The 144,179-nt window shown below is 48.2% G+C and overlaps 1 protein-coding gene across 1 annotated transcript; it reads left to right on the top strand.

Annotated features, from left to right (window-relative positions):
* The first annotated feature begins 34,022 nt into the window (after window positions 1-34,022).
* On the top strand, window positions 34,023-120,265 carry Tgfa (transforming growth factor alpha). The gene is made up of 6 exons (XM_052720352.1): window positions 34,023-34,184; window positions 70,092-70,145; window positions 108,317-108,434; window positions 118,098-118,247; window positions 119,562-119,671; window positions 120,120-120,265. The coding sequence occupies exons 1-6, from the start codon at window positions 34,145-34,147 to the stop codon at window positions 120,125-120,127; spliced, it is 480 nt and encodes a 159-aa protein (XP_052576312.1). The 5' UTR covers window positions 34,023-34,144; the 3' UTR covers window positions 120,128-120,265.
* Window positions 120,266-144,179: the final 23,914 nt, after the last annotated feature.

The following is a 144,179-nucleotide window of genomic DNA, read 5'->3' as shown; positions in this document are numbered from 1 at the left end:
ACGTTCATGAGCCTGGAAACCAAGTTTGTTCTGGCTGGGGACTGTCAATCAGAAGGAAGGCGGGAAGACAGAGTTCTTGAGTTCCTCCAGAAAACTTAGAAAAGTGAACAGTGGGGTTGGGGCCAGAAGCAGGATGTAGACCTGGCCTCACAGTGATGATGCAGATGTGAGTCAGCCTGCTGAGGTCAGGGGCCTGGCCAGACAGGTTCTGGAGGGAGGGGCTGACCTGATGGAAGTGAAGGGAGAGATTGCTTTACAAGAGAAAATTCAGGAAAAAAGAAAATTCAAGGGGTGACAGAAGAGGGTGGGGATTTGAGCAGCTGCTGAGAGTGAAGTCAAGCTTTGTTGTAGCTGGAGTAGGGCTCCCTCCTGTGTGGACTGCTCTCCATCTGCCACCAGGAAGGGTCAAATGCATCAAGAAGGCACAGCTCAGGGCTGGAGAGACAGCTTGTGGGCTAAGCATACTGGCTGCTCCTGCAGAGAACTGGAATTCATTTTCTAGCACCCACATGGCAGCTCACAATTTCTGTGCCTCCAGTCCCAGGGAGTCCTAGTGCCCCTCTTCTGACCTCCTTGGACATTGTATGCACATGGTACACATACATACACACAGGCAAAACACCCATACATTGCTGTGGGATGGTCTGTATGTCAAATGTGTTGCTGATTGGTCAATAAATAAATCACTGATTGGCCATTGGCTAGGCAGGAAGTATAGGCGGGACAAGGAGGAGAATAGAGCTGGGAAGTGGAAGGCTGAGGGGGAGACACTGGCAGCCGCCATCAGGACAAGGAAGATGTAAAGTACCGGTAAGCCACAAGCCACATGGCAAGGTGTAGATTAATAGAAATGGATTAATTTAAGCTGTAAGAACAGTTAGCAAGAAGCCATACAGTTTGTAACCAATATAAGTCTCTGTGTTTACTTGATCGGGTTTGGAGCGGCTTGGGACTGGCGGGTGAGAGAGATTTGCCCTGACTGTGGGCCAGGCAGAAAAACTCCAGCTACAAATGGCGTCCAACGTGGTGGCAAGAGTTTCCACCTAAAACCTGAGAAAAAAGATTCTAAAACGGAGCTAAAAACAGCTTCCTAATTGTCTCTCTCAAATGAGCGGCAGCTGCCGGTTTGAGCTACTGGCGGGTTGCTGGCGTGCGCGCTCGACCTGCAGTATGGCGGGAATGAAGTCTCTGCAAATGGCACATTAAGCTGCATTGTGGATTTAGCCTTTGCTAGTACAAAAAAAAAAGAGGTTTCTGGGCTACACGCTGCTTGGATAAAAGCATAGACCCACGATGGCTCCCAGAGCTGGCGGTAAGCATACCGCCGCCATGTTGGGAAGCTGAGGTGGGCGGAGCCAGTAGCCACAGCACCAGCACCGTTTCAGGCTTAGAAGGCTGCAGCTTAAAACAATAGATTCACAATAAGACAGATTCAGATGTAATAGTTTAAAATGTATGTAAAATATACGTAGGCTTGAAAGAAAAAAAAAAGGTGATATATACAGTATAGAAACAAATACATGGTTTTAAAAAATAAAGTCTTTAAAGAGACAGTAAAAGTAATATAAAAAATAAGCCACGTAGAGATGACTATTACACAGAGAGTCTGGATTGTGTTGTCTTTGGGATTCTTAACTACAGAGAGATATTTGATTGTAAAGGAAGCTGAGTTAAACCAGTATGTATATTTTAAAGATACTTTGACTTCAAAATTTGGATGTAAGGATATGTTGCTTTGGAAAAGAGTCTCTTTTGTTTCCACAGAAAGCAAGAGGCTATGGATTTGTTCCAGATTAAGACACATCAGGTTTGACCAGCCAAGACCACCTGAAAGGTCTCCGATGACACCATGGCCCAGATGATCCAACATCCAGAACCGTTTCAAGGCAACTGGCTCAGATGATACAGCCTCACGGACTACTCCATGATCCTAAAATTTTCTTTGTTTCCCCAGAAGATACAGCGCCCCCCTCCAGCAGGAAGTAGTAAGAGAAGCTACGCCCAAATTCCCAAATATACCAAGCTGACTTTGGAGATGTGTAAAGGTTAAAACCTTCCTTTTTAAGAAAAGAAAAGGGGAAGTGCTGTGGGATGGTCTGTATGTCAAATGTGTTGCTGATTGGTCAATAAATAAATCACTGATTGGCCATTGGCTAGGCAGGAAGTATAGGCGGGACAAGGAGGAGAATAGAGCTGGGAAGTGGAAGGCTGAGGGGGAGACACTGGCAGCCGCCATCAGGACAAGGAAGATGTAAAGTACCGGTAAGCCACAAGCCACGTGGCAAGGTGTAGATTAATAGAAATGGATTAATTTAAGCTGTAAGAACAGTTAGCAAGAAGCCTGCCACGGCCATACAGTTTGTAACCAATATAAGTCTCTGTGTTTACTTGATCGGGTTTGAGCGGCTTGGGACTGGCGGGTGAGAGAGATTTGCCCTGACTGTGGGCCAGGCAGAAAAACTCCAGCTACAATACATGTAAAATAAAAATAAATAATATTAGAAAAGAAGAAGGCTCTACTCATTGGAGGCTTAAACAGAAAGTATTTTGTGTGGTCACATATGTGTATGTGCACACAGAGGTCAGAAATCAACTTAAGAATTTTATCCCTTTTATCTTTCTGAAAAAAAGTCTCTTGCTGGCCTGGAGCTCCCCGAGTATGTTGAGCTGGCTGGCCAGCAACTTCAAGGGTCTGCCAGTCTCTTCTTCTCCCATGCTGGGATTACAAGTACACACCACCATGTCTGTCTTTTTAACATGGCTTTCTGGGGTTCAAACTTTGACTCACTAGACAAGCACTTTACAGAATGAGCCACCTCCTCGGACCCTAAACTGAAAGAATTTCTATTATTTTTCAGTGACTGCTTTCCAGCTCTATTGGCCAAACTTCTGCTTTCCATGGGCGGTAACTCCCTTACTCACAGCTTATCAAGGTTCCAGAACTTTCTACTCACTTATAAATGTTGAAATAGTATCATTCCAGTATTGAAAACTCCAGGGCGGGCCAAAACCTGCAGATAGAGAGGTGGGATGCCATGACTGGAGTCCACAATAGTAACTGGCCCTGGGTCCAAATGTTCACCTTCAGTAAGAGAAATGACACCTGTATCTACATATGTCAATAAAGGTGTGGGAAAATGATCATTTCAGCCAAAACCAGGGAGAGGGGAAGCCTCAGTCTGTCTCTATCTGCAGAATTACAATCTCCAGAAAACAAAACAAAACAAAAAAAGAAAGAAAACAGAGGCCAGGAAGTCTGCATCCCTGCGGCTAGCTGTGATGCGATTACTGGAACTGGGAAGTTGAGTCTTTCTTCCCGTACCAGGATCCTAATTCTAGAGCCAAGACCACTCCTCACCTTTTCCCCTTCCCACTCTCAGCCCCAGCTTTGAAGAGACAGAGGTCCATCTGTGACCATTCTTTTGAGGTGCGGCCACTTTATGGCTTAAACTAACAGGTCCCTAGTGGCCTCTGAAGGCGAGACATCCAAAAGCTGTGCTTCGTCTCTGGAGCCAATGAAGCCTTCACCGCACAAGTTCCCTGACGCAAAGGACATTCAGACACAGGTCCCTGGGGACCTTGAGGCAGATGACCATTTAGACCTAGGCGCCTTCTCAATAGTGATCCATGGGTAGTGGGGCATGCTCTTAGTTTTGCTGAGTCGAGGAGGCAATCACTCTTTGGGGGTCCTTTCTTCAGGCCTCACCACCTCCCCTGCCACTACCCCAGATGTCAGCAGGCTCAGGAACTCTCTGGACTCCTGATTTCAGAGGAACAATCCGACCTGATTTGGTGGATCTACCACGTTTTATGACCCCTTTGGCCACCTCTCTTGGTCTTCTCTGCATAAGGGTGGTCCCGTCTACCTCTCCAGATCTTTGGTCCTACCTGGTTCTTCATGTTCTGGTTTCAGCATGTATGTGTGCTTCCTGTGCTCTGGGGTCCCACAGACCTAGTACCTGTGTCTCTTTGCTGGACTCCTGGAATGCCCTTCCTTTTGAGGTCCTTTCCCCGCCGATACTGGCTCAAGAGGCCCTTGCCCTGCTCCAGTCGGGCCGTGCAAGCACTCAGCCCCAGCGTGTGTCTCTCTGCTCAAACACAGCCCTGTGTGTGGCCAGCTCTCCACCAACTCCATTCCTCAGTCTCCCTAGGCTGTGCCCATGGCAACATATGACTTGCAGAGGGCATTGGGTACATGTTTGCTAATGAGACCAAGGGAGAAGGGATTCACTCACTCTTTACAATAAAGGGACATGGAGACACATGCTTCATTTGGAGGTTCCAGAGTTGACAGTGTCCTTGGTTAAAGGAGCAAGCCCCTATGGGAGTCTTAGTGGGACCTGAGGCTGGCCTTTTGTGACAGAAGGTCAGCCCTGTACATGCTGGTCTCAGCAGCCCCCAAGCTCAGGGGGTCCAGGTAGAAGGAAGCCTGGGAGCCATTGGAGGAGAAGAAAGGCCTGTGTCCTAGTGCTTCAGAAAGAGTCTTAGATGTCACATTGATCAGTTTCCTGCCACCTGCCCACTTCCACTTCACTGGCCTGGTCTTCCAGGCTGGCCAGCAGTTCTCTCATGCACCATTCTAAACTTCCTCCTCAAAGGCCCTTTTCACTCAAATTAGCAGAGAACTTTAGCTGGCCAACAAGGGCTCTGGACAAGACAGCTAATGCATTAGTTGGTAGACAGAAATTTATGCTTACCCTTGACAAAGTGCTCTCTCTCTCTCTCTCTCTCTCTCTCTCTCTCTCTCTCTCTCTCTCTCTCTCTCTTCCTGTGTGTGTGTGTGTGTGTGTGTGTGTGTGTGTGTGTGTGTGTGTGTGTGTGTGTGTGTTTGGGTAAAAATTAAGTTGGGCCTGTAAGGCACCCTCAAAGATGCTTTGGCAGGTGGAGATAAGTGAAGGTCATGTTCCTCCTGCTGGGATGGAAATGTTGGATAGATAGGACCATCTGCTTCTGTGTTAGCGTCTGGCCCCAGCTTTAAGGAGCAGGAGACTGACGGGCAACCAAAGTGGCTTCCTGACTTGTAGGAGTCAGATGTGTTCCCTCCAATGCAGAACAGGTACCCATCTCCTCCAGACTCCAGGCACCCTAGTGAGTTATCAGTACAATCTCATGGAAAATCCCTTCCCACTAGAGACTAACTCAGAGGTTTCTATGGAGGAAATATAAAATAAAGTGAAAAAAGAAGGTCTTTAAAAGGAGACCCAGGGCTGGGGAGGTGCTGAAAGGGGGAAACGCTTCCCTTGCTAGCGAGAGGACTCAGTCTCGTCCCTGGAACTGTCAACAAAAGCTAGTTTGGTGGTGCGTGCTGGGAGCCCAGCACTGAGAAGGTGAGGAAAGGAAGGTCCCTGGGGCTCGCTGGCCAGCTGCCTTACCCTGTTTCAAGAGTTCCAGGCCAGTGAGAGACCCTGGCTTCAAAGAAAGCATGGATGGTACCTAAGGAATACCTCCCAAGGTTGACACACATGTGCAGGTGCACACACGCCTACACACACACACACACACACACACACACACACACACACACACACCCCACAATAATAGTAAGTAAAATATTTTTTAAAAGAATCCAAGAAGAAATGGATAAATCCACTGAAAACAAAGGAACCAAGCAACGACTTCCTACTAAATACCTAATTCCTATTCCTTTAAAATGACTTTGGATTGACAGGCACAGTGGAATACACATTTGATCCAGCACTTGGGAGGCAGAGGCTGTTGATCTCTGTAAGTAAAAGGCCAACCTGGTCTAGGTAGTGAGTTCCAAGACAGCCAGAGCTACATAGTAAGACCCTGACTACAAAAAAAAAAAAAAAAAAAAAAAAAAAAAAAAAAAAGACTTTGGACCATTTATAAACAAAGATTTTTAAAATGAAGCCATAGCAAAATATCAGTGAATTCTTAATTGTAAATTACCTTTTGCCATCATCTAGCAACACAAAGAATCAGTGAGAAAAAGTATTAAATAGTATAATTCCAATACCAGGAAGTTGGTCAATATCCTTCAAAATAATTCTTGGGTAAGAAAGGAAGTGGGAGCTGTTATTAGATGCTGTTTGGAAAATAACAATAATAACAACACAGATTTCCAAACCTCTGCTGGGTGACAGGGCCACATTCAGAAGGAAAATCGCACTCTGAGTTTTTTTTATTATTATTATTTTAAAGGAAAAATAAAAATAAGCTTATTACTCATCTCAAGAACAAATATTTTAAATGTGAAATAAATGTAAGGTAAAGTTGCTAAAAAGTGTTAGTCTAATAAAAACAGAAAGTGATTAACTCTTTAAAAAATCAGAGAAACACCATTAATAATACCATCTACAACAGTTTTTATGAAAACAAAATGAGACAGTAGGATCAGTTGCAACCCCTTAAAATCTGGATTCAGCTAGGGCTGTAGTCAGGTAGTTAGAATGCTTGTCTGGTGTGCAGGAGACCCCGGTTTCCAACCCCAGCACCTTATGCATGGATCATAGGAATGCACCACCATAATCCCAGCACTGTAAGTAGATCAGGAGGATCAGAAGTTCAAGGTCATTCTTGGCTACATAAGAAGTCCCAGGCCAGCCTGGGCTACCTGAGACCCTGTCTCAAAAACAGAAACCAAGCCGGGCGGTGGTGGCGCACGCCTTTAATCCCAGCACTCGGGAGGCAGAGCCAGGCGGATCTCTGTGAGTTCGAGGCCAGCCTGGGCTACCAAGTGAGTTCCAGGAAAGGCGCAAAGCTACACAGAGAAACCCTGTCTCGAAAAACCAAAAAAAAAATAAAAAAATAAAAAAAAAAAAAAACAGAAACCAAAACAAGCAAAGCAAAAAGACAGAGAGGAACCACATTCCTGTATTTCAGGCTTTTGATGAGATGGGCTGATTTTCAAAGGAACTGCTATGTTATCACACTCAGTGGGCAACAGAAAACCTAACCCCAGCCTTAAGGGCACGTTGAAGATGGAAGAAAATCTGCCTCCGTGTGGAATGTGGGATGACGCTGGACAGCAGGCTGAACCCGTCATTCTTTCTCCCCCCACAGCCACGGCTGAGGGTTCTGCTCAGTCCTGGAGGTGCCTCGGTGGGACCCACCGGCACGACCCACCGGCACAACTGGCTTTCCCCGGACCCAGGACCCACATGGTGGAAGGAGAAAACCAAGCTGTCTGCTGATCTCTGTGTGTGTGCTGTGGAAAACACACACGCACATGCACACACACACACATGCAATGCACACTACACTTCTGAGTGCGGAGGTTCTTAGGATCACCCTGTGCTATAAGGCTGCACCACAGAAGTGCCCTCGGAGTGAGATCCTGTCTCAAAAAGTCAAAAGAAAAGAAAAAGCAAAACATACAATATTTGCATATTTTGAAACAGAAATCTCATGTCTAGGGCAGGACATTTCCATTTTAAATATGTAGAAAAAGCTGGTCTCAACAATTTCATTGTCAATAGGAGTCAGAAGCAACCTATACAGGTTAGGAGTGTGATCTATGGTAGTGTTTGCCAAGCAAGCACGTTGCTCTGGGCTCAAGCCCCAGAACTATCAGATAGATAAATAAACAATCAAAGAAACAACCTAAATCTATAATAGGAAGTGACTAGCTATATTAATATAAACTTACACATTGATGTATATTAATCATATATGCTAATGTATAATGCATTAGCTAACCTATAAATCAGTTGAGATAATTTTATATCATCTACATAGTGTATACTGCAATCCTACATGACTGTGATAGACACATTTTTGAAGTATGCCCAGTGACTTGGAAAGACCGGGGATTATTGCCAAAGTACAAATTAGGTTATCAACACTTTCCTTTTAATTTTTTAGAAAAAAATATTCCAACTTTAGTACAAAAAATTTGCAAAGGAAGGACAGCACACGTTGAAATGAGCCAGATTCAAAGTTTTATTTCTTTTTCCAAAACAATATATTTCAATGTGATTGCAAAAGCAGACCACAGAGATTTACAGCAAGCAAATACTGCACACTGTAAGAGCTTTGTACCGACGTGGCTGTCACTGGCCGGGGCGTCACAGCTCATTTGTATTGTCTTCTCTGCTTTCTGCCTTATCTAAGTTCCGTACAGGCAACATGACACTTTCGTAAATAAAAACACCATAGATGCTAAACAAATAAACCCTAGAACACCGCTGTCACACTGCACCCCAGAAGTGTCTATAATTTTTCCTGTTGGGTTGGAAGTGGCTGGAAGCAGAAGAGGCAATGGGAGATACAGTGAGAGGTTATTATGTTCGCATTAATCACTGTTATCAAGGAGGAGCCGCCGAGTTCCTGTTATTCTTCTGCCAGAGCCTTTGGGAGGCTGCGCTCAGGCCTCTTGATCAGCAGATCTCTCCCAGAGTCCTCAAACATCCCCATCCTGTAATGTGGCAGGGCCATCAGGGTTTCTGGATGGGGACAGGAACTTGCCACATCCTGAAGGCAGAAACTGTGAAATGGGTACAGCCACCTCTGGAGGCCTGGCCCTGCTGCTCAGTGCAGAAACCTGGGCACTGTCCCCGGTGGACCACACAGCTTGAACCCAGGCAGGGAGCACAGGCAGCCCTCTACTCCCTGGGCCATTGTCACCAAAGGGCAAAAGTCAGCTTGTGTGGAATTCCTGCCTGAGATCTGGTCAGAAAGAGCAAGACTTCTCACCTTTCCTAACATGCTCTAAGCCCAGCCAGACTGCCAGAAGTGGACTCTGTGTCTATACGGGTGGTCAACTGCTCCCACCACCACCAAATTAACAGCTTTATTGTCATGTAATTATCTGTGTCATGATTATTAATCATTTTAAGGATTTCAGTAGAGCTACAAACCATAACCATAATTTAATTTAAAATGTTCTCATCACCCCTCAAAGGATCCGTCCACCACTGCGGGTGCCTTCCCCAATCTGTCCCTTCTGTCCCCTACCTTGATTTCTTTTTCTTGTAGCCACAGCTACAGACTAGAGAGACACACAGACAGACAGACAGGCAGGCAGGCAGGCAGACAGACAAATAGACAGAGACAGAGAAAATGTGTTTGTGGAGGGAGTGTACCTGTGTGTGTGTGTGTGTGTGTGTGTGTGTGTGTGTGTGTGTGTGTGTGTAGGTACACATGTACAAGCACACATATGTGAAAATTCATGTGACAGTCAGTGTCACTGGGTGTCACAATCCACTTTGTTCTTTGAGAGGGAATCTCTCACTAAATCTGGGTCCTCAGCACTGAGGTTACAGGTGCACACCCACTGTGCCTGAGTTTCTTGGTTTTGGTTTTGGTTTTTTCCACGTGGATTCTGAGGGATTGAACTCAGGTCCTCATGCTGTTCACTAAGATTGAGCTTTCTCGCCGGCCCGTGTTTGACCATAGCTTTCACTGAGGTCACTGCTCCTCCCCTTTCCATCAGGTTAAATCCTGAAGCACCCAGGTGTAAAGACAGAAGGAGGCAGTAGGCCAGGCGACTGTCACCCCACCCCACACCTAGAAGCCACCGCACTAGGCCTGGATCCTCTGACACCTTTACAAGAGACTTCTGAGCACAGTGTTTCATATGATTTACTCAATTTCCCAGGGGTCACCAAAGCCCAGGGGAGGGCAGGACCCAGGATCCATCTTTGAACAGCTGATAGTTTTTTGGCTTTGTTGTTGGTTGGTTGGTTGGTTGGTTGGTTGGTTGGTTGGTTGGTTGGTTTTAATGAATCCCCTGCCTCATGCTTCTATCACTGTAGTCAGAGATGCTAACTCAATGGCTCAGTCGGAGGACTTTAGGTCCAGGTCACACTGAGCCTGGAGGGACTGTGTGGCTGACAGATGTCCAAAGTGCAGTATTTGAGTCTAGGAGAAATCTTCCCAAGTTCATGTCAAAGACGTTTGGAGATTCACTAGAGGCAAGGAGAATCCTATAGAGACACAGCCTTTGGATTGAGTTCTGGAATTGAGGTGTGTGCCCTGGGATAACACCCCAGTTATCCCTTGAGGCAAATGGCTGGAGATATGTTGACTTAAAGGATAAAGGAAGCAGGAGCTATGCAGGGAGACAAGAAAAAACCTGAGGCCCAATTTCACGGTATGTCTCCAAGGACAGGACTCTAAACACTGAAAACACGTATGTAGCATGCTCATTAGCCATGTGGTTTTACAAATCCAGCCGGCTCATCTTGTTTCCAGACTCCTAAGTTTCATGTTAATGTCACCGAGCAAATCCATCATCAGCCACTCTTACCCTCAATCCACCCCTCTCATGTATTCTGGTTCTGCTTTGAAATTGTCACTCTACAAATAATTGTGTCAAAACTGGTCCTAGATGTTTCTGGTCTCATTCAGTTCTGACTTGTTGGAAGATTTGGCCCCAAAACTCCAGTACCCAAGCTGTCTCGAGAACAAAACAAAGTAAGAATGTTCCATCCATTGTTTGACTGTGGTACCACCTTCCCTAGGTGTCAGGTGCCTGTAGCTAGTATAGATGCTTCAGGCATCAAAGAAGTTACAGTGATTCCAGATGGGCACAGCAGGACAGATGCAGCGTGACCCTGCCTGTCCTGTGTCATGTGGGGGTGTGGGGGTCACCATGTTGCTTTTACAACCATCCCAGCGGAACACACAGCCACAGCTCAGAGGCTGGTGGTATCTTGCCATTAGCCATGCTAATACCAGCCTAGGCTAACTTGAGAGCATGTGTCTCTTTCTGGTAGGTTTGTGTCACCCCCAGAAGCCCCAGGTTTCCTACCTTCTTCCTTGGCACCAATGGGTCGCTCAGAACGTCCTGGACACCACCACCAGGAACAAAATAAAATGCTCAGGAGCGAATGAGGAGCGGGTGTTCAGACGGCGTAGAGTGGGCAGAACAGCCAGTGGTTTGTTGTCTTGGTGCTTGGGAGACTGAGGCAGGAGGATTGCCTCAAGTTTGAAGCCAGCTTGGGCTATCGAGTAAGACCCTTTCTCATTAAAAACAAAAACAAGAATGGGCATAATAAAGTGAAGCTCTCACAGAGTGAATGAACTCAAGGTCCACAGAGTGAATGAGCCCAAGGTCCACTCTTGCAGAGACAAAACCAACCACCTAGGCCTCCTGGGAAGCATGTTTGGACCACGACGAGGAGAAGAAGAAATAAGATCGCCCTGTGGGCGCTCTGAGGGGCTCCTCAGCCTCACTGTTTCTTAATCGTGTTATTTGTTCTTGGTTTTGCCCTCTCCAGCCCCCAGCAAATTAAAGCTGGCCACACAGAGCGCTGGTGGGATGTGGGATGTGGCCGCATTCCTGAGTCTGTGGTGGTCATTTCCCTCCCTGGACTGCCGAGCTGCCGTCCGGGTCACTCTTAACTGCACGCTCCCTTTGTGTTCTGGCAACCTGCGGATCTATCTGCCTTAGTCCACACTGCAGGCTCTCCAGGCCAAAGACCTCAAGGCTGAGGCTGAATTAGCCACAGGTACATCCATCACCACCACCACAGGCTGAGGGAGGCGCCTGGCCCTGACCTTGGCCCTTGTGATTTTATTTTCTTAAAAAAGAAAGCAAAACAAAATCCTAGAATAGGTGGATACTATTAAAAACTTCACAGCTTGTTTCCCTGATGAGTCCACATCCTGTAGCAAGGGCTACAGTCTCTAAGTGGCACCAGAACATGCAGGCTTGGAGTGTTTTTCAGCTTCAGTTGTGTGAATATGACCCAGGCAGTGCACTAAGTCACAGCAAGATGTGTGTGTGTGTGTGTGTTCGAATGTGCGTGTTTGTATGTGTGTGTGCATGTGTGTGTACTCATTTGGTTTTTTGTTGCCTATGTGTAAGCATGTTCATGTGTGTGTGTGTGTGTGTGTGTGTGTGTGTGTGTGTGTGTGTGCACAGGTGTGTACAGGTGTGTGTGTGTGTGTGTGTGCATTTGCTTATTTTTTGCCTGTTATGTGTGTATGACCACCCACATCAAGCAGTTCACAATGACCTAACTCCAGTTCTAAGAGACCTGATGCCCTCTTCAGACCTTTGTGGCCACTGACTTATATGCACACACCCACCGCCCCCCTATACACATATCTTCACATAATTAAAAATTAAATTAGTCTTTAAAAAAATCATAGTGCTAGATGAACACTAGCCTGGGTCTTGATGAAATGGGGGGCATCCCAGCCTTGTCCCTTCAGGGTCTCACGATGGTCACGTGGCCAGATGGACTTCACTTTCACAGTTTCAGCCGCTGCGACCTTCTACTCAGTGTGTCTGCTTATCTAGTTATCACTTATTCACTGGTGCTGGCGTGGAACCCAGGGCCTCTCACATGCTAAGCAAGCCCTCTGCCTCTGAAACCCTGCCGCCCCACTTTCTGTGTCGGATGCAATGCTTGTTGGACAAAAGTAAAGTGAAACCTGCTGATTGGAAGTTCACGTTGTCAAAAAGGCAGTCTTAACTGTGACAACGGCTTAGAAGTTAAGTAAAATGTCCTTGTTTCTGTTTTTATTTTGTTTTCAGAGAAGAATGTTTTGTCACTGATGTCATTTAGAGTTGTTCATGAAAGCAATAATTAAAAGTCAGTGGGGCCCGGGTGGTGGCCGTGCCTGCCGTTCCAGTCAGGAGGCTGAGAGGAGCAGGAATCCCAGGCCAGCCTGGGTGACACACTGAAACCCCGGTTTGGGTTTGATTTTGTTAGTTTGTTTGCTTGCTTGCTGGCTGGCTGGCAGGCTTGTTCATTCATTTGTTTAAATAAAAATGTACAGTGGGGTGTTTTCACATCTGTGGCCCCAAGATTAGGGAAGTGGAGACAGGAAGATTATGAGTTCAAAACCAAGCTAGGTTGGACTACATGAAACCCTGTCTCAAAAAGAATTAAAAATATCAAGGAAATAAGTTTTTTAAAAAAGATAATTTTTAAAAAAAATAAGAATGGATTTTTATTCAGTTTATCAGTGTTTTAAAAGTCTATATGGGAGCATTTACCTTGCTGTCAGTACAAGAAGGTCATTCCCTCACCCCATCCAACTGACACTTGTCTAGGTAGAAAACTTGACCCCACTTTTCCCTGTTGTTGTTGTTTTGTTTTGTTTTAGGCAGGGTCTCACTATGTAGTCCTGTCTGGCCTAGAACTCACTACGTGGACTAGACTGTCCTTGAACTCACAGACATCCACCTGCCTCTGCCTCCCTAGTGCCAGGATTAGAGGTGTGCACCACCAGGCCCAGCTGATCACACATTTTAAATTGATAATTTTTCCAACACAGGCATCTAATTTTTCTAACAATTACATTAGTTAAAACATTCAGGAAAGTGTAAGAAATGAACTATAAAGTCCTGGTTTGGATGGTACACCCTCCGTTAAGAATTATATTAACAGTTGGTTCATCCTTAAAACAACATTAGCGGTTGGTTTTGTTTGAATATAGTCCCCTAGATAAATAAAGAAGCTCTTACTCTCTGTTTACTAGATTAATAAAAAGTATATATCTACTTTGGGTTTTTTAAATTATTGTTAAAAATTTATGTGTGTGTGTATGTGTTTGTATGAGTCTGCACAAGGTACATTCAGCTGTGCCCACAGAGGCCAGAAGACTGCATTTGATCCCCTGGCACAGGAGTTGTAACCTGTAACAGGTGGTTGTGAACCTCCCAGTGTGAAGGCTAAACTTGGGTCCTCTGAACAGCAAAGCCTTCTTAACCTCTGAACCATGTCTCCAGCCTCACATATGTCGGACTTCTGTGGAATTGCTTTCGACATCTGTTAGTATCATTCTTTTTTGTTTTGGCTTAGTGTGATTTTAAAATGTCAGTAATCAAGTATGAAAACATTTGAGATCCTATTTGTTTGTTTGTGACAGAATCTCACGCAGCCTGGGCTGGTCTTGAACTTCACGTAGCAGAAGATAACTTGAGTTTCTGATCGCCTGATGCTGGGATCCCAGGACTGTGCCACCACAGTTGTGACGTTTGGCTGGTTGTTGCTTGTGCGTTGTGCCATCTGCTATCAAGGTTCTGTCGGCTTTAAGAAGCACAGGAGGAATACTCCAATTTTTCTTGTTTGGAGGCAGTTTAGTGTACCAGTCTTTTTCTTTTGGGCCCAGCTCCCAAATCATGGCACAGAGACTTATTATTCGTTATAAATGTTCGGCCTAGCTTAGGCTCGTTTCTGGCTAGCTTTTTAAACTTAAGTTAACCTGTTTCTCTTTATCTGCCTTTCACCATGGTGCTTTTTATCTTCTTTCTGTGTATCTTACTTTCACTGCTTCTGGTGCCTGCTGGCTGGGTAACCACGGCAGTTGGCAGTGCAGCTGAGCCTCCCGGTTGTCTATGAGCATTCTCTCTGCCTCATCTTCCCGAAAATGAACAAATCCCCAAACTCCAGTAGCTTGGCACACAGCAAGGGTCCAAACAGACAGTCCTGGTTTATAGTGGGACTCAGGGAAGGCTGTGCTGCATGGCCATTCAGAGATCAAAGCAAATGGAACCTGATGTGGCTTCTAAGTTCACCTTGGACGCCAATATCCAGACTGATGGATAAGGAGGAGGTATCAAGACTTTTTAACTACAATAAACAATGTCGATCTCAATCATGAGAGCCGGGAACAGAGGGACGGATAGCAGGTAAAGGTGTTTTCTGCCAGGCCTGACCACCTAAGTTTGAACCCTGGTGGAAGGAGAGAACTGACTTCTGCACAGTTGCCCTCCGACCTTCACACAAGTGCTGTGGCACCGGCATGGCACACAGACATGCACGCACGTGCGCGCGCACGCACACACACACACACACACACACACACACACACACACACACACATACACATACACACACGCGCGCGCACGCACGCACGCACGCACGCACACACGCACACACACAGTGACATCAATAATGAGAACTGGTGTCTGTCCAAGAGACAGGAGACACTGGCAGATGTGATTCCCAGCAGGGAGGCCGGCTCCCACGCACGGCTCTGTCCCTCATGAGGCTCAAAAGGAGCCGTAGCGAATACTCAGCTAGCTCTTCCTGAACAGGATTCTACTCATGAGTTTGGAGCAAGAGGCAGATGATTCTCCGGTTACTCTGTGGCATTCAAGCGCTTTCTTCTGTTAAGTCTTTGTTTGTCTCTAGTCCCTTTCTGTGCCAATCACCTCGCTCACCATGGCAACAACTTGCCTCCTTCCTCTGAACTGAGTCAGATTTCATTTCTATCTCATTTTCTACACAAAAGCCAACTTTATCCAGCACCTATTTTTTTTTAACTGAATGCAAGATAACTTACTTTACATTTTAGTTTCCACTAAAAACGTCCTGACAGCCTTCTTATCCCTTTTCCTTAAAGTTAGGGAACTGGCGCATCCCACTTTTCTCCGACAGCCTGGCCATGTTCACTGTCCTTGCGTATTTTTCTCTCTTGTCTACTGGGGGGCGAGACATGAACAGTAACGGAAGTGGAAACACTAATCCTCAGTGTGCATCTTACTGACTGTTCGTAAGTGTATTTTTCTAGGGAACCAATGTCCACACTGAGACACAGAGAACTGCCGCTATCCTTGCTTCACAGGCCCCGGCCCTGAGATGACCACCACTGTGACTGCCATCCCCTGACATCAGCTGCTCTTGAACTCATGTAAATGGAAACATGGTTTGCATTCTCCCTGTCCAGTTTCTTCTGTTCCGTACTGCCTGAGATCTCCATCCATATTTCTGTGTGAGGTCAGCAGGCTGTGCTTCTTATTGCCAACTAGTGTCCCATTTATAAGACAAGGGTGTCTGGCTGACAGTGGTTTGACTTTACAGACAGCACAGATGCTGTATATGGTCAGCAGGAACTACTTCACCAGTCGTGTGTGTGTGAGTGTGTGTGTGTGTGTGTGTGTGTGTGTGTGTGTGTGTGTGTGTGTGTGTGAGAGAGAGAGAGAGAGAGAGAGAGAGAGAGAGAGAGAGTTCAACTTTTGAATTTCTTCCTGACTCTCTTTATTTCACATTTTTGTTGTTGTTATTGTTGTTGTTTTTTTGGTTTTTCAAGACAGGGTTTCTCTGTTGTAGTCCTGTATATTCTGGAACTCACTATGTAGACTAGGCTGGTCTCAAACTCAGAGATCTGCCTGCCTCTGCCTCCCAAGTGCTGGGATTAAAGGCGAGCGCCGCCGCCGCCGCCGCCGCCGCCGCCGCCCATTCCACTTTTTGAGTCTGGGTCTCTCACTAATCCTGGAACTTGCTGCTTTGGCTAGGCTTCCCAGCTGGCGAGCTTCAGGATCCTCCTGTGTCCACCTCCCCGGTGGGGAGATCGCAGACACACACCTCCCCACCTGACTCTTGACATGGTTTCTGGTACCCACACTCAGGTCCCTGGGCCTGTGTGGTAGGCACTTTGCCGCAACAGCCGCCGTCCATTATGTCTCACTGCCCCAGTGGACAGGTTTTCTCTGCGCACGTGGCATCTCCCAGGCTATTACAGTGGGATGGATGGTGCTGGGCCACTGTGGAACCAGAGCATAAAGGACTGGCCAGGCACCGTGCAGGCTTCCTGGACTCTCTCCTCATAAGCTAATTGGGTCTCCTCACAGCGTCATGCTCCTGCAGAGCTGCACTGCTCCTGGACGGCCACTTATGCCTGCAACGCTCAAATCCACCCAAATTCAGAGAGGGACATTAGATCCCTGATGACAGGCCGATGCAGAGTTGCTCTGTAGAAGAACACGTGTGATTTGGATTGGGACAGAATGACAATCTAGAATGTTAGGTTTCTGCTTACATTGGACTTTAGGTATTTTTCTTAACATGTTATAGTTTTCAGTGTAGAGATCCTCAACATATTTTGTTATGTTTATTCTAAATATTTGATGGTTTTATGCTACTTTTTGTAGTAGTTTTACTTCATTTAAAAGTATTTACTGGTTGGGGATTTAGCTCAGTGGTAGAGTGCTGGGTTCGATCCTCAGCTCCAAAAAAAAAATTATTGATAGTTCATAGAAATTAATTAACCTCACTAAGGGCTGGAGAGAGAGCTCAGAGTTAAGAGCACTTGCTTCTCTTACAGAGGACCTGGGTTCAGGTCCCAGCATCCACATCAAACAACTCACAGCTGCCTGCCACCCTGGCTTCAAGAGATCTGATGCCTTCTTCTGGCCACTTTAGGCACCTGCATACATGCGCTCGCACGTGTACACACACACACACACACACACACACACACACACACACACACACACAGAATGAAATAAATCTTTAAAAAAAAATTAGCCCCACTAAAGTCCCTTATTATTCCTAATTGTTTCTACATCTGGTTGGATTTTCTACATCCCATTTTCCAACTTGTTGTCCGAGCAGGCATGCATGAGTGCAGACCAATCCCTGATAGCAGGCATGCCACTTACACAGTGGAATGGGAACTCTACTGAGGTGGCACATTTCCTGCCTGGTTCTCTGCTCCTCTGACCCACGGAGTCACCGGCAAGCCTGCCACTGCTAGTAGGTGTTACCACTGGGGATCTTCCTGTCCCCAGCCTGGCCTGTGGCGTTTAGCTTGTAAATGTCACACATCCCAGGATACAGTGTAAAATGGCTGGTTGTCCTCCCTTCTGCCCTCCCCACTAGACACACACTTTCTGACCAGTTACTTCCTGGTGATTCTGCCACCAATCAGATGCAGTGTTAGTACCCATGAAAGGCAGGACCGATGAGGACGCTCTTCCCTCCTGATGCCCCAGTTTGTCTGTGCCTTGGATCCCCGAGTCTGTAGTAACAATAGGAGCTTTCCACTGACCTCTATTACATGAGGGATGAACAGGGTAGGTCTGTACCAATCTGATGTGTCCACCTGCACCTGTAAATATGCTTCCGAGACTCCAGTTAGGCCATCCACAGGGTTCAAGTTTCTAGTGTTTGCACAGTTCTGTTTCCATTTTTTCTTCTTCGTTTGTTTGACACAGTCTCGTGTATCACACTCACTACCCAACTGAACATAAGCTTGCAGTCCCAGTTTGCCCGGCTCAGACTTGAGAGTGCTGAGGTTCCAGGCATGAGCTACCATACTTGGCTTATTCTTGTCTTTGTTGTCATAGATGTCATGAGGAAAGTTGGAGAGACTGTCTGAGAGACTCCTAGGCAAACGACCTTTAAGAACAGAAGTCGTTTATTTGTGATGGCCTAAATTTTTATTTATTCAGCCATTTGTTTATTTATGTGAGTTGAATGTGCCTGTGTGTGTGTGTGTGTGTGTGTGTGTGTGTGTGTGTGTGTGTGTGTACTTACCTGTGTGTGCTCAGAGACCAGAAGAGGGCTATGGATCCCTTAGAGCTAGAGTTACGGGACTTTGCAGGATGCCCAGCTTGTTACACGGGTGCACAGATCCAAACCCTGGTCATCATGATTGTGCAGCAAGCACGCAGCCCCTCCCACCTCACTGACAACCCATGGCTAGCTATGTATTTACATCTGGCATTAGGAGAGGTTACATGCTGGAAATCTGAGTCAGGCAAGATGACATAAATAGTCCAAATGTCTGAGAAGGCCCTTAACCTTGTCACCCACAGGAGGTATAGCTGAGATGTTGCTTCTCTCCGTACACCAGATGCCCCCATACTGACGTCAGTGTGCAGGGTCCAGTGTGCAGGGACACCTCCCCCATCTCTGCTCTTGTGGTCAAGTTTGCTTTATATTTCCTTTTGTCAGTAGAACTCCACTTAGGACTTTCTCTCCCTGGTGGAGACTCTAATCTTGGCCACTTACCTCTCAAGGCTCGTTCCTGGGGGTATTTTTGTAAAGCCATTTGATCAAATAGTCATATAACTCTAGCAGGACACCAGGGATGGGGCTGAGCTTCCAAGATAGAGAACCACAGTGGCTGGAGTCTCGGTTAAAACAAAAGTGCCTTTTTTCCTGTTTTACTTTATGTTTTCAGTGTTGTGTCTTCACGTGTGTGATAAAGTTCTCTCAGGTGGTCGGTGTTATCCTTGGGTTAATGTGATCCATGCTATTGAGCAGGCCCTTTGTCTCTGGCTGTGTGACTTCCATGTTGGCCCTTACCTATGCCATTATCCCTACTTCCTGTGTGTGCTTCAGGACCCCCCTCCCCCGCCCCCAATTCCAGGCTTAGCCACAGCAAGCCCTTCTGAAGGACCAGGTTTCCGGGCTTCATGTCTGGACTCCACAGTCTGCTGCTGCCCAAAGAAAGCGGCGCTCTATGGTTGAGACCCCAGGATGAGTAACTTTCTCCATGGTTCCAGCCACAGTTATCTTCTACTTATGAAGCCCACAACCTCCATGGCCTCAACGGATTCTTTTCCTGATAGCTCAGGATGTTTGAAAGGCTGAAAGGACCTAGCAAGAGATCCTGATACCAATGGGCACCCCCACCAACACTATGGAGTCAGATAAAACTCTATATTGTTCAGACTGAATCCAAGATTAAATCATTACGCATGTTCCAGAATGTACCGTATTGAATTTTTTCAACTCAGTCATCAACACTGAACGTGCAAGAACATGCCCAGTGTTGCCATCCCTTGGTGAGCACACAGAGAGCCTTCCAGGATTCTCCCCATTCCTCATTCCTTAGTCACCAGTGCTACCCAGCCCTGCTCTTGCCTCTTTCCCTTGTCATGTTTACAAGAAAGCCATCCTTACCACTCCCTTGCTCCCTCTTCCTCCCCACCCCCACTTCTCTCCTTCCTCCTCCAAGTTTTTAAAATAAGATGTGGGTGAAACCAGATTTCTTTTCACAATAAAAATACAAAAACAAAACAAAACAAAACCAGAAAGCTTGGAGCAGGAAAGATGGTTACATTGGTAAAATGCTTTCCTCATGTTCAGGGGGACCTGAGTTCGATTCCCAGAACCCACATTAAAGTTAGGTACCATGCTGTTCTCTTGAAATCCTAGCACTGGGTAGGTAGAGTCAGGTGGATTTGCTAGCCAGCCAATCTAGTCTCCTTGGTGAGCCCCAGGCAGCAGTAAAAGATCCTGACTCAAAACACAAGGTGGAAGGCTCCTGAGGACAAACAGCTAGACTTGAGCTCTGGCCTTCACAAACACAAACAGGTGCACAGGTATGTGTACACACATGCACACATGTACATACACACACAACCTACAGGTAGATGAGCCGTGGGAGGCAAGAAGGTAGTTTGGTTCAACAAGACTTAACAGAGGGTGTTGGTTCAAACTTCAGGAGTCTGACTCCGAGGAGTTTATTTTCGACATATTTAAGCACAGCACAATCTGGTGAAAACTTTCCTAGTAATAATTAGTTAGATCTTGTGTGCACAATAAAGCAGACGTAAATTTCTTTGAAGGAACAAAGTAAGCTAAATACACATCTGAGGTGACTACATGGAAACTCTTCATAAAGGCCACAAATGCAGATTCTATACACCATGGAGAAAAACCAGCTTAAGAGTCTTGGGAAGGGTTCGGTGCAGGAAAAGCCTCTGACCACACAGATAATGCAAAAGTCACCACGCTAGTAAGCATGTGGCATGCCTCCCGCCTGCCTTCCTCTGTGGAAGATGGCATTCTTCTCTTTTGCAGAAAGAATATAATACAGCAGGCTCATCTGCCAAGCCCAGGAGGCTCTGAGATGAACTACCACAGGCTGTGTCTATTCCTCTTCATCCTGGTGATGATCCCTTCCCTGAGCAGATGCCTTTTGATGAGCTTGAGGCAGATGTTGTCTGAACCCACACTGCAAGAATCCCTGGAGTCCCAGGTTTACAATTCTAGCTCTCACACTTTCCAGCCGTGGGACCTTAGGCAACTCACCCATTCACTCCAGGACTCACATCTGTAAAATGGGGATCTCAGTGGCTTCCCCCCACTGCACTGATGTGAGATCACGTGAACCCATGGAAGCTCTTTGTAAGCACAGGAGGGGAATTTGGGTTATCTCAGTGTGATCCAGCAGCCACCCTGAGGGACCTGTCTCATCCGGGGGAATTCCAGCGTTCTGTCCTGCCCAACTGGAGGAACAGGTTACTTAACTGATAGAGGTTGGCATGGACACACGGCTGTGACCACCAGTGCCAGATCTCCAGTGACATTTAAGTGGAGGCTGGGCAGATACATTTTTCTCAGCTCTCAGGTGCAGTCACTGGTGAATGCTGCGTCATGACAGGAATTGGATTATGCTGAGTAGCTTCCTACTAGATTTTCAAACAGGCCCAACTAGGTCGGTACAAATGTTCACAAGGAAAAGACCCTAAAGACCCCAAAGTCCAGGTATCTGAAGCTTAAAATATCTCCAGAGCAGCCAAGGAATTGAAGGGCTGGGCTGGGGAGACGGCTCAGTGAGTGAGGTGCTGGCTGTTTAATCAAAGAGACCACAGTTCAATCCCCAGAAGCCACTTTATAAAGCTTGGTGTGATGGCATGAGTCTGTAATCCCAGCACTGGGGAGGGGGAGACACACGGATCTCTAGAGCGTCAGACCCGAGTAAAAGGCCTGTCTCAAAAAACACTGTGCATAGCTCCTGAATAGCAGCTGAAGTTGATGTCTGGCCTACACACCACACACACACACACACACACACACACACACACACACACACACACACACACCATGCACATAAACATACAGGAAAGAAGAACTCAAGGACTGGAGAAATGGCTTAGCAGTTAAGAACAAGTACTGTTCCTTCATAGGACCTGAGTTTGGTATCCAGCACCTGCAATGGGCAGCTCACAACCACCTGTAACTCCAGCTTCATGGAATTTGACACCCTCTTCTGGACTCTGTGGGCACTGCATTCACACACACACACACACACACACACACACACACACACACACACACACACACACATTACATATACACAATTAAAAATAACTAAAGTCTTTTCACAGAAGAAGGAGAAGGAGAAGAAGAAGAAGAGGAGGAGGAGGAGGAGGAAGAAGAAGTCATCAAAAAGTCATTGTAGTTTAAATGTACGTATCACCATGGGAGCTGAGAAGTACCAGTCCTGGCAGCTGGAGGCCAGGAGAACCAGTGGTGTCATCCTAGTGAAACCAAGAGGCCCAAGACACAGTGAAAAAATGCTGAGTTCTGGTCTGCCCTAAAGACCTGATAACAGAAGGTGGACTCCCTCTTCAGGATGGGAGACCTGAGAACCAGGAGCAGCGATGTCCAAGGGAAAGACATGAGTGCCAGGCTCCCAATATCCAAGGGAAAGACATGAGTGCCCTGGCTCCCAATATCCAAGGGAAAGACATGAGTACCCTGGCTCCCAATGTCCAAGGGAAAGAGATGAGTGCCCCGGCTCCCAATATCTAAGGGAAAGACATGAGTACCCTGGCTCCCAATGGCCAAGGGAAAGACATGAGTGCCCCGGCTCCCAATATCTAAGGGAAAGACATGTGTGCCCTGGCTCCCAATATCCAAGGGAAAGAGATGAGTGCCCTGGCTCCCAATGGCCAAGGGAAAGAGATGAGTGCCCTGGCTCCCAATGGCCAAGGGAAAGAGATGAATGCCCCGGCTCATTTGCTTGTTTAAAAAAATGAGTGTTTTTCTTGCCTGTGTGTCTGTGTACCACGCGCACACAGTGTCCATGGAAGCCTGAAGAGGCACTGGATAGTCCAGAACTAGAGTTACAGTTGGCCATGAACTGCCATGTTCCTGGGAACCAAACCCAGGTCCTCCGCAAGAGGAGCAGGTTCTCTTAACCTCTGAGCCATCTCTCCAGCTCCCGTTTGTTTGTTTGTTTGTTTGTTTTAAGGATTTATTTTTTATTTATGTGTATGTGTGTATGCATGTGTATGCATGCCTGTGGGTGCCCTCAGAGGCTAGAAGAAGAGTTACAGGGGCATGGGAGCTGCTCAACATGGGTGCTGGAAAATGAACTTGGGTCCTCTGCAAGAGTAGCAAGCACTCTTAACCTCTGAGTCATCTCTTCAGATAGTTGCCCTTGTTTTTGAGACAAGATCTCATGTAGCCCATGCTGGCTTCAAACTCACTAACTAGTCAAGGATAGCCTGAAACTTCTGATCCCCGCCCCCCCCCCCCCCCCCCCCCCCCCGCGCGCGCGCATCTACCTACCCAGTGCTAAAATTACAGGTGTGCAATACCACATCTGGTTTATGTGGTGCTGGTGATGAAAGGCAGGCTTCGGGCATGCTAGGCAAGTACGCTACCAACTGAGCTATGTCCCAGCCTCTTCCACTATTTTTATTTCACCCATACTGCTAAGGTTGATCTTAACTCACTTTCCCCCATTCAAAAGCTATACTCAAGACACACCTTCCCAGTACACACGGCTTGTTCCTCAACTGCTTTACCAGCTGCTTAGGTTCTTCGTATGTTGTTCTGATAAAATACCCTGACAAAGACAACCTAAGGAAGGAGGAGTTTGAATCAGTCCACAGGGCAAGGGTACTACAGTCCATCACGGGAGGAATCAATGCAGCAGGAACCTGAAGCAGCTGGGCTTGTTGCATCTATGCTCAGGAAGCAGAGGGTGATGAGTGCCTGCTGCTGCCCACCTTCCTTTCTCTATGTGTGTGGTCCCGGATCCCTGCCAGGTTCCACCCACAGCAGGTATGTCTTCCCACCTCGTTTAACACAAGATAATTCCCCACAGGGGTGCCCAGAAGCCCATCTCCCCAAGTGATTACAGATCCATCCAGCATCCCAGCAGTTCTCCGGACATCCCTTCATCCAGCCAAGTGCACACACGGAATTAGCTTTCACTCTGAGAAACGTGCCCCTCCACATATTGTCTGTGATGAGGGCAGCATTAGCTAGGGCTGTGAAAAATAACACAATGGATGTAAATTAATGTCTCCACTCTCCCTTTTAATGCCCACTGATAAGTACATCATGTCCCAACCAAGGGCATCCATCTCTCATCACAGGTAGCCACACCTCACTAGACACTCTAGAAGTGTCGGACGGTGGGCAGCATCAGGCATGGAGGACTAAACCCCACCCCCAACACTTCTGTTTCTAACCCCACGGATGTCTCTGATGTCACAACAGTAACTCAAGAACAAGCCAGCACAAGACAGAAGGCTCTGCCCAATGAGCTCTCTCCTAGGCCTATGTGTGCACTGAGCTAGCCCATCTTCCCAAATTAAGCACTCCATGGTGATAACAAATGGTGGCCAGTGAGCTTGCAACCATGCCCTGTTTGCTATGACATGCCCTGTTTGCTATGACAGACTCAGAACCTTTAACCCCACAATCTTGTGTGATCTTCACAGTGACTCTGTGCTGGAGGGTACAGTGACCCCCGTTTTACAGATAAGTGAACTGCCAGTAAGAGGGTTCAGAACATTGTCCTGGCCATTAGCACAGACCTGCAGTCTCACTCCAGGCTCCCACCCACACAGTCTGGACCATAATACAGAGATCTTCAAGGACTCACTCCCCTGAGTCTCAGGCAGTCTTTCAATCTAGGACCACCTTGACCTCCATGATTTATGGACTGCTGTGTCTGAAGAAACCTATGTCCCACGGTAGGCCCAGTTTTCTAAGAGGGTGTTTGATTGACAACGTGTATCACAGTGTGTGGGAGACTGGATTGGAGACAGGGAGGGAGTATGAGGGGTAACCATGATAATGTGTTGCTTCAGCCTACAGGGAGCTTATTGCAAAAGGTCAAAGGTCTCTTGGCCCAGCTGTCCAATGGGCTGGGAATGCCCCATTTCCTGGGAAATGAATGAACAATTCAGGGGCCTCTTCAGTCCCTTTTACTTCTTAACCTTTAAGCCTTAAATCTAAAGCAAGCTGTAAACAAGGGAGGCTCTTTAAGGCTCCCTTGGCCATCGGGTCTGATTGATTTTTATTTGCAGAAGACGCCAAAAGCATCCCCGACTCATGACAATTTGTTTTGTAGGAAACCAAAAAGAGGGGAAACTCAAATGTTTTTTCTGTCTTTCGTTTTAACATTTCTAATCCAAAGTAAACAAGAGACCTCTGTCCTTTGTGCCGGACACTGGCAGACACAGAGCTCTTGTTCCAGCTTTGAGCATGATCGGCCATCCCAGCCCTGGCTCACACTGAGGCGCCTGTGTGCAGGAGAGAGGTGGCCTCTGCAGCCTCGGATCCCTGCCCTGCTGGGGCAGCAGTGCCAACAGCTGACACCCAAGCTCAGCTTGTCCCTGAGCTCAGGACAGTCTGTAAGTCTACAAAAGAAGAGACCCTCTCCCCTGCCACTCCCTGAAACCCAAACCCACCCATGACCCTCGCCACCCTTCCTTCTGGAACAAAAATCCTTGCAAAAGCAAGAGATGTTTACTACAGAAAATTAAATAAGGAAAATCAAAACGAAGAATTCAGACATTCAATCTGACCATGTTTTTGGTAAATTTATAGCCTTCTATTTATTTATTATTGTTTATTTATAAGTCTGCATGTGCTGTATGCGTGTTCTGATGCCTATGGACAAGTGGGGGTCAGCAGAAAGCTCTCTTTCTGGCATGTGTGTCCCAGGGATGAACTCACGTCATCAGACTGAGCAGCAATAATCAATGATCCGTGATCACTTCTCTTAAATCTTCTAAAAAGCCTTGGAAGAAATGTGCTTGGATTTATGGAATAGAAAGGTTTGACTTGTGTATATTAAATTAATGGAATTAGATTACTCAACTTCATGGTATCTTTCCCGTTTCCATCCCTTTAAGGAGCCACTGATAGTGAGGGACACAGGGACTTCAGTCTGTCCCTCATTTGTCTGTGTGTGTAAGCCACACTGAGAATCAGAACTTTGAAACTAACCTGCAATTTCACACAGCGCTGAGGTTGGCAGGCTTGATCCTACAGCACCATTCCATGGGTAGGTTGGGAACTAAGTTCAGCAGTGAGGGCCTTGTCTCTGATCCCCACGTCCCCCATGAGCAGTTTATCAGTATCTGGTTTTGCCTGTTACGATGTTCACTAGGCATGTTACTTAAAATCCTCTGATGAGATTCTGCATGTTAAAAGGGGAGCTGGGACTTGCAAGATGGCTTAGTGAGTCACAGTGCTTGCTGCAAAGCCTAATGACACGAGTTCAATCCCCTGAGCCCACATCAAGATGGAAGGGGAGCGCCAGCTCCACAAAGTTGTCCTCTGAGCTCCACAGTCGCACATGCACACACGGACACAACAATATTACACTAAATGTAGAAAAAGAGACCTAGGGACTGGGGATGTAGCTCAGTCAGTGGAGTCTTTGCCTAGTACACATGAGACCCTAGATTAACCCCAACGCCACAGACCCATGAGAGATTACATGCCCTGGGAATCCAGGTGTGTGCTACCACACACGGCTTATTGTGCATTTTCTTTTGAGAGTTTTCTTCATCATCTCAGACATTAAGAGCATTTAATTACACAATTATACTGCACAAAAAAATGACGGCAAGCCTGGGCTGGGAGATGGCTCAGTAGGTAAAGTGCTCCTCTTGAAAGCATGAGGACCCAAGTTTGATCCCCAGTACCAACACAGAAAGTCAGGCATGGTGGCATCGGCCTGTCATCCCAGCACCGGGAAGACGGACACAGGGGGATGCCTGGAGCTCGTGGGCCAGCCAGTTAGCCGGAATTGGTAAAGTCCAGGTTTAATGGGAGATCTTGGCTCAAAAAACAAGGTAAAGAAAGACTGAGGAAGACCCTCAAGGTGGCCTCCACAGATATGCACACACACACACACACACACACACACACACACACACACACACACACACAGAGCCAAGAGAAGAAGATGCAGGGATGGTTCGATAACAATTCAGTGCCCAACGCTGGCCGGACAGCTCTCAGATTCTCCCGCATGTAAAAATGTAATGTTAGAATCCAGGCTCCTCTCCCCTCTCACGGGTACCACCCTGAGACATGTGTGTGAGCCCTCAGCTAACAGGGGTCATCATCTCTCACCTGGGGAGATGATTTCACAGCAAAGGGGTACAGAGGCCACACTTCTGGCTCACCACTGTTTCCCTGCCTCCAGCCTGGGAATCAGAGGTGGCCCTGGCTGTGAAACTTCCCCATCCTCAGGAACATGAAAGACTCCCACTTCTGCTCCCACGTGAGCTCTGATCTCTTTCTTCAGAGACCCTGCCACACTGTCTGTCTTGGTGATATGGCCTGAACTCTTCTCATAGCCCCTGCCTCTCTATCTGTTCGTGGTGTTACTAATTCTTCTAATGAACTCCATACTCCCCAGTAATCTAGCTCATTATCCTCTTGAACCCATCCTCCACCCAGAATCTAACACTCTCCTCCCCATGGTCACAAAATGGACGCTGAAACTACATGCATCTCATCCACAAAGAGGAAAGGAGAAAAGGCTACCTCTGGATTCTCTTTATCAAAAGGGAACATTTCCTCCCCGGAAGTCACGAGACTCCCTGATATTTCGATGGCCAGGATTATTCGTGTGCCCACCCCTAAGCCAATCGGCAGCAACAATCAAGGGATTGTCTTGTTTCACTTTGTGGACCAAGGCTTGCTGCCAGTCTGTGGGAAAGGAACCCTTCCACACTACTGGCTGCACAGGAGCGGGCACTGGAGACATTAAAAATGTAAGGTCAGCACTGGTTCACGCCTGTCATCATTCATCAACTTTTTCTCGTGTCTCTGCCACACTATTCAGTCTGTTTTCTTTACTTGGCTGGGATATTTTCTGCGGAATATTTTTCAGTCAGGGTGGTGCACAGGTAGCTGACACTTTTATAGTGTCTAATCTGAACTATCTTGATAAGAAACTGAATTTTGTATAGCAGCCATTTCCTCTCAAAATTCCATGGAAATGACTTTGTGGTCTTTGGCATTTATCTGACAGACATCGGTATAACAAATTTCATTTGGAAGTGCCCTGATTCTCCTTCCCCGTGCTCCCCTACAGAGCAGAAGGGCTTGTCCAGAGTCAGGTGCCTGGGACACAACTGGCTTGCAGCGAAAGCTGTGTTATGCAGATGAGAGAACACAGTGAAGGGCTGGTGCTGCACAGACTCCCCCCACAGTAACTCTGAACAATCCTGGGTTCCCTGCAGCACGCCTCTCCTCTCGTCATGAACTGGAAGGCTGCCAAGCCTTCTCTCCTGCTGCCCTTCACGGTACCTGTGTCTGGTATGCCAGCGGGATGCCTCCTCTCTCAGCTTTGACCAGCGCCCCAGGCTCCACTCGGTCATTATTCCCCTCGGTACTCCTCGTGGGGTCTGGAAGTTGACTGGAGGGTACCTTGCCTGTCACTGAGTGTAGATATGTCCCTGTGTTTGCAGTCTCCTTGAACAAGATCTCCATCTCCCAGAGAGCTGTGGATGCACCTCTCCCCTCCTTCCTGATCCCTCTGGTACAGGACAGAGACCAGCTTCTCCTCTGTCAACCTCTGCTGTCTTCCTGAGCATCCTGTGAAAAATATTTTGACTGTCCTTGTCTTTCTCTGTTTTCTGTCTTATCTGTCCTGTTTTTCATTTTCCCTTTCCTCTGACCTTGGGGAGAATTTATGGAGTGTATCAGGCAAATGGATCCATCACTGAAAAGTAAATGAGTAAGTCTCATTTGCCTTGATTCCTCTTTCCTTTATCCTTTAGGGGTGTGTGTGTGTGGGTGTGTGTGTGTGTGTGTGTGTGTGTGTGTGTGTGAGAGAGAGAGAGAGAGAGAGAGAGAGAGAGAGAGAGAGAGAGAGAGAGAGAGAGAGGCAACCACAGGACAGCCTTGGTTCCTGAGGTGCTGTCCACCTTGTTTATTGAGACAGCAGTGACTCTCATTGGCCTGAAACTTGACAACTAGGCCCAGACTGGCTGTTCAGAGCCCCAGGGACCCAGCTCTGCCTTCTCCCCAGTGCTGAAGTTACAGGTGCATGCCACCACACCTGGCTTCACACACACACACACACACACACACACACACACACACACACACACACGCCTAAAGAACAAAGGAGAAAGAAATCAAGGCAAGTGGGACTTATCAAATATATGTGTGTGTACATATGTAAAGTGTGTGTTCTATGTTCTAAAGGTGGACTTTCAATTTTCAAATTTGCTAGTAAGTGCTTTGCCAACTGGACTATCCCCTCCCCCATTCTCTTTATATTTTCCCCATCCTCCCTTCTTCCTCCTGAGAATCACTGTTTCTATCAGCATCCGAACCTGCTTAAGGGCTTCTGGACACTGGATTTGGGACTTGCCATAGGAACTGCTAAGGGTTCCAGAGATCATCTTCTCAGTCTCCAGAAAAGTGTGATGGTGTATTCAAGACCACTAGGGGACAGCGGCAAAGAAAATGGACCCATAACTGGATGTCCAGTGAATTATTCTTCTGCCTCTGAGCATGCTTGGAGAGAAGTGGTGTTTTTCACATAATGTGCCGAGTCCAGAGTAGGTTTGTCTCACTGCATCTAGATCCCCAGGAAGTTCCCAAGCTATCGGATGACGATGCTTCCGCTGCAGCAGCCATTGGTGTTCCAGAGCCCTAGAGCATCCAACCCAGTGCCATGACCAGCATGCACCATCTAGGGGTCCATAAACACCCAAGCTTCCTACCCATGCTTTGCGGCCATTGTCGCCTAGGATGGAAGGATTTGAGGTAGCTCACATGTCCAGTGTCCACATCTGAGGTCAGCCTGAGCACTAGGCGGTTCATAGGAAGCAGGGGCACCATCAATTCTGAACAGCACTAGCAATGAAAATCGCCCAGGTGCCTAAGGGCAGAGGTCTCCCCTACCCAGGCAAGGAAGACTCAAAATGAACCCAGCATGAGTCCCCCTTCTCTGTCCTCCCCTAGAGCTGGGGACACTGACAGCTGAGGCCTCTGTGGAGCTGAAAATTAGACAATTCATCACTTAGCATCCATTTCTCTCCCTAAATTCCTTGTTGTGGTAGAATCTCCTCATTCCACAAAAACTCAGTTCTCAGAATCCTCCAAAAGGGTCCCCCGACCAATGGTTTTTGACCTTTGCCCTCTGGTGGGTGCCTCTGCCACTCCCCTCCCCTTGTCATGTGTCGCTTCCCAAGGGAAGGTCCTTCATATGCTGCAGCCAGCAGGTCACTGGCTCTGAGATTGGCACATAGGAGTCATCTTCCTCTCACGCTCATGGCTGTATTCCCTCCTCAAGACCTTCTAGAAGTATCTGGGGCCATCTACTCAAGGCCAGGCCAGCGGGCTGAATCGTAAGCAAAAACACTAGGACCTGTGACTGCCCATAACCAGGAACGAAGGGAGGTTGGGGGAAGGTGGAGAAAGAACCCCCTACATACACCCTTGGAATCTGGATGGAGTACACCTGGGCTGTGACTTGGTGGCCTCTGCCCTAGCCCTACCAATGTTCTCTTGTTTGCTCAGGGACAGGCATGCTTGGCTCTGCCAAGTGAATCACCTTGCTCAATCCGGGGTGTATTCCTGTAAAGAGGGCTCTGTGTGCACACAGGAATGGAGCCTTGAGGATGCAGGGGACATGTAGGGATGTAGGGTCTGCAGGGGAAGGACACTGAGTCCTTGCAGTCTCAAGGACACCACTGATATTCACTCAGCTCAGAGAACAATGAATTCCGTATAGCTGAAACATGACTATGTATGTGTGCACATGCAGGTGTACATATCTGTATGTGTATAGGTGTGTGTGCACGTATGTGAACTCATGAACAAGGAAATTGGCATGGAATGATTAAGGAAGGAAAGAGTAGGGAACACGGAATGGGGAGGCGAGTCCATGGAGGGAAACTTTAATAACTAGCTTTGTTCATATGAAACACTGTTAAGCAGACAAACTCTGGCACCTGATTCTCTTATAATCCCAACAAGTTAAGTATTATCTTCGATAAAATGTGGGAAACTGAGGCAGTAGAGCAGAGAAACCTCAGAACGGATTTTGTTTTCAGCATCACTCTTGCTATTTGCTTTCCAAACCCCATTATCATTCACAGAAAATAAACCAGAAAGAGTCTGGGGAGACGGCTCAGTGGGTAAAGTACTTGCCACTCAAGCGTGAGGACTGGAGTTCAGAGCCCGAACTCCACGCAAACATTGGGTGATGTCAAAGCTCACCTGAAATTCCAAACTCGGAGGCAGAGATGGGGGATTCCCAGAGCAAGCTGGCTGGCAGACTAGTCCAATCAGTGAGCTCTGGATTTGATTAAGAGACCTTACCTCAATGAACAAATAAGGGAGAAGGACAGCCAAAGACGATTTCACCTCTGGCTTCCACATGCAGGCACAAATGTGCATAGACACCCGCACACATGCAAACATGCATACCCACATAAGCATACCACACACACAAAGAGTGAAAAACTGAACTGGACTGTTTAAAGCCTCGTTGCACCAGCTCACGAAAACCTCGGGGGATAGAGAGTGATTTTCAAGTGTTAGAGCGTGCTCTAAACCAGCCATGACATGACAGCGCGTTTCTGTTGTCCCAGTACCGAAGAGGTTGGGACAGGAGAACTGACGATGCCTGGCTGTGTAACAAGACCCTGCCCCAGAAAAGAACAGCAGACAGAGGGGAAAAGAGAAGAAGGGAGGGAGGACGGAAGGGAGGAGTAAAAACAGAAAGAAGGTACTTGGAGTTGTATGCTTTTGAGTTTTCAAGCTAGCAAATTATCTTTTTTTTCTGTTAAAGAACATTTTTTAAATTAGATTTACTCATTTTATTGTAAGTGTGCTTTACCTGCATTTGTGTATGTGCACCATCATGTGCATGCTTAGTGCCCGCAGAGGTCAAAAGAGGGCATTAGATTCTCTGGAACTGGAGTTATGGATGGTTTTGAACCACCATGTGGGTGCTGGGAATTGAACTTTGGTCCTCTGCAAAAGTAACAAGTGCTCTTAACCTCTGAGCCATCTCTACAGCCCCACAATTATCTTTTGATTGAAAATACTTTCCAGACCTTCAGGGGACCAGCCCACTTGCTTAATTCTGCCAGCCCCAATAGTGTGTAGGCAGTGGGCAGGGGACCAGGAGAGACCAATTCCCAGACAGCCAGCAGCGAACCACAGCCTTCGCTGCTCTGCATGTGTTCCAGGAAGGAGACAGCCAGTCCCTAGCCCCCATTCCTTGCCTCTTGTAGCCAGAAAACCAGGCAAGTCCCAGGGCAGGTCCAGGTCAACCGAAGGAAGTGATCCCCTGTGCTATGCAATGGGTGGAGGGAATGATTGACAGGAGATCCTCACCAGGCACAGCATAAAGGGACGGAGGAAGCACAGTATTTTCTAGTCAGTGTAGAGAAAGGATGGTTTCCTATATAAATTCACATCCCTTTCAAAGTATCCTTTTATAATGGAACAGCTCATATGTTACGGTTTAGATCTTAAATGTCCCCCTCCAAAAACAAAAAACAAACAAAAAAAACCCTCTTGTGGTGGGACTGGAGAGATGGCTCAGTGGTTGAGAGCACTTGCTACCCATGCAGAGATTCTGGGTTCAGCTCCCCACACATGGCAGTGCACAACCATCAGTAACTCCAGCTCCAGGGATCAGACGCCAGCCAGATGTGCATGTAGTACACACATGTATATGCAGTCAAAACACTTACACAAATAATATAAACAAATCTTTTTTTTTTTTTTTTTTTTCCAAAAAAGGCACTTGGAGCTGGGTATGACTGTGCAGGCCTCTAATCTCGGAACTTTGGAGGTAGAAGCAGGTGGACCTCTGTGAGTTCAAGGATGAACAGTGCTACACAATGAGACACTGTCTCCAAAAGACAAAAATCAATCAGTTAATTAATTGAAACAAACAAGATGCTTGGGTATAACACTCTTTTTCATAAAAACTCATTTGTTGCTTGCCTGGGCCCCCAGTGGGCGGCGCTAGTGAGAGACGGTGGACGCTTCAGGAGGTGGGGCCCTGTTGGAGGGAGGTAGATCAATGCAAGTGTACCCTTGAAGGGGATGTTGGGACCCCCTTCCTTGCTTTGGGGCTGCCATATGCTCCCCACTATGGTGTCCTTCCTCTTCACAGACCCAAAGCTATAGGGCCAAGCGACAATGAACTAAAACAGAGACCCAAATCTTATCTCGTTTAAGTTCCGTATCGCGCATGCTGTTGTCACAGCAACAGAAAGATGATCAGCACGGCGGCCACCCGTCGGGTCCGAAGGCTTGGGCCTCATTTTGGAACAGAAGTCCCTCTGTTCTTACAATAAACTGGAGTTCTTAACCCTGAGACTTTGAGCATCCAGCTAAGGAGACAGCAAGAGAATCCCAAGGCCAACACACCCTACCACCGACGCTCCACCCCCAAGGAAAGTGGGTCCTCTCTGGGGCAGTTAGGCCGCAGGAAGCAGGTGGGGGTCAATCTGACAACTATGACTAGTCTCTTTGGGACTACTGTCCCCCATGAATAGTCCCCCCCAGACAGCATGAGCCATCCTTTCCCCACCCAGAAAGTCTTCCCTTCTTGTGTTCCGCTCTCGTAGTTCACTGTCAGGGGCCAGCCCAAAGCTACAAATCCCGAAAGGGCCAGGTAGCTAACCCCCACCATTCATTTCTCCTTTGTCCTTCTCTTAACTGCGTGCTAGCCAGCCCTTGTTCCGACTCCCGCACCCCCGAAGCAGTGGGACAGTGGGGTTGACGCGTGATTAAGTTCATGGTAGACAGAGTCCCTGATCTTCACAATGTATCTGGGGACGCAGGGTGGCTTTGCCCCTGGTTGGTGCCGGCGTCCCAGAGCCAGCAAGGTTGGGGGGGCACAGGTGAGAATTCGAGTTTAATTAGTGTTTGGCTAACTATGGAGAGAGCGCTTTTCTTGGATCAGGCCCCGCCGCGTGACGGGCTAAGGTCTCCAGGCTCCTGCTCAGGAGTGTCTTGGAGCAGCCCCTGGCACAGGTGACTAGATCCTGGGCGACTCCGCTCCGCCGCCTACAGCCTGGACGCGGCTACTGCGCAGGGGACTCGGGCGGCGACCCTGGGCACGAGCACCACGGGGAGGTGTCTGAAGCCAGGCGCTTCCTGCCTGGCCCTTGGCCCAGGGTGGTGACTGGCTGTCGCGATCGGGGCGCAGGTCCCCACCCCGGCTCCCAGTCCCCACCCCTGCGCCCTCGGGGGCGCCCCATCGCGGGAAGGGGGGGGTCCGCCGCGCCCCGGTCGCCTAGGGGCGGAGAGGTGGCGGGAACCTCCTTCCCGTTTCCGCCGCGGGCAGCGTGCCGGCCAGTGCCACCGGGAGGCGCGGTCGTCCCTCCGCCCGCGCGCCGGGGGCCGGCCCTGCCGCCTGCGCCTTTTTCTCCGCGCTCACCGCGGCGGCGCGCGGCCACTAGCCAACCGCAGGGAGCGCGGTGGCTGCAGCGCCCTGCGCTCGGAAGATGGTCCCCGCAGCCGGACAGCTCGCTCTGCTAGCGCTGGGTATGTAGGCGACACCCGGCGTCCCTGAGGTGCTCCCGAGTCCGCTTGGGAGAGGGGGAAGAGAGGCGGGTGTGTGAAGTGGGTGGGAGGGTGCGAGCCAGCCCCCGGGAGTCACTGAGAACTGTGAAGCGGGGGACAGTCCTGGCAAGGTGGCCGCCCGGCGGTGAGATCCGGCTTGAACTTTACTCGGCGCGGCGTTGGCTCGCCGGTGCCCACGCCCTCCTGCCTACCTGGCTGTCCCGGAGCCGGGCTTCCCCGGAGCCGCCTGAGCGCGGATTGTCTGAGTGCGACCCTCTGGGTGACCCTGGCTTGAGCCCCTTTCTCTTCCCCGGGGCGGGAGCCCACGTTGCGCACCCGCGCCCTCCGCCTTCGACTTCAAGCTCTCCTAGGCGCTGGGGTGGGTTTGGGGGTTTTGTGCGGATTAATTGTTCTGCTAATGAGCTTCCCTGGAAGCCATGGTGTCCCTGTCAGAGGAGGCAGAAGTGACACCTGAGCGTGACCAGTTTCCTCAGAGTTGGTTCTTGGACATAAACGGGGGTGGGGGAGGGGACACGCGTCCCCGCGTGTCTGGGTGACGGGAGAGATTTTCCCGCGGCGAAGCTCGCAGGTGTGTGCTCCGGTGACTGGTCTGTCCTTGACATGGGTGTTTCCAAACACAGTATCCGCTCTCATCCGTCTGGTGCAGGGTCTGTGATGTTTGATAGAGTGGATTGAAGTACCCAGGTGTCCCGGTCACTGCTGCTGCCTTGTGAATCTTTCCTGATACCTTCAGCACTTAAAAACCCAGTAAGGAGGCTGAGGCTGTAGGTCCGGGGATAGAGTACTTGCCTAGCAGGCACCAAGCCCAGGGAAGGATCCCCAGCATCATGTAAAGCCGAACTTGTAACCCCAGCGCTTGGAAGGCAGAGGCAGTAGGATCATAAGTTCAATACCACTCTCAGCTACATAGTGAGTTTGAGACCAGCTTGGGCTCATGAGAATCTGGTTCTAATTATTAATTAAAGCCCTGTAAAGCAAGATGCTTGCTCCAGGGTCAATCGAGCCCAGAAGGAAGTTTGGAACTCCCCTCCCCAAAATGTGCGCAGAGCTGCAGCCTGTCACAGCCAAGGTGAGCGAGGGTGCATAGGTCCCCCTCACTCCTGCCCTGGAAAGGCTAGTCCAGCTCTGCGGCAGGAGGGGACACACCGAGACGCTCCTAGTTGCACCCTCACCTGAAGTGACAGTTATGGGCAGATTTCCTCACTTTTTGCAGGAACCACCTTTTGGGTGTATGTTAACTTTGGTTTTCACCTCAAATACATGTATTTAAAGCTGTGAAACGCGGAGATGTAGGGAAGCCTGCGGGTTGTTTTCCCATCCCTTTTCCCCTCCGAATAGTATTTACTAGCTGGAACCCCGTGAGTGCTTGCCTGGTGTTGCCACGCAGTTTCTAATTCCTTCCGTTCCCTCATTTGGCTCGCACCCCCACCTGATGAAGAAGGAGCCATCCTTGTTCCCATTTTACAGAGGAAGAAAGGACTGTGCAAAGACACAGCCCTTAGGTAGAGGTGGACCCGCCTCACTAAAGACCAACGAGTGCGGGTGTGGAAGTCACCTCACCTGTGGTCAACACACCAGTCCCATCGCTGGGGTTTGGGATGTGGCTTTGAGGAGAGATGGTGTAGAAAACTCTAGAACTCACTGTTCGGTTTCTTTGTGGTTGAGCTCTAGGATGGCAAGGTTGTTTATTCAGTGAGAATGGGAGGTAGAAGTGCCTCCCAGCAGCTGTGGACAGCTGTGTGCCCCCAGCCCCTTTAACCACTCAGCATGGAGCAGCACTCAGCATGGAGCAGCACTCAGGCTGTAATTTTCTCCTTGCCGCTATTCAACTTGTTCTCTGCTGCCTTGAGAGGAAAAAAAAAAATTATAAACGTAAGATTGACCAATCTATAAAAGCTGGCTTGTACTATCCAGAATGAGTAGTTTTAAAAAATTGCATGTGGAGAGGGATTAATTTACACCAGTGAGGATTTCTTTTTATTTAATACTCTTTAAAAGAAAAAATCACAGCCCTTAGGTCTGTGCCTTTACTCAAACGGCTGCCTCCCACGTGTCTTTAATTTGTGGTATTTCCTCTGAACTGTTTTCCTCTCTGATTTTTCTTAGACAGCTCCAGGCAAATCAGCCAGTGTTTCATCGATAAACACGCTCTAGAAAACCCTAGATTGGCCTGAGAGAGACCTGGCTGTTATTGCTTCCGTAGAGGCTTAGGCTTGGATCCTGACACTTACCCATGTTCTGAGGGAGAGTGTGGGGAATGTGGCCCAAATGGTAACTTTGGAAATGTAATCCAGGTTCCTGTGATGACTGCCATCCCAAGCAAGGTTCTCCTCCTGGGCATGGCACCTCCTTTGCGTCCAGGGAACAAGAGGTTAAGTTGTGGGCATTAGATAGCCTTTCTGTGCCTTGTTTTTCCTCTCTGTGAAATGGAGATGTTAAGAGGGCTACTGGATAGACTTGATGCCTGCAGTCTAATGTCTGGTATGTAGTAAGAGCTTAATTAACCTTAATGCCACCCATACCCTTGTTGTTGGTACTCGGAGCCCCAGAGAATTCTGGATGTCGTGGCAGGTTATGTGGGTTCTATGACCCACAGGTCACCACCTGAGCTTGCCTCAAGCTCCTCACCCTGTCTCTGCCAGAAAACCTACCTGAGTGATTTCTAGTCAGAGTCACCTGACAGACGTCAAACTCACGTAAATCTAGGCATTCTTCCGTACATTGCAAACCATTTCATTTTTCATGTCAAGCCTTTGTGCCTGCTCTTTAGTACTCAGCAGCCAGCTGCATTCTCTTCTGTAAAGTGGGGATAATAAAACCAGCCCCGCCTTCCAGGTTGTTAGGAAATCAGATGAGATGGTCAACAGATTTACAAACCATAAAAATAATTAGGCTGAGGATGCAGCTCAGTGGTAAAGCCATTTACCTGGCATGCTCAAAGCCCCAGTTTCCATCCCTACCGCTGCAAAGGAAATAAATAAATGCTTCACTGAAAATAAAATTGATTTTGTGACAGAGATGGGCTTTATAATACAGAGACAAAGCCTCTTTTGACAGCACTTCACATAGGTGAAGACTGCCTATAGACCTCAGAGAAGGCTGGCATGAATGGGGGACAGAGGGGATGGGTGACCTTGTTTTGGATTCGTGCTGAGGGTTCATTAGGGGATTTCTCCATCACATGGAAATGTCATCTTTCAGGCCTCTGCTGTCTGCCTTCCATGAGTCTTTCAGGACTCATGCCTTCCATACTGGGCAGTTAGGGTGTGAGGGAGTTACTGGGCTCGCTGGGTGTGAGGCCTGGAGAGGTGTAGGTAGATGTTGGCAAGGTTGCTGACCCTATTTTCTCTTCCAACATCTGGTTTCCTCAGGACAAGGTGATCTTTTTGTAAGTAATGTTTCTTGCAAAGGAGACTTTTCTTATAGGAGTAAATGATGCTTTGCACTATTGTTACTATGGTAACACATGACAAACAGATGACTTTTCCATTGGATGGATCTCCAAGGACCTTTGCAATATGTGTGTTTGGAATAAGGCCCTAGTCACCACACTGCCCTCCAAAGCAGGCAGGCATCAGGTCATCCTACACTAGAAACCTTTCTAGCATCTTTTACAGCAATATGCTTATGTCAGAACCCTCTGGAGGCCTGGTGAGAACAGGTGGAGGGTTTGCATGCTCAGCAAGGTCTCAAGTGTGACCTGTGTGGCTGGAGGGGAGCCTCAAGAACCCTTGCTCCTCAGACAGGTGCTGTGGGGACCTTCTGCCTTAACCAACTGCCCGGTGCCTCAAAGCCAGCCTCACAATTGTTAAGTGTGGCTGACGACTCAAGAGCTGTCATGAAAACTACCCCGTGGCCTGTGCTGCTGGCCAGGACAGAGCTGGAGCCTTGGTGATAGTTCACAGTTCTGCTTTTTCTGTAGTCTGTGTTACTAAACATCAGCTTACAACACTAACCATTTCACGCTTTCCGTTTTTAAATTTTTATTTATTTTTAGTGTATGAGTGTTTTGCCTATGTGTACACCTGAGCACCACATGCACACAGTGCCCAAGGAGGCCACAAGGGTGTCAGATGTCTTGAGACTGGAGTTACAGAGGATTGTGTGCCACCATATGGGTGCACACACGAGCATGGGGGAATTGAGCTGGTGCCCTCTGCAAGAGCAGTCAGTTCTCTTCATCTCTGAGCCATCTCTCCAGCCCCACGTCACACTTTGTGGTCAATTGCAAAAATGACTTGATTTTTCAAAGATTTCTGATCATATAATTTTAAGATATAAACTTAATTCATATATATGTTTCTAGATAGAAAGGGCTGGGGAGACTTTTCTACTGGCTTTTGGTTTGGGTTATATTTTTGTTAAGATTTTTAAAAGGGGTGTGTGTGTGTGTGTGTGTGTGTGTGTGTGTGTGTGTGTGTGTGTGTGTAGATTTGTGCTCATGAGTGAAGTGCCCACAATGGCCAGAACACAAAATCAAGTCCCCTGGAGCTGGAGTCACAGGTGGTTGCGAGTCACCCGTTGTGATTACCGGAAACCGAACTCACGTTCCCTGTAAGAGCAGTGGGCTCTCTTAACTGCTGAGCCATCTCTCCAGCCCCTTGGTTAGCTTTGTAATGTCTCCTAGGGCAAATGGCAAATACGAAAATCTTTCCTAAAACCAGAAAAGCCAGAAATCTAGCTGGCAGAACCACCTCCGAGCAGCAACTCTAATGCAAGGGGGTGTGCTTCTCTGCCCACCATGCTCGTGTCTAGGCACCCCTACCTCTCTCTAGGGTGGAACTCACTATGTAGACATGGCTGGCCTTGAACTCACAGAGTTCAAAGACATATGCCAGCATCCTGGCTAGGCCAATTCTTTTGAGGCATCATGAATGTGTTGTATTAAATACGACTTAAGAAATAAAAACTGCTACCTGGGATTAGGAAAAGCCAGAAGCTTATTGAAACCTAGTTGTGCTCCATCTAATACTGGTTTGTTTGTCTTAAACCTGAGGAAGCAATTTTTTTTTAACATGGAGTCATGTCCCAGTCCACTGAATTCTGTGATCTGGTGTACCTAATATTTTTGGAGAGGTAGACTGAGACAGGATCTTTCTGTGTAGCCCAGGAATGCACCATCCTCCTGCCGCTGCTGCCTCCTAGAATTACAAATGTGTGCTGCCTCAGAGAATTTCTATTTCCCTCACTGGAGCCTTTGGCCTCTCAGGTACACGAAGATGGTAGAGGCTTCCCCAGGAAGGGCTTGGATGTGGACCTCCTTTAGCTGGGGCTTGGCTGTTGATTCAGTCCTCAGCATTCACCTCTCCTGCCTGGAGACAAATGGCAGAAGCTCAGCCTCAGGCTGCCTGGGATGGTGTCGGCCAGTGCCTGACTCCTCTTCTCGACTGTTTTCAGGCTCCATGTGCCTCATCTCTGCCTCAGGAACCTGTCAGCATGAGCTCACGGAGTGTCTACCTAGGACACTCGAAATGTACCTCAGTTGCCAAACACGGGCCGGTGTTGTCAACCTCCATCCCAGACAGCTCTATTTGATCATCAAGGGTGGGGTGGTTTCGTGCAAATTCCATGTCGCTAGTGCCACTCTTCTGTGGGATGTTGTTTTCTTGTTGTTTTCAAAAATGGATTATGGGGCCAGGGAGATGGATCAGTAGGTAAAAGTGATGGCCTTGAAAGTTTGATGAACTGGGTTCAATTCCCCAAACCCACACAGAGACGGAAGGAGAGAACTGACTTTTGAAAGTTTGGGTTTGGGTTTGCATGCATGCACGCATGTGTTTGGTAATAATAAAAAAAATTTTTAAAATATAAAAAGTAGATTTGGAACTAGGGGGTGGCCTGGTCAGTAACTAAAGTGCATGAGCAGAATAAGCCTGTGACTCCAGTTTTAGTGAGGTTGAACTAGGCGGCTTCTGTGGGTTCAATGTTCAGCCACCCTCGTCAAGTTGGTAAGTGCCAGGCCAGTGACAGACCCTGTCTGATGGAAATATGTGGTGTCCTGGGGATAACACCTAAGGCTGCCTTCAGGCCTTCACATGCTCATACACACACACACACACACACACACACACACACACACACACACACACACACACACACTCATGCACTCACATGTGCATAAAGACAAATTCTGACATATCTTCATGATGGCAAAAACCTATTTTATTCCTCTGGAATATCTGGAAAGTTAAGGGAAGTGTGAGAAGTGTTTAGGTAACTACCACAACATAACCACAATTAACACTGCATTAGAGCCCAGTGAGGGAGTGTGGGTCAATGTTAAGATGTGTATGAATCCCAATGAGCTCATGATGTTTTTATTTGTTTGAGTAGCTCAATCATAATAAATAGTTTTATATGACTCCTGGGTAATATACACTAAAGTCTAGTGGCTGAGACTCTCTCCTCTCTCTCTCTCTCTCTCTCTCTCTCTCTCTCTCTCTCTCTCTCTCTCTCTCTCTCTCTCAAACACACACACACACACACACACACACACACACACACACACACACAAATGCATGCACGTACATATTTATACTATAACATAGCCAACTTTGAAGGGCTTTGACCTCATGGATTACCTCCTATCACTCATTGTTAACAAAGAATCCACATGTTTTGCGTTGGGACTATCAACTGATACAACACTTTCTGGAAGTCACTGTGGTCGTTGTGTCCAATCAAGGGACCATAACTTGAGCATGCACCCGGACCACTTCTGCCCCTGCGCTACAGAAATGCTGGTAAAGATGCCGGACAGGTGAAAGATGATGTCTGGTGAATTGTCGTGCTGCTGGAGTTATTTAAGTGAGTGAGTTCTCCTTTTTGTCCTCACCACAGTGATTCACCAGGCAGTTCTTTGATGAGAGTTTTCATAATATACTCAAACTTGAAAGGTGAGTTCCTGAGCTGAATGTATTGTGCAGTGCTTTGGTTTAAAATAGCCTTTTTAATAAGCTTTGCAGTAGTAAGGATTGGACCCAGAGCCTCATGCATACATCCTCAGGCACTCGTTAACTTTTTTTTATAACAATCATATATTAAATTTATTAAACTTATAATGTCTAAAATCTAGAAAGTCAGAGCTAGAGAGATAACTCAGTGGTTAAGAGCATTTGCTGCTCTTACAGAGGACCCTAGTTCAGTTCCCGGCACCCACATCAAGCAACTCACAGCCACCTATAACTCCAGCTCCTATAGACCCAATTCAAGGGGCTCCGATATCCTTTTCCAGCCTCTGTACACATACCCACACAGAAATACACACATATGCATAAACCAATAAAAATCAGAGTCAAGAAACTCACCATACAACAGATGTATTTGTACAGAAATACTGGGTGCGTCTTTGATTATTTGAGATAAATTCCCAGGAATCAGCCTTGCTTCCACTGCATTCCCAGATGCCCACTTTCCTCAGCTTTCTAGAACACTGCAGATTAGGTCTAATATTTGACAAGTCTGTTGGAGAAAAAGATCTCGGCCGAGATCTCAGACCTGCCATTTAAGAGGGTGAGTTCATGCATTCAACACCGGCCCCTTGTTGCCTCAGTAGCTACATCTTAACATCTTTAAAATGTCTTTGAATTGATCCATCATTCTTTTCATGGGGCTCTAGGAGAAAGCATTTCACTCCACAAGCCTTTGCCAGCCACATTTTGCAGCACTCTCCTCCATCATTTGTCCCTTACAGTTCTGATTAGGGCATCTTTATGAATCCACAGTCTTAGTTTTCCCTGTGATGCTTGGGTTGAATGTTTAGGGGAAAAAAAAAACAAAAAACACCTTCTTGAAGTCCAAGATAACACAACTATTTTCTTACTCTTCCCTTTCAGTTCTGCAGTGGAATCATACATTTGGTTGAAGTATTTGATATAGAACTTATTCTATGTAGGGTGTAGGGTGTGAGCACGTGACTCATCTTCTGTTTGTTTGTGTGTTTGTTTGTTTGTTTTTGAGACAGAGTCTCATGTAGCCCAGACTAGCCCCAAACTTGGTATGTAGCCAAGGATAACCTTGAACTCCCGATCTGATCCTCTGGCCTCCCAAGTGCTTGGGGTTACCACTGTCCATCACCACACCTGACTTTATATATAATCTTGGTTTCCCCTTTGTACCAGAATCCACCTTGAAAGATCATGATTTAAATCGTTTGCTGAATGCTTTCAAGCACATGCCTCAAACTGAAATCTCAGTTTGACCCCATAACTCTGCATTCTTGCCCTAACTGCAAACTCCTTACTCTATTTACCAGTATGTCTTCTGACACGGCCCGAGGTCGGCCATGAGGAAGACAAGCCCTATCCTCCTACCCCTGAGTTACAGCTGTGAGGCGTTTCCCTGGTGTCTACTCTGACACATAAGGGCTTTTGCTCCCTTTGTATTTGTGTTTTAACGGACTTTGCCAACTCTAAGATGCCTTCAGTTGATTCCTTTAGAGTTTCAAGTAGATGATAATGTATTCTTGAATGATACCTTTCAGCATTCTTATCTGCTGTTTCTATCTTCTTTTTAATACACGGTGCCAACTAGAATTTTAAGAACAACATTTAAAATTTTTAGTTACATTTATTTAATTTATTTATTTACGCTCACCTGACAGATGTGAATGTGGAGGTCAGTTCTCTCCAATGTGTGGGTCCCAGGGATCAAACTCAGGCTCGGTGGCAAATACCTTTACCCCCCAAGCCATCTCTCTGACCCTGAAAAGCAGCATCCTTTTTTTAAAAAAAAGCAGTAGAGATTCTTGGGTATACTTTCCATGGGTTTACTAATAGTATTTATGCATTTAACAGTTAAGTATGGGGAGTAGTTTTATATACATTTATGTGTACGTATAAAACACACTTTTTATAACTCACTAAGAGTCAGCGTTTTTGTCTTGGTTTCCAAAGCAAGAGGAGATCATTTGAGATGACGTTCAAGTGTTGTTAGGACACTTGACTCAATTATGTGAAACCAATCTTTCAAACCTTGAAATAAACATTGCTGTCAGTATGACATTATTCTCTGTAAATATCGCCAGGTTTGGTCCACTGTGAAGCATTTGCGCATAGCTTCATTTTTCAAAGATTTATTTGTGTTTTTATTTGTATGTGTATGAGTGTTTGTGTATGCCATATATGCAGTACGCATAGAGACCAGAAGAGGGCGTCGGATACCCTGACCCTGGAGTTAGAGGTGGTTGTGAACTGCCACGTGGTTGCTGGCAAGTGAACTCGGGTCCTCTGCAAGGGCAGCCAGTGCTCTTGACGGCTGAGCCGGCTCTCCAGCCTCACCACCCGCTCCTTGTTTCTTTTCTTAGGTTTTGGCATTAGCTTTGAGTGAACTTTATAAAACAACTGTTTGAAGATTCCATGTTTTTATGTTGAAGGTTGAAATAATGTAGAGAGTGACAATGTTCTGAAAGAGTGAAGTAAATGGTAGATGTGGCTCTGGGCCTTTTTTAGTGATTGGTTCCAGGTTCCTATTTATGGGAGTTAGAATAAGAATGGCCACCACAGGCTCACATATTTGAAGGCTTAGTCACCAGGGAGTAGAACTGTATGAGAAGGACTACAAGGATCAGAAGGTGCAGCCTTGTTGGAGGAAATGCATTAGTGTGTGTGGAGGGGGCTTCGAAGTTTCAAAAGCCCATGCCTGGCCCAGTCCATCCCTCTCCCTCCCCCTCCCTCTCCTTCCCACTCTCTCTTCCCCCCCTCCCCCTCCTCCTCTCCCTCTCTCCCCCTCCCCCTCCCCCTCCCTCTCCCCCTTCCCCTTTCTCCCCCTCCCTCCCCATCCCTCCCCCTCTCTCATCCCATTCCCCTCACCTGTGGGACAGGAAACAGCTCTCAGCTACTGACCCAACACCATGAGTGTCACATCTTCCCCCCATAATGACAAAGGACTCTCTGACACTGTAAACAAGTGTCACTCCAATTAAATGCTTTCTTTTATAAGAGTAGCCTTGGTCATGATGTCTCTCCACAGCCACAGAACAGTGATGAAGACACTATTTCTTAAGCCAGTTTTGATAATTATGACTTTTGCTTAGAATCTATTCAACTCAGGTTTTTAAAACTTTAGGATAGATTTACGAATAGTCTTTCATTTTAAACGTTTCCCTTAGAAACTGTCCTTAAACAGAGTAAAAACAAGATGAGCACCAGGGCTCCCAAATAAAACAGATTTTAAAATTTGTTTCTCTTGATGATATTGGGGGAGGAATTTCTTTTAAATCATTAAATAAAATTCCAGGGGAATTTCATAATTGATGCTGTTCCCATAAGTCCGGGTGAACAAGTTTATTTGTAGAAAGTACTTGGTGGAGCGTTGTCAGAACACTGCCTCTGATTTGGAGGGGGCCTGGCATGATGATTTCCAGCAGAGATTGACACATAGCATCCAGAGGCTTCTTGAAGCCTATGTGTCTGTGTGCTGGAACATGTGGAGGTCAGAGATCACCTTTGGTGTCATTTCTTACGTGCCATCTTACCTTCTTTTTAAGTTCTTTTTTTTTATTTTATTTTTATTTTTTGTGTATGAGTGTGTACCTACCTGAATGTATGTGCACCACATGTGTGCAATGCCTGCCAAGGCCAGAAGGGGGCATCATGTTCCTCTGAAACTGGATTTACAGATAGTTATGAGCTGTCATTTTGGTACTGGGAACTGAACCTGGGTCCTCTGGAAGAAAATGAATGCTCTTAATTACTGAGCCATCTTTCTAGCCCTCGCCTTATATTTTGAGACAGGATCTTTCTCACTGTCCTGATGCTCACTGATTACACTGGACTGGCTAGCCAGTAAGTGCCAGAGATCCTCCTGTCTCCACCTCTCCATCCCTGGAATTACAAGTGTGCATTACCATGCCTGGCTGTTTTTCAGTGGGTGTTTTGGGTTGAGCTCCATGCTTGCAAGGCAGGCACTTTGCCAACTAAGCCATCTTCTCAGTCCGGCCTTAAGCTTTGAAAATCTTGGTGCCCTCTCCGAATGCTGCTGTGTCTTTAGATGCCATTATTCCACAGCTGGGGCTGGGGGTGTGGGGTTATTGTTTGTTTGTTTGTTTAATTTCTTTTATTTTTCTGATCAGTACTTCCAGACACAAATATTAGGTTCTTGAAGCAAAAGCCGTCTTCAGTTTGGGTTCTTTGGGGCCTTTAATTCAAGTCTGAATGAGGTAAATCAGCAGTTCTCTGGGCACCAAGAGGGTAGCTGTGTCTTCACCAGCCATTAGTAATCATGCCCAAGCTAAAGCATTTTCCATCTCATTACTGTGCCTCTGAGAGGTCCCAAGGATTAACTAGCTAAAGGAACTCATAACACAGTGACACAGGACCTGCCATCGCTGATGAATGAGGGGTTGGCAGAAGTACACCTCTCCCTTCCCACTGCTGGGCATTGGCAACCAACGGGGACCATACAGAGCTAGGGGACTTTCATTGGGTTTAAAGAGAGCTTTAATCCCGGTCTCCCCCACCCCCACAGCAGTGACAGCAGGACTGGCCCACTGGCTTGCCACCAGGCTTGGCTGGAAGCTTTGGGTTTGAACCCTTCCTGCTGGTGCTGGGTTCTGACCGACTGGCTTTGCACTGGGGAAGGCGTCCTCGGGGCTGTGTGTGAGCTCTACTCACTCCTTTAGCAGACCTAAACAATGACAGATGGTTTTGGGCACATTGAGGACTTGGGTGTTATAATTAAGGTTTAAGGGGATGAGTCATGGGTCCCCACACTGGGGTGAAAGCCGGCCTGGAGCCTGAGCATTTTTCAAGGATGTGAGGTCAATTCATAGAGCCTACAGATGGAGACTCCTGGATTTGGACTTTCTCTCAGCCTCAACCTCCACTTCCATGCCCTCTAATGGAAAAACCCCTCAAATGCACATACACCCCTGGGGCTATCTATGGTGCAGACCACTTCCAATTTGTGGTACTCATGTCCCTGTGACTGTCACCTCCCAGGTGGGCTGGCCAGGACCTATTCTCTGCCATCCTCATTAAGTCCTGCTGAGTCTTTTTCCAAAGGGAAACAGAAACAGGAATCCACAAACAAGGGAATCTAAAAACACCTCAACAAGACTCTCCAGAGACCCCTAGTTTACCACGCTTTAAACTGCGCTTTACATGCCTGTCTCCTGAACATGATAGAGATATTTGTAAATTCATTTGTTTTCCATCAAAAATGGCACCTGGGAGATTCTATTTTAAAATCTGTCACTCACAAGGCATACAGGCAATACTGCTGCAGATGCATAAATACATCTATATGTCCATTCAATGGCTGTCAGGTATTCTGTCACACCCACCATTTAATTATCTGCCCCTTATTGATGGACATGGGGTTGTTTTGTTGTTGTTTTTGTTCTTGTTTTGTTTTGTTTTTTGAAGTTTTTAAATATGCGGACCTGAAAGTTCTTGCAGTTAAGTTGTGAGCCATCCAAGATGGGCACTGGGAACCCAACACAGGTCCTCTGCAGGAGCAGCAAAAGGTTTTTAACTGCTCAGCCATCTCTCCAGCCCCCAAGATTCACACTTTTTCCTCTTAATATGATTTGACAACCTGGTTTCCTGAAAAGCTGAACAAATTTACTTTTCTGTCACCTGTGTGTGAAGGCCTGCTTCTCAGTAAACTTGTCTGTGGTGAGTACTATCATTTTCTAAAGGTGTGAAATGTTAGCCGATGGTTTTCATTCCTATGTCATTGGATTTTAGCGTGGTTGAGTTGATTTTCTTGGGTTCACGACGGAGTCGGTTAGTTATTTTCTTGTTGACCTGTAGACAGTTTTCTAAACCATGTATTAAGTGTTTATGCGGTCTTTTTGACGCGTGTGCTGTATTTAGTCTTATGAACATGTGGCCTCATTTTGTTTTGTTTTATGGGGGCTTGGAATCTGCTCATAATTTCTGGGTGCTTCTGCTTTGGTGAAGCTAGGGCTAGGGGTACAAAGGGGTTTTCTATGACTCTTTCGTGTGTCATTTTCTCTTGGACTTTTATGATGCTCATTTGCTGGTCTGAATCTTAATTCTTTTGGAGAATGTGTTTGGATTTGAGGTCAAAGTCTAATTTTTTTTTTTTCTGTTTTTGTCGACTACTGTCTCAGCTGCTCTTCAGCTGCTGGATAATTTCTTCTGCATTTATTGGTTTCAAATTCCACTTTGCCGATTCACTCGTAGGAGGCTTGGGTCTGTCTGTGGTGTTTGCTCTGTCCCACAAGCCTGAGGATTGGGGCTATAATGCACCACCCTTGTAGGGACTAGAGTGTATGATTGCTCCTGGGAACCGGGACAGGACTAAGAACCAGAAGGTCACAGTGTGTCACAGAGGACACCCTTCCTTTCTCACTCTGGTGATAAGTTTTGTCTCCTGACCCCTCAGTGGTGTTGGAGGGCTGCTTCCAGACTTCTCTTCCTGGAGAGAGGAGGATCCCTCCACCCTGTTACTTAGCTAGAGTCTGGTGGACATTGGATCTCATCTGTCTGAAAGACCCAAGAAGCCCGGTCACATCCCTGATAGTCTTTCTCAACTTTGGCCTTTCTGGGAAGCCATGTGGCAGGCCTGCCATCCTCCAGGGGACAGTCTGGAGAAGTGAGACTGTCTTCTTTCTCACTCCCCCCGCTCAGCTGAGATCATGTGGTGTCTGCCTTGGCATACTTGGGAGCCCAGCCCCAACCTGGTACATATTGCTGGAACATGGATAAATTGGGCATTCAAAGGGAACTTAAGTGGCTTATGTCATGGCGCTGTTTTCTATGTTAAAACCACCTCAGGCAGGGTGGTGGTGGCACACGCTTTTAATCACAGCACTCATGAGGCAGAGGCAGGCGGATCTCTGTGAGCTCAAGGCCAGCGTGGTCTACAGAGCGAATTCTAACACAGTCAGGACTATACAAAGAAACCCTGTCTTGAAAAACAAAATAAATAAATAAGTAAAATAAGATAAAATTAAAATAAACGAAAAGCAAGACTGAAAATACTAGGTTTTCAGTGTTTTCACTTATTTTAGGTTTAAAACAAGACTTCAGAAAAATTGTCATCTCCCTCCCTAGCCAGGCTAGTTACAGGACTCAGGGGGACAGACACAGCCCCAACTCTTTGTAATGTGGGGAGTGTTGGTGGAAATTTAGGAGACATCTCATCCTACATGAATGACTAATTTTCAGAAACTTAGAGGGAAACACTAGCCAAAACAAGGTCGTAATTCTGTTCATTTGGAATTTCCTCTCTCTCTCTCTCTCTCTCTCTCTCTCTCTCTCTCTCTCTCTCTCTCTGAGATGAAAGCCTGGAGGGCAGCTTTACATCTTCCCTTGTGGGGTCTTCAGTCAGCACTATGATTTTCCCTCTGAGTACTGCATTTGCTGCATCCTGCAAACCTCATTGAGCCGCATTTTCATTTGCTTCAAAGTATGCTTAGCTCCTCTCAATAATCTTTCTTTGACCCATGCTTTGTTTAGGAATGTATTGCGCAATCTCCAAGAATTTGGAGATTTCCAGCTATTTAAAATGTTTTTATCATTTTAATTATGTATACATGGGAGGTGCACATGAGTGCTATGCCCACAGAAGCTAGAGGCGTAGGATCCCCTGTGGCTGGAGTTACAGGTGCTGGGAGCTGAACTCAGGTCCTCTGCAAGAGCAGCAAGCACTCTTAACCACTGAGCCATCTCTCCAGCCCCTAGCTCTGTTTCTGCCGTTGATTTCTAGTTCCACCGGGTTGTGTTCTAAAAGCACATACTGATTTCCATTGCTTTCCGTTGGTTGTATTGAACGTCTCAGAATGTGGTCCATCTTGGTGGATGTTCCACAAAAGCTTGGAAAGCACTCTGTGTAAGCTTGTGTATTTGGTGGTTGTTTTCGGCATCATTTATAGATGCTCATTATATCACTTGATGGATGGTAACTTTTTTTTTTTTTTGAGACAAAGTCTCATGTAGCCCAGGCTAGCACTGAATTTGTTATGTAGCTGAGGATGGGCTTGAACTTCTGATCCTCCTGACTCCATCTCCCCTTCAAATGCTGAGATTATAGCAAGCACCACCATAGCAGGTTTATTCGGAGCTGGGAACAAAACCATCCGTGTTAAGCAAGCACTCTGTCAACAGAGCTACATCTCCAGCCCAACTTATGATATTCTTTTTTAGATCAACACTGTCTTTGCTGGTTTCTAGTCTAGAATTTTTGACGTGTCCAACCTCCACAGTAGCTTCTACTTCCCCTTCCAGTCTACGAATTTTTACTACATGGATTCTGACACTGCTGTTAGGTGCACAGCAATATTAGGGGTTGTGTGACTTTATCCTTCAAATGACTGAGGGGCTGTTTTAGGGTCTGTCAGCGCTGAGTCCTACCCATGACGCACTTCTGCACGGTCACCTGTGGGTGGGAATTCTAGTGAGTCTAATTCCCTCCTCTATTATATTTTTATGTTTATTGTGGAGAAAGAAAATAAAAGAACAAAAGGCTTTATTCCAACTTCCTGGACTAAGGCTCTATTCAGGTTAAGGTAGTGGGATAACGGACCAGTTCTGCACCAGTGAACCACTTGAAAGCTGAGAGACGCACCCTTAGGAAAACAGCATCAACTGGTTATGTAATGTGAGCTTGGCTTCCTGTGAACGGCCTCTTTCCCATAGTGTGCAACGAGGGAAAATAAACAAAACAGCCCTTTCAACTGAATTGGCTTTTCTGGACTTGAGATTAAAGGGAGGCAACGGGCTCTCACGGCTCCCACCCCAGGTAGGATTCATCTACGCGATCAAGCAGCCTTTGGGATTTTTGTGGCCCAACTCTAATGTGCCAATGGGTACTTAATTTACCCAACACAGCTGTTTCATCCACGGTGTATTATAGAGCCAATGGGGTAATAAGGAACACACAGTCAGCCAGTAATGAAGTAAGGGAGGCATCTCTTCAGGTTATCACGGATTATCACTGCAGTCGGCTTGTAACCATTTGTTGGGCTGGGCTTGATGACGTTGCAAAAGGAACCTAGCCCTGGCCCCCAGCCATGAAATTTCTTGCTGAAAGTGACATAAGTGGACACAGGGGCTTTTACAAAAGGGCATAAGGTATAGAGTGGACCTGCGGCTCAGAAGAGTGTTGCAGGAGTAATGAGGAGAGCACACCCCGCCCTTAGAAGTCCACAGAGTACGTTAGCTGTCATACAGAACCCTTTGACCCCACCTAACAGTTCTGTGAGACACAGTGAAAATCCTAGTTTCATAGATGGGGCAACTGAGTCACAGAAATATTAGGTAACTTGCCCAAACTCCTGCAACCAGCAAGTGACAGAACCAGGATTTGAAACAAGAACCCTTGTCTGCTGTCCTGCCCCTAACGGCTGCTTCCGGTTCCCCGCATCAAGTCACAGAGGGCCATGCAGGCTGAGGGCTGGGTGCGGGGCACTGAAGGCTGTGGGGGCTGGGGGCTGTTGTGGAGGGCTGTAGGGACCTAGCCCCAGGTCATAGGTGAGGTATTGGTCATATGTGAGGGGTCACTGTTTGACTGACCTTGGTCTGTGTTGTCAAGCTTTCAGGCCTCCACTCCCCGCTTTTGCAGCCAGTCAGGATAACCTCCCTTGCAGGTCACCGTGCTAGCTACAAAGGATAGCTGCCACTGCTCTAGGCCAGGGAGTAGTATAAACAAGCAAGCAGAAGCTTTCTCCTTCTGTCAGGAGCTCAGGCTCAGGAGGCACATGCTCACCTGAGGTACCATCTGAAGGGTGTCTAGTGCCCAGGAACTTAGACTGGATTTGTTAGTGGGACCCCGTTTGCAGCTCTCCCTACCCTGAATTTTTCAAAAGGTGTTTGAAAGGATGTTCTCTTCCACTGGTGTACCAATCTGTCCCCCACGGATAACAGCAGAATTCACAGGGTGTGGCCTGCCGGCCCGGTGCTGCGGGCTCGGCCTCCCCCTCTCCTCCCCCAACCCCTGCTGTAGTCAGTGCTTCCTCACATCACAGTGGAAGCCAGGAGCAGCTTTAACACCTTCCCATGAACACGTCTTCACAGCTCCTCACAGTCCAACTAAAGAGAGAACCTGAATTAGCGGGTTTGCTGATCGCTGCCTTCCTTCAGACTCCTCACCCCCAACCCCGGCGGCGACGCCATGCACCCCGCAAAAGCACAGGCACTGCTTTGACTTGAGCAGCAGATGAGAACAAAGGAACATTTGCTGCCCACGCCCACACAGGACCTAGTCCAGCTGGTGGCTTTTTGGGTTTTTTTTTTGTTTTGTTTTGTTTTTTTGACAGGCGTTGTGTATCAGAATAGACAGACACCATAGTATCTGATTCAGGTCAGGGCCCCGTGTAGGCATTCTACAAATGTTTGTTAAAAGTGTTTAGGGTTTTTGTTTTTGTCTTTGCCGTTTTCTTTTAAGCACACATTGGCAAATCATTGATTATACACAAACCCACTGGTGAGATGGACCTCTTCACAATGAGCAAGTGTCTGAAAAAAACTAAGAGATTTTTAAAAATCTGAATCTTGGGACAGGAGAGATGGCTCAGCAGCTAAGAGCATATACTGATGTTCAGATTTCTAGGCACCCACATCAGGTTGCTTATAATGGCCTTAACTCCAGTTCCAGGGATCTGACGCCCTCTTCTGGCTTCTACAGGCAGTGCACTCATATGCATATACCCATACCCATACACACACACACACACACACACACACACACACACACACAGAGAGAGAGAGAGAGAGAGAGAGAGAGAGAGAGAGAGAGAGAGAGAGAGTTTATAAATAATAAAAATAAATCATTTTTCTTAAAGTATTGATCATTGGACCTAGTAATCCATTTCTGGACATTTAACCATAGAAAAATATTAGAACTTGTCAGTAATGATGCTCATACATGCACTTGGGGACACACATACACATTGTCTTAGAGTTTCTATTGCTTCAACCACACACTGTGACCAAAAAAACAAGTTGGAGAGAAAAGGGTTTATTTGGCTTATGCTTCCACATCACTATTCATCATTGAAGGAAGTCAGGACAGGAACTCAAGCATGGCAGGAACCTGGATGCCAGAGCTGATGCAGAGACCATGGAAGGGTGCTGTTTACTGGCTTCTTCCTCATGGCTTGCTCAGCCTGCTTTCTCATAGAACCCAGGACCAACATCCCAGGGGTAGCCTCACCCTCAATAGGCTGGGCCCTCCCCATTGATCACTACTTGAGAAAATGCCTTGCAGCTGGATCTCATGGAGGCCTTTCCTCAGCTGCAGCTCCTTGCAGCTGGATCTCATGGAGAAAATGCCTTGCAGCTGGATCTCATGGAGGCCTTTCCTCAGCTGCGACTCCTTCCTCTCTGATGACTGTAACTTGTGTCAGGTTGACACACAACTGGCCAGTACACACATTAAATAAATAAATAAATAAATCCTTAAGATTCTAGTGCTGTACATGCTTGTCGTCCTAGCGCTGAGGAGGCTGAGAAAGGAGCATTATCAGTTTAAGGCTAACCTGGGCTACACAGTAAGACCTTCCATCTCACAAAGGAAAAGGTCTGTACAGTATATAAAGGACCTTATCAGCGTCGTTTTCCAGAACAATCTCTCTGTAAGTTATACACTTAGTTAAGGTAGGCTGTGTCTACTGCAGAGGCAAGAAGAAGTTGGCTGACTGGCGACTGTGGACAGAGTCTACCCTACTGGTCCAGCCTGAGCACACAGACAGTAGTTCCTTCTAAAATGTCGCTGTACCAGAGCAGGGGTCTCCCCTGACCTCTCCATCTCTGCAGGTTTGTCCCATGATCCTGCCAACACCCATGGTCTTCATTTGGATCTATGTATTTCTCTGTGACCTACACCCTATCACTTGTCCCTGGCCCGACTGATACGTCTTCCTGGAGGGAGGTTTGACTTTTTGGAATAGAACAGCTCCCGTTAGTGGAAGACTTTCGTCGTTTCATATGGTACTCTTGAGCCCAAATAGCTCAGGGCTGGTAACTACTACGGAGAGACGGCCTGGTGAGATAAGCCTCGCTTTCCACTGTGATACTTAAAGCTCAAGAACACGGCTTCCCTTCTGGCTCCTGTCCTGTGTGGGAAATGCCAGAGGCCAGAGAGCAGCCTGTAGTCAGACACTGTAAGCCAAGGATAGAGACGGGATGTTCAAGGACAGACCTTTTATCTGAGCCCTCAGCCTTGAGAACTGGATTGCAGTCATGTGGGGGTTCATTTCTTATCCCTCATATATGATGTGATGCAAGTCTTCCCTTGTGTGTACCTCCTTACACAGGAAGGCACAGTTTGTGCTTGTGAGTGGGCCCGGTGTCTAATTGGTGGTTCACCCCATCCTAACCAGTCTGGTCCTCTCCCCTGGGTTTGACAATCAGCCCCCACCCCAAGGGCTAGGGCTGGCCTAGCCAAGGATGCTTTCTGGAGCCATGATGACCTCTGCCTCAGCTCAGAATAGACCAGAAGTGGACAAGTGGCCTTCTCATTGGCCTTGAAGATAAGGTCATTTGCATTTGTGGAAAAGCATGCTTAGACCCCAAGAAGAAAATTTCAAAGCACAGAGCGGTGATGCTGCTCACTCATGCTAGGTTGACTTTCTCTGCTTCCGTTTTGTGCATAAATGGTTCAGGTGCAGCCTCATTGAGTGATTGTCACCTGAGGAGCTATTTTCAGAGATGTCTAGAGCTTTGTTCCTATAAAAATCTTTGCTTTGGGGAGATGAGGAAATCAGCATGAATCACGATTGATATTTGGCCCCAACAGCTCCCTGTGTTGGGGCAGGGTTAGAAGAATCCTCTTTCAGTTTGCAGTTATACTGACAGGTATCTGGGTGACACTGTCTGTCTGAGAATGGGAGGGACAGGTGACATTGCTTCTGTTTCTAGACTCAACTTTCATGGTAATATTTCACAGTTGGCCAGTATTTACCTCCAGAGGCTCTCTTCATCTTCCTCCCCCTCCATCTCTGACACCCATACCACTACAGAGCAACAGATGGGGGGGTGTTTTGTTTGTTGTTTGTTTGTTTGTTGTCTTAGCACACCTGGGAAACAGTTTCATCTTCTAGGCCAACTATGATCTTTGGAAGTGACTGTTTAGCTGACTCTGAGAGCTGTAGTTGAATTCAGTGTTAATTCTGTGATTGATTAGTAATGTCTGCTGGGTATCCAGCATAGAGGTGGCTCTATGCATGCAACCTATTTATATTACTGCTCAAGAGAATGGTCCATTTTTCTTAGAATGAGAAAAAAAATGTGTTTCCTAGGACTGAAGGTATTGTTACTTATGATTCTTATTTTTCATGCTTTCCATATTTGTTTCTCTGGTGCTATGATTAAATACTAACCAACACTTGGGGAGGAAGGGGTTTATTTGGCCTTCACTTCCTGATCACAGTCTATCACTGAGAGAAGTCAAGGCAGGAACTCAAGACAGAAACAATCAGAGATGACAAAGAAATACTTCTTATTGGCTGCTCCTCAAAGCTTGCTCAAATAGCTTTCTTCTATAGTCCAGGCCCACCTGCCTAGGGATGACATAGTCCACAGTGGGCTGGACCCTCCCACATCAATCAGCAATCAAGAAAATTCTCCCCAGACATTCCTGCAGGCCAATCTGATGGAAACAATTCCTCAGTTGATATTACCTCTCCCCAGACATGTGTAGGTTTGTGTCAAGTTGACAAAAACTATGAAACCTGCCTTGTTACTATTTTTCATCAGTACTTGGATACTTAAAAAGGTGGTTCATAAATTAATACTTGAGCCATATTGAGGTACTCCTGAGTATACAGCATCCCAACAGGGCACAGAGCCTGTGAGGCGGTGGCCTGGCCTGCCACCTTCATGATACTCTCAGGTATTTGCTGTCCTCAAAGTCAGGAGCAGGAAAGGGCAAGAATGCTGGGTACCAAGACTCAGTTGATAAGATCTCAGGTCTTCCTGAGATATTGGCAGGAGTGTTTTGATGGCCTCCTACCAGAAGGAACTCTGGACTTTACAATCTCTAGAGAAAAGGATTCCTTCCTTCCCTTGAGGACACATAGCACCCCATCAGTAGGGACAGCAGTCTGTCCATTTCTCTCCACTTGCATAGTTCATGAAGGATAGAAGGAACTAGAGACTGCACTGGTCCCCGTGGTCCTGGAGGACGCTTCAGAGCCAGTGTCTTTAGCACAGGGATGCACAGAGCAGAGCATCAGTCACAGACAGAACTCTGGTCTCAGGTCAGCCCTGGGCCTGTTTGCTGTATCCTTCCCTCTGAGTCTCAGGCGCCAGCCCATGGTGGTGCTGAGATCTCCACCAAGCAGGAAAATATTCTTCGTAGGCCTCCAAAAAAGGCTTAGGGTTGGCATCTTCTTCCAGAGGGAACCTGGCCTGACCGTCCCTGGGGATCTCACAGGGCAGAGAAGGTGGCAGAATTTGCCGTGGCTATGGTTCATAGTATGATGCAGGCTGTGTAGGGTGCCCACTCAGGAGTCTTTCTCACATATAGCTTGAAGACCAACAGGTTGAAGAGCCACTATTCTTTGTCACATCGTGATGACAACAAATCCTGTGAAGGAATGTGTCCACCACTGTGTGATATGAAAGGCCACAGGAGCAAGGTCTGAGGCCCTGGACCAGGATGCTGGATTACCTTGGTGTATCCGAGGCTGCTAGGGTATCTGTCTGTGTCCATCAACCTCCACATCGGAAGGCTTCTCTGGAAGACTCCTTGCACACACATCTGCCCCATTTCCCCCTCTCCTCTCTGACGCCTTTTCTGTGTCCTCTGTCCCTGAGTTTCCCTCTGCTCCCCCTCTTCTGACATGGTCTTTGATTGAGTGTGGGGACGGGTGGTCCTGACAACGGAGATGAGTCACCAGCTGAAGCGTGCTGTTGCTTGTTGCCAGGATCCCCCCCGGCAGCAGCTTGCTGATCACAGCCTCCAGAGTGGCCCAGGACTGACAGCAGGTGGCTGAGCCTTGCTTGCTCTTCGATGCCAGGTAGAACCCAGGCGTAGCTCAGGCTGGCCTGTCTCCACCTTCACAGTCAGGGAGCAATGGTCCAAGATGCTTGTGGATCTTCCCTGAAGCTCGGTAGGGTCTCTGCATGTCTGGAAAAGCCCACCCAACTCTTCAGGATGTACTTCTGGGGAGAGGGGCGTTTGCCTGAACACAGGACTAGAGCCACTAGACAACTAGAAGGGAGAGGAATCCCTTCATCATGGTGTCATTACCAATGGATGATTTTGCTTGGTCTGGTTTATAAATGAATAGGCTATTACGTAGAGGAGTTTCAGGTTTAAAGAAAAATGGAGCAAGAATCCAGAGCTCCCACATGCTTTCTTGTCTCTCCTTCTCCTTTTGTTGGCTGGTGTGTGTGTTACAGTTGACATGCTAATGCTGTTATTACTAAGTTATTACTATGTTATTACTAAGTTAATAGTGTCTAGCTAAAACTGCTTTAAAGGTCCATTTTATTTTTAATTGTGTGTGTGTGTGTGTGTGTGTGTGTGTGTTTGTGTGTGTGTGTGTGTGTTGGCATGCGTGCATGCACATGTGCACATGGATGCAGTGCCCTCAGAGACCAGAAGAGGGCATTGGTTCCCTGGGAGAAGGAATTACAGACAGTTGTGAGCTACCCAATGGGGTGCTGAGAAACAAACCCAGGTCCTCTGTAAGAGCAGCATGCACTAAGCCCCCTCTCCACCACCAACTTAACTACAATTAAACATAAGTTACACGTCCCTAGTTGACATTAAGGTTCACAAGTGGTGTTGCATGTTACATGGGCTTGGAAATCTTTATAATGATGACTGCAGTCTGCCATTAGAGCCCCATTCAGTGTGGGTTCGAGGCCTCAAAGGCCCCCTGTCTCCTGCTCCCCTTCCTAACTTCTTAGCCACCGTGGATCTTTCGGATCGCACACTTGTCTTTCTCGGTTCACATGGGGATTCCCAGCCATTTCCAGCTCAGCTTCTTTACTTCCGGGGCCTTATGGAGTTCAGACTCCCCTGTCTCTTGGTAGCTTCATGACCTATTTGCTTTCATTGCTGCTGTTTCTCTTTGCCCCACTCTATGACCGCACCACCATTGATCACTTACGTGGGAGGGACATCGCAGTGGTGTCTAGGTTCCAGCAATTAATGGACAGCTTCTATAGACACTCCGGTGAAGGTTCGTTTTCAACTCTGATACACAGTAAGGGAAGCTGGACTCAGGTGCCAGGCTGTCTTCTGGAGTGGCCTCATCGCCCCAGCTTCTCAGAGATGGGTCTGGCTGTTAGGCTGTACTTCAGGACACTACTGAACAGGGATGACCCAAGACCCTTCCCATTGCACCCTTCTCTGGGGCTTCAACATGGAGCCCATCTCCTTCCCTCCTTTTTCCCACGAGCTCCCTGTTATCGTGAGATTGGAATCTTCCTAGCAGCAAGCATCCTATTTTCCTATTCCTTCTCCTCTCTGTTCTTTCCCAACAGAAGCTGAAGGAGTAAGTGTAGAGAAGGCTGGGGGGGGGGGGGACAAGGGGGATCGCTGGCAGGGAGCTCCTGCCCTACCCTCCATGATGTCTTCCATAAACCTGAAGGATTCCAACTGTAACTCTGTTTTTCTTTTCTGTATTCTAAACTGCCATTAACAAAAGGCACATGATGTCGTCTGTCCCCAAACTGAGTGGTCAGAGTGCCCAGTTCCTTACCACTGTCTCCAGGGTCACAAATGAGACTTGGAGAGCATGAGTCAGAGCATGTAAGGCAAAAAACGGTGTTGTTACATGTGTCCATGACAACCCAAGTGGCCTGAGGACAGTACACCAGGGTCCCCAAGCTGGGCTGTGGACTAGGAGAGCAGAATGTAATGTTCCTCAAGAACCCGATAGCACTCTGGAATGGCCTTAGTTTGTGGCTCATCGCCTTAATATGATGCAGGCAGGTTTTGTGCTGTTCAACCCAGATGCTTCTGGTTCATGAAAAATGTCGGACAGACAGGCGCAGACAGATGGACATGGGATGGGTCAGCGCTGGGAGGGGCAGGGGTGCCCTACGCCCTCTAGGGCGGGAGCCCCATAGTCCCAGGCTAACCTGTGGGAGACCATTTGCCAGGCTCTGATGAGGGATTTGTCAGCTCATATGACCATTCCTAGCTCCTTTCCACTGTGTGCTGGCTACTTCTGCTCAGGCACAGTCCGGGGCTGACAGGCCTGGAGTGAAGGGATTCTCCCCTTTGGGGTCTAGTATCTCAGCTAGAAGCACCAATCACATCCTAAGAGGAGCAAAGTCCCACGCACTACAGAAATTTAGTCCTCTTGGCCCACCCACTAAGTACCAAGAGTGGCCTTTGTCATTGCCACAGTAATGAAGCCCCTGTGGGGTTCAGAAGACCCTGGTGATGTGGACTGCCAGTGGGTAGAAGCCCTGGCTGGAAGGAGTGGGGAGGGGTTGCTGGTTAGAGTCTTCCAGTGAAATGCAGTAAGTCGGCCATACTCCTGACCCTCTTCCTTCGGGCCCTGGGCTTTTCTCTCCGGGCCTTTCCTTTCTCCTCTGGGTCACACCTGCTCCTTACTTCTGGGACCCTGCCAGTCTGCAGTGTAAAGTGGAACCACAGGGCTTCAGGGTGCTCCCCACAGGCTGGCGACCTTCTAGGGATCGTTTCTTCCTCTCTGGGACCATGCTTCCTAACCAGCCTCTTATGTCCCTTCCTCCCAGGCTAATACCGCATTGATCTTACTCCTGCCAAGTTACACTTGCATCTGTGTTGGCCCAAACCACCTTCCGAAGGGTGGGGCCAGGGTGTCCTGAGTCTTGGGGAGTGGTGGGAAGAAACGTGTTTGTTGCTCACTTGGGAAATGGAGCAGAGTTCAGGGACTGTTTGCACATTCTTGAGGACTTCCTAGTCCCTGGCCAGGTAGGATGTCTACACATGGGCTAGCCACCCAAAAGGAACTATGCCCAGCTAGCTCGAAGCTACCAATGGGCTAATTATGTCAGTTGGTGTCAGGCTCAAAGGATGATTTGAGCCACCACAGGCCAGGGAGGCTGAGATATCCCAGTGGACCACATAGATGGGGAGGGGACCCTTACCATCCCTGTGGACCTCAAAGACTGGCAATAGCCTCCACACTTGCTGTCCATAGCAGCAGGGACATAGAACAACTCCACTCTCAGCAGCCCAAGGGGGCCCCTTTGTCTTTCAATTCAGGTGAAGCCAGATCCTTGGCTTTGGCCCAGTGAAGATTTTCAGGGTGAGCCGGGAGGAAGCAGCACTGAAGTTTTTAAAGGTATTTTAAAATATAGATTTGTAAGCACTACAGTTGAGGGAAGGGTGCGCACAAAAAGACACATCTGAGAATGGGTGTGGGGGCTTCTCTGAGAGAGAGTCCCTTTCATAGTTTTTACAGTAGTCATATGTAGAATTTGGGTGTTTTTGAAGTCGTTTATCTTCAAAGGATGGCTAAAGAACCAGAGTGAGGTCACACGTGGTTGCTGAGGACAAGATCACACTTGATAAAGGAAAAATCTAGATCATAGGGCTGCGGGAAGGTAGGCTATCTCCAGGAAAAGTCTAGATCACAGGGCTTCCAGGAAAAGTCTAGATCACAGGGCTGCAGGAAGGTAGGCCATCGCCACTGTAAACAGATAGACTAGTTAGAGATTCCCAGAAAATGAAATAGTACAGCCCTGCCCAAAGTCATACATGTTCAGGCCATAAGCCTGGCTCACTGCTCTGTTTCCTGAGGTTATAAACCCTCCCAGGAGATGTTTGTTGCCCTGGAATGCTTGCTTCTCGCCTGGCCAGAGGCTTCTGATGCTGAAGTAAAGGTCTCCTTTCCTTGTCTTTCTATCCTGCCTCATTCGCTGCCTGTTGCAGGCTCCAAGGCCCTGGGCCCCATGGTTGGTACTATAGCCTTGACCACTTGAGCCCCAAGGCTGTGTCTGCCCGCTCCTCCAGGCTGCTCTTCTTCCTTCCAGGACCCTTTCCAAAGGCACCTTGAGGTCTGAATCAATGGCAGTCAGCTGGCACAGGCTTTCAGGGAGCTCAGCGTGGTACCGTGTCTCTGCCATTCGGCCCTGGTAGAGCCTGTTGGTGACTCAGCAGCTGGGGACTCCAACCAGCCCTGCTACCTTGCAGTTCTAGGAACTCAGCTGGGGGTGGCTGGAGGAGCCCCTGAGGAAGAGGAAGCTTGACTCAGGACCCATCCCAGATCCAGAGATGGGCTCCCTCCTGGCAAAGAAGGGCATGGCACAGATCTTGCAGATAGGCCTTGCCAAGGGCCTTCCTTGCCCCAGGACACACACACACACACAGCTCTGAATCCTGACGAGTAACTGATTGAGCCAGAGCTGTGTTGTCAGGCCTGTGTGTGTGTGTGTGTGTGTGTGTGTGTGTGTGTGTGTGTGTTCCTCAGGCCAGCACCACTGAGCAGCATAGTGTACTGCTGCTGAGCGGGTGAGGGTCAGAACAAGGAGAAGGGGGTCTTTGGGGCAGTGCAATGTGTCTCGGCTCACCTGTGTGGCCTTAGGAATGGAATTGCCTCAGTGAGACAGGGGGTCTCTTGAAAGCACCCCTCCAACTTTCTCATTAGCTGGTTTTCACTACCTGTTTACCTTGGGAGTTTTCCAGCAAGCCAGGACGCACCACCTCCTTTTGCAATCGAGCTGACTCTCTGCTGTCCTCGTGTCTATGATGTCAGTTTTAGGCATTTATGAATTAGGATCTAAACTCTAAACAGCTCAAAGTACTCTGCAAATGTTCACACTTGACCTTTGACACAGGGAAAGAAAATTACTAAGTAGCTTTTATGAATCTGAGACTATGAGGTCTGGACTGTGAAAGAGAGAGAGAAAAACTGGGAACCTCAGATGGTCTGTGTGTATGATTCAAGTGGGATCCATCATTGATCCTGGTCCTGAGCAGCTGGTAGGGAAGTCAAAGGACCTGCCTGCAGGAGTGATGGGTGTCTAGCAGGCATCTAGCTGGGCTTAGAAAGCTGGGTGGGGTGATATCACAGGGAGCAACTGAGCTAGAGTACTTAGGCAACTTGGACCCACTGGATGCCATTGGGAAGAAAGAATACGAAGAGGGAGAGCCTCATCGGCCTGGCAGGAACTCCTCTGATGCTTCCTTCAACTGCGGCTCCCCTCTATGGGGCCCTTCTTTTGCTTAAAGAGCCTGGGCACACACTGGTCACACTGTCTTCCATGGGATATGCTCCGGACTCCATAGAACAGTCCAAATGAGCCAAGAAACTTTCCTGGGAAGGTGGGGGGGGGGGGGTCCCCAGGCAGAGAGGAGAACCAGGAGTCATGACTTTCAGTGAGACAATTTAACACCATTGAGTAGCAGATACTTTCATTTGCATTTCTACCCAAAGGCAGGTTTTATCTGTGGCTGGTCAGCCTAGACATTCAACAGGCAGGCTCTGTGCTCACAGCCCCAATGCTTTGAGCTATGCAAAGAGTTAGATAGACAGGCACAGATGAATGGACATGGCCGGGTAGGAAGAGCTGGCAGGCACAGCTTTGCTGGGGCAGGCCGATCTCCTCACTCCCTGCTTAGCTCTTCAGAGACCATTTCTAATGTTCACTGTGATGGCTTTTAAAAACTGGAAAGGTGGCTTCTTAGAGAAACTCAGTCCAACCAAAGCGGGCACCAGGCACTAGGCCAAGTATAGGGATAATGGACACAGGAAACACCACGAGGTGGAACAGAAAAGGAGAGAACTGAGAAAGGCATGCTTGCTTCCCACAGGTGAGCTGGACTTTGAGAGGCAGACATGATTTTCACGGCAGGGTGAGGAGTGCCGACATAGGAGAGCAGCACTTTGAAGACAGTGTTACTGTCTGTGCACACATACAAGGCACATGTACTTCAGGGCACAATGTGATGTTCTGAAGCATGCGTCCGCTGTGAACCGGGTGATTAGCAATCTTCCACCTAAGAAACCATGGGTCAGAGCAGTCAAGTGTGGTGGGGCAAGCCTGAGATCCCAGTGCTAGAGAGATGGAGGCAGGAGGATCAGGAATCAGAGTCATCCTTGGCAACATAGTAAGTTGAATCAGGTCAGTCTGGGTTGCATTGATTAAACCCTGTCTCTAAAATAAAATAAGTGGTAAGAAGCTCTCACTCAGTGCCCTGCAGGTTTCTGACAAATCCATTGATTCTTGTGTGACAATGACTTTGTCCAGGAGATGGAATCTGTGGCCTTTCACAGTGAAGGAAAAAAGATTTTGACAGTTACCCAGAAGTCAGTGTTGCAAGGACCCCAAGCACTGTGCTGAGTGAGGGCTGTGGGGAGCAGGGCGGCAGCTGGGGCGGGCAGTGGGAGCCAGAGAGAGGAGGTAGAGGTGTTGGGGCGCAGTACCTCTGGGACCCAATGGCTGTGGTGTGTGTGTGTGTGTGTGTGTGTGTGTGTGTGTGTGTGTGTGTGTGTGTGTGTGTAGATGGGATGGAGAGCTTTTGCTGTTTGTTTGGGAGAGGCTGGCCTTAAACTCACAATGTAGCAGAGGACTACTTTGAAGGAGGCTGACCCTCCTTCAATCTCCAGTTACACAACACCATGCCTGGCTTTTCAGGCTATGCATTTTAAATCTGGCTCAGGACGCCAGCCTGGGTTGTGAGTTGGGGAAGGAGCTGGTCCAAAGTGCTGGCTTCTGTGCCCTCTCTCAATAGTTCCAGCAGCCAGAGCAAGGGAGGGAAGGCCTTGTCAGAACCGGTTTGGCAACCGCTGTGCTGCCTAGAGAGGTGCTGAGGCCTGGACTGGGGAGGCCAGGGATGCAGGGATGGATGAAGTCTGTGTAGGAGGGCTTGGCTTGGCTTGCAAAGTCGAGGGAGGGGCCAACCTGGTCTTCAGTCTTGCCTAGAACAGGAGGAGGCGGAGGAGGACGTGAGTTTATTTTTGACCTTGTGATTGGGGAGCAAGCCCTGGTGGAGGGTGGGGCTGGAGCTGCTGTTTGGGATGGAGACTTCGGCAGCTCATACCTACCTCGGCCTCTGCTGCAGAGTGATGGTGGAGACACTGTTCCTGTCCCATGTGTCTCAGATATCTAGAGAGGCGATCAAGGATCTCAGATTTCCTTCCTTCATTTTTTTCTTCCTTCCTTCCTTCCTTCCTTCCTTCCTCTTTTTAAAGACTTACATTTTTAATTATGTGCGTGTGTGAACCTGAATGCAGGTACCCAGGTGCCACTGGATCCTCTGGAGCTGGAGTTACAGAAGATTGTGAGCTCCCCGACGTGGGTGACCGGAACCGAACTCAGTGCCTCTGAAAGCAGCACGCGCTCTTAACCGCTGTGCCATGTCCAGACCCACATCCTCTCCTCCTACCTTTTTACTTCTCTTTTCCTCCCAATCCGACCCTCTTCCTCCTCTTGTCACGCAGGTGTTTGCTCAATATTTGTTTCATTAACATAAGTAGACTGTGACCTTTGAAATCTTCAAAAGCAAGGTCGGTGCCCTGAGCACTCTTGGGCTTTAGCCAAGTGACCCCGGATCTCAAGTAGTCCCTTGCTGCCGTCCTTTCTGGGAGTCCTGAGGAAGAGCAGGACTGTTGCTCCTCCTCTGAATTCTGGGGAGTTCTGGGGAGTGAGGGAGCGACATCAGGGAAAGCAGCCTCAGCTGCCAGGGTCGGCAGGCTCATGCGCTCTAAGGAAGCGCCATGCCCACTTCACTTCACCTTTGCCATAGTCCTGTGAGGAGATCCTAGTCTTGTTTGGCAGAGGGATTTCAAGGCTTAGTGAGCTTAGAGTGTGCCCAAGTCTCCCGGTTACTGACTGACAAGGGCACAAACCCGGGTCTGTGGCAAAGTTAAGGCACAACTGAATCAGAGTTCAGAAGTGGCAGACGCTATCATGCTCAACCCCTCTGCGCTTTCTCCACCTCCCTGTCCCCGAGGGTCCCTTCAGCCTAGAAGGACACAGAAAATTCCTATGAGCATTCAGTGACGCAGGCTTTCAGTGACGCAGGAGTATGAGCTGCAACACCAGTATGAGCTGCAACACCAGTGCCGTACAGTCACCACAGTGTCACCAGAAGACATTGCCCTGGACTTGCCAATGTGAAATTAGCTGCTTGAGGGACCCCAGAGGTCAGTAGGACAGGCAGTTGAGGGACCCAAGCTCACTGACTCTCCTGGGACTTCCAGGTAGATTAGCAAGCCATTGAGTCTGTCTGAAGACGTCGAAGTGGAAGCACCCTGATTGATATCTCATGCGAAGCCTGATAATTTGTATAAAAGCACCCCTTGCTGAGACTATGTGCAGGCAGTCATTATGCCTGATCCCCAATTCCAAGCAGAGGACTTGCTCAAAAGGGGTCAAAACCTGGTCAGTTGTCCCCAGCGAGCCGGCTGAGAAGGTGGACAGCCCCTCTGTCTTCGAAGCTGCCTGTAAGTGGGAGACTCGGCCAGTCTCAACCAGCTCTGCCACCTAAAGACAGAGTCCGAGATTGAAACAGATGAAACTGGCCCAGGCATGGTGGTACATGCTTGTAATCCCAACTCTCAGGAGGCTGAGACAGGAGGATTGCTGTGAATTCAAGGCCTGCCTGAACTACAAGGTAGAAAAGAAAGAGGAGGGGAAGAGGGAGGAGAGGAAGAGGAGAAGGACTTGCTGAAGAAAACACGGTCCCAGACAAACCTAGGTTCTGGGCTCCTCTCTGCCAGCATTCTCCATACTGAGCATGCCTGGCCTTAGTCAAAGGGAAAGGGAGAGGATTGGGGATTTTTTTGGGGGGGGGGGGTTGTTTTTTGCTTTTTCTTTTGAGACACAATCTCAAGCAGCCCCTCTGTCCTAGAACCCCCTACATAGCTGAGGATGGCCTTGAACCTCTGGTGCTCTCACTTCCACTTCCTGAGTTCAGGGGCTACAGGTGTGTGTTACCACACCTGGTTTTATGTCGTGCTTGAGATGCAGCCCACAGACTGGTGCTCTGCTGGCATCTTCTCACCTCCAAAATAGGAGCATCACACAGGCTGTGCACCCCTAGACTGAAAATCTGCAGTCCAAAATCTGCAGTGTTTTAAGTGTTCATGTGAGGCTTCAAGCAGAAGATTCCACATCTGGCCTTCTGGAATGGGTCACAGTCATCAGGCAGGTACCCTAAAATTACGAACCCAATGACACTGAGTCTATTCACATGACATACATATGAAACAAATTAATCTTCTGTTTGGACTTTGTGCCTGTTCCCAAAATATATCAACGTCTAAAACAAATATTCCAAAATAAAATTCCAAAATTAAAAATATATATATATTGGTCTGAGGAGATTGCTTGAAAATTAAAGTGGTTGCCCTGCAAGTATAAGAACCTGAGTTCAACCCCCAGAACCCGTGGAAAAAGCCAGGTCCGATGATATGTGCTTGTAATCCTAGCATAGGGATATGGAGTCAGGCTCCTAGGACTCGCTGGAGTTCCAGGCCAGGTAAAGGCCCTGTGTATCCTTACAAACTAACAAGGGGCTGGAGAGATGGTTCAGCAGTTAAGAGCATGTCTTAGTTCGGGTTTCTATTGCTGCTTCAAAACACCATGACCAAAAAGCCAGTTGAGGAGGAAAGGGTTTATTCAACTTACACTTCCACATTGCTGTTCACTACTGAAGGAAGTCAGGACAGGAACTCACACAGGACAAGATCCTGGAGGCAGGAGCTGATGCAGAGGCCATGGAGGGGTGCTGCTTACTGGCTTGCTTTCCCCGGCTTGCTCAGCCTGCTTTCTTATAAAACCCAGGACCACCAGCCCAGGGATGGCACCACCCACCATGGGCTGGACGCTCCCCCATTGATCACTCCTTGAGAAAATGCCTTACAGCTGGATCTCATGGAGACATTTCCTCAAATGAGGCTCCTGCCTCTCTGACGACTCCAGCTTGTGTCAAGTTGACACACAACCAGCCAGGACAGAGCACTTGTTGCTCTTCCAATCCTAGGACCCACATGGCAGCTCACAACTATCCACAATTCCGGTTCCACTCTGTATCAGGACCCATCTCCTGACACAGCACTGACCTTTGCCAGTGAGTTCCCCTCCAAACTCTCTTCCTGGGTGTCAAGGTCCAGCCTGGGATTGGGAAGACTGCTCTGGAGGTAGGGTGGCTACGGGGAGAGCCTCGTGTCCCATGGGGCCATCTGTCTAGTGACTCATTCCTGGGTCTCTTGTCTTTCCAAACACCTTGCCTCACTGTCCCCAGAGTTCTCCCTGTCCTGTCTGTCCAGTTCCACCAAGGTTCCTCTGCAGCTTTGCTGGGTGTCCTCAGGAGCTTGTGCACAGCACCTCTGGGAGCAGGGCCAAGTGTAAACTGACACCTCTTCCCAGGAGAGACAGGGAGGTGCTTCTCCACTGGGGAATTCGTGAGGCAAAACACTTACTGGTCTGTGCCAGGGAGCCTAGGATCTGGGTTACCCATTCACAGGTATTCTGGTGTCACTGGCAGCCCTGCAGACCTGGTGCCAAGCTTCCCACAGGAGGCTGCTCACCTCTCCCATGGCTCCTCCTCTGTTCCCCATGGCTCTCCGCCTCCAATGAGAGAGAGGAAGAAAGGGAGATTAGCAGGGCCCCCCAAGTGCTCATGAGTCCTTCGGCCTCTCTCTAGTCCAGCTCCTGCCCACCCCTCCCCTGCTCTGTTGTTGAACCCACCGCATCTGCACCCCAAGACACTTGCTGTGACCATGATCCACCTCCCCATCTTTCCTGGACACCAGAGCTTCACCCAATCTTGTCCTTCCCTCTAAAAGCAGGCAGAGAGGCCCAAACACAGATGAGATGTGGAGCTCTTGCTAGGTTCCCACTGAGCCATTCAGTGAAAGAGACAAGAGCCTGGGAACAAACACAGGCTGCAGCGGAGGCCAGGGCAGGACACTCACCTCGGCTGAGGCAGCCAGGAGCCTGAAGATGCCCCTCTCAGGCCTGGGCACTACTGCTGAATGTCCCCATAAGAGGTGATTGCCAAGTGACGGGTAGTTGAGGACAGAGGACAGACTGAAAGCCCAGCTTGAGTCCCTGTCCAGAACTGTCTATCTCAGTCAGGAGTGGGGCTGCAGTGTGGATTCCCCTGCTCTGGGACCCAGGGGAATGGGAGTGCCCAGCCTCTCTCAATGGCATTTCCCACTTTTCCATCATGGAGAGGCTTGGGGGTAGCTCCACTTCTGCAGACTCCCAAAGCATGGGTTAGCCTTGTTTCTATCGGAAGTTTCTGAATGGCAGACAGCTGTATTACAAGCTTGGTGATTTCACCCTGGCTCGAGGACAGGCCTGGGTCCCAGCTCTACGCCGGGAACGGGGAGCAGGCTTCCCTAAGGACACACTTCCGTTGTGTGTGGCTTTTCCCTCAACACCACCCACTGTCCTCCTTTTCGTTTTGAAGACTGCAGTTGGGGTTTCCCACTTTGGAGCTAGTTAGACAGACATGAGGAGGAGACCCTGGCAGGACAGCCTGGAAAGGATGCCTCTCCCTGAGGGAGGAGAGCTGGCTGGGTGGCCCAGCAGCCTGTCTTCCCATCCCCAGGACCAGTGCCAGGTGACTTTGACACTCAGCCTGCTGCTGAGCCTGAGACCGGATCGTCTCTTTCAAGCCCTGGTGGTGACAGCCAGCGCTGCCATGGCCCCTTGGCTTCTCAGAGCCTCTTCTCTGCCAAGGCCACATGTTCCTAGAAGGCCTTCAGACACCAGGCCACATGCGGGGGGTGCTAGCTCCCCCATGTACGCAGGTGGAGCTGCTCAGGCCTGGCTTATGGGGAAACGGAGAGCAAGGAGAAAAATCCCAAGAGGTGAGGTTGTAGCCTCTGGAAGACCTCTGGGCCTGCCAAGTCTGTAGGTTAAGCCAGGAGGGTCATACCAGGTGAAACATACCTGCTGCTGTGTCGTGACCAGCCAGGGCACATCCAACGGTGTCTTGCACATTGCACCCGGTTTCAGTTTAGCATAGGAGCCTGGGCAGATTTCTGAATCGTTAAGCCTCTGTTTCCTGGGCATCCCCACGGGCAGGGAGACTGGGAGGAACTTGCGTCTAGGGTCATGAATTGAAGAAGATGAGAAGGTCTGCAGATACCTGTGCGGGTTGTGTGAAACTGTGGCACCACACTTGAGAAGAGAGGCTGAGCCTCCTGCTGCCCGGCCCAGGCCCATAGCGGCTAGAGTGAAGCCGAGGCATCGTGGGAAGTGAGGGGACAGAAGGGAACGATTATTCTCACCTTTCTAGAATCATAAATAAAAACAAAGTGTTGTTTATTCCTCAGAGGAACGTGCGTTCTTTGTAGCCATTAATTACTTCCTGAAATGCCTTCATGAGTTTGGCAATTGGCAGCTGACAGGTGAGAAGAAGAAGAAGGATGAAGGGGCTTTGTGCCAGGTCTGGGACTGGCCCCAGTGCACACCCGAGCCCCTGTCTCTGCTCCAGAGGCTGGCAGGGGCAGGTTCAGTGCTGGGATTGTGCTATTTGCCCTGACAGGCAGGGTTCAGGCAGGGAAGAGGCATAAGGATCACTCAGTGGTTTGGGGACAGTTGCTGACAGGCTGGTCATGCTCCCTGTCCTGAGGTATGCCAGGCATCTCCATGTCCGCCCTGACTGATTACGGGTCATTGACTGACTTCAGCCCAGAGTGGTTTGTGGCAGTGCCCGCAGAGCGTCAGGACGTGACTGTCCCACAGCTCCGAGAGCACAAACCCCGACGTTTTATGGCTCTGGCAGGAATGGAACCCTGGGTGCGTGCATGGCAGATGTCCCTTTGAAATGCGTCTGGGGAATCCTATGAACATGCAGACTACAGGAAGGAAACACTTCTCTCAGAAACAGGAGCCCACTGTTGCACATCAGAGGTCACGTGGGTCCTATGCTGCGATAGAGAGGCAAATAAGACCTATCTTGATTTCTGTAGTTGGCTTAGGGGATCAGCCTTCTAGAACAGTCTGCCTGAGGCCCAGCCTCCTCTGCAGGGCTGCCTTAAGCATCTCTCTGCCTTTCAGTTCAAGGAAGTTAATTCATGATGATGGCAAAACTCACAAGAGCTTCCTTCTTTATGAGAACTTACTGCTCTGTTTCCAGAAACTTCCACCACTGTAACATGAGGGCACACACAGGTCACCTGTTGGCAGAGGTGGTTTCTTCGATGACAGAGAGGCCCTGCATGTGGGCCTTGCTGTGCTGTCTTGGAGTCTGTGTCTCATGAGGGTCGTCAATGGCAGCCTTGGTTCCCGGGGTCCTACCTACTGCCATCACTGGGCTTCCATTCGTGGGTCATTGACTCTCCCATGCTCTGCACCTAATGAGACCTGGACATACCTGAACACACCCATGACATATCAAGGAAGAGTGTGGTGACAGTTCTTCCAGCAGTCCTCAGCCAGGCTCCTCAGACATCCTGACTGGTGGTGCAATGCTCTGGGGGTCACCATCCTTCTTGGATGGGGCAGCCAGTCCCAGGGAAGCAGAGATACCTTGCTAGACCCTGGCTATGTCTCAGCACATTGCTTCTAGAGGGAAGCCTATCTCTCTCTGTGTGAGTGTGGGAGGGGGCCTGTAACCAACCTGTGAGTACCCTCACACCCAAAAGAGAGCAACAACATACCCAGCAAACGGAAAACTCCACAACAGGTGGAGAGAACTGAAGCCAGAGGAAAACGCTATTGATAGCCCCTGTGCACCGCCTCACCACGAGCATTTTCCCCTGCTCTCGGTACAAGGGGCCCTTACTTTCATTTTGCACTGAGCTCCTCAAAGAAGGTAGCCAATCCGTGATTAAGAGCACTGACTGATGTTCCAGAGGAACCAAATTCAATTCCCAGGTTGTCCCGTGTCTGATCACTCCAGGATGGAAAAAAAAAAAAAGGTAGCCAGACACACTTGTTGGTCCCTTAATAAAATTCTGAAGTCTTTGCCTTTCAAAGGGCCTGACCTCCAAGGAAGTTCTTTTCTGGGGATACTTACCCACCGTCTCTGCTTCCTCCACAGGTATCGTGTTAGCTGTGTGCCAGGCTCTGGAGAACAGCACGTCCCCCCTGAGTGGTGAGTCCATCCTCCCTGGGTGTGGGTGGGTTATGGGTCCTGCCTCACATCTGTAGAGCACCCTCCCTGGGGTGCTTGCCTGTCCTTGAACCCTCTGCATCTTCTCTGGGCAGATAGAGGAAAACCTGTAGAAGGCCTTCACCATGGCCCACGGAGGCTGTGCCCACTCCCCTCGGGGGCAGCCCATTCACAGAGCCCTTCATCTCTCTAGACAACCACTGTGGCAGGTGAAATGGGGCCTGCAGGACCCCAGAGCTTGAAGCTGCCCATACTTTACCAACCATGTGGTGACTGGATTTCCGAAGCTCCTGTCCATTTCTGCCCAGTGACCTTTGTGTAGTTTTTCTCCCCTCAACCGCCCACTTTTCTCCCACCCTCTCTCTCAATACTTCTGAGAGTTGGGAGACAAAGCCCTCACCATCTCAGTGTCCCAGGGAAACCCCTCCTGTTTCATGGGCTCCTACTAGTGGCTTCTGTTTGTACACAGTAATGGTTGCTCAGTGATTTTGATTCTTGCTTTTCTGTGTGTTGGGATAGGGGTGTGCGCATGTACTTTAGGTACTCGTGTTTGTGTGACAGGCACTTACCCGCTAAGCCATCTGGCAAGTACCAGATGCCATAGCAACACTTACAGCCTGGGCTTGAGGGAACTTGGACATGAGGTCAGGCAGGAGTCGCCACCTGTTCTGGTACCTGATGGAAGTACCCGCAGGCAGCTGTGGGAGGCTGCGATGCTGGCCGTGTGGCCCTGCTCTGCCTTACATCCTTCTAAGCCAAACTGTGCACCTGAAGCATGCAGGCTTCGGGGCTGGGTCAGCCAGGTGGAATGGAGACCTGCTGGCTGCTGGGTCCCTCCTTGACACAAGTTGGAATGGTGGCAAATGCTAATGTAGCTGTCAGTGGGAAGGATGCTCTTGCCTATGTTACCCCTTCAGGTTTATTCACATAGACAAACAGAGTCTGGGGATCTCCTGCTTGCTCCCTCAGAGCCCTGGAGTGGCTCCTGCTGAGCCTCCTTGGAGTGCTGTAGGCCCTCTTGGCAGACCTGATCCTTCAGCCAGAAAAATCGCAGGCCCTGACCCATCTGAAGCCCCAGTTCCCTCTTTCTCTTCTGTTTCCTCCTGAGGGAATGTGCCCAACATCAGCTAACGTTTAGGATTTACCCTTCTCACACACAGGCCCCCAAATCAAGTCCGTCCTCTGCTATGCTGCCTGGACTCTGTAATAACTAAGTGTCCATGGAGGCTCAGAGGTACACGGGATTTGTTTCCTCCCCTTTTCTTTCTTTCTTTTTTTTTTTTTTTTTTTTTTTTTTTTTGCACTGGGGGAGGCATCCATGCCATTAGAGCAGACAGTTGCCCTTGACCTTTCTTGGTAAGATTTTATTCTGTTCCTTTCTCTTAGATCCCCAAATATGAAGGGTGGAGGGTACCAGAGGTGTGGGAAACTGGGTTGCATCAGTCAAGGCTTCTCAGTCATTTACTTTGGGTGGAACAATGGAGAACATGGGGCCTCAGGGAGGAGACCAGGATCCTGCAGTGGGGCCCGCTTGGTTTCAGACTTTCCCAGTTCCTGAGCAGCTGAGTCCTCAAGCGGCTGCTTAGATTAGTTTCTTCATCTGTGGGACCAGGCTGAGTGACGGCCTGAGAATCTCCACAAGGCTGCCCTGATGGACAAGGAGGGGCCTTGGAGGCCTCCGGAGGATGCCGTCAGATTTTTAGGGAGCACTATAGTCAGTGACCACTGGTGATACCTGCCCTGAGCCAGGTAGGAAAGTGGTGATGTGACTACCATGCAGAATTGGCTCTCCATACCTACAGGTTCTGCATCTTAGAAGTCAAAGGATAAATGGATCAAAAATACCTGGAAAAATGGCAAGCTTACTGAATATGTATAGACTTGCTTCCCCAAGATGTTTACAAAAACATCAACAATATGGCCACTGTTTATACATTGTTTTGCATATTAGAGTAATGCAGAGGTAATTTAAAATGTGCAGAAGGGGCTAGGGAGATGGCTTGGTGGAACTGTGAAGATCAGGGTTCAGATCCTCAGATCCCACATATAAAATGGACAGGCATGGTGGGTCCCTGTAATCCCAGCACTTAGGAGGGGAAGACGGCTGATTCCTGGGGCAAAGTAGCTAGCCTAGCTGAAACAGTGAAAGACCCTGCCTCAATAAACACAGTGAAGAACAATCCAGGAAGACACCTGATGTCAACTTTGGGTCTGCACACACACACACACACACACACACACACACACACACACACACACACACGTGGGAACATGAGTGTAACTTCAGTGTATAACCTACACTATTTCCTGTAAGGACTTGAGCATCTCTGGGTTTAGGTATGGACTGATTCTTGCTGGATACAGAGGGACAGCTCTTGGGATGTTGCATCTCAAGGATGCTCTTGTATCCTCAGATCCTAATTCTCTGGTTGCTAAAATCCTACAAAGAATTGGACACCTCTGCCTGGCCCTCCAGGAGCCCACACGACGGGTGACGATACAGTCTGTGAACCTTTCTTGGGAGTGTCACTGGCTGCTCGGTGTGTCATTTAGACCATAAACTGACACAGGAGTGAAACCAGTGTTCTGAAGTTTGGAGCATAAACTTACATCCTTGTTGGCTATCTGTTTATAAAACTCAAAGGGAAACATCAGCTGGAGGCAGGTGAGGGCGTCGGCACCCACAGCTTAGAACACAGGCTACACCCTCCTCAGGAAAAAGCTCCAACCTATATTCAAAAGGCACTCTTCAATGTCCCCTTTAAAAGGGACAGAATGCACCAGTCACCCGGCTGTTGGGCAGCCCTTTGCCTTGCCCTCAGCAATGCGCACATTCCCAGGCCGCTCATCTGGTTCTTTTCTCATGAGACTCGCTGTAATGACCAAGAAGGTGTGGTGGCGAGGGCCCCTCTGGGCCCCTGGGAGCCAGGTTCTTGCCCGCTTGCACACTCCTCAGAGTGGCTGTCTCCACCTTGGATTCCTTATCTTTCACCTTTGGCCAGTGTCTATGGACGCCCAGCTGGTCTCGGTGTATTTGAGGGCTGCTTTAATTTAGCATCTGGAAGACTATTCCAAAATGAGGAAAACAGAAACTTCACTGCGGGGCTCTTTGCAGGACATGTCACCATTCTCACTCGCTTGGGGAGAGAGAGGCCAGGTCAGGCATCCCTGGGGACTGTCGACTCCAATCTGTTGAGATGACAGTTGGGGCTGGGCTGGACAGAAGGAGGGCAGGTCGGATTAGAGGGGGAAGCCTTTGAAGGCTTCGCTTATTTACACAGCAGGCGGAACGTGGGTCGGCCAGCCAGCCAAGACTCTCCTCATAGCTCACCTCCTTTAACAAAAGCTTTTCAGAACTTCAAACTGCTTCCCCGTTCCATTGTCTACGGTTTTCCCACGTGTGAAGTCATTCTAAAATTAGAAGGCTCACGTGTTTGACCCAGGTACGTGGTTCACCTATTTCAAATCTGTGTCTCTCGCACAAGAGGCTTGCTGTGCCGCAGTTGGGGAGAAAACCGCACACACCTGTGTGTGGTTGCTTAGTGCTTGCACAGAGGAGCGGTGGGATGAGAGCCTCCCTGCCTCCCAGGGTGTGTCCTTGTTGTCCTCTACTTCCTCATTTTACCTGCTCCTTGTGTGTCTGTGTGTGGCGTGCATGCCTGTACAGGTGTGTGTCTGCTTGTGTACTTGTACACATTGAGACGAGAGGCTGACTGACTTACATTACCTTCCTCAATTGCTTACCATCTTTTTTTTTTTAGATTTTTCTCTTAATTTTCGGGTATATGTCTGCCTGTGTTTGTTTGCTGTGTGTGTATAAGGGTTTGCAGAAGCCAGAAGAAGTGTCAGTCCCCTGGAACTGGAGTTACAGGTGATTGTAAAGCCACCACCAGGTGGGTCCTGGGCACTGAACCCTAACTTTAACCCTGGTCCTCTACAAGACAGTAAGCCTTCTTAACTGCTGAACCATCCACCTTATCTTTGAGACCAAGTCTCTCACTGAGCCAAGAGCCTGTCGATACAGCCAGGCCCGCTGGCCAGCAAGCACCGGGGATCTTCCGGTCCCTGCCTCCCCAGGGCCGGGATTGCACGTTTGTGCCTCTGCACCTGGCTTTTTGCACGGTGCTGAGGATCAGAACTCAGGTCGCCACACTTCCACAGCAAGCACTTTACAGTTGAGCCATCTCCCAGCCCCTGCCTCTTACGTTTGCAAAGGAAATCGTGCCATGCCTGTTGCTTTTCAGACAGAGGCTTCTCTGGAAGAAAACAGAACACAAAAATGTAGAAATGGATTGCTCCCCACTCACTGGCTAAGAGACATTTACAGAGCCCTTCACTTGCCCTGCACCTTGTTTCCTGTCAGGGTGGAGTAAAGGAATAGGATTAAGACGGTGACCTTTCAAACCACGTGTCAAAGAATAGCTTTAGTAGGGGCACAGACAACATTTCAAAGGCATTCATGGAATCCCTGGAGGCATTCAGGGCACAGTGCAAGGACTTTGGGTGTCAGTTCTTGTCTGAGACAGGAGGGTCTCTTTGCTTTTTTTCTGCTGTGTGCCCGGCTAACTGGCCCGTGCGCTTTCAAGGATTCTCATGACTCTGCCTCCCATTTCCCCCACACGGGAGAATGACAGCAGATCACTTATGGCATGTTCATCTTTATCATGCCTCTCCAAAACCCTAAACTCACAGGAACAGTAGCTGTCCTTCCGTGCAGATATTTCATTCATTTACATAATATATAATTAAATTACGCAAATACAATAATGAGTGCAGCTGACATAAACAGGTTTGAGCACAAACACAATGGCCACTTGGTAAACATATAATCTAACTGGTAAGAACAGAAATAGGCTGTCAACTTTGGAAACCGCCTACCTGAGCTTGTGCTGGCTGAGGGCCTTAATCCAATGGTGCCAGGAGAGGAAGGGCAAAGCTTGGCACTGAGTGTGCTCAGGGCGTGTTATAGTAGAGCTGGGAAGGGCAGCCATCATTGGAGGAAGCAAGGCAAGTGATAAAATTCATAGAATTTTAGAATCTAGGCCTGCAGAAGCCTTACTATATTGCTGTTTTTGGTGCTTAACATTTATTTCCCACACACTGTTGAGAACATTCTGTGGACCAGGTGTTGCATGCAGCCCTGAAGAGAACTAAGTGTGAGCCCTGCCAAAGAAGCGCATCAGATCAGCCAGGTCGGGATGATGATTGGTCTGGTCTGGTCTGGCTTAGTTTTTGGAGACAGGGTTATGTAGAGCCCAAACTGGCCTTGACCTTTGACTCAATATGTATTTTAGAGTAGCCTTGAACTCTTGATCCTTCTGCCTCCACCTCCTGGGATTACAGGGCTATGCTACCATGCCTGACTGATGGTAATGATTGTAACATCCCGAACACTGACAAAGCAGAGACACACCATGATAGACTTCTCTCAAGAAAGCCACACTTGTGAACTATGAGACTTGGTGCTCTTAACCTAAGCTCCTAAATGAAGAGTTTTTATCTATTGCATTCAGCTGCACCTCAATAAACCGGGTGCTAAGCTGGCTTCCCATCTGATTGGCTACTCTCCTGAGCTGTGGCTGTGAAACAGCCAAAGAGAGCCTCTCTCTCAGGCAGTGATCTTGCCAAAAACAGAGCCCGTGTCCTACAAAAACAGAACCTTCCCTCCATCTACCTGTTCAAAACATGGCTGCTTAGAAAGAGTTGGCCCCAGAGTCCTGTTGGGGAAGTCCTGGGTGCCCCAGCTGGCCCACAGAACACAGGCATCAGGACACATGCAGAGACTCAGAGGTCAACATGGGCTGGGCAGTACTCCATGAAGAACATCCTAAGGCCAGCTATCCTATGTCTGCCCTAGTGAAGTCTGAAGAATAATTTTAGTGCCTGATACCTTGGAGCTTCAGAAGCAGGAGAGGAAACCTCCAGGGTGATAAGGAGCCAGAAGGTAGAGAGACCTGTGGACAAAGGCAGATTTCCTAGTTAGACCTGGAAGAGAGGAGCCTGGCACCCCAAGTCTAAAATGACCTGAGGACCATTCTATATAGCATATGTTTTTTGAGCAATTTGCTGCCTTCCAGGCCCTGCTGTCAACTGGACACAGCCTAGAATCGCCTGAAAATAACTTCAACTGGATAATTGTCTTTATTAGGTTAGTCTGAGGGCATGTCTGTGAGGGCTTGTTTGGATTATTAACTGACATAGGAGGGCCCAGACTACTGCAGACAGCATCATTCCTGCAGTCCTGGGGTGTATATGAAAGCTAGTTAAGCATGAGCCACTGAGAAAGCCAGCAAACAGTGTTCTTCCATGGCCTCTGCTTCCTATTCCTGTCTGCATTCCACCCTGACTCCTCTCCCCCCCACCCCCGCCCCGTGATGGATTGTGATCTGATCTGGAAGTATAAGATGAAGGAAGCCCTTTCTTCAAGACCATGCGCTCAACTGAAGGAACAGACATCATGGGCTTTACTCCGCTGAGCTGACATATCTTGAGAATGTTAGAGTTTGGGACATCTCATGTATGCGTCATGAGATAGCAGCATTGATTGCCAATAGGTATGAAAGCCAATGTGACCTTTCTGAGATTGATAGATTGTGATAAGGTCTTCCTATGTAGCCCAGGCTGGCCCTTGAGAGCAGCTTAGTGTTAGCCTGTAAACAAGAACTTCAATGTTGTGCACACCCTGCGACCCACCATGGCCCTCCTAGGGATCTGTGTTATAAAAACAATGAGAGAAGTTAGGTTGCTCCCCACTGGAGTGAAAGGAGTCTTTAAATGTCCGAAAAAGGGGAGCAGTTCCAGAACAGATCGGCAGACGGGTCCTAGGGATCCTTCAAAAACTGTGCTGGTGAGGGGATGGAGAGATGATTTTGGTTGAGAGTGCTGCTCTTCAGAGAACCTGAGTTCAATTCTGGTACCCATGTGGCAGCTCACAAACCCCTGTAACTTCAGTTCCAGAGTCTCCGACACCCTCCTCTGGCCTCTGAGCACACTGCATGCATGTGGTGCACATACATGCAGGCAAAACACCAGTGCACACACATGTTGTATTTTTAGTTGTGTTAATGAGCCAGGCATGGTGGTTCATGCCTGCAATTCCTGCACTTAGGAAGCTCAGGCGGGAGTTTGAGGCCAGCCTGGGCTACATAAGAAGACCCTGTCACAAAAAGAAATCACATTGGCTGTTTTTCAGGCAACATCTCATGTAGTCCAGGCTAGCCTCAAACTCACTATACAGTTGAGGATGACCTTGAACTCCTGGTTTTCCCGCCTCCACCTCCCATTCCAGGGTTACAAATATGCTTTTAAAAATTCTACTGATAAAGAAATGACATGTGCAATGATAAAGGAAGATACTCATGATGTTCATGTAGAAAAAAGTGAAATTGAAAGATATACCTCAGATTTACAAATGAGATGACCAGATGCAAAACTAAGGACGAGCAAGTTTACAGCAATCATGTCTAGTTGATGAGCTGTCACTCACTTTATTCCGGGAATCTAGCAGCTTTGGTGATCACTGAGGCTAGTCCAGCTGTGCTGTCCCCAAGCACACGCACACACCCCACAAACATTGTTCAAGAACCTATGCCCTGTGCCCTGAAGCCTAGCCCCAGGTCCTGGTCCCAGCACAAACCTCCCTGTGGCCTTGGCATCCAGTTAAGTGTCTTCTCATCGGTGGTAGCTTACCTCTGTGGTCCCGTGGCTCCCAAATCACAGTCCTTTTTGCAAAAACTAAATGCAGAGGTTCCTAGGTCATGACGGTTCAGCTTCTAGTTTTTTGCTTTACAGCATCTTATACTCGGTAGTAGCAGTGAATGAATCACACAAAAAACTTAGCACTTCTTAAGAATTTGACTTATTATGTGTATGGTGTTGGTGGACATACATGCTTCAGCACATGCGTGGCGAAGGACAACTTTGTAGAGTTTGTTCTCAATGGTCACCTTTGCACAGGACCCAGGGGACCAACTCCAATCCTCAGGCTTGCCTGGTGAGCTCTTAAGCAGCTGAGTCATCTCACTCACCCCAAGACCCTGAGCGCGTTATTATAAAGTGGGCCCTGTGTTAGACGACTTTGCTCGGTAGTAGGCTAACTAAGGCAAGTGTTCGGAGCACATTCAAGCTCAGGTGTTCGGCAGCTGAGTGCATCAAATGCATTTTCAACTTCTGTTTCCCCGAGTACCATCCACCGGAGGTCACCTTGTTACAAGGGGAGGAGTTATACACTGGAGACTTCTCACTTTTAACAGAAAAGTGGAAGACCTTTCTGTATCCCCGACTCTAGGGACATCTGGCGTCTGTGAAGACAGACTGAGGACAACTGGGAGAACTTGAGAGGGGGATGTGACCTCCCTGGACCCCAGCTTCTTCCTTGTGGAGCTCTTCCCCTGGGCTGTAAGGATGAGGCCTTTGCTCTGTGTGCGCACTGGAAGTTTTCCTCCCACAGTGCTCTTGCTACCTACCCACTGCCGTTCCCCATGCTTTGTGCCACTGCTGGAGAAGAGGTCCTGTGAAGCAAGACTGTCTTTATGAGGCGATCTTATCCCTTGCCATTGAGTGCTGAGGCAGTGGATCTGACACTTCAGTGCCGTGACAGTCATCTCGCTGAGTGAAAATGTAGACCCAGGTTCCCATCAGCACAGGGCCTGTGAATCTGCATTCTTAGACCTTAGTCACATTTTGCTAGAGGTTGGTGGGGGGCAGGGGCTGAGTGGTGCTTGCCTTTAAAAGCTAAGATGTTCTCACCTTTGAGTGACAGTCCCCCATCCCAGGAGCCCTTGCTTCTCTTCAGCTGGATCCTGGAATTAGGCAGGTCTGAGTTTGAAGTGAACTGGGGACCTCACCTCAAAGCTCCCTCTCCCCACTGGCCTCTCCGGGATGATGGGAAGTACACAGTGGCTTTGAGGCGGGGTGGTGGCTTTGTTTCCTGGGGTCTCAGGCTGGAGTCACAGCTTCCAAGCTATGGAACCTCAGAACCAGAAGTTCATGGATCCATTCTGTATCCAGTGTCTTGTCTTGAAAGTCATGGCCCAATTCCCAGATGTTTCGTGCATCTGATCCTTTTGTGATCAAGTTCCTTGCCTAAAGTGTTTCTTGAATTCGTGAGCCTAGGAGAAAGGGGTGAGACTGAACAGAGCAGAGGCCCCGTACAGCAACCTTGCAGCCCAGAGCCAGAAGGGACAGCTTTTCCTGCCTCTTGTCACTCGGCAGCTCATAGCAGCCCTTTCTATGGGCCTTCTCTCATCTCCACTCAGGGGCTTGGACGATGGCAAGCACCCCTCCATACCTTGTCCAGTAGATTTAGGAATGTGTTTTGAGGTCTCAGAAAGGGAAGGTGTCACATGTCACTCTGAAATCCACCACAAACGAATCTTCCCGATACTGTGACAGGCTATGGTATGCCTCTACAAAAGTCTGGTATCTTCTATTAAAGTCAGTTTGCAGCACACTTTGCAACTGACATCTGTATCTGGAAATTTCTCTGGTCCCACCTGGCCCCGCGGTCCTGTAGTCGCTTATAAAATAATACTCAGAGGCTTATATTAATTACAAACTGTATGGCCTGTGGCTTCAGCTTCTGGCCAGCTAACTCGTTCATCTTAAATTAACCCATTCCTATTCATCTATATGCTGCCACGTGGCCATGGCGTTACCGGTCTGCTGGCATCTTGTTGCTTCTTCAACAGTGGTGGCTGGCATCTCCTCTTCCCACCTGTCTCTTTCCTGTCTCTCTCCTTGGATTTCCCACCTGCCTCTAAGCTGCCTTGCCATAGGCCAAAAGCAGCTTATTTATTGGCCAATGGGAACAACATATATTCACAACGTACAGAAAGACATCCCACAGCAGACATCCTGTTAAATAAAAGCCAGCACAGAATAGAGAGGGCAGAATCCTGAGTCCTGAGCACAGGGACCACTGTGGGCAGCTTCTGACTCACCCCGGGTCAGTATTTCCCAACCTTTTCAGAATAAGCGTCTCTCTCTCTCTCTCTCTCTCTCTCTCTCTCTCTCTCTCTCTCTCTCTCTCGTTCATTCTCTCGCTCTCTCACTCTCACTGTCTGTCTCTTGACAGAGTTTCACTCTGTAGCTCAGAGTGAAACATGGCCTGGAACCCATATTTTGCTAGGCTGACTGAATTTGTAGCAATCCTTCTGCCTCAGCCAAAATCTAACTTTAGTATCAAAAGCATGAGCCCGACAGATAGTGGCTGAGCCTTTATTGATTACATCTTATTGAATCAATATACATGATAGTCAAAGCTGTTGTGAGAGTTCAACATGTCACAACGAACTTGTGTTTATTGGTCATGTTAAAGTCATGTAGTCCCGATGTGAACTAACAGACTGTATTTGCTATATGCTGGGTACTGGTCTATCTAGCATCATTTAATTTATGCAACTCAAAGAAGGTAATTTTAGCAGCTGCATCTTGCACTTGACAAAACTGAGGCACAGGGAAGTTATGAGACTTGCCCAAGGTCACTGGAAAGTAGGGGATGTGGAATTCAAGCCCAGATAATAATGGAATGCAGGGTTCTGAGTACCAACCTCTGCTTGCGCACACACACACACACACACACACACACACACACACACACACACACACTAAATGCATTTAAAAATATAATAAAAATTAAAATTAAATATTCATCTTAACCTGAAATGCGTGTGTAATCACATATGCATGTGTGTATGGATATCATGTGCACATGGGAATACCATGTAAGCACATGTGTCTAGCAGCAATATTTTTCCTTCTTTCTTAACACAAAGGCTAGCTCAGGTCCTGTGATAGATTCTGTTCTTAGATGTCAAGATACTCGTGTGTTTGAAGGGTCTGGTCACAGGTGCTTCCTGACAGAACCTCTTTGCAGATCCTAATGAGACACTGTGTCAGGGGACCTGTGAAATATGGGTGACCCTGTAGATTGAAAAGTTGATTGTCAGAGATAAAAGCAGTGTTCTCCTGGTTCAGCTTTAACGTGTACAGTGTCCCTCTCTGCTGGACATCTCGGGTGGCCACAGTGCAGGAAGTTTCTAGGTCAGCAGGAGAGAGTATCAAACCGTCTCCCACTTACTTGTGGAAAAGATGTCTAAGCAGGAAAAGCGTTTCCATTTGATAGCGCTGTGCTTAGAATCTGGAGCCTGGAGGTCTGCATATTAAATTACTTTTTAAAAATTTAAGTAGCATAACTTTATGAGGGTCCATCCCCAGAACCTGTATGTCTTCCTCTGTCTGTCTGTCCTGCCGTTCAGCCCAGCTCAGGTCCTGTGGTGGTCTCTTCTGTAAGTGTGTTTGCAGGGGTCTGGTCACAGGTGCTTCTAGGAAGAACCTCCTGATGAGACAGTCATGTCAGGATACTTGTGAAACATGGGTGAACCTCGACAACTAGTGCATTTTAAAATATTGTAACTTTTGTGTATGTGGCTATTAGGTGCTGGGGACCAAATCTAGGGCCTTGAACATGCCAGACAAGCACTCTACTACTGCAGTAGTGAACTACAATCCCCACCCCAAGCCACTCCTTCCCCATCCTTCTTCAAAGACTGCCATTATTTGGAATCTGTCTCAGGCTAGGCTTGGGGGCACAGGCCTTTAATCTCAGCACTCGAGGCAGAAGTAGGCCTGAGGGTCTGGGGCCAGCCTGGTCTACATAGCAAGCTCCAAGCCAGCCAAAGCCACAAAGTAATACTGTCTCAAAGAGAAAAGAAAAAGAATCTGGCTCAGTCAATGCTTCCTTCTCAAGTAAGAGTGTCTTCTCCCCCTCTCCCCCTCCGCTGCTGCCCAGGCCATATGTGTGAGCCTTCCTAAAAGGCAGACATCTCTGAAAGGTTCTGAGCAGTGTGTGGAGAAACACACTGTCCCATACGACAGTCACACACTGCTGAGGGAGCACTTGATACATGGTTAGTTCAAGCTGAGATGAGTTGTCAATAAACAACAGATGATGGATTTTATAGGTTTAGAATATATAGATGTTTAGAACGAATATCTTATGAGTAAACGTGCACATTAGTCATCTTTATTTTGATTACTATGGGTCAGATTCCACTAGTGAGATTCTAATTCATAGGTCTGGGGTAGATTTCCCAACATGAGTGTAGTGTTCTTAACCCTCCCATGGGGCTCTAGAATGTAGTCAGAACTGTGGGGCAGAATGAGGACCTTGGAGCCCTGACTCAGATGCAGATGGAATCTTAGTTGTGTAACTGTCGGTGACCCTGAGGACCCAATGATGGTGAAGAGACCTACTCCCTGTAGCACCAAGCAAACACTAGCCATCATACCCTGGCAGGTGTGAACATGGACCCAGACTGTACCCCTGGAAGCTCCTCTACATGGAGCAGATTTCCATCCCCACCGCAAAGCCAGAGAAGGACAGAGGACAGTCTCCACACCTGCACAGGCCTCAATCAGCAGCTGGGGGCTCTTTTGCACTCTCCTCCCCTCCATTTATCTTGGTAACGAGCTGGCAAGAGATCAAGGACCCTCTTTCCTTGCCTCAATCCCTTCTCTGTAGACTGTCTCCAAACCACGAGCCCAGAGCTATCCTCTTTCCCGGGTCCTGTTCACCCTGACACAGGTATCCCAAATAGCTGTTTCCCCACAGCCCATTCTCCAACTGGTACCCCAGCCATGGAGAGCCAAGGCCTGCTTTCTGGTGAGTCCATATGCACAGGGAATAGAACACTATAGAGTGTCAGTTTGCTATCTGCTGCTATGATAAACACCGTGACCAAAAGCAACTTGGGGCGTGTCTTGGTTACTATTCCATTGCTGTAAAGAGACACCATGAACAAAGCAACTCTTATAAAGAAAAGCATTTGATTAGGGGCTTGCTTATGGTTTTAGAGGGCTAGTGCATGATCCTCATGGTGCTGAAGCAGTACCTGAGAGCTTTACATCCTGATCTACAGTGGCAGGGAGAGAGAGACTGAGATGGACACTCCTCCTCCAACAAGACCAGACCTCCTAATCTACCCCAAACGGTTCATCAGCTAGGGACTAGGCATTCAAATACAGACTTAGGGGGGTTGTTTCCATCCAAACCACCCCCAGGAAGACGAAGTTTATTTGGCTTCCAAGTCTCCATCACAATCCATCATTGAAGAGAAGTCAAGGCAGGAACTCAAGCAGAAGCAGAGGCAGGAACCATGGAGGAAGATGCTTAGTGGCTTATTCTCCGTGACTTACCCGGCCTACTATATTTGTACAGTCCAGAACTTGCCCAGGGGTGGCGTTGCCCACAGTAAGCCAGGCCTTCCCATATCAATCAGTAGTCAGGAAAATGCCTCACAGACATGGCCCTGGGCCAATCCAATAGAGGCGATTCCTCCAGAAGTTCTCCCTAAGTGACACTAGTTTGTATCAAGTTTACAAACTCTAACACATGTCAGAACTTTGTGCCTAGTGCACTGACCCCAGCAGTAGGCTCCACCCCGCCATCTTTTCCAGACTAGTGTGTGGTAGGGAAGGCCAGTTCCCAGAAGCAATAACCAACCGTATCCTCATACCCTCTCTGTGACATTCTGCTTCCTGTGTAGATCTGACTAGCCCACCCACACAGGCTCCAGGAATGCTACTCTCCTGTAAGCTGGAAATTGCCCCTAAAGTCAGTCTTGATTATTTAAAAAAAAAACAGCATTGACAGAGCTAAACATTAATACAAAAATAAGCTGGTTTTAATTATTTTTCTTCTTGTGCCTAATAATTTCCTTCACTGTGAATAAATGCAACAGCATTTATGAAGGAATTCTGTGCACTTGCTATGAACTGGCCTTGAAAGATGATGGGGACTGTCAATGGCCATCCTGACGACTCAAATAGCAGATGAATCCGTGGCCTTCCTGAAAGCTGGTGACTCTGTCACCCTGCCCTCTTACCTGAACCTCCCTTGCTTGGTTGGTCAGGGCTGGGACACACCCAAGGGGATCAGCCTCTCCAAGGCAGGAGGCAGTGGGCAGTAGCTCCCAGCACCACGCCCCTTGAGTGACAGATGTCTTAAGGGTTTTCCAGTGCTTTGCAGAAAGTGTTGGGTCAGATCTCTGTGGCTCTCTTTATTGCAAATCGGATTGATGACCATGTCAGTCACCCCTGTCAACTACAAAGCAAATGCTCTGGGAGCACGCTCTCAGCACAACCTAAACCCCTTCTACATGGAGATTTGCCCTCACGCCTCCCAGCATGCTCAAGTCTGTGATAGGTTCAGGTCTGAGCCTATGATTGGCCTTTTTCTGTCTTGATAGGTACATGGGTAGGAAGTATTTTGGTGGGCTTTCCTTGAAGAGCAGTTGAAGGGGCTCCCATAGCACATAGCTTTTTATCCACAGGATAAAGAGATGGATCCTTTCTCGCTGGTTTCTGCAGAACTCAGAAGAAACAAGAAGGTTCCAGTAGGAGTGTATTGTGGAGGGAGCTGTAGAGGTTTGCTTGAACAGGAGGGTCGCAGTGATTCCTGTTAGAGAAGTGATGCGCTCGGGCCCACCCAGTGGGTCTGCGGTCTACACACAGACAAGGGCAGCTATAAGCACCACCCAACATAAAACTGCCAACTTACTTAAAACACGGTGATGCTTTCTTTGTGATTTTGAGTATTTTGTGATTTCACCATATAGTTCTCCAGCATGAACTTTGTAGATAACTAATTGTTTTACAGAATCAAAAGGTCAGACGCATCGTAAAACTTTAAGTCTGGTTTTTTCTAAAACACTAAAAATATGCCAGCAGTGATCAGAAGGCACAGCAAGTGCCAGACAGCAGTGATGAGGGTCTTCCCCAGAACCTCGGTGTCCACAGTGTGGTACAGGGAGCTCTGCAGAACTGCTGAGGCCAGGGCGACAGCCAGCCTGCTCCGTGCTCACTTAACCCTGACTGGAAAGGAGCTAAATTACTGTTTTCACAAATTAAACAACCACACATCAGGAAAGCACCCATAACCCCAAAATGTCTGTTGAAGATATGGAGAGCAGAGGAGAGGGCTCAGAGGAGAAAGTGCCCACTGTGTAATCATGAGGACCTGAGTTCAAATCTCCAGAGTGCCTGCTAAAAAAACAACTCGTGTGTGTGAGTGTGTGTGTGTGTGTGTGAGAGAGAGAGAGAGTGTGTGTGTGTGTGTGAGAGAGAGAGAGTGTGTGTGTGTGTGTGTGTGTGTGTGTGAGAGAGAGAGAGAGAGAGAGAGAGAGAGTGTGTGTGCGCGCGTGCGCGCATGTTGCAGCACACATGTGGAGGTCAGAAGACAACCTTGGTTGTCAGTACTTGACTCTACCTTGTTAGAGACAGGGTCTCTTTTTTCTTGATGCTGCATGTACCAGGCTAGCTGGCCCACAAGCTTCGGGGTTCTCCTGGTTCTGCCTCCCACCTTGCTGTAGAAGCTCGGGGGTTATAGATGTGAGCTATTACACCTGACTTCACCTGGATTGTGCTCTGAGAGAGTGTGTCCAAGCCAGTACGCTATAGTTGATAGTGGCGGGGGACATGATAAGCTCTCCCAGTGCTTACCCCCCATCTCGAAGTCACTGTGGCATTTTCCCAAAAGACATGAAACACCATTCTGTCCCATGTCAGCTCGTTTGTGCATCTAGGTCTGTTCTGGGGCTTTCCATGCTGGCTTACCGATGTAACTTTCCTTGTGCCAGTGTTAAAACGCTTTAATTATTTCAGTTTCATTGTGTCTATTATAAAATTTGGTGGTACAAATCCCTCCATGTTTAAAGGGACATCGTGTCTTTAAATACATTATATCTTACTCTTCAAGGTGACCTCAGTGTCATTTCAAGCTCTCCCTTATCCTGAGGGTTTTGAAAGAGTAACTGGGTCTTCCCTGGATGGCATATGTGCTAATGAGAACAGTTTTATAGCATCGTGCTTCCTCATCAAGGCAGAATGTCTGCTAAGTAAATTACCTTAAAAGGAAAGATCCACAGAATTCCACAAATAGATCCTGAGGACACCTTTTAAAGATTCTTTCCACATGTTCTATAGAATCTATATTTCAAGTCTTTGAAGGCCATCTTAAATTTTTATGTATACAACACAACACGGTGAATTATCACCTTTAAAATAATTGGTTTTATTTTTAAGTGTGTGTGCATGTGTGTGTGCGTGAGTGAATGAGTGAGTGTGTGTGTGTGTTGTGTTGTGTTTGTGAATGCAGGTATCCACAGAGGCCAGAAAAGGGCATCAGATCCCTGGCGCTGGAGTCACAGATGGTTATGAGTCCCCATGTGGGTGCTGAGAATCGAACTTGGGTCCTCTGCAAGAGCAGCACACACTCTCAACTGTTGACCCATCTCTCCAGCTCATGAGTTTCGAGAATTACAAGCCCAAAGTTGTACAACAGATCGTGGCCTCTTTTCATGTTACACAATAGAAGTTCATGCCATGGGTAGAAACTCATCCTCCCCCAATCCTACATGTTTTCATCGGTTACCATGGTTTTGAAGCAACTACTGACCATCATCCTAACACTGGGTACTCTTCAAGACCCAGTCACACATAACAAGCTGACACAGGATAAAGAGGTGTTTCACATCTCTAGGTAGAGAGTAATTAGTGCCACAGTGACTCCGGTACAGGAGGGTAAGCGTCGGAGACAAACAGGTTCAGATTTGGAATCTGAGTGACATTTTAAAATAAATATTAGCAGATTGAAATATTTCAAAGATAGAAGCATAAAATTTCTCTAAGAAAATATGAATGAGAGGCTGGGCGTGTAGCACAGGTGGTAGAGCACTTGCCTAGCATGTGCAAAGCCCTGGGTTTGATCCTCAGCACGTGTAAAGCAGGAGTAGCGGTGCATACCTGCAATCCCAGCACTTGGGATGTGGAAGCAATAGAATCAGAAGTTCAAGGTCATCCTGTGCCAGATGGAGTTTGTTACCACCCTGGGTTACATGAGAACCTATTGCAAAAATATTTTTGTCATATTTATTTTATTATATCTATTTGTTATGTATTATACACATTATACATTAGGGACTGGAAAGTAGGGCATTTGCCTGACATTTGTGAAGCCCTGAGTAAAATCCCCAGAACCAGGGGGAGTAAAGAACATTCGTATGACCAAAAAAAAAAAAAAAAAGAGCAACTAGAACATGGAAGGACAAACAATATAGGGAAACATATATAAAAATTATAGTTTTATGAACACCACCAAAGAAGCCACTACAGGAAAAAACTCCATAGTCAGTATCTGTCAGTACTTGAATCCTAAAAGGAATTCGTATCTTTAATATATGAAATACTCATTCAAAGCAATGGAAAAATCTTGACACCCCACTAAGAGGATGATCAGATTGTCTGAATGGGCACAGTATAAAAGAACAATTTCCCAGGCCAAGAAAGGCCAAGAAACACAAAACAGATACCCAGGCTTGAAGCCTCCAAAGAGATGCAAATCAATGTGAGGTAGTGTTGGTGCACACAGTGCATGGAGTTGGAGACAGGCTTGGTTGACGTGTAAGATCTGACAACTTATGAGAGCAGGTTGGCAATGCTCATCCCAAACAAGGCTTGAAGGGAAGCCCTTCTCAACCACTGACTCACTTGCAAGAATTTACCCTAAGGAAATGAGCATTGTGTGGATTTATGTTGAGATCTAGCTGGGGGTTGACAAGATGGCTCAGCACGTATAGGTGCTTGCTTCCAAGGCTACCAACCTGAGTTCAATCACCAAGGACCGACATGGCAGGAGAGAACAGACTCCCCAGGTTCTCTACCCTCCACACATGTGTGCCACCATAACACATTTGCACCTGCACACACAAAAGCAATAGCAATGATAACAAGAAATTTAAAAGGGAACTCAAAGTACTGAGGCAAGAGTGGACAGGCGTGGGAGCCTGCACCCTGGAGACCCTGATGGAGACTGAGAGCAGCCGTGTGTGAACAGTACTAAGGCCTTTGGGGATTTATGGTTTGGAGACTTTTCCCCAGTCTTGGTGCAAACTTCTCAGGTTCCTACCTTTCAAGTTACTTTGAGTTTGGGGTCAAATTTCTGGTGTCTGGTTTTCCCATTGCAGCTTAGGTTTATGTGGTTTCAGCAGAGAGTCACGTGTTTGAATTTCGGGATTCTGTTGAGGGTGGACTGTGATCATCCACACACAAGAACTTAAGTCTCTATTCACTTCTTGCTGCTTTGCCTTTTAAAGGGGCTGTCTTGGGGCTGGAGAGAGGGCTCAGCAAAAAAGAGCACTGGCCACTCTTGCAGAAGATCAGAGTTCCATTTCCACATAGCAGCTCAACCATCTATAACTCCAGTTTCAGGGGATACAAGGCCCTCTTCTAACCTCCACAGGCACCAAGCCCATATATGGTACCCAGAAAAATACATGCAGAAAAAACACTTATACACATAAAACAAAAATAAGTAAGTTTTTAAAAGAGGAGCCAATCACAGTAGAGTATGTCTTGTTACAGACAGCAGAGGGGGAGTGCTTTTTGTATGATGTGACAGACTGAGCTCCAAAGGTGTCTACCCCCAACCCCCAGAAACTGTGACTCTGCTACCTCTCTGGCCAAAGAGACTTAGCAGAGAGTCTGCAGGGCCTTGGAAGTGGGATTATCCCTGGTGGGTGAACCGACTGTAGTCTCAAGGACCCTTAACATAGGAAAACGGGGACAGAAGTTTCAGTGGGAGACGTGGTGTCAGGAACAGACCCGCTTCTCAGACTAAAGAACTCAGGCAGCTTCTGAAAGCTGTTGGGAGAGCTGGCTGATACGCTTGGTCGTGCCTGCTTGATTCTAGGCTCTTGACATTCGTGTCAACTTGTGGCTTCCAGGATTGTAAAATAGGACATTTGTGTGGTTTTTAGGTCACTTAATTTGTAAATTTTGTCATAGTGGCAATAATAATAAGATATTTGGAAATAGCGAGCACAGACTGAATTTGAACTCGAGCCTTCCACACATTTTGGGTGGTCCTGGTAAGAGGCTCAAGGACCTAGAGCCACCACAGATGGATAGAGACCCCTCTCTGGCCTCTCTCTTCATCTCTTGGGCTCCTTCCTTGCTCTGGGGTTCTGTTTACCCCATTGGGCGCCTGGCTGTTATGACACTGATCATGTGGGTGAGGCTGGGGAGGAATTTTAGCTGATTTGTCTTGAAGGCATTTTCCTTTTTGGGGCGTGTGCTCAGAGGAGTGGCATATTTCTCCTGTGGAGGATCCTGGAACTCCTCTTCAGTGAGTGCTGTGCAGGCAAAGAGGGTGGATATAGAGGTTAAAAGCCATTAGAACCATGACAGGTGGAGACCATGGTGCACCTGATCCTGAGCATGGATGCTTCAGGCTACCCATGGTGGTCCTAGATCTTTCTAGAAATATTTCCTAGAAGGGCCTTCCTACTCAAATTCATAGCCCAGGTCACTGCAGATCATATGAAGGAAGAAATTTGAGATTCGGGACTGGAGAGACAATTTGGTGCTTAACTGAGGCTATTGCTCTTACAAAGGACCTGCGCTCCATTCCCAGCACCCATGTGGAGTGGCTCATAACTACCTGAAACTCCAGCTCCAGGGGATCGGATGTCTCTGGCTCCTCCAACACCAGCACTCACATGCACATACCCACATAGAGACACAGACACACAGACATAATTAAAAATAATAAAAATAAAACTCTTTTTAAAAGAAGTTTGAAACTCCAGCATCACCATAGAGCCCCACGGCAGACATTCTAGGTCTCTAAAAGCCACTTGCCTAGAAGAGAGGGTGGGTCCTGCTCCGCATCCTCCCTGGCCCATAGGAGACATTGCAGGACAAAAGAGTTCCCATTCAGTGCTAGGTAACAGTATGGAGATTTTTTGCAGGGTTTTACAATAGTATTTTAATTTCAAAAAATAAAAATATATTTGTATATTTATGCCTTTCCTGGATATATAAGCACAGCCACCATAATAATTTGTATTCATTACAATTAGAGCTTGAATTTGTTAAACATAAATATAAACACACTGTTCTCAAATGTGTGTCTCCAAGGAATCAGGACTCTCCTTCACAACAGACTGAATCAACCTTAGAACCACTGCAAACAAGTGACTGAAGGTTCTCAGCACTCACACAAAAGCCGCGTGTTTTAATGAGCGGATGACGTGAAAGACACCTTTGTCTTTTTGAGCGTATCTGTAGCACAAACGGTGATTGAGAAGCGTGTGAGGGGGACGCAGACATAGCTTGTTAGCCCAGCATGCAGAAAGGGTGTGAAATCAGTTAGGGATGTGAAAACCCCCCACTTTCTGTGAATGGGCTTCATAATCTAAAGGAACAGCAAGATAAACGAAGCCTGGGGCAGCTGTGCAAAGAAACAGGGGAAAGCCAGGCCCTGAGTACACAAGGGCCCTGGGCTCTGACCAGCCCCCATGCCAACTGCAAAGTGACCTTAGCCAAGTGGCCCAGCCTCTCCATTTCCTTGTCTGTGAAATGGGAAGATAATACCTGCTTGTCTAGTGACGGTGAGAAGTAGGGCAGAGACTGATGCAGGCAGGCAGCCACCTCATCTCATCCACGCCTGACCTCAGAGGACATGCCGTCCAGCGGCAAAGATGCCAGGGCCATCCTTAGCCGACCATGCTCCAACACAGAGCCCATTCATCCCATCCATCCTCTCCCCTCGGCCCCACCTGGGCCAGGTGTGCAGAAGGAACTGCCATGCTCAAGGACCTGTCAATGTGCCCCATGGGATCGTGGATCAGCTAGGACCAATGCGACACCAGCTCAGCTTGTGTTCCTCCCTTTCCCAGATCCTTGGGCTGGGTCCTCATGTTGGGTCTCTAGTCTGGTTTCACTGCCTCCCACTCTCAATCCCTTCGTTTTTCTCTCCCTGGAATCTCCATCCACAGGAGTGCAGGTACCCATCTCCCCCAGTCTAAGTCTTTCTTCTACACATTTCTCTTCTGCAGCATCGAGCCAGACTTGCGGGGGGAGAGGGGGAGATAGTCTTGAAAGTCTCATCTACAAGACCCCATAGATAAAGGGGCCCCTTCTTGACACCATGTGGAACAGCGTCCCGAGGCTTCCTAAGGACTGGGGGTAGGCAATGGACAGGGCTGCAGACTCCCGCACAGCGGCACGTGGAGACGGCCCTTCCCCCGGCAAAATGAGCCCTTCCAAAATGGAGGCAGAGCCAACAGGGAGGGGGCCTGACTAGTGGACAGGGTGAGAAGGTCTTGTCTCAGCACACACTTGTCTCTTTTGAATTTTTAGGAAAATGAACATTTTTTACTTTTTGAAGTTAAAATATAATCACATCATTTTCCCACTGCTTGTGTCCCTCCAGCTCTTCCCATGAACCTCCTTTTGTTCTTTCTCAAACCCAGGGCCTTTATTTCTTTAATTGTTAAGAAACATACACTCCTAAATATACAAGTACAACCTGCTCGGTACATATGATGTTACTTGTATGTATATGATTTCAGAACTGACCACTTGATACTGGATCACCAATCTGGGGGCCCTTCCCTGGGGAAGACTCTTTCCCCCACTTGGCATTCTTTGGTTGCCTGTAGTTCTGTGTCTAGGGTTGGGGTGCCATGAGATTTCCCCCTTCTGTGTGAGCATGTCTGTTGGTGTTGTCCTTTATAGGTCATGTTTAGAAAGCCACGTTGATGAGACTTTGTGGGTGTAGCTTCTCTGACATTTCTAGGAGACAAAAATCTCTCAGCAAACTTCCTGTTCTTCCGGCTCTATAATCTTTCTGCCCCTCTCCTCTGCTGTGAACACTTTTTTAAACTTAATTTTCCAAACTCAGACATGGTGGCCCACACCTGTAATAGATGCTGAGGAGGCAAAGTCAGGTGGGTCCCTGAGGCTCACTGTCCAGCCAGGCTGACCTACTTAGAGTGTTCTAGACCACTGACAGGTCCTTTCTCTCTTCCCCCACAGAAAAATGAATGGCACCTGAAGAACCACACTGGGGTTGTCTTTTGGCCTCCATACATTCTTTCACACGTGAACATACACACACACACACACACACACACACACACACACACACACACACACACACACACAAGAAAGAGTTTCCCACAAGCAACCCAAAGGGACCGGTGGGCACTGGTGCTGCCATCTTGAACAGAGTGGGTGCTTCTGTACATGTACAGTTGGGGTGACTTCAGAGTTGTGTCATTCTGGGAAGTGTGATTGGGTTGTGGGAGCCATCTGCTTGCTATCCAGGCTTTCATTTCTTCCCTCATCCCATTTCCCACCAACTTACTGAGTTCTGGTGGGCTCTGGAGCTCCCAGGGCTTTCTTTGGGGGTAAGAGATCTGGTAGGGTATGATCTCCTGCAGCCTCCAGATGTGGACCATGGGATACTAAAGATTATATAAAACTCAATGCCACTGGGGGCCCTTGTGCTTCCCCCTGACTTTATGAATGGCTTGAATTCAAAGGCAAAGTGCTAACTTGTCTGCATACATGTACTCTTTGTTGGAAAACCCCAGAAGCAGATAAAGCCAAGGCTTGGGAAGCCCAGGAAGCGAGTCACAGCTGGGGGGGGGGGGGGGGCTGACAGCCTGCCTGGGTGTCCTTCCACAACTCGCTGATGAGTTGAAGGTAGAGAGGGCGATTGATTCACAGACCCTTGATTATTTACTCTACACGATGCTGAAAGGCATTTGTGTTTTTTGGAAGTTCTGCCCCTTGGCACAGAAATAAAACCTCCTTTCTAAGCCCGAGAGATTGATGTCCAACTACAGTAAAGGAGGTTCTGCGTCAAAGGAAAGTCTGTGTGCTGAGAGCAAACGCTGAACCGTCCACTCTGCCCCGGGAACCCTAGTGCACCACATGTTATCAGACTAAAATCCACTATGCAGGGGGAAAAAAAAAATCAAGCTAAGAACATACTAAATGGTCCGGTTCACCATGTCTGAAGACGGTTGTGTGAAAAAGTTGTTGCTTTTCAAAATTTATTCACAAGGAAAGGATGGGGGTGGGGTGGGGCGATGTTCTCTTTGAAGAACAGGTTTCAGTGATTTTATTTTTCTCTTCATAAGTTTACTGACACCATATGGTAAAGTCGTATCAGATGGGCTGTTCCTTTATGTTCAGTTGGTTCTTGGTGAGGTTTGCTGTAATGGTTCACACATCTTTCTGTGATTCTATTTAGAGTCTGGGAAGGAAGGTCTCCTTTTAGTTTTTCTTGTTGTTGTTGTTTGTTTTAATCTATTTTTATGTATCCTAAACCATTGTCTCTCAAACTTTTCTACATAATAGACACCCCAAGGAACAAACTATTGTCCTAGCTGTACCTCAAAACAATTAGGTCATTATCCTGGGTATGGGGGTGGACCCAGGCCGGGTAATTTTCCAAGGTGATTTCTCCAACCTGCACAGAGCCGAGGCTGAGTGTGCCTGGGCATCACATCCCTGGCTGGCTGCGGTACTCATGGCGCTGTTTCTGGGGTGGTTAGGACACAGCTCTGAGCTGAGGGGAAAGACTGACACTTTCTGACAAGTGTTTAAGCTTCAAGACCCCACACTGTACATGACAGAGTGTGCAGCTAGAGACAAGGCTTAGGTAGCCATAACCAGATGCCTTGTGGGTTCCTGCTTGTCCCTTGGCTGCTGTCCCCAGCTCTGATAAATAGCAAAGCTGCCAGGACCTGCGTCTTCCTTTTCTTTTCCTATGAGGTGTTTGGTAGCCTCAGAAGGAAAGCCAGTTTTCCTCTGACATTACCTGGTGGTTTTCTTGTCCCTGACAAAGCCTGTGCCCTCCAAGGTGGAAGCTGGAGCCTTCTGGCCCACAGTGGGTGGGATGGGATGGCCACACAGTGGTTCTGTGCTTGGTGGCTGCCAGGTTGTGGGAACTTTCCCAGGAAGCCCAGGGAACCGAAGTCCCGTGCTTCTCGTGGTGGAGGAAGGATTTTAGTAAACACTGCGTGGGAAGAGGAATGAAATAGATAGAGAATGAGGTTAAGGAATGGGTGTGTGAAACGCCAGGCTGAGTGAGGCCAGGGTGGCTAGGAGCAGCATTCCAACGCCCACCTCTCTCTAGCAGCTGGTGGGAGCAGACACTCACCTGCCAGGGCAGCTCTGTCCTAGGCTGTGAAGCCAGGTCCCGTCTCCTGAGGTCAGGCAGGCAGTCCTGGGCACTGGGCTATACCTGCCTCCTGACACAGCTCTCTACGTGGCCCTTCCAGGCTTCCCTCTGGGGCTAGAGGAAGAAGCAGCCACCACCTGTGTCCGTCACACTCAGCTCCTTACAGAGGGTTCATGCCCTGGTCTGTCCCTGGAATGGGGAAGTCCGTCCTCCTCTGTGCTTCTCTGGCCCTCTCAGCTCCTAGAGAGAGAAATCAAGACCAAGGTCCCCGAGATAATGAGGCAAGGAAACTCAGGGCCGGCCTGGGCTTTCTGTATTAGGCCCTCAACTGCTTTGAGTGGGTGGAAGCTGTTGAAGTGTGGCCAAAGATGTTTCTAAAAGGAACAGACTAGGAACCGGTGTGGAAGAGCACACCTGTAACCCCAGCACTCTGTGGGGCTGAGGCAGAAAGGATTGCACAAGTCTGAGGCCACCCTGGGGTCACAAAATGAAGTCACACTGGGGCTACATAGTGAGTTCAAAGCCAGCCTGTGATACGGAAGGAGATACTGACTGAACGAAAGAAGGAAAGAAAGAAGGGAGGGAGGGGAGGAGGGAGGGAAGGAAGGAGGAAGGGACGATGAAGACTTTTGCCAACTCAGCCTTCCCACACTGCCACTCTCTGGTCAAGAGTCACCTGGAGCTTGTGTTGTTCGGTCACACGGGCTCTCACTTTCCTCTGCCATCCCACTTCTTAGCCCTGCACACTCCATCTACAGAGAGAGACTGAGTCCACGTTTTCTGTGCCTCAAGAGCCTCCTTCACACTCCCCACCTGTCTCTGAAGTACCCACCATTGTAAAACCACATAGACACTCATTAATACATACATGCCTATGGGGCTTTGCCTTCCCTCAAGGGGCGGTTCCGCCCACCATCTTTGCTTTGGTTTGTTTTTGAGATGGGGTCTACGCTGGTTAGCTGTTGTTGTTTGTCAACTTGATACAAACGAGAGTCGTCTGGGAAAAGGGAACCTCAGTTAAGGAACTGCCTCCATCAGACGGGCCTGTGGGCATGTCTGTGGGACATTTGCTCGATTAATGATTGATATGGGAAGGCCCCGCCCATTGTGGTGATGGCACCCCTGGATTGTACAGGAAATCAGGCCAACCAATCCATGGTGAGCAAACCAGTAGAGAGCATTCCTCCATGGTCTCTGCTTTAGTTCCTGCCTGGAGTTCTTGCCTTGGCTTCCCCCAGTGAGTTGAGACATGGGATATAGAAACCAAATAAGCCTTTTCTTTCTCAAATTGCTTTTGATCGTAGTGTTTATCACAGCAACAGAGAAGTAAGTTTGAACACGGTCCCGTGTAGTTGTAGCCTAAGTTGGCCCCAAATTAACCGTGTAGCTGAGGCTGACTTTGAACTTCCGATCCTCTTGCCTCAACTGCCCAAGTGCTGGGGTTACAAGCGTGTACCACCACAGTAGGTTTATGCCATGCAATGTTGGGGAGGGAACCAGGGCTTCATGCAGGGTGAGAACTCTACCCACTGAGCCTCATCAACAGCCCATCTCTCTTTTGATAGACTTCTAATCTGTAAGAACCTTTTCTGTATAGACCTAATACCTTATTTTACAAAGATAAAAACAGACCCAGGGAAGGCAGTGACTTGACCAAAATCATCAGGGTGAGTCTGGCAAAGCCATCACCAGGCCAGGCCTTTGGTTGTTATTCCAACAGCTCTGGTCCACCCTGGCCATGATGACTGGAGGCCTCTGCAGAGTCTATCCAAATGGTTAACAAGACTCCAAGGCCATGACCTGGAAGTAATAACTCCAGCTATGTGGTGGAGCTTCACTGGAGATGCACAGCTGAGCCGTGGCCAGGTGGAAAAGTCCCTTGTGTCTCTAAGTAGAAAAGTCCAAGTTATAAATGGGCCAGTTGTCCCTAATGTGTGGTCTTGGTTCCCCAAAAAAGATTTAGAAATCAGGGAGAATCATAAAGTTGATGTAGAAAAAATAAATAGGTGAAAATATTAAAACTGTTTTAAAAAAAAAAATAAAGAGGAGAATGTGGCTAAGAGATGACTCAGCAGTTAGGAGCACTGGCTGCTCTTTCAAAGGACCCAGGTTTGGTTCCCAGCACCCACATGGCAACTCACAGCCATCTGTAACTCCAGTCCCAGGGCATCTGAATTCCTCTGCTGGCTCTGTGAGCACTGCATGCTCATGGTACACAGACATGCACGCAGGCAAAACACCCACACACATTAAAATAAATAACTCTTTTCAAAAACATAAGGAGTGAGGTCGGGGGACAATGATAGGTCGTATTACCAGGTTGGAACCAGTAATTGGTTTGGTATCAGAGCAGACAGGATCTCAGTGGAACTGTGCAGAAGAACCAGAAAGTGCGCCCTGATGGCGGCAGAGGTAGCAGTTTAAATCAGTAAGGAAACGATGAGCTGTTCAATTAGTGGCTGAGGGTAATTGGTGGGCCACTTGGAAAATAATAAAGCATACTTTGAACACTAAAATAAATTACAGATGGTTTGCATTTGTATAAACAACCCAGTGGTAGAAACACAGGTAAATATTTATATAATCTCAGGGAAGGGAAGGTCTCTAATTACAAGGTCAAGGTGTCTTCTGCATCAACAAAATGAAGGTTCAAACCACAAATTATTTGTAGTATACATAACAGGATGCAGAATTGTTATTCTTAGTAGTTTAAAAAGAGCTTATTAAATAAACAAGAATGGATGTGTCCGTAGAAAAATAGGCAAAAGATAGAGCTGGCCAATTAAAGTAAAAAATGGAGAAGTTGAAAATCATATGAGAAAAAATCTTCATTCCCAAGTCACAGAGATGGTGCTGGGAAGGTTCCCACACAGACTCAGTCAAGGGGCCAGAGAGATGGCTCACTGGTTAAGAGCACACATTGAGGATCTGAGTTCAGTTCCCAGTGCCTACATCAGGCAGGTCACAACTGCCTGTAACTCCAGCTCCATGTGTCTGACATTCCCTTCTGGCCTCCAAGGGCACCCACATACATGTGCACAGACCCACACACAGATACACATATATACACATTTTTTTTAAGAAATTGGCCAAAGGGTTCTGAAAGGTGACAGGCAACACTGACAGGAAGCTGGAGAAAGAACTTCATCCTTTGAGGTGGTCACTTGCTACGGTGGCTGCAGCTTGACCAAAGACCTCAGAAGTCTTAGAAGGGAGGATTCCTTGTCACAGTGATTCTACTCCCAGAAAGATAGCCATTAGTGCACACAAACAAAAATGTATAGCAAATGCTGGGTGTTTGCCTTTAATCCTGGCACTTGGAGACAAAGGTAGATCGCTGTGAGTTCCAGGCTGGTTGGTCTACACATAGCATTCCATGCCAGCAGGAACTACACAGTAAGACCCTCTCTAAAATGTGTGTGTGTGTGTGTGTGTGTGTGTGTGTGTGTGTGTGTGTGTGTGTGTGTGTTTATATTTTGGAGGGTTCACAGGACCCAAGAAACAGGTATGCCAAGGGAGACATCAGCCACCGAAGCTCCCTTCTAACACTTGAGTTGGATGGAGCTTATTATGGTTTGAATCTAAAACAGCCCTCATAGGCTCCTGCTTGGAGTGCCTGTTCCCTATTTGGTGGCAATAATTTGGGAAGCTGTGAATCTTTGAGAGTTGCCTAGCTGGAGGAAGCAGGTCACTAAGGTAGCAAGCCTTGGCCGATTTTGGAACAGCCCCTTCCTGGTTCTGGAGCACTGTCTGCCTCCTGATCCACCATGATGTGAGCAGACTGTGCCGCACGCTCCCACCGCCGTGATGACTGAGACCGTGAGCCCCAATAAACCTTCCTCCTTTAAGGTGGCTTCGGGCAGGTGTGTCAGCACAGTGACAAGGAACATGAGTCAGTGATGCTGGTCATTTCTGTTAACTCACTGCCGGAGCCTCAGCAGGCACAGAATCAAGTCAACCGTTATCTTCCCCGGTGTTAACTGTGGCTCTCTGTGAACCAGGGGCTTTCAAGTTACCTTCGCCTCTTCTTGGTGCTTTTTCTCTTGAGTTTTCTGCTTTGAACTGAAATGTTGCCTTTGCACTTTCAAGTTGTTAACATGAAAAATAAGGATGGGAGGTGCAGTTATATGAACAGATAGGAGACTTCCTCGGACACTCTCAGAAGACTCGGGTGGCTGTGGGAAGGGTCTGATGCCGCTGAGTGACATGTAGACAAGGGTCATAGAAAGCAGGCCACTCTGTCCTCTGTTTCCTGTGCCTCCCCTCCCTGAAGGCCACCACAGAACAAGCCAGGATGTTCACTGTGTCACCAACCAGGCTACAGAGGGTACCTGTGCAGGATTGGCTGGGCACAGGCTCTAGCCCTTCTCCTAATGCAGGAAGTATCTCATGAACAGAACCCTGAAGGACGGATCCACTCATGGGCAGAAGAAAACAATGACTTCCTGATTCAGAAGTCTGGGGGAAAGAAATTTAGGACATGTTAAGGTATTTCCTCTGTGAGGTTTGTCAAATACTGCCACCTTGACACCCGAGAGCGAAGATGATCCTGGCTTCAAGGTCAGAAGCTGGCAGTATGATTGTGGCATGTGACTTCCTGTCAGAAAGGATGGTGCTACTGATAGCACATGATTATCTGGTCCATCTGTCCATCTGAGATGTGACCATGCAAAGCCATGAAAAGCCACAGAAAGGAGTTGTTGAGGATCAAAGAGATTCAACTTGAAATCTTAGCCCAGCTTCTGCATTGTGGGCATGGTATGGAGATGTCTTTTGATGAACAGGTCATGTCCCAGCCTTGTGGGCTGTGGAGATTTGGTGAGAAGAAATTGAAGGCCATGCATCCTTGTGAGGATTATTTTTGGTTACAGCCTGCTGCCTTGAACCAGAGCATGCTCATTGGAAGGCTTCCGGGAGCCACGGAGTCAGCCAGATTGCTGAGGAGCTGTGCTTGGAAACACAAGCTGTGCTTTGATAATCCAGGTGGTTCCTGGAACCAAGGTCAGGAATCGCAGATTCCATTCTAGAACAGCCCGTGCTTGACATGCCAACCTGCCAAACACAGCGTCATCCACTGTGTGTCTTTCTTCTCAAGATCTGTAGTCCAGGGAGAGGGGGGCATCTGGCTACATGTAACCCATGTAAACCTGTAGAGCAGAAAGTGATTCACTACAGGAAAATCCGGGCTGAAGAGACAGCTCCTGGGATAAAGGGCTTGCTGCACATCCCTGAGATCCCCTGTACCCACATTAAAAAAATAATAATAATAAAATAGCAGTGTGTAGCAGCTTAGGAAGATCGCTGGAGTCCATTGTCCAGCTAGCCAAGCTGGACCAGTACTTCAGTGAGAGAGAAAGAGACCCTGTCTCAAAAAATAAGGTGGAGAGCAATAGTGGGAGACACCAACATCAGTCTATGGGCTCCACACACATGCATGCACACATGTACACACACACACACACACACACACACACACACACACACACACACGAGGATGGGTTAACTCTTTGCAGCAGGCAAGATAAGGTTTGTGCAAGGCCAGGAAAAGGCTAGTGCCCCTGAGTATAATTTTGCTTTCATATTTTCTGTCAAGACAAAGGGTAAAGACATAGAAGTCTGTGCACAGGTCACAGTAACAGACCACCCAAAGCGGAAGAGAATTTGCTCGTCAGGGGTCCAGACAAGCTCTGCCACAGTGCCCTAGGGAAACTCGCAAGAACTGCTCCATCTTCGCTGGTGATTTCCAAGAAGTGGCCACTATAAATGATTGCTCAGAGAGCTGGGAAAGACAAATCTGTTTCTGTGTTTAAATCCATAAAAATGCCTGAAGATTCTTTAACATATAGATAAGAAAACTTGATATTCCCAAGAGACCCCAATACATCCCAGCTTCAGTTTCTTGACTTTGGGTGGAAAGTTTTTCCACTGAAATAGGCAGTCTTTGTCTGAGACTCAGCCTGGCTTGGAAATGATTAAGAAGTTACATGTCCCTGCTGTGGCTGGGACTTCTCAATGTTTTTCCTGTAAGAGCAAAGTTCTGGAGCTAAAGGGCTTGGTGTGCAAGCATGAGGACCTACGTCCAGAGTCTTTGCAGCCATGTCAGAGCAAGGCTTAGCCATGCATGCCATAACCAGTTCTGCAGGAAGGACAGCGCTAGGAGGGTCCTGGGGCTGAGTGACCAGCAGTTCATCTGAAATGGTGAGCTCTTGAGGAACAGCACTCCAGGTTGTCCTCTGGCCTTCACACAGAAATAGACCCGTGTGCACATGAATCCACATGCACATGCACACTGTGGGTGTATACACTCACACATGCATACATACAAGACACAAGTGTGGCTAGAGATGGAATCACATAGGTGCCATGTTCTTCACAGCCTGTATTTTTTTTTTAAGATTTATTTATTTATTTATTTATTTGTGTGTGTGTGTGTGTGTGTGTGTGTGTGTGTGTGTGTGTGTGTGTGTATGTCTGTGCCACATGAGTGCAGGTGCCCTAGAGGCCAGAAGAGGGCATCAGATCCCATGTGGTTAGGAGCTGTCGAACGTGGCTGCTGTAAGAACAGCAAGTGCTCTTAACAGCGGAGCCATGTCTCCAGCCCCATTGCCAAACATCTCTCACCCAAACATGTTCTGTCTTCTCTCAAAAATTACAGACCGTCCACATCCATGGATTTTTGCACCACAGATTCAGCCAACCTCCACTCAAAGATACCTGAAAAAAAAAAAATCCTATGTGTCACTCCTTCGTAATGGATGTGGTACCACAGCAATCCAGCTGTGCCTCATTTCCGCTGCACTGGGCACTCTGAGTGGTCTGGGAGCAACCCAAGCATGCAAGAGGATGTCTGGGGGTTACAGTCCACTGCTGCAGAGTTCATAAGGGACATGAGCATCACGTGCATGAGTCTTACTGTTTCTATGGCTCCTGAAACTGAAGGAGGGAACGGCACCACTCTTCGAGCTTTCCCTTTCAGTGATAGAGCCTGAGGGAGTTACACGGTTTTTCTTGTTCAGATTCAAATCCAGACTCACACAGCCCAGTCTTCTCTAACCCTACAGCCTGTGACTAAAACAGTAAAAATAAAGCCAGGCTTTGTGCCCCAGTCCCGTGAAGTCTGAAGCTTCCGTGCTTTTTCAAACTCTGAAAGTGATCATCTTGTGAAATATTAAAAAAAAAAAAAAAAAAAAAACTACAAAAAAATTACCCATAATCCCTTCCCAACATCTCAACACGCCCCTTGGAACGCCCAGAAGGGTGTTTGTCTCAGGTAGCTCCTTGACACCATTGGCGCACTCAAAAGGACAAAGGCTCTCCCGCTACAGTAGTTGTTTTGTCTTGGTGAGACAGAGGCAGGGACTTACTATGTATCCCAGGCTAGCCTCAAACTCTCAGCCTATCCTGCCTCAGCCTCCTGAGTGCTGGGGTTAATATACACTTGCATCACCATGCCTGATTTTCCTCCTGTAGTTTTTATTATCATAATTATTATTACATTTTATTTATATTGTGTCTGTGTGTGTGTGTGTGTGTGTGTGTGTGTGTGTGTGTGTGTGTGTGTGTGTATGTGCTGTGGGACATGTGTGAAGATCAGAGCACATCTTGTCTCCTCCCACCATGTGGATCCTGGGAGTTAAACTCAGGTCACCAGTCTTGGTAGCAAGTACCTTTACCCACTAAGCCATCTTGGCAGCTCCTACTCCTGTGTTTTTTAAGGCTTTCGAGCTTTGCCTCAAGTCCACCTCTTAGTACCTCGGTCTCCTCATAATTAGGCACATCATCCACCCATGGAGACTTTGTGTTCAAATTGCATAAATAAGAAAGACATTTGTTGGAGGTTCTAAGGACGGACGGTGTGGCTCCGTGGTAGAGCGTTTGCCTCAGATGCACAAGGCCTTGGGTACCATCCCCAAAAGTTCTGAGAACAAAAGTGTTCTAGAAAAACAACCATCTCTGTGGTGTTTATAACCCTCGATGCAGAGGGTTTGAAGGGATTAGGGTTCAAAGACTCAGCAGGAGGGAGCATTTTTTCCTCAGGGCTGAGCGAGGGTTTCCTGCCAGTCACTCTACCTAACAATTTTGGTATTTATAGAGAGAATAGAGACTCGCAAAGCTGGCAAAGGTAGGTAGCCCTGGGCTCTAGCGGGACTCTTCCTTCAACAAAGCTGGGCAGAATTCCCCGCCTGGCAGGGCTCATCTGTGGTTCCCAGAGGCCCTCCTATTCTGACTCTGAGGGCTCAGTACAGGTATACCCTTGTTGACAACATGAATGGAAATCGGAGGTGAAGTCTTTTCAGAACGCTGACTGGCACCCAAAAACATGAAATAAGAATAAGGGGTTTTCTGGTTTAAAAATATGAAGGAAGCGGTCCTTCAGTTTGAAATCAAATGATTAAAATGCTGAGGTGGGGGACATTTGGCATCTGTCTTCAAAGCAAAACTATGACCTGCTTTTTTTTTTTTTCCTTTAAAATTACCAAGGCTTTGGTATAGACAAGAAGAAAAACATGTAGGCTGAGCCCAGGGTCTCATGGAGCAATAACATCTGTCCTCTTACATCCCTTTAGTCCATGATCTAGAATGCAAGTTAGAAAGGGACTGGCCTTCCCTTCTCCAAGGGACATAGTGTCCCCAGCAACACACAGGGTGCAGTAGGCGGTCAGCTGAAATCTGCGTATTGTGATATCTAGTGGGATATGTAGAGGCAGGTTCCATCCCACACTTCATGTTAGCTCACTGACATTTTATTTTAGGCTCCTAAATTTTCTTTGCTAATTAAAGTCATTTGCCTTGGGAATCTCAGCCCCTTTAATCCTAAAATGCTCCTAGAATGTCTTGGCAATCCTGGATTCACTTATTCTCCAAACGAGTCGTCTGTGTGTGATGGTGCCCATTAAGGATTTCTCGGCCCTCTGCTCACATATCCACACTCTGAAGTCACAGTCAGGTGTCAGAGGAAGAGCCAGAGTGACTACTCCTAAGTTCAGGTCTCGGCTCTGCCATTTATTGAGTGAGCAGCATTGATCCAATGTCACCACCTCTGTTTAAACTCCCTCATGCGGCAGAAGGGGTGGCCATGGCCTCTCTCATCATGCTGAGTGTGATGTCTGTAGTTAGACAATCCACTAATGACTACTGTTACTAATATTAGCTATCACCATCATAGCCCAGCCTCAGAAAATCCAACTGGGTTAAAACTGTAAGCTCAGGTATCTCAGCTACAACACAGTCCTGGCAAGGCATGTCTGTGCTCCAGTTGTCTTCTTGAGATAGAAAGAGGCTTCCAACTTGATGCCAACTCTGCCTCTAACTTTAAAGTAAGCACAGCAGGGGAGCCCCTCCCAGGTGTGGTGTCGCCAGGGACGGTGACTCCTTGACTATGTGTCTGATTTCCTACGGCTGATGATGGGCCCAAGTAGCCAGCATCTTTGTAGGACAGTAGAAGAGGGCACTCATCTTTGAACTTGGTTCAGTCATATATCTCAGGGTTTGCCTTGAACTAGAAATGAGCGAGGGAAATCTAATTGGCCCAGCTGTTCCCTGCGGTGCCCCCAGGGTCTTGCTTTAAGCTTCAGGAAGCATTCTGGCTCCACCCAAGCCCTGCCCTGAACCAGAAGCTCCAGGTCTCTTAGGCATGAGTGCCATGCTGCACAGATGTTGAGTGGTGGGCAGATTCCATGTCATGGATGTGACCCCCAGCACACACCAGGTACTCCTCAGTGAACCATTACTTATGCATCTAGAAATCTCTTTTGCACCTGTGTATGGTCGTGGCTACTGCTCCCTTGGGGAATGAGAAATCACCATCTCAGTTTCCTCCTCTTCTGAACAGCAGAATTCCCTCTCCTTTCTCCTAAAAGTATCCCTTCTGCTAGGAGCTGCTTCTGTTAGCATGCCCTTCCCGGATGCACACGGGGAATTGTTGATTTTGATCATACACCTCTCAGCGTTTGCCATCCCAGACTTGGGCAGCATCCTGACTTCCTACAGCTTTTCATTTGCTCAAAGCCAGAGAAAAACAAGCTAAGTGTCTAGTTCTAGCACCTTCTATCTGGAAGCTTACCTGAATGCTGGTTTCTGCATCTGAAAGACTCTAGCCACAGGCTATAGAGTGGTACAAGGTCTGGCAAAATAATGAAGAGCCCCTTTCTCTTCAATGAGAGTATAGGACCTGGCAGGTGCCCTAAAGTCAGTTTAGAGACAGGGAACTGATGGATCCAAGCAGGGTTGAAATCGCCAGTGCAGGAAAAGAATGCTGAAAGATCTAGAACATCTGTGTCCTGTTCTAGTTATAGGAAGCACAGTTACCTTTACATTTATTTATTTATTATATGGGTGTGTATGGGGAAGTGTGTACCACAGCACATGTGTGCAGGTCAGAGGACTCCCCTCTCATCATGTGGGTCCTGGGGACCCAACTCAGGTCTTTGGGTTTGGCAGCAAGCACCTTTACCAGCTGAGCCACCTCACTGGCCCATTTTATCATTCAAGTAAAGGAGGTCTGTCAGTGCACAGAGAACCCCAGGCCTCCCTCTGTCAGTTGGCAGAGTCTGAGAAGAAGACACATTACCAACCTCAGCAACAGACGTGACATGATCGCCTTTTCATCCTCTGATGGCTGTTTTGGCTCCCTTGAGGCCTGCCTGCCGTCTTGCAGGAGTGGCCCTCACTGGCTGTCTTCCTGGAAAAGATGCTCCTCTGTCTGGTAAAGGTCAGTGGTATGGCCACACCGTGCCAGTGGCATCCTTCCTCTTCAGGGTCATTCGTAGAGTCCCACTGAGCTGGGCATGGTGACTCGTGGCCTATAATCCCAGCACTCAAAGGACTGAGGCAGGAGGATTGTCATGAGGTTGAAGTCAACCTGGCTAGAGTGGGATCCTGTCTCAAAAGCAAAGGCTTGATCTCACCCACCCCCAAGTGCCCCACTCATCAAGGGGGACATGTAGTCAGGTCCAGGTGACCTGGGCCATTCACCCCTAACCCCAGCATGGCACTTCTTCCCCTAACCCCAATGTGGCACTTCTTGCCTCTGGGGAAGACTTCTACTGTTCCTTTACTTGTGACCACATCATGTCCTGAACAAAGAGTTCCAGCCCTGTAGTCATGTCGGCTGTCCTGAACCCAGCCTCCCTGACCACAGGGCCTCCGGCCTGGCCTCAGGGTGAAATACTTGTCTAGCCCTGCAGGGGGCGCCCTTCTGGTGTCTGCTTTCCCCTGGCTATGCTGGGAGCTGCTGGGGACTCTCATATTCATTCACTTATCTTTCCTCCCAGACATTCAAGAAGCAGTAGTCAGTTCTGCTATTGTTGCCTCTGACCACTAGCCTTGGCCAGACGGTCCTGTAGATGTCAGGTTGAAACTGTCGGAAAGTTACTTGGGCTATTAGAGGAAGTGTTGAAAGAGCTATAAATGATGTCAGCTTCACAACTGGCAAAGGCTACATCTGGGGAAAAGTGAAGAGTCACAGCCGCATAAGCCCCCAGCAGCCAGACACACAGGCCAATTAGGGCTGCTCCTCAAGACAACTCAGGGGTGTGGCTGCTGCAACCCTGGAGCTCCCCCTTTCCAACTCCCAAAGACACTGTGCAGATGGTGTCTGCCCAGACTTCTGAACCCCCTGTGGATTGAAGCAGGGATTTCCTCCTCCCCTGATTACTATTCCAGACTCTTTCTGTGAGCTGGGCCGGGCTCGAGGCCCTATTAGTGGGTCTGTGGTCTCTTTCCCAGCTTCCCCAGAGAACAGTGATGTCTGCAAGATGAGCAGCCGGTCTCCAGGATGTAGGGGCCTCTCATCAACTTCACAACAACAGGAACTGAGCAGCTTTGAAACTCCAGCTGCCCCAAGTGCCTGGTGCTGATGTGCTCCCCAATCAGAACATTTGCTTTTCCTATCAGCCCCAGAGCTAATCGGACATGTGCCTGCACGAGCTGGCCCGGGGCAGGGGAGTAGGCAAGGGACTGGGCCAGCCCTGCCCTGCCCTCCGGGTGCACTAGAGGGACAGCCCTCCTTTGGATGCTGCCCGGTAGCCTTCACGCCACCTCTTCTACCTTTCCTTCTGTCTCTTGATATTTTATTGAGTTTTTGGAAAGAGAAGAGGGGAGGGGGCAAGGGGAAGAGGGGGGACAGGTGTGATGGCACACACCTAGAATCCTAGCCCTCAACTAAAGTAGGAAGATTAATGTGAATTTGGGGCCAGCCTGCGCTATATAATCCCTTCTTAAAAAGACAGAGAAAGAGCTGGAGGTGTGACTCAGTGGTTCAGATGCAGTACTGCTCTTCCAGAGAACTCAGGTTCTGTTGCCGGCACTTACAGCCATGTCCATATGCACACACATCTTTTCATTTAAAAGAGTAAAAAGAGAAAAAGAAGCTGAGAGACCCAATCTTGGGGGAAGATATTGGGGACTTGGGGTCTCCTCATAAACTTACTTTGATAAAACTAGAGGCAATGTCACCGCCCACCCAAAGGAGATGGTACCCTGGCAGGCCCATTTTGGGTCAGTTGCCTGCCCTTAGCATCAATGAGTTAAGTACTTGGCACAGAGCGCAGCCCTCCCCGGTCTTTCCACTTTGAACATTGGTAGGAACGTACTTGTCTGTGATCTGAGTGCACTCTGAGGTGTCCCTGGTGGCCACAAACACTTCTACAGGTCCCACACAAGGACAGTTTCCTAGTTGCAGTGTGCTTTGCACTTGACTTTTAGAACAGGAACGTAAGCTCACAAGTACGTCAGTGTGTGTTTTTATGATTCTCAGTGGGTTGAGAATTAAACATGGGCTTTATTCTCTGAGGTGGTTTTTATTGTATATTGGTGGTTTCAGTGGACTATTTTTGTAACCCAGAAGTCTGCTAAGCTTCTGATAAAATTTCAAGAGAAAATGTATCACTGTAATTAAGAAAGAGGGTTCTTTCTTTTTTTTTTTTTAATAAACTACTGTTTAGTTGCTGTAACATGGACTTCATCCCTTCTGAGACCTTTGGCCTGAAGAGGACAGAGGGCAGCAGAGGACGGGAAGCATGCATTCTAAGCAGCAGGCAGATAGGTGACTGTGTGAAGGACCAGAAGTGGGCTGGGGCTGAAGCCAAATCGTGGTGATTGCTTGTTAATAAACGGTAAAGGAATCTTTTGACTTCCTTCTTCAGCCAGCACTTGGGAAGTGGAGGCAGGAAGATCAAGAGTTCAAGGCCAGCCCACTTACACAGTGAATTCAAGGCCAGCCTGGGCTACAGGAGGCTCAAAAAACAAAGAACCAAAAGTGTACACACGAAGCAGCAGGCTTCTCATTCTCACCCCATGCTCAGAGGGCAGAGATGGGTGTTGCCTGCCCTCACTGAGGCCGTTACATGGAGTTTCTTCATGGTGTGGACTCCATGTGATGGCACAGGGCAGGGGACGCTGGCAGGCGCTTCTGCGGGATCTTTGGGACATCGTTGAGGAGGTTATCTGCCATTGCTCACCATGTCTCCTTCAGAAACTCTCTGAACACGGAAGCGGGAGGGCTGAGCCCAGCCTGCGTGTGTGGCAGTATATTTCCACCCAATGAGCATCCTTGTTTATTCTGCCATGAGGCATACAGCGCTGCCCCAGCACCAGTACTGGAATCACAGTCCTTACTGAAAGGTCTCTTTGTGGGGGTGCTGGGGCTCAAACTCGGGTCCTCGCATTGGCACAGCAAATGCTTTACCCACTGCGCGTTTCTCTAACCCCAAAAGGTTTTTAGACAATGGAATCCAGCTGACCTCAAGCTCAATATACCGATTAGGTTGGCCTTGAACTCCTGATGCTTCTGCCTCTGCCTTCTGAGTGCTGGGATTACTGGTGTGTGCTACCACACTTAGCTGCAAACAAAATTTTATTAGGGCTGTTTTGTTTTTTTAATTGAGCTTCTTTGCAAAAAAAAAAATGACTCTTACTAGCTGTCTCTGAATTGTACCAAAGCCTTTGGAGAAATTCTGTTATAATCTTAGAAAAATACCCAGACTTCTTGATGGGGACTCTGGGCCCTGGCTGGGCATTAGGAAGTGAGAGTTTCGCAGGGGGCGTTGCATGGGGACAGAAGTCCCTCCTGGGGTGAGCTGTGCCAGGTCTGACCCACGTCTCTTCGTCCCAGCAGACTCTCCCGTGGCCGCTGCTGTGGTCTCTCACTTCAACGACTGCCCGGATTCCCACACTCAGTTCTGCTTCCATGGAACCTGCAGGTTTTTGGTGCAGGAGGAGAAGCCAGCCTGTGTGTAAGTATCCTCTACTTTCCAGGGAGTGGTCAGGCACCCAGTTGAAAGTACATTTACCTCTCTGAGGCTGGCTAGGGATCTGAGACCCAGAGGACCGGGCAAGCTGACCGATGAGAACTGCCGACCAAGCACCCCGGGTGGAAGAGGAATCCCAGGATGCTGGCGCTGGCATCTGTTTTCAACAGCAAACTCTGGTTAGAATTTAGTTCTCTACTTAGAGTTCCTGGGGGAAGGCATTGACCTGGGTGCCTGAACCTCTATAAGGAAGTTTCCATACACCAGCTACTTAGTACCCAGCCTGTGAAATGGCTGGACGGGCATGCAAAGGGTCTGCACACATGTCACACCTTGGTGGCTCCCATGTCCCTGGAGCCTCACAAAGTACTGCCAAGTGCCATGCAGGTGCTGAACCTCCTCAACACATTAGCTATAAGCCAACAACAAGGACTGGGGGACGATTCAGAGGGTGGGGCACTTGCCGCTTAAGCCTGGTGACCTGAGTTCAGATCCCCAGAACCCACATAAAAAACCAGATGCAGTAGGGTGCATGTCTGACAGGGACCAACACTCAAGGTCATCCTCAGATCTCCACATGTGTGTCATGGCATACACACACACACACACACACACACACGCACACACACACACACACACACACACACACACACACACACACACAGCCATGGTAATTGCCATGGACAGTGGAGTTAGAGGAGAAAGGCCCTGGAAGAAAGCCACTCAGCAGATGTGGGGCTGACCAGTGGACAAGCAGAAACGTATCCAGACCCAGGGTTCCAGGGGCTACTGCAGGTCAGAGCCCACAGCAGGGAGGCAGAAGATGCAGTCAGAGGCCAGGGCCTGTTAGGAGTGAGCCCTTACCCTCTGGGCAGTGAGAGCCATGTAAGTGCAGAAAGACCTATTTGCTTTCTGCAATATGTCTGGGTGACTGTGACAAGATGGACATAGATGGGTCTGTCACAAAATTCACCTCAAGTCATCAAGCTCTCCTATTTCCAAGAAAGGTCTGGTCATTTTCCTCTGGCATGTGAACCATCCTCCAGAGAAAGGTCAGGGTTGGTCCTATGGACTCTTTACAAGCCTTCTTCAGGGCCAAGGACTGAGAATAGGACATTCTGCCAACCTGGGAAAGCCAAGGCCATGGAAAACAGTGACCACCTTCTTCTCTGTTTCCCTACTGGATCTTGGTGGCCCAGGGGCAGGATTCAGGCTGCAGACGTGTTACTATGACAGGTGACAGTGTGTGTTCTTCTCTGGTGGCTCTAAGTCCTTGTGTGCATCTTAGAAGTTGGACTTCACACTTCCCAGCAGGTGGTCAGCTTCTTCTCTTGACTCAACAAAAGACGCAGTGCTGGCCTGACCTCCTGTGGGTAGACTCACACATCACCCAGCCCTGGCTGTCCTCTCCAGCTCTCTGGTTCCCACCTTTCCTGAGTGTTGCCTGACACCAAAGCAGAATGTTGGTGTCTGTCACCTGCCACCATCTCTGTTAGCATACGGTCAACCCACTGGATCTCTCCAGCCATTCAACGGCCCCTGAGTGTTGTGAGTGATTGGCCTTTAATCCTCAGAATGTCCCGTTAGCAACAGAGACTGTGGAGGACATGAGGGCCGTTCCCTGTCCTCTGCACAACACTCTGGGGACACAGAGCTAGTGTGTCTGAACAAGGCAAGTTGTCGGGCCTGGAGACCTGGTGAGGTTTGCTTTCCTACCCCTTCTGGTGCATCAGCTCTAGGAGACAGGACCACACCTTGCACCTTTTTTACATTTATAGTAACTAGAAGAATGTTCTAGCTACCTAATTCCCACCAGACCAGAAACTCTGAGTCTCTACAGAGAAAGCCAGAACATTCTGTCCCTGCTCTGAAGAACCTCCCAGCTTTGAGGAGCTGACACACTCAACATTCTGGTCAATAAAACTGACATACCTTGAGGTAGGGCCCCATCTGTCAGGGCCTCGTAAAGAAACCCCAGCAGGTTGAGAATGTAGTACAGCGGTGGGTACTGCTTCTTAGCAGGCTCTCCCAGAAGAAAAAAGTCATTAGGTTTTCAGAAAATCTGAAGTGACATTTCATACTCTAAAACTAGAGAATGAAAAAAAATACTAGTCAGACATTGTGAAAATTATTCTCAAACGTGTTTGCTTCAGATGAACGTCAGGAAGATAAGCGGAAACAGAAAACTGTGGAGATGTAAGGCCAGGGGCCGCCTGCCCTTTTACCAAGGTGGCATGGGCAGGTGGTGGGTCTGCTGCCTGAAGGAGGCAGAATCCACACAGGTGGACAGTGTGAGGAACCACAGGAGACTGAAGTTTCCCAGCTGCCCTGAATGTTCCTGGTGACTAACAGAGACCCCGGAGAAACACATCTCTGTCAGTCAAAGAAAACATTCCCCATCTCTCGGCCCTCCCTGGCCACTCTGGCCACAGTGCGCAGCAGTGAGTCTGAATAGTCAAACACCGAGAGAGAGTGGACCCCAGGTGCCATTCCAGCACAGGCAGACAACCCTGCAGTCACAAGAGATCAGATCCAGGAGGGGGACTTGCTCTTGGCATAGGAGCCCCCTCGGGCAGTTCCATTATTAGCCTCTGAACGCCAGTGGGGGTGGGTAGCACGACATCACCCCACGACAGGACTGGAGAGAACCATGCCTTGGGTTTATTCTCTCCCCACCTCCACCCAAAGCAGACAGTAAGGGTCGCTCTGGATCTGGGGGTCAGATAGACCTGAGTTCAAATCCAGATGAGTGTCCCATACAAGTGGCCTGGCCTCATTTAACCTCAGACTCCCCTCAAGGACCAATACTTCAAAAATGCATAGGACTCTGGCAATTCCTGCTGTGTCCCTGGACACACGCAGCTATTCACATTTATTGATTTAATTAAATAGGGTTTAGTTTTCTGGTCTATGACCACCTTTTAAGCTCTGAACACTTGGAGGTGGCAGGAGGTGAATTCTGTAGTCACCACTGAAAAGCTCTAGGAGCCTGCCCAGACGCTGCTCTCAGCACAGCATGAGCAGACAAGGTTTGCCAGAGAGATTTGCACCGGCATCACCTTCCCCCTGGCTCAGGGACAGCGAAGGCGTCCCAAGAGACTCTTGACTCTGAGCTGAAGAGGAAGAAGCTTTGACCTCCCAGCCCCATGGAAGAAAGAACAGGACCAGGTGAACCCAGTCCTTTTTGTTGTTAGGGATGGAACCCAGGGCCCCACACACGCTAAGCAAGTGCTCTGGCACTGAACCACACCCAGCCCTGAATCCATTTCTCCAGAGAGCAAGAGAAGGTGAACTCAGTCCTCCTTCCACCAGTCCTAGGGAATCCACTCCCAGCCCAGCCCTGTGGGTGGTGCAGGTTAAGTACAAGCTGATACAAAGTGTGTTCAGAGACAGTTTCACCCTGGTTCTCAACCCTCAGGCTCCAATGCCTGCCTTGAGCCCGGTGCTGAGGGACTCAGAGAGTCACTAGCGGCCGCCTGCCAAAGAGCACATCACAGCATATAGAGACCATGTGGCTAAAGAGTCCTAAAAATGTCCCCTTTGTGAGTGTATGTGCAAGTGCGTGCGTGTGTGAGTGAGTGCGTGCGTGCGTGCGTGCGTGTGTGTGTGTGTGTGTGTGTGTGTGTGACGCACATGTATAGGCAAGGCAGGTTCAAGTTCATGTGTGCATGTGTATATGGAAGTCAAAGGTCAACCTCAGCATTGTTCTCCAGATTCTGCCCACCTTGGTGGGTTGGGATTTTTGTTGTTGTTCAAGATTACTTTTATGTATGATTGTGTGTGTGTGTGTGTGTGTGTGTGTGTGTGTGCCTTGTGTGCTATGGATGCTCTCAAAGGTGTTGAATCCCCTGGAGCTGGAGTTACAGGCAGTTGTGAGGAGCTGTGTGGGTGCTGGGAAATGAACTTGGGTCCTCTGTAAGAGCAGCAAGTGCCCTTAACAACTGAACCATCTCTCACTGGCCTTGTAGTTGGACAAGTTGTTTAGACAAGTCCAGTGAGGCACCTGTCTATACCTTCCCAGCACTGGGATCACACGCATACTCAAGGCCCAGCTTCATGTGAGTTCTGGGGGCCCAAACACGATCCTCCTGACTGCATAGCAAGAACTTTACCACCTAAGCCACTCCCCAACCCCCACTTTATTTTTTGAGACAGAGTCTCTCACTGGCCTGGAGCTCACTCAAGTAGGTTAAGGCAGCTGGACACTGAGCCCAGGAATCTGCCTGTGTGCTGGGATTACAAGCACTCACCACCTTGATTGGGGGGAACCAACTCAGGTCCTCAAACTGCAAGGCAAGCCCCTTCCAACTTGAGCGGTCTCCGCACCCCATTCCCTGCTATTTAATTCCATCTTTAACAGAGATAGCCTGCCTTTGGGTCTGGCGCCGCTTGTCGCGATGCACAAGGCTCCTTTAGTGCTCTAACTGGGGGGCGGGTCTTACCTGCGCTTCATTTTCAAGATGCAGAGTGTGTGGTAAAGAGCAGTTACTGGCTCCAGGTCACACAGACAGGAAGTGAAGAAGGGCTTTGAATCCAGGCCAAGTTGGCTACAGAGCCTGTGCCAAGTCGAGCTCCTGTCCTGAGGATGTAATGTGAAATACAAACAGAGTATCTTGGAGTACAGAGATAACGTCCAGCCTTGGTTACATATCACACCAGGCACCGCCTGGGTGGAAAGAATTTGGTGAAACTAAGGTGCAGAAATTACTGTGCTCCACTTGAAGCGGCTTTGCAAAGGATTTTTGTTTTCTGTTTTGTTTTGCTTTGTTTTCTTTCCTGTGCTGCTGGGAATTGAACCCGGGTCTTCGTGCACACTAGGCAAGCACTCTTGCTCTGAGCTACCTCCTCAGTCTGGTAGAACTCGAGATTCTGGTTTGCTGTTTCTTTTCTTATTGTGTTTGTTGTTATTGTCATTTGTTTGTTTTTCTTTCTCTCTCTTCCCCCCTCTCTTTCACTATTTTTACAGTTTCACACATTTATGTAACGAATTTTAGTCATTTACACACACACACACACACACACACACACACACACACACACACACACACACACACACACACACACTGGTGCCATGGCAGTAGTATGAACTTTTCTATGTTTATTATATTTTCTATACTTCCCAATGGGCTTAAAGCATTCCTTTTCTAGTTGGGGAAATTTTTCCTTAAAGAAAACCTTAACATTGATGGCTGTGGTTTTCATATTTCACAACATTTTTAAAGAGCACTACGAGCCAGGAGTGGTAGGAACTTAGGGTGGCCCAAAAGCTATCCTTAGAGGAGAAAGAGAGATGTCATCCACGGTTAAAACAGAGGGGCCTGCAGCCACGGCACTGCTTTTAGGAAAAGCTCCTCGGCAGCTGCCAGTCTTACCCACCAGCAGGCACAGCCCAGCTCCCCGACCCCGGAGGCACAGGAGAGTGTGGGCAGCCAACACTTATCTGCCTGCAGCCCTGTAGTCCTGCAGCCCAGCCAGCCACCCGCTCGTCTCTTCCTTTCTTTGTTCTTATTGTGGGGAAGCAACCTGAAAAGGGTCTGAATTACAGAAGCCAGAGAGCCGTGCAGAAGTGTTTGTCTGACAAGCAACCACCTCGGGCCCGGCAGACCTGCTCTGCGTGTGTAAATGTGTGTCTGACAAGCAACCACCTCGGGCCCGGCAGACCTGTTCTGCGTGTGTAAATGGTCCCACGAGGAAGGCCCCAGTCTCACAACTCTGTCCCCCTTCGTAATAAAGCTTATGTTGTCCGGATTCTTTTCCTAAAGGGAGGTGCAGCCCCCCTCTATCCCTCTTGCCCAGTGCATGGCACAGGGGTATACTTGCAGCTATCACTCTGGGACAGTGCCGAAGGGGGGTGGGGGGAGGGGTAAGGAACGTAGAGGAGGAACCAATGCATTTTTAACTTGCTTCTAGATTCCAAGCCCGTCCTACCTCTGTGCTACTCGGGCCTGTATGCATGCTACAGTCACCCAGGTGGCCAGACTGAGGGTATGGCCTTGGACCTGGCAGTTTCTAGAACTCCCAGGTGATTGTGCTGTACCTGCCAGAGGTAAAGGCAGCAGCAGAGTGAGGGTGTGACTCATCTGTGGCCAGGTGAGGTGACACTCCTCCCTTCTTGTGTGACTAGTGCTTAAAATAATCGGCATAATTAAGTCTAATATTAGAAGACTAGGAATTAAAGAGGAGACGAGATGTCACTTTGGGTCTTTTTCCCCACTCATAAAGAACTACTGAGACGCAGGGCATTTTGTAGGTCAAAGCCTGCCCTGCAGGAGCGAGAGGCTGGGGAAAGAGGGTGGGCACACGTGGGTTCAGGTGTTCAAAGATGGACAGGGTCTGGGAAGCCCTGAGTGAGGCACAGGGCAATGGGCAGGCTGGTGAGGGGGATGGATGAGTGAGTGTAGAAAGCACGTGGCTTTTGGAGAATGTGGTCTGTGGAATGCAGAGTGGGGAGAGTAAGGGACTGGATTACTTGAGGTGTCCAGGCACCCATGTGTGGCCACCTGTGCCTACATCTACCCCTGGGCTAGTAGGGACCGTGTGGGCCACCTGACCTGGCAGGATGTTGTAGGGAGGGGTAGATTAAGACCCTGCATGGAAGAGATGTCAATATCACAGAAAGGGTGCCTCTGACTCAGGTGGACTCTGGAAAGTAGGGACATCAGCACAGAGTTAGAACTTGAGAATGGCCTGAGAGAACCTGTTCAACGTTGTCTAGTCATGGATAACTCAGACTGTGTGTGGCCCAAGCCAACAGCCAATCACCAACCAGCTCTGGGGGGGATCTGTTTACTATTGTTCCCCCCATCTGCCACCAGGGGAAAGGCCAGGGGCTACCAGGCAAGCTGTGTCTCTCTCTGCCTCCCCACAGGCTTTCTTTCTTTTATTTTTTTTTTTCTTTTTGAATTAAACAAAATCCTGTCTCCATCCCACTGCACTGAGCCATGAGAGTCAGCGTACACGGCCTGTCTACCTAGATCCTTAGGGCGTCCTTTTATTTCCCTGTTTGCCCTGCCTAGTTTTCTTATTTACCAAGAATACAAGCCCTTTACACCACGTGCAACTTAAACTCCAGTCTTTTCTACTTTTCAAGATAAGATGCTAAACCATAAGCCTACCATCCTGGCAAAGGAGGGGGAGCCAGACCCCAGTCTTGGACTTGGTACAAATGTCCTTCAAGTCCCCAGAACAGGTGCAGGGAAAGGGTGGCTTGACTTTTTCACGACAAGATTAAATGAGGAAACACACTACACATAAAATAACCCCAACCAAAGAACAAGTAGCCAAGCCTGGCGGTGCACCTCTGTCTTCCAAGCATTCTGAAGCTGAGGCAGGAGGTTTGAGCTAGCCAAGGCCACATAGCCAGACCTTGTCTCAAAACAACAATAAAGTATGTGAGCTTCAACTAATAGCCACCGCTGGGTAAGTCATCGAAAGGTGCGGACCCTGTATCCCAGGCTAGAGAGAGCTGCTACAGAAATGTTCAGCATCTCCTGGCTGTCATTAGCCTTAAATCCTTACAGCACCTGTCCCTTCACCATCCAAATGCTGATGTTTAGTCCTCGAAAAAAAGCCTTGATCTGAGAAAACATGCCTTTCTGAGAGCTGGGCCTGACAACTGAGGAGACAGGACTCGGGGGTCTCACCTGGAACGGCTCTGGAGCCAGCCTGGCACAGTGGCTGGTGCTCCAGGGAGGCCATTGAGCCCAGGATCCTTTCTATGTTCTTTGTCCTTTAAAGCCCTTCACCTGACAACTGCAGGTTACAAGGCAATCCAAGTATAGACTTAAAGATGTTTGCTACCTTAGCCCTGGTTAGAAATATGTATAATATACATTTAAATTCAGTGTGTGATATGGGGCTGCTCCTCAAGGAAGCTTCCTGCCCGAGAGGGTTGGAACTCAATATTTACATTGAGGATTTTAAAAAGGGACCAGGGTGTCACCTCATTCACTTTTCTGTTAAAAAGAGTCACATGCAGCTGGGCGGTGGTGGCGCACGCCTTTAATCCCAGCACTCGGGAGGCAGAGCCAGGTGGATCTTTGTGAGTTGGAGGCCAGCCTGGTCTACAGAGTGAGATCCAAGAAAGGCGCAAAGCTACACAGAGAAACCCTGTCTCAGAAAAAAAAAAAAAAAAAAAAAAGTCACATGCTTGGAGGAATGCCAGGAAAGCAAGTGGCCCATGTCTCCTTACGGTCGGGTCGGCCCATCCTGAAGAACCATCTGGTGAGCAACCTGTGCACACAGGAGGCTGCTTTGGCAGGACGGAGCCAGAGAAGCTGGGCATGCAGCAAGAGCAGTAATGAATGGGCTGGCGATGCACGCACCAGCATGCACGTCCACACTTGACCTCGTTTATACCTTTCCTCATGGTGCAGAGGTCAAACGTGTTTCATTGGATGCCAACACACAAGATTTCACAGGAGTCTGGAGGCTTCTCCAGCCCTGATGGAACCAGGTGACAGCACCAGGCCTGAGGCACCCAGAAATTATCCTTGGGGCTAATTAAACTTGATGAAGAAGACAGGAAAGCCAAGCTCAGACTATGCATCTAGTCACATGCAGCTGGGCGGTGGTGGCGCACGCCTTTAATCCCAGCACTCGGGAGGCAGAGCCAGGCGGATCTCTGTGAGTTGGAGGCCAGCCTGGTCTACAGAGTGAGATCCAAGAAAGGCGCAAAGCTACACGGAGAAACCCTGTCTCAGAAAAAAAAAAAAAAAAAGTCACATGCTTGGAGGAATGCCAGGAAAGCAAGTGGCCCATGTCTCCTTACGGTATTTTCTTTCATCCAAAATTCTAATAAGCAATTTTGGTTTTAAAATAACCTGGATTTGGGCTAGGCATGATGACACATGCCTTTAATCCCAGCACTCGGGAGGCAGAGGCAGGTGGATCTCTGTGAGTTTGAAGCCAGCCTGGTCTACATAGCAAGTTCTGGGACAGCCAAGACTACATAGAGAGACCCTGTCTCAAGCAAACACATTAAAACACCTACATTTGAAACTAAGGAAACAGCTCAGTTGATAAAATGCTTGCCACAAGGCTATAAAGACCTGAGTCCAGATTGCCAGCACCCATGGGGAAAAAAACTGGTGCAGCAACCTATATAACCCCATAGCTGAGGAGACGGGGGGGGGGGGGGGGGGGGGGGGGGCGGAGGATCCTTGGAACTTGGCAGCCAGCCAGCCTTGCCATATAGGTAAAGTCCAGATACAGTAAGAGACACGGTCTCCAAAATAAGGCAGAGGGTGATAGAGAAAGACACCCAAACATTGACTTCTGGCCTCCACAGACGTGCACACACCCATGCACCTGCACCAGCATGCACACAAGCATGAACAGGCATGCACAGAGTTTCATCACCTATCAAAATGAAGTTCTTGTCCTCAACGCTGCTATTAGTTCTCAAGAGTTGGCATAAGGACAGTGATCACAAGTGCACCCTTGGTGAAGAGGGCATCCGTTTCTCCTCCCCTCAGCAAGCAGCACCAAGACAGGGAAGTGGGACTCACTGCCTCACACCTGTGTCTCCAATCACAGAGGATGCAGCGGCCCTTGGGAGCTTATCCAACAGGCCCCAGATCCTTCCAGCTCAGCTTGGGTGGACGAGCCCCTCTGTCAGAAGCGGACTAACATTCCTTTCTCCCACAGCTGCCACTCTGGGTACGTGGGTGCTCGCTGCGAGCATGCAGACCTCCTGGCCGTGGTGGCTGCCAGCCAGAAGAAGCAGGCCATCACTGCCTTGGTGGTGGTCTCCATTGTGGCCCTTGCTGTCCTGATTATCACCTGTGTGCTGATCCAGTGAGTATTTGCCACCCCTGAACTCAGGTCCCCCACCTGTCTGCCTTGCCAGGAGCATCTGGAGTATGGCCACATGAAAGGGCCACCAGCTCATTGTTGTGACTTGAGAGTGACATCAGCTGATCGAAGAGGGTAGTTAATGTCTCTCCACACAGTGTCAGGCAATATGTGCAAACACCTGGAGCATGGGTGATTGCCAGCAGTGGTTCTGGGCTCTTCTAGAAGTCATGTCAAATCTAAGACATACTCTACTACTGCCTTTGAACCCAGAAAACTTATGAGCTGGGCAGAGGCTCCAGAGAGAGCTGGAAACAGCTCCCGATGCCCTTGGTCCACAGCAAAAGTGCTTCCTCCCCGCAGAAAGCATTTGACAAATTCTAAAGTTACATCAGAGGCTCCCGATGCAGTTACTGTACACTGGTGTCGTTACCCTCAATGGCCCCCCTCTTTCTCCACCACCACCTCTCATCCTCTAAACTGCATCCTCCAGGAAGCTGTGCTGAGCCCCAGGTCGAGGGAGACTACACGAGTGTCTTTTCCTATTCGCTTGCCCATAGCTGCCCACTGGCCTGGCCGGTCCAGCCAGAGCCCTAGATACACAGTGCTGTATTCCCAGCAGCCGACATCAAGCCAGACTTATATCCCTGGAATGGCTTAGTGCCAGGCAAAGGGCTCAGAGGATTCCTACCTAGTTTGAATTGGCACAGGGCATTTTTCAGTTGAAGGCAGCCTTCAGCACAGCTCAGGTTGACTCAAGGCTGGGGTTGCAGAGGGCACAATGGCTATTTGGATGAGGCTTGGTATGAAAGCCGTGCCAGGCTTTTGTCCTCCAAGGCTGGCCAGGTGACGCACAGACCAATAAGAGACACTGTCCTTCTGAGTTGCTGCTGTTAGGACATCTGAGGCACAAGTCCAATGACGCTCAGGGACTTGGCCACCTCCTAGAGCATCATGGCCTCCAACCCCAGGGTCTGCTGGTCCTAGTCCTCATGTCTGTTCTAAGGCCATTGCTACACTGGCAGAACTTCTCAGTTGGCCCTTTGTGGAGACAGCAAGCAGCAGGTGGCTGGCCTGTCCCCTCAGCCAGCTAGGGAGTCTGGAGCCAGGTGACCCAGGGAGTCTGGAGCTGTGCTACAGCAACAGTGCTGACACTCGGCAGCAGCCAACAGGTTCTCTGAGGCTGGTCAGTGACCATCCAGGTCCTCGGGGTCCCGAGGTGGCGGATGGTCTGAAAGGCTGAGTGGGCACCCAGGGCTACCCAAGCTGGGCTCTCCTGCCAAGCAGGGGCAGCTCAGCTGTCCCTTCTGTCACCAGCTGCTGCCACGTCCGCAAACACTGTGAGTGGTGCCGTGCCCTCGTCTGCAGACACGAGAAGCCCAGCGCCCTCCTGAAGGGAAGGACCGCTTGCTGCCACTCTGAGACAGGTACAGGGCGGCTTCCGCCCTTTTCTTCCCGGGGAGATAGATACTGGCGGGTGGAGGAAACGGCCACCATTTTCCAAGTTGGCACAGAGGAGACAAAACAGGAGGGAAGTGCGGGGCTGTTTTCCCACACCACTCCTGACAGGGGAACTGGCCACGGGTTCCGCTGAACTGCAACCCTCCTGACAGACGTATCTCCCCCAACCTCCTCGATGCCCTAACTCACCTTTCTCTGTCACAAAACCCCACCCCCTCTACTGTAATTCATGTGCTGTCCGTCCTGAAAGCGTAGTTCCAGAAGTTGATGCCCTTGAAGCTGGCCTAGAACTGGGCCTGGCTGCTGAGAGAAGCCAGTGGCGTGGATGATGTTGCCTCAAAGCCTCTGTTCCAAGCTTGTCTCGCCAGCATGGCTCGGGCCCACGTTGTTCACCCTATTTTTCTTTTCTGCCAGTGGTCTGAGGATCCCAGAGGAGGAATTTGGCCAGGTGGCCTACGGCGGCCCACCGATGGAAAAGCTTCTTGGGACACCACCACCGGCAGTGCCCAGGCACCTGGGACCTTCCCCTCAGCGCACAATCGCCTGTGCAGGCTTCTGTCCTCCGCAGGCCTTCAAAACTGTGTGATAACTCTGCCTGCTGGGTTTCCTCAGCGCACCCTAGAGAAGAGGCCAGTAGACCATGTTTTCAGACAAGTTGAACAAGAACCTCAAAGAGCTGGCCTTCTTGCTAACCCACACCAGGCATGTGCTTGGGTTGGTGTCTCCTGCCGGCCATGGATTCCAGGCTGTTTCTTCTCAATGGGCCATCTGGTCCCAGCAGAGACTCCATGCTTGGTGTACACAATGGACAAGGGGAAAACGTCTCTTGTTGTATGAAGACAGTGTGGCCTCCTATGAGCCTTGACATCTTCTCAAGCTGTTGCCAGGATGTGTGTCTTATTTATTAGATGGATAACGGTTTTATTTGTAATCTCGTAAGTCAATGTCAGGCATCCACATTAATGATACATTAGTGGCTGGCTGTGAAGTTACACCAGCTACAGATGTCCAGCCACTTTGATAAAGCAGGACCTCAGAGAGCGGCCTCCTGGGGGCTGTAGAGACAGCATTCAAAAGTGCATTCTGATGGGAGCAAATCTGCTATTTGGAGGTTATGCCCTCTAAGATACAAAGCAGGAACGTCCCTCAGATACACACTGTAGCAAAGTTAGCAAGGCCAATGACAGAGAGAGTCACCCCGATGGGAACAAGAACACAAGAGAGCCTATGTGGACACCTAGGGACGGACGCACATACCAACACTTGATTAAGTGGATTAACTTCCTCGTGAGCTCCAGCATTAGCAGTGAGCTGTGGGCCAAATCCACGAAGGGGGCCAGCCCTTTGTTTTTCATGCTGTTGCCTTGGTTTTTGCTTCATTTTTAGGAGAAATTTAGCTTCCCTATTTATTTTCAAGCATTAGGATAAATATCCCACGGTTGTTTTTTGTTTTGTTTTGTTCCCTTTCAGAATGTTGGCATTATTAACAAAATTGTTACCAAGCCTCTCCACTGCCCTCTGGAGAAGGAGACGTGTTCCCTGAGCACCCGAGGGTGCTCTGACCCATGGGGCCCACCCCCACCCCTGGGTTGCTCGGTACTGTCTAGAGACAGAAGGACAGTAACTACATAAAGCTGCTTATTGAGGAGGCCATTCTCTAATTCCAAAGTGTAAAGCCTGCCCCTGTCAGCCCTCCAGAGTCTTTAACAACGCCCTGGAAGAGGGGCATTGGACATACCAAGTCGGTTTATTTTCTATCAGCAAGTTTTGCCTGTTCCTCGTTCTTCTTCTCCATTCCACCTTTTTCTATGGATTTTTTTCTCTTCTCATATGATCGAGGCACTGATCTGCCCCAGGTCTTCACCTGGCACTCTTTGTTCACATTGCCTGGAGCCCCAAAGAAGAAACTGGGTCTGTTCAGTCCTCTAACTCCACAGCTGACGCGGCTCCAGGCAGAAGGCAGCATTTTGTTATTTTATTATTATTATTATTATTTTGGTTTGGTATTTTGTTTCTTTGTGTGAGACAAGGTCTTGCTGTGTAGCCCAGGGTAGACTTGAACTTGAGGTCTTCCTGCTCCGGCCTCCTGAGTTCTGGGCTTACGGGTGTGTACCACCATGCCCCGCAGAGTTTTTCGATTTTTAAAGAAAATATGTTAAGTTTGCATTCCTTGGGTCATCCATGTGGGTCAAGGCCGAGTGTAGCCTGCTGCTCAGAGACCAATCAACTGCACTGGGCTTTAGACCTCTATTGGCCCCCAGCGTTCTCAGCAGACCTTGCCTGAAGTCCTGGCTCATGGGGACCAACACAAATAGAGGGCTTGTTTTAATTCAGTTCACACTGTTATATTCAGACGACAGCTCTTTTCTGGTCTGCTGGAGGCTCCTGGATGTCTGACTTCTTTTAAAGAGTTTGAACTGGTATCGAAGTATTAATGGGAATCTCTTTACTGATGTCCCATCCTAAAGAAGTTACCAGGAATTGTCATCCAAGACTCAGCAGAGGTGTGGAAAAATTAGGACGAACCCATGGAAGCAGAGGATCGTGGGGAGCACTTCAGCTTGGGATCTGAACATTGCAGTTCTCAAGTGCAGCCAGTAGCCCTCCCGGTGCCTGTACTCAAATGCCCCCTAGAAGTGCCTTCCCAGTCAGGCCTTTTGCAAAGCAGTGGGTCTGCAGAGTCAGCAGCTGAGGCTAGGTTGAGACAAGTCTGGTTGCACATCATCCCTGCCCCAGCATATGACAGCCCTGTTTTTTAGTGACTTTGGTTTTGGAAGTCAGACAAATGCTGTTTTCCTTCCTGGGCCATCTCACAGCAGAGATAGCCCTGGTTAGCTGTACCAGCGCCCTCCTGTCAGTTAACACTGCTCTCCTTACAGCATCCTCCTGTCAGTTCACACTGCTCTCCCACAGCATCCTCCTGCCAGTTCACACTGCTCTCCCTACAGCATCCTCCTGTCAGTTCACACTGCTCTTCCACAGCATCCTCCTGCCAGTTCACACTGCTCTCCCACAGCATCCTCCTGTCAGTTCACACTGCTCTCCCTACAGCACCCTCCTGTCAGTTCACACTGCTCTCCCTACAGTGCCCTCCTGTCAGTTCACACTGCTCTCCCTACAGTGCCCTCCTGTCAGTTCACACTGCTCTCCCTACAGTACCCTCCTGTCAGTTCATACTGCTCTCCCTACAGCATGCTCCTGTCAGTTCACACTGCTCTCCCTACAGGACCCTCCTGTCAGTTCACACTGCTCTCCCTACAGCATCCTCCTGTCAGTTCACACTGCTCTTCCACAGCATCCTCCTGCCAGTTCACACTGCTCTCCCACAGCATCCTCCTGTCAGTTCACACTGCTCTCCCTACAGCGCCCTCCTGTCAGTTCACACTGCTCTCCCTACAGTGCCCTCCTGTCAGTTCACACTGCTCTCCCTACAGTGCCCTTCTGTCAGTTCACACTGCTCTCCCTACAGCATGCTCCTGTCAGTTCACACTGCTCTCCCTACAGTGCCCTCCTGTCAGTTCACACTGCTCTCCCTACAGGACCCTCCTGTCAGTTCACACTGCTCTCCCTACAGCATGCTCCTGTCAGTTCACACTGCTCTCCCTACAGTACCCTCCTGTCAGTTCATACTGCTCTCCCTACAGCATGCTCCTGTCAGTTCACACTGTACTTCCTGGCCTCTCTTGATGTTCAATACAGCTCTAAATAAGGAGAACTCCTCAGCAGCCACACAGGACAGTGGACAGCACAGCTGTTCCAGTGACTCAGGGGACGATGAACATCCCCACTGAATGAATTAAAATTAATTCTAGGGACATTGAGATGGCTCCAAGGGTAAAAGCACTTACCAACAACCCTGAGGACCTGAGTTCAATCCTTGGGACCCACATGGTGGAAGGAGAGAATTGGTCTTGCCTCTCTCTCTCTCTCTCTCTCTCTCTCTCTCTCTCTCTCTCTCTCTCTCTCATTTTTAAAAATAAAAATGAATTTTAGAAAGGCCTCCACACCTCTAGTTTTAACTTTAAACACACCATGGAACACATTTTCTCCATGGAAAAACACAATGAAGACTCCAACCCAAAAGACAAATTCCGAGTGGACAGACACAGAACCAAGTCATGAGTCAGTTTGTCATGGGTCCCAGAAAAAAAAGATGGGAACAATAGTCCCAAGGTCCCTTCCCCCCCCCCCAAAAAAAAAGGGTAAAGAGGCAGGGTTGGTCCTAAACACTCACACTGGTGAGAGAGGAAGCTGTGGCTGAGGCTTAGATGGTGGCCTGTTCCCTTCAAGTACAGAAAGCCACCTGGGGTCCCCAGCCCAGGTTTCCTAGTGCCTGTGAGACACTGGATGGACCAGCAACATTCTAACACTGCCTGCAGGTCCTGTCCTGTGGTGAGTTCTAAGCTTGTCTCTCCCAGGACCAAGGAGAAGTCATATTAAACATCACATACATTTTTGACACAGGGTTTTACTCTATAGCCCAGGCTAGCCTTGAACCCATGATTCCTCTGCCTCAGCCTCCTGGGTTATAGGTGTATGCCACCACACCTGGATTATGTTTGTTTTTAATGTTCTAGTGTAAGATTTATTCCCTGAAGCCATTGATCTGTCTCAAAGACATAGTGTTGTACATACATGTGTACACATGAATATACACACGCAGTACTGAGAAGCAACTCCTCTCCATAGCGTAATAACTTTATTATAAGGAACCTGATGCTGTTTTTAGAACTCATCATTCTGACTTCTGTATATGATGCACTGAAGGTTAATATGTAATGTTTTAATTTATTTTATGTGGTAAGTTAATTTTGGTTTCTGTAATGTATTAATATGATTAGAACCTTTTATTCTTAATATCTGAATTATACTTAAAGAGTAGTAAGGAATATAAGATACTGTTGTGTTTCTCAGAAATGTGTATTGTTACTCAGTTGTATTGTACCTTGTTTGGAAGGATGAAGGAATGAACTCTTTTTTTTTTCCTAAATATCAAGACTGGAGTTTTCCTTTAATGTGTCCGAAACAAATTTTTCTCTGCAAATGTGAATAAGAAAAAAAAAGTAGATGGTCTTTTTTTAAAGATTTTCTTTTATTCTTAATTATGTGTATTTATTCATATGTGTCTATACAGGGGTATGTGCGCATGAGTGCAGTTCGTCTCAATGGCCAGGAGAGGGCGTTGTATTCCCCTGGATCTAGTGTTAGAGGAGGCTGTGAGCTGCCTAACGTGTTCCCACCTGACATGCCAACACAGGTCTTTTGAAAGAGCAGTAAACTCTCTTAAGCATGAAGTCATTTCTTGAGTTCTAGATGATCTTTGTAGGAATCCTAAACCTGACTGTACTTAATCCCTGTCTGCCTAAAGAAATGAAGTTCTTCCTAATACCTGGAGGGAAGCAGAGACACTTCATCTGCACTGAAAGGAACTGAGGCAGGGCGGCATGCAGAAAATGCCTCTGGGTTATTTCCTGACAACATTCATAGAAACCATGAGATTTCAAGGTAAAGAGTGTATAGATGGAGGTGTGGTCTATATTAATATTCCTGAGAACTGTTAGGAATGTAGAGCTGGGGGTGCAACGTACTAAACTCTAGGGGTACGCCCCTGCTCCTCTGCTTCTGAGTCACTCTGATAACACGATCCAGACTAAGATGGACTCGGACAGCTTTTGTGTGAGGCTGTTGTAGGGGAAACTTTGCAGACAATCTGGCAGAACAATGAAACTCAACTACCCTGTGGGGTTTGTTCTGGTACCCTTTCTGTTGTGATAAAGCACCCTGACACAAAGCAGCTTAGGGGAGGAAAAGCTTGCTTCCAGGTCACAGTCACGAGGAACGTCAAAGCCGAATGTGGAGCTGCTCATCACATCACATCCACAGTCAAGGGCAGAGAGCAGGGGCGGGGTGTGGTGGCGTGCGCCTTTAATCCCAGCACCCAGGAGGCAGAGGCAGGAAGAACTCAATGAGTTCAAGGCCAGCCTGGTCTACATAGCAAGCTCCAGGACAGCCAGGGCTACAAAGAGAAACCCTGTCTCAACCCCTCCGCCCCCGAAAAAAAGAACAGAGAGGAAAGCAGACGCTTCTGCCCACTGACTTTCTTCACGCTTACACAGCTCAGGGCCCAGCTCTGGTGACGCCCACGTTCAGGGTGAAGGAATCTTCTCGTCTTAAGGAACAAACAAGACAACCCTCTACAGATGTGCCACAGGCCAACCTGATCTAGATAGCTCCTCACTGGGCCTCCCTCCCAAGTGGCTCTAGACTGTGTCAAGCTAACAGAACTATCCAGCTGCAGCACACAGCACTCTTTGGATCTTCTGTGCACAGCCTGGTGCAAAGTGCACACAGCCCTGTCCGCCTCTCTCGGCCCCACCCCTGGGAACTCACGGTTGGTCTCTAACTGCAGGGAATACTTCTATGTCCACCCCGTCCCTGTAAGTCTTTGTCAAACCCTCCCTGCGTCTCTCCAGTGCATGGGCCTTGCGTGTGCAGCTCGGCAGCCCACAGCCAGGGAGCAAGAGTCAAAAAGCTGCTGAATGGCATGGGGGCTTGGTTCAGGCACTTGTCAGTGAGGGACAGAGCTACCAGATCCATGTGTGTGACCCAGAGGCCCACCTTGATCAACCTGCATGGAAGCAAGATGGAAGCTCCCACAAGGAAGGGCACTGGTTTGTGCTCAAGCTATGCACAAGTGGACCACAGCTTTACAGGAACTTTATTCTTGGGCATAAAAACAAATGGAGTTTTTGTGCTGAAAGGGAAATGCAGGCGGGGGGGGGGGGGGGGGGGGTCGGGGGGGGCAGCCTCTTTGCAGGAACACTGGGTCAGGTGAACATTTCACATGCACATATGCAGATGCCCCGGAACTCCAAGAGATTTTGCTACTCCGTAAATCCTCTGTCTCAAGTCCTGCAGGGAGCCCCCTGGAAGAGAGGAGCAGAGGCACTGCCCAAGAGCCTGCACCGCCCGCACACGGCACATGGCAGGGCGGGATTATGGGAACGCCAGCCCAGGAGGACACTGCAGCATTGAAATGTCCCACCAGAACAAAGAAAGAGTGGCCTTTCCCCTGCAGTGTGAAAGCCCCCAGCCAGGGTGCGGGACTTCTGGGCGCCTGTCAGGAGGGGGACCCAGAGGCCAAGTCCTGGCCGTGCATCCAGACCTGCTCCTCCCCACTTTGCTGCTCTGGGGCTTTGCTGGCCATTCTGCCTCCCGTGCTGAGTGTTCCGTTCCCAGCCGCTCAGCTTAGGCAGCTGAGCTGGGACAGTCACCCATGTGCACAGTCTGGTTCTTGGAATAAAAACCTAAATGTGACCCTAAATGCCGCAAGTATGTGATCCGACTCAAGCTCCCAGCCTCCAGTGACCTTTAGGTGAAAGAAGGCCTGGGGGAGGGGTGTCAGAGAAGTCCATGGAGAGGCCCGTAGGGCCACAGAAGCAGATGACAGTGTCAGCATGTCACAGTGGTTAAGGGACTGAGGAGAAGCACTTGGCACACGAGTGTGAAGGCATAAGTTCAAACCCTCAAAAGCCATACAAAGCCGGTTACACATCTGTAATCTCACCACTCCTGAATGAGGTGGGAGGCAGAACCAGCAGAAACTCTGGAAGCTCACAGGCAAGGTAGCCTGAAGTATGAAGTGGCATGACCACACTCACCTCACACACGCACATGCATGGACACACACACATACAGATACACACATGCACACACACACAGACACACACATGCACACACACACACATACATATACACACAGGCAGCTCAGGGACCTGGTATGTGAAGCTCACAGGCAGCATGGGTCTTCATTTCCGTCTCCTTCCTCTGTTCTAATGAAGTGCTGTCTTCAACTACATTAGAAGCACACCCCAGACATCCTGTGACATTCTCCCACCCACTTGAGGGTCTGAAGCTTTAAAGACCACCCAAGCGAATATGTCAGGGCTTCATTACAGCGGCACCCAAGCCTTACTTGCATGTAGACTCGGCTGCATCCTGGGAGATCTCCATCCTGGGAAGGAAAGTGTGCAAGACCGGATTCTGGCTGAAGCTGTTAGGCTCCCATTTCAATGCTGTGACTTTTAGTTGGCTTCTGAAAAGACACAAACCACCTCAAAAGCATTTGGTCCATAACTGGAAGATTCTTTGAATGTCTACTTCAAATTCTGATGTTGGCAAAAAGGCAGTTCTCAAAATCTGGCACAACGCTTATCACAAAACCATGGGTTTTTGGGTTTTTGGGGGTTTTGTTGTTGTTGTTGTTTTTGAGACAGGGTCTCCCTAGGTTGTGATTGGCCTGGAACTTACTATGAAAACCAGGCAGCCTTTGGCTTACAGAGATCTGCTTGCCTCTGTCTTCTCTTCTGAGTGCTGGGGTTAAAGTCGTGTGCCACCATGTCCAGCCCATTTACTTTGAAACAAGCTTTAAAGATAATAGCCCTCTCTGGCATAATTTAATTCTCTAAAACAGATAAACTGAAATTAATTATACGATTTAACTGACTACAACAATAACATTACTAACAATAACTTAATGTCTTTATAGTTCTAATGCAGTGGTATCAAACACAAGGTGACTATTTCAGCTATTAAATATTTTCAGGGGTCCTACAGGATGGCATAGTGACTTAAGTCTCTTGCAGCAAACCTGACAACCTGAGTTTGATCCTTTCGATCCTCTTGATGGAAGGAGGAAATTGACTCCTACAGGTTGTCTTCTGACGTCTGTTCACTTGTCATGGCATGCAACACACACATACACACACACACACACACAAATAAAATATTTTCAGAAGAATTATATATTGGCCCCATAATGGGAAAGATAGGATCTCTATTGTTTCTAGTAATTATTTACTATTCCAGCTATGTCTAGAATGTAAGACACCCGCTATCATTTCTCCAGGCTGTGCCTACTCTGTCCTGAGATGACAGGACTTAACTCTAACCACGTGGGCCTCTCACTCTTTTCTGTTTTCTGTTCCTCATACGCTCTGGAATTGGTTTATATCTGTTGTATCGTCATCCATTCAGTGTGTGATTGCTTCCCCAGTAGGAACAAAGACTTTAGAGCCTTAACTCACTACTGTATCCCTGGAAATAAAATTACCATCTACCATGTAAACTACCTGATAAATATTTGTGGAGTGAGAAAAGAAAAGATGGATAGGAGCTGGAGAGATGGCTCAATGGGTAAGAGCACTGGCTGCTCCTCCAGAGGACCACAGTTCAGTTCCCAGCACCCATGGTGGCTCACAACTGTGTGTAATTCCCGCTCAAGGGGATCTGATGCCCTGTTCTGGGCATTTGCACATGTGTGCACATTATGTGTACACAAACACACATACACATGAGTAATAATAAATCTTAAGAAAAGATGAATAATTTTGGTCACGCAAAAGATCAGTGTCAGCTGTCCATTCATATTGCTTCTAGTCAGCATTCTAATGAAAAGTCTAGTCAAATAAATTTGGCAAGAAAAATATATAATCACTATCTTAGTTAGGATTTCTATTGCTGCAACAAAAATACCATAACCATAAAGCAAATTGGGGAGGAAAGGGTTTATTCAGCTTATATTTCAACATTGCTGTTCACCACTGAAGGAAGTCAGGACAGGAACTCAAGCATGGCAGGAATGTGGAGGCAGGAGCTGATGCAGAGTCCACAGAGGGGAGCTGCTTACTGGCTTATTTCCCCTGCCTTGCTCAGTCTACCTTATGGAACCCAGGACCAGCAGCACAGGGATGGCACCACCCTCCATGGGCTGGGCCCTCCCCCATTGATCACTACTTGAAAAAGTGCCTTACAGCTGGATCTCATGGAGACATTTCCTCAGCTGAGGCTCCTTCCTCTCTGACGACTCTAGCTTGTGTCAGGTTGACACAAAACCAGCCAGTACAATCACTAACCGTCTACAGTCAGAGGTACAATCAAAATTTGAACACTGTAACTGGTTGAAGCTTAGAAGTAAAATCTTCTCTGTTAACTAAATTAACTAAAGGAAAAACACAATAAATGTTCAACTCAATAATTTATAAAAATAACCGACAAACTGCCTAAAGAAAGAAGAAAATAATAAAGACAAAACAAAAGTAAGAAAAAATGGAAAAACATTTGAACTGATAACTCAAGAACTCTTTCTTTGAGGGGAAAAAAAAAACTTCAATTCTAGAGTCAACCAGATGGCTCAGTGTGTGAAGGCTCTTCCTGCAGGCCTGAGAACCTGTGTTTGACCCCAGGATCCCACACAATGGAAGAAGAGATTGGACTCTGCAAGGTGTCCTTTGACCATGTTTGTGGACAGACACACACACAAAATCACATCAATAAATGAAAAACTTACAATAAAAACCCATCCAATCCAAATAGGAAAAGAATAAAACAAAAGATCCCCAAACTCAGAACCAGAAATGACAGCACAATTTGGGATCACCCAGGAAACACAGCTCCGCTCATGACTTCTAGATCTCCACAAAATGGTCAATTCCCCACTAAAAATAAAAGTCACCAAAAGAATTCTACAACAAGCAGAAACCGGAGACGTGTGTCTCTCAGAGTCCCGTCTGATGGACATCAGGCCCACTTTAGGTCACTGGTTACTCTCCTTTCTTGCCTTCACCTACCTCCTGGCTCGTCATGTGCACCAGGCAAAGGTTTAATGACCAGAATTTATAAGGAACTCAAAATACCCAGCAATAAAAAACTAAATAATTCAACTTTAAGATGGCTAAACAATTTGAATAAAGATTCTTCAAAAGGAGACACATAAAAAGCCAAGAAGTACACAAGAAAATGCTCACCATCACTGTTCAGGAACCTCAAGTCAAAACCGAGTGAGGTACACAACATCCCACCCAGTCAGAATGGCTAATACAGAAAATAACACACACACACACACACACACACACACACACACACACTCACACACACACACTCACACACACACACACATGCTGGCAAGTGTGCAGAGCAAGGGGCCCCACACACAGCTGTCAGTGTAGACAGAGTCATGTGGATAACCTGGGGGCTAAAACATGGCTGTCAGGTGTAGATGGATACAACCATTGTAGATAACACCACGAAGAGTCTTCAAAGAAACAGCATTAGAAAAACCACGGTGTTGGCCTTCATTGTCAGCTTGACTGCATTTAGAACCATCTGGAGACACTCTGCGTGTGTCAGCAAGGATGTTTCCAAAGAGGTTTAACTGAAGAGTGAAAATTCACCCTGAACATGGCTGGCAACATCCTTTGGGCTGAAGTCCTAGACCAAATAAAAAGGAGAAAGGGACCTGAGCACCACTTTTCCTGACTGGGTCTTACACACGCAGGCACACACACACAAAGAAGTAAACACTGTCATGTTTTTAAAATGTATTAATTCCAAACCTGAAACCAAAGACTGAGTATTCAGATGGCAGAGGGAGAAGGAGACTGCAGCTCAAACTCACTGTAAATGCTGGTTTTGAAGACCTAGGTAAGGGTTAGATTTCTACACGGATGTAAGTAAAAGCACAGGGGTCAAGTGGACTTATCCTCAAACCACAGTGACCCAGACACCAAAAACACGCTATACATTATCCATCTTGGCCATGTATATGGGCTTCTGAGTAAATCCTGCCTCTACACTGTGCATCCAGGGTAGGTGAATTCACTTCTCTGGCCTCAATTTCCTCGTAGTAAAGTGAACATATTGGCCCTATCTAACTGGGGAGGTTTTGATCAGCTTAAATGAATTACCACACAAAACCTTGAAGACGGGTGCGAGACAAAGGCCCAGTCAACAGTGCTCACCCTGAGTATCCTCAGTGCCGTGGTCTGCCTTGTTGGTTTCAGCTGTATTGATCCCTGGGAGCTGTGTTCTGCACACACAAAGAACTCACTCACTCATCACAGGTGAACTGTGAGTGAGCTCACAGGCTAGTTCCCACCAGACCACACGTGTCTGCGGAGGGAATACAGTGGGGACAAGGGATCGCGAGGAGAGCCGTGCCAGCCAGGTGTCATCACGCCACCTGCCTGGGACGTGCATTCAGGTCTGCGCCAAGCCACTTGGTACTCATTGCACAAGGGGTAGGAACGCCCTAAGAGAGACACGGGTACACACAAAGCAGGCATAGTGTATGTGCCAGAGGGCAGTGAGGTGTGACAGACACAGTGATGAGCTCAGAGGCTGGGTGACGACCTTTTTCCCAAGATGTTCCTGCAGTGCTCCTCATGACACCCCTCCCAGCTGGTCCGGGTGCCTGCCCTGAAGCCACAGCCAGAGTTAGCGGGGCTGACTGCTGACAGCGGGAATCACCGCACTGTGAGCATCCTGATGGTCCTCAAAGGGCTCGGCACCAACCCACCTGCACAACCCTTGCATCACTAGCCAGGTCCCCTGGGGGGACGAATCAGGAAGCAAGTGTAGAGGCTCTCCTCTCGTTCCTAGGAGCCAGGGACATGCAAGGCTTGCATCTGGGAAGACTGGATATTAAGTGAGCTACACTCGTCCAAAAGGACTCACTCTCAGGGCACAGCTGGGTTGAGGGTCCACTTCCAGATCTGCAATGCCTGGCTTAGCCTCATTCCCTCCAGATCTCTCTCCAAACTAATCTCATCCCTTGTGACACCTCTAGACAAGAGGGACACGGGTGAGGCTACACTGTAGGACAGTTCAGCATAAGACACATCGAACAGAGTCACCAGCCAAGATCTCAGAGGAGCTTTTATTTTGACAAAATAAGGATGTTCTGGGCTGCAGGAGACATGGCCTCCTGGTGGGCATATGGCCTGTCATTCATGTAAGCTTTCAGGGAGCTTGTAATGAGTTGGGGAGCAGAGGGTGAAATAAAAAGGAAAGAGAAAGTCTGTCGGGAAGACAACTAAGAGCGAGTGCTTTTCCTACCTGTAAGCAGGATGGACCAAGTTTCATTTTCCTCTGGGCATTTTCCACACTGTGTGCTTCATCGTTTTATATGCGTGTGTGAACGTCTGTGTGTGTGTGTGTGTGTGTGTGTGTGTGTGTGTGTGTGTGTGAACCACATGTGTGCAGTGCCACTGGAAGCCAGAAGAGGGTGCCAGAGCCCAGGGAGCTGGAGTTACAGCCAATTGTGAGCCTCCATGTGGGTGCGGGGAAACAAACCCCAGTCCTCCGCAAGAACAGCACATGTTTTTGCTCTTGCTCATCCAGCTCTCCAGTCCTGGTTTAGGGTTAGTTGTTGTTGTTGTTTTGTTTTGTTTGTGGGGTCTTTTGGGGCGTTGCTTGTTTTGAGACAGTGTCTTTAGTAGCCCAGGTTTGGCCTCAAACTCACTGCACAGCCAAAAATGACCTTGAACTTAAGACTCTCCTGCCTCTACTTCCCAAGTGCTAAGATAACAGCCGTGTGCCGTCCCGCCTATCAAATAGTTGTTTTTAACCAGATTTCAGGCTTCTGTGGTAAGATGGCCGAACCTGTCATACCCATCGTACTCCAAGAGCAATCAATCTGTAGCCATTTCCTTTTGACTGGGTACAGGGCCAGTTCACTGCCCTCCCCCGAAACATCACCTGTTATCGTCCTAATCTAGAGGCTGAGAATTGAGGGCAGTTTTTGTTTTGTTTTGTTTTGTTTTGTTTTTTTCAGTTGAGAACAATTTTCCTTTTCACGTGAAAAAAAAATTCAAATCAAGTTATCCATACACACTGAGAGTCTGAAGGCAGGCGTTGTCCAGACGTACTTTATTCACAGGCTTAACCAACCACACCTTAAAAGACACAAATGTCTTCCAGCTTTCTGCTCTGTCCACCTAGAGTTTTGATATCTCCCCTCAACTCTGCATCTCAGAAGTCACGGACTTGCAAGCAACGTCTATGAGAAAGGATCTCTTTCCCATGTGTCTCCCACAGGAAAAGACAACCTTTCCAGAACCTCCCTTCAGTGTCCAGTTCCCTTCCCTTCAGGTCCCAGTAGCCTAAGCTAATCACTCACTACCAGGGAATGGCCTTGATTTAAATCAGGAGGGTCTGCCCCGCGCACCCAGAGCAGGAGGCCATGGCCACTCACCTGCAAACACATAACAACAAAGCAGCAAGAACGAAGTGTGGGTGCTTCAGGATGGGAGGGCTCACCACTTGAGCATGCGCCTCAGCTTCATGTGTGTCTGGAACCCCATTTTCTCCCAGAACCAAGAGGTCCGATTGTCTTGCGCTATTTTTCTGTATGTTTGGCACAGAGGGAAAGTAAATGTTCCCCAAACAGATGAGTGAATGAATGAGTGAATGAAATGAATGAATGAACAAAGACAGTTAGCTGATGGCTCCCCAGGGAGGGAGGGAGGGCTGTTTTTCTTTGGGGATGTGACCAGTGGCGGGTTGTCCACGCCCCAGTGGCTGGCCTCACACTCATGCACATATAGGAGGCGCCAACTGGACTCACTGGCTCTTTGTTTTTGCTTTCTAAAAGAAGGCCATGAAGTTGGGGGGTTAATATTTTGGGGAGATCCTAGATGGAGTTGGATGGAGGGAGAAGTAAAGGTTATATATGATCAAAATATGTTATATGTGTATTACTTTTTCCAGAAATAAATATAGATAATTTTTATAAAGAAACTTTTTATTTCTATTTTCCTTTTTATGTGTATGAATGTTTTGCCCACAGGTATGTTTGTATACCACATGTGTGTCTGATGCCCATAGAGGCCAGAGGATCCCTTGAAACCAGAGATGGTGCTGAGATTCCATGTGGGTGCTGGGATTTGAATGTATGTCCTCTGGAAGATTAGTCATTGTTCTTAACCACAGAGCCATCTCTCCAATCATAAATATATATAATTTAAATGCTGTGTGTGGTGTGATAGTTGTAATCCAAGCGCTGGGAAATGGAGATAAACAGATTCATAGAGTCCATTGGCCAGCCAGTTCCAGACACAATGTGTATATATATATACAGGCGCACACACACACACACACACACACACACACACACACACACACACACACACGAGCATGCATGAAAACTGAGCTCACTCAGGACCATAATTCTTTTGATGTTGAGTTTCACTCTGAACCATCCTCTCTCACCCTTAGAGCTAAGCACTGCACCTCACCAACCTGCCTTACAATTTCATTTGCAAGAGAGAGTTAGGTAAATAAGTAAATCCACTTGTATATTTCATTTAATTTTTTAACTTTGCTTAGTCTTTAAATGTTTCTGTAAATCACATCCTTTGAGCAACGTGTCTGAGACACATATGTGCTGCACCCCTGGAGAAGAAGCCTGCATCCAGGTGCCCACTCCAGGATATACTATCCTTTTTCTAAACCTCTCTGGTATATGGTTCTCTCTCTCTCTCTCTCTCTCTCTCTCTCTCTCTCTCTCTCTCTCTCTCTCTCTCTCTCTCTGTGTCTCTCTGTCTCTGTCTCTGTCTCTCTGTCTCTGTCTCTCTCTCTGTCTCTCTGTCTCTGTCTCTCTCTGTGTCTCTCTGTCTCTGTCTCTGTCTCTCTGTCTCTGTCTGTCTCTGTCTCTCTGTCTCTCTCTCTCTCTCTCTCTCTCTCTCTCTCTCTCTCTCTCTCTCTCGACCACTCCCTTTCCCCCCTCTCCTCCCTGTCTTCTTCCTCTTCTACCTCAGGAGGCAGAATGCAGCCACCATCTTGGAAGCACAGGCCAGCCCCTCCCCCACACCGAACCTGCTAGTACTTAGATCCAGGAACTTCCCAGCCTCCACAACTCTGAGCCTTACACTTCTACAGTTGTGAATTGCCCAGCCTGGGCATCTGCTGTAAATTCAGAAACAAACAGACTCTTGGTGTTCAGAACCTTGGGCTTCCCTACCTCCCCCGGTTCTGTCTCCTAACCAATCTTGATTCCTTTTGCTTTCCTAGAGCCAGCAGTTTTTCTTCCTTTATGTGGCTTCTCCAGGTTGCTTCAGTGGGTACCCAGAACCCAAGCCATGCCCAACAATGTAGAAATTGCCATGTTTTTTTTTTCTGCCACTCGGGTCTTCTGTCCTCCAGCAAGCACAGGATATACACAAGCAGCTCAGAAAGGAGAGGTATAATGAGTCCATGGTAAAGCTTCATGATGATGCCATGCAAATACAAACCGGAAAGCACCCTTACCTGTCAGGTTCAGAGAGGAAAGATTCTCAATGGTCACTGTTGGTACGGTATTCCCAAACTCCATCGGTAGAACAAACCTGGGAATGAACCTGATGGGAAGAGGCTTACTATGACAGTTCTGTGTGATTTTAAGATGCTCATAGATGCTTCTCAGCCTTTTAGTTGAGATCAAGATGCACACCTACTATGACCCATCTATTCCACTTCCCAGTTTGCCCCTTAGAAGTATTAGGGGACTGGAGAGATGGCTCAATGGTTAAGAGCACTTACGGCTCTTACAGAGGACCCGGGTTCAGTTCCCAGCACCCACATGGTAGTTCACAACTATCTGTAACTTCAATTCCAGAGGATCTGATGCCCTCTTTTGTCCTCTGAGGGTGCCAGGCATGCACTTGGTACACAGACATACACGCAGTCAAACACTCATACACATAGAAGAAAAATTAAAGAAATGTATTTTAAAAGCAGAAGTAATAGCGTAAGTACAGGAAGGATGCACAAGATTGCCATGAGGAAAGTGAAAACAATCTCTATTCCACAGCAGAGAGGGTAAAATGATGTGGGCTTTTGCTATTGTTCCAGTCTTGTTTTGTTTTTATCTTATTTGCTTTGCTGTTTGCTTGTTTGTTTTTGAGAAATAATCTTGTAATATAGCCCAGGCTAGCCTAGAACTTGATATGTAGCCCAAGGTGGCCTCAAAGTCATGATCCTCCTGCCTCTCATGAACACTGGAATTGTAGATATGTAGTACCATACCTGGTTCTAACAGTCACTGGAATTTTATGCAGCCATCAAAAAAAGAATAATGGCTGTCTCTCATGGAGGATCTAATGTAGGACATCAGCATAAAACTAGTATCTAGAGGCCAACAAGATGGCTCAGTGTGTAAAGGTGCTTGCCGTGAAAACCTGACCTGAGTTCAATCCCTGAGACACACATAAAGGTGGACGGAGAAAACTGACCCCATAAAGTTACGCTTTAGCTCCATATGCACACTGTGGCTTGTATGTGCACACACGCGCGCCATACAACAATAATAAACAAATATTTTAAATAAATGTATATATAGAGAGGCTGAGCACACACGGATCTCTACATGCTGTAGTTCTCACAGTGAGAGTCCCTACTACAGCTGCAGCTTTGCCTTTTTAGAAGTTTAGAAACTGATTAGAATGTTGTCTGTATCTGTCCCAGGCCTGGGGAGTCAGGACCCCACTCTGCCACTTTAAGTGATGTTCACAGTCCTCAAAATTAGTCTGTCAAAAGTGAGAGCATTGACTGGGACTGGAGAGATGGCTCAGTTGATGAAAGGCACCTTACACTCAAACATTTACATCATACACACAGTAACGATAAATAAATATCTAATTAATTATACATACAGAGACGTAGATACACATGTGGAGTACACAGAGAATTCTATACTCCTGTGCTTCACCTGAAGGAAAGTCTACATGCAGCTGGGAATGGCAGCACATGCCTGCAATGCCAGGACTCTAGAAACTGAGGCAGGAGGATTGGTGTGAGTTCAAGACCACTCTGGTCTATACAGCAAGCGCCGGACTAGCCTGGGCTATGTAGCAAGACTGAGTTTGAAAGTAAAGAAGGAGGGAGAAGAGAAGAAAGAAAGGGGGAGGGAGAGGAAGGGAAGAGAGGAAAAGGGGAGGGGGGAAGGGAGGAGAAAGGAGAGGAAAGGAGGGAGAGGGGAGAAGAGGGCAGGGGAGAAAAATCCAACTTATAAGACTCTCAGGCACATGACTGCCTCCACAGGCAGGAACTCACACACCAGATGATTTCTGACATCATGGGAAAGAGCCCGGAACATGTACTCCAGAAGGCTGAGGAAAGAACTCCCTCTCTGAGCCTTGCTCACCTGCCTATACCAGGATGGCAGCAGCCACCGTACCTACTTGTGGGCCATGAGAAGAGCAGGTGGCATGCAAGAGGGCACACTGCTCACTGTCTTAATGCCCACCTGAGGGCACACAACAATGAGACCACCTCACTTCCACTTCTCAGACACATCGCTTCACAAAACTGGCCCCCTAGAAATGGCCCTGGCACATGCCTGCCAAAACGGCTTTGTGTGAAATTCTCAAGGATTAATGAAAATATTGCTTAAAAAATTACATTGGCCAGGTGTCGTTATTCTCAGTACTCAGGAGGCAGAGGCGAGAGGACCTCTGTGAGTTCCAGGCCAACCTGGTCTGGTCTACATAGTGAATTTAAGGCTACACAATGAGACCTGTCATATATATATAATCTGTCTGTCTGTCTGTCTGCCTGTCTGTTCATATGCATGTATAGGCCAGAGGTTCAGAAACCATCTACATTCTCTCATTAGCTGAGAGGGCTTTGAGCACACCAGACTGGCTGCCCACCAGGACCAGGGTCACAAGCCACACCCAGCTTTGTAACATGAACTCTGGGGACTGTCCTCCTACTTGTGTGGAAAGCACTTTGCTAACTGAACCATGCCGCCACCCCCAAGATGGCTTTCACACAGAAACATGCAGAACCTTGACGGAGCTGGCAGAGAAGAGCCAAGGATGGTTTTCAGGCGCTTCCCCGTCCTCTGCCTCCAGCCTGCTGTGTATGGAGCGTCTCTTTTATGGTCTGTGAAAGGCTTTCTCCGAGCAGCCTCACCTCCCTGGCCTCAGACAACAAAGCCGGCTTTGCTGTTAGCACAAAGTGCTTGTTGCTTTCTTGATCCCTGAGAAAGCCAGAATCCAGAGAACAATAATGCAGGCCTTTTTCCTGTTCCAATAAAAGAGAGATGACACAGAGGCCCGGGGGCGGCGGCTCCCCGAGTGTGTTTGACAAAGAAGTCATCACTGTAAGCACACGGTAAACAAGCTCAGTGCCCATCACCGAGGCTCTGCGCGCCTGGAGTAGCTGGCAGACGCTTAGCCTTGCATTCATAAGGCCTCCGAGCAACCCGTAGTGCACTGCCTGGTCCCAGGCCTGGCTCACAAGCCCTCCGAGAGTCTCCACCTGGAGCCCTGGAAGCTCCTGGGAAAGACACAAGTAGAAGCTGGGATTCCTGTTGCCAAACATTCCGCAGGCCTGAAGAGGGGCCTGGGAATGGTTCTGTTCTGTGGTTTTGCCTTTCTGGGTGATTTTAATGAGTAGCCAGGTTTGGGAACCTGTTTAGAGACATCTAAAGTATTTCTCCTTCTTTGAAATCTTAAACCTCCCAGACAGAGCCAATATCACCTCCCACCCGGGCCTTACCTCTGCTTTTCCTAGACACCTTCTGAAGGAGCCCAGGCCAACCCAAAACCATGCCAGCAGGAGGCTTGGTGTCCGAAACCAGGGGTAGTGCCAAAGGGCACATACGTGTGTGTGCACGCGCGTGTGTGCGTGTGCGTGTGTGTGTGTGTGTGTGTGTTGTTGTATATATGCCTTATGTATAATTTTTTTTTTACAAAGGCACTCCATAACAAAGTTTAGTTTATAAATTTTACATAAGAGATGAACGAATAGTACTCTAGAGAGATGACTCAGCAGTTAAGAACAGAGGACCAGAGTTCAGTTCCCAGCACCCACACTGAGTGGCTCAAAAGCCCTGTGTCTCTAGCTCCAGAAGTTCTGACCTCCTCTTCTAGCCTCTGTGGGCACTATACTCATATGCACCTGCCCCTCACACACATACACACATCATTAAAAATAATAAAAATAAGACTTTTTGAAAAAGAGTTAACGAACAATAATAGAATAGATTATGAGATAATGTAATATAAGTTACATGAATATGGCCTCTCTCTAAATAGCTTATGTTCTGTATTCACCCTTTTGGGGAGCATGTGAGGACAAGATGCCTGTCTGATGAGGTGGTGTGGCAGGAGTTTTAGGCACCATGGCCTTGTTTGACACCATAAGGAAGAGGGTTGTGAAGCTGACTGTGACCTGGTCAAGTACTGCTGCAGCTGGAAGAGGTGCCTGTGCCCCCTCTCCATGGCTTCTCACCCCTCAGAATGGGAGGAGAGGTGAGACCAACAAGGTCCCCGGCTAAGCTTTGCCACACACCAGCTCACAGGTCCCTGGGCAACCCTGGGCAACCGGCAGACAGTTGAGCCTTGGCCTCAGTGGCTGCAAAAGGGAAATGACAACCTCAGCCTAGGCCAACTGGGAGGACAGTGAGGGGTAGGAAGGCTGGAGGCATGTGCAGAGCCCCAGCACAGCTATGCTGGTTACTCCCAGGCCTCCGCACAGAGTGCCTTCCCAGGTGTTCCTCTGACTGGCTACTGGCCTTTGGCCACACAGTGACCCACAGCCTCAGCTCCAATCCAGCCACTCCTCTGGATGTAAGGGGCGTGTCCCAGTCTTATTTCTGTGCTGAAATATCCTGACAGAAAGCAACTTAGAGGGAAAACGAGGGTTATGTGCCGCACAATTCCAGGTTGCAACCCGTTACTAAGAGGAAGCCAAGATGAGAGCTTAAAGCATCACGCCCACTGTCAAGAGCAGAGAGAGACGAATGTGCTCAAGCTGCCTGCTTGCTCTCAGCCAGTCCCCTCCACTCTTATATAACCCAGGACCCCCTGCCCAGTGATTAGTGACACCCACAGTGGACTGGGCCAAATGACAATTAACACCCAAAGACCGATCTGATTTACACTCCTCTGTAGCCTCCTTCCATCCTTAGTACCACTGTCACTCGTACTCCAACACATGTAACAAGCACGTTTCCTTCCACTCCTGACGCTTACATCCACTCCGACTTCTTCCCTAATACTGGGGCGTGGGAGACCCACCTTTCCCACACCCCACAAAGCACATGGCCTTTGCCTTTTGAGAGAGCAGAAGTGGGGAAGCAGGTGAACCATGTGCTGTGCACTATACTCTCTGGGGTCTCTGCCCTAATCACCTCAAGAACAGAGCAATGGCTGCAGTGTGTCCGTCCACCTTTGAGCTGGACTTCCCAGGAATTCCAAGTTTTCCTCTCAGGTCCACCCTCGGCCCTCAAGAACCCATCAGAACTTCAGCTGCTGCTTCTACTGCTTGGGGTTGGTTGTTCTAACTTTGGAGGTGTGATTTTCATGTATGCATGTGTAGATTTGGGGTGGGGCCAGCTCTCCTCCTTTTTCCCCACATAAGCTGCCTAGCTTGAAATTGTGTCCATGTCCTGTCTGTCCTCAGAAGGACTGTTTGTCCTCTGGAATTTAGTTAACTCAACTGAGAGCAGCCTTCCAATGGACTCAAAGATATTGAGTGCCTTTTTCAGCCTCCAGCCATCTTCTCATTATAAAGACTATAAGTGATAAGCTGGTGAGGCTTCTGTGTTCTAGGAAGGAGATTTTCCATGGCCCTTCCTTGTTGGAATAGAATTTAGGCAGTGTGGTAGTGTATGCCAGTAATCCAGGACTCAGGAGCCTGAGGCAAGAGGACCACTGTAAATTAGAGACCAGCCTGGGCTGCAGAGTGACAACTGTATCTCAAAAAAGGAAATAGAATTCAGAAATTCTCCATAAGCTGAAATATGTTAAGCACATCTTCTCACACAATTTTATTAACTGCACAAAGCACACTGATCATGCCGTGCTGATGATGTGATCCATTTTCTAATCTTCTTTAGACTTTACTTTTTAATTTTGTGTGTGTGTGTGTGTGTGTGTGTGTGTGTGTGTGTGTGTGTGTGTGCAAACATGAGTGAATGCAATTATCTGTGGAGTCCAGAAGAGGGCGCAAAATCCCTTGGCACTGGGGTTAAAAGTTATGGAAGGCTGCCTGTCATGGGTGCTGGAAGCCCAACCAGATCTTTTGCAAAGACTCCAAGCACTCTTACCTGCTAAGCTGTCTTTCCAGCCCCAGCTTTAAATCTTAAAAGATGCTTTCTAAACACCACTGGGCAATTTCCAATGCTCCTCTTCTGACAAATGCATCCTGTTTTCCATGGTTTTCTGCACATCAGCCAGCGAGTCCAGAAGCACTGCTCAGTGTCAGGAAGAACAGCAACTGATAGTTTCTTTGCCTTTATTATTTTTTTTTTTATTTTTTTATTTTTTATTTTTTTTTTTTTTGGTTTTTTTGAGACAGGGTTTCTCTGTGTAGCTTTGCGCCTTTCCTGGTACTCGCTTTGGAGACCAGGCTGGCCTCGAACTCACAGAGATCCGCCTGGCTCTGCCTCCCGAGTGCTGGGATTAAAGGCGTGCGCCACCACCGCCCGGCGCCTTTATTATTTATTACATAAGAAACTTCAAAAGAGACTCTAAACATTTACTACAACTCTTCTATTTTATTACATTTATTTGTGTTTTTGTACACACGTGCCTGCCACAGTATGCATGTGAAGGTCAGAAGGCAACTTGCAAGAGTCAATTTTCTCCTTCTACCATCAAGAGTCCCAGGGGTCCAACTCAGGTCACCAGACTGACCCAACTCACTTGGCCCATTTTGTGATAGCTAATAAAAAACTTACTGGCCAGTCACACGGTGCATACCTGTTATCCCAGCACTCGGGAGGCTGAGTCAGGAATAGCATACCTTCACTGCAGTGATGGATTGGGTCCCTCAAAGTGTACACAAGAATGAACACCTCCTTCCTGAAATTGCTTCTTGTCTAGTAATTTATCACAGCAATGAGAAAATAAACTAATACACTTGGGAGTCGCGGAGAGTATTAACGTAAGACTCATGGAGCTGGTCCTGCAAGGACAACATGCTTGAATAAGAAAGCCCCTGGGGGGCTGTCCAGTCCTCAGCCACCTAAGGAAGGAACCGCAAAGGTTTACCTCCACAAGCTAGAGATTCATGGAAGAGAAAGAAAGGGGATTGATCTCAGGGACACCTGAGAACCTCTGCTGCTGGGCAAGGCTATGTCAGACCAGAGTTGAGGACCAAGGGGGTGTCACAGAGTCATGGCACTAGGTTTCATGGAAGGCTATAAGCTGGTGACAATCTAATAGGAGTTCCCACAGAACCCCAGAATATTCCTGAAGACACGTTGTCCGAGAAATATGTGTTGAGGACTTAGGACCCAGCTCATCTAGGTATGCTACCAAGCAGCCGCTACCAGGGAAGGGCCATCCCAAGACCCCTAGCAGCACAGTAACCCTCATTCAGGAACGCAGCTCTCCAGTGTGCGCTGTCTGAAAAATACAGAGGAAGCCGGGCACAATAGCACACATTAGTAACCCCAGCTGTCAGAAGGGTGAGGCAGGAGAACGGCAAGTTAAAGGCCAGATCAGACTGCAAGGTAAAACCCTGTCTCAAAACATAAAGGGCACACTGGAGCCGAAGCCACCCTCCTGGCTTCTGCACCTTCCTAGTATTGCCTGCCATGATTCAGCCTCCTCCATCCTCCTCCTCCAGAGGTATGGACATCAGCCCTATGGTTTCTCCAAAGGGCAGCCTGTCAGAGAGTTCTGGGCCCACACAGGAAAGCTCTGTGTGTCCTGCTGCCTGCCACAGACTCCCCCGATAAAGCCACACTGGGAAAATCTCTTCCAGGTAACAGCGTAGCTGGGGGGAGTGTGGGTTGGCCTGGAGCAGTCCCGGATGGGAAGCCTCGGTCTCCTCCTCCAGCCCACTTGACAAGCACAACTGAAATAACTGCTTTCATGTTGTACTCTGATGGAAGCCAAGGTCTGGGAAGCTCCCAGCTTCTAAGACGAGGGTTGCCTGCTCTTTTCAATGGGTTAGTGTTCACTGGGTTTGACTGACCCAAAACCAAGCTATCAATCAACAAAAATGTATTGAGCACTTAATTGTTTCATTTCTTGGCAATGAATTTTTTTTTAACATATTCACTACCACTCAGATGCCAGCAAAGCTTCCAATAAAAAGAGACAAGCTGGGAAACAGAGACCTGTGACTCCAGCGCTGGTGAGTGAGTCTGCAGTTTAACTTGTTTCAAGGGTATACACCTGAAGCCCAAAAGGTTAGCTTTGGGTAGATCCAGTGATCTTCGAAACATTAGAATTTGATATTGAGGCTGTAGCGATAACTCAGTAAAGGGCTTGCATTGTAAGCATAAAAATCTGAGTTCAAGCTCCAGGACCGCCTTTAAAAAAAAAAAAGTCAGGTGTTGGGTTGGAGCAAGTGCTGCCCTTGCAGAAGACCCCAGTTTGATTCCCAGCCTCCACACCGGACAGTTCACAACTGCATGTCACTCCAGCTCAATGGAATCTAAAATCTGACCTCCACAGACACCTGCACTCAGGTGTCACACACACACACACACACACACACACACACACACACACACACACTCACAAATAATTTTACAAATAAAATAATTTTTCATTTTTAAATTTTATGTATATGAGTGCTTTGCCTGCATGTCACCACATGCATGCCTGGGGAAGCCAGGAGAGAACATAAGATCCTGTACTGGCAAGGTTTTTGTCAACTTGACACAAGCTAGAGTCACTGGAGAGGAAGAAG

The sequence above is a fragment of the Peromyscus californicus genome, unplaced genomic scaffold, assembly GCF_007827085.1.
Source record: "Peromyscus californicus insignis strain IS unplaced genomic scaffold, ASM782708v3 Scaffold_6__1_contigs__length_162567912, whole genome shotgun sequence".
In the NCBI taxonomy this organism is placed as follows: domain Eukaryota; kingdom Metazoa; phylum Chordata; class Mammalia; order Rodentia; family Cricetidae; genus Peromyscus; species Peromyscus californicus.
Note: the sequence above shows the minus strand (reverse complement) of the source record. Positions and strands in the feature narration are given on the sequence as shown.

What these genes read in the sequence shown, in the direction of transcription:
- Tgfa (XM_052720352.1), top strand. Translation starts at nt 34,145, where the DNA reads ATGGTCCCCGCAGCCGGACAGCTCGCTCTGCTAGCGCTGG. An exon ending in CAGCACGTCCCCCCTGAGTG is followed by an intron (nt 70,146 to 108,316) that starts GTGAGTCCATCC and finishes TCGTCCCAGCAG; the next exon opens with ACTCTCCCGTGGCCGCTGCT. An exon ending in GAGGAGAAGCCAGCCTGTGT is followed by an intron (nt 108,435 to 118,097) that starts GTAAGTATCCTC and finishes TTTCTCCCACAG; the next exon opens with CTGCCACTCTGGGTACGTGG.